This window comes from Mustela nigripes, chromosome 3, assembly GCF_022355385.1.
Source record: "Mustela nigripes isolate SB6536 chromosome 3, MUSNIG.SB6536, whole genome shotgun sequence".
In the NCBI taxonomy this organism is placed as follows: domain Eukaryota; kingdom Metazoa; phylum Chordata; class Mammalia; order Carnivora; family Mustelidae; genus Mustela; species Mustela nigripes.
In genome coordinates, this window is record NC_081559.1 from 140310118 (window position 1) to 140454296 (window position 144179).

Below are 144179 nucleotides of genomic sequence, written 5' to 3' on the forward strand. Positions count from 1 at the left end.
GTGAATGTCTTACTCTGCCTCTCAGTCAAAATATCTCAACTTATGGGACCCGTCAAACCCCATCTCTCCTGATTTTTGTTTTGTCTTTCAAGGATATTCGTTATCTGACATTCAGTGTCTTGAAATCTATGACTTTTTATATTGTTTCTTTTTGGGTCATTCTCTGAAAGAGAAGCAAAAAACATAAAACATAAAAAACATAAGCCCAGCATTGAAATAGAGTGTAAAAAACTTTATGTTGGAGGACTGTACAAAATATTATAAGAAGACAGAACAAGGAGCTATAGTACTCTTTATTTTTTATTCAATAAGTCATAGACTTTTAAAAGAAAACAGTACTTATAAATACAAGGTAATTATATTTTATAAAATCAGTATTCTAATACTGATTAATACAATCTGAAAGGTAGTTTTTCAGAATCTGTTGGTGCATAACAAACTAATCCAAAATTTAGTAGCTTAAACATCAATCACTTTAACCTATGCATAATCTGTACATCAAGGATTGGGATACAACTAGACTTCGAGAATAGTCTATTCCATGTAGCATCAGTTTGGATCACTTGGTTGTATTCAGTTGGTGACTGAACTCAGTGAGGGTCCAAGATGGCTTCCCTCATGTCTGCCTTGGAAAAGTCACCTAGTAGGCTGAGTTTGTCTGGACCCTTTTCCTACCTAACATGATCTCAGGGCCTCTTCACATGGTCCTTCGCATGAGGGAATGAGTGAGTGCTTCAAATATGGGAGCATGAAGAGGCAAAGCAGGTATTTCTAAGGCAAGAAACTCAGATTTGATCCCATACTAGCACATGATGGAAAAGGAAATCTCTATAATCTTTTTTGTGTATAGTGATGTCCAGGAAATTTTTTAAAAGTGTTCTAAAAACTAAATTCTCAGAATCACTTATGCCAATATGTGGAGATGTCAAAAATAATTGACATATAAACCTATTATTTTCTAACATAAAAATGTTTCTAGTAAATATTCTAACTTATTAAGGAAAGCACATAACAAATTGACATCCCTAATTCATAATCCAGCCACTAAAATTTAAAAATTTGAATTGATTACTCTCACAGAACAATATTTTTAAGGATAAATGTGCTAATAATTTCTAGAATCCTTAAAATAAATCTACTGAAGCATTACAAATCATAGCCTCATTACTTTTATAAAAACAATACATATAAGTAGGGGGGCACCTGGCTGGCTCAGCGGGTTAAGTCTCTGCCTTCGGCTCAGGTCATGATCCCAGGGTCCTGGGATTGAGCCCCGCATCAGGCTCTCTGCTCAGCAAGGAGCCTGCTTCCCTCTCTCTCTGCCTGCCTCTCTGCCTACTTAGAATCTCTCTCTCTGTCAAATAAATAAAGTCTTAAAAAAAAAAAACAATACATATAATTAAAAATATTCTTGATGGATAAATAAAATGTTCAGTTCAAAACTTAATAAATCATATGTACACAAGACTTTCAAAATGGAGAACTGACCTGTACCCCTGGGGATAAAAATATATGTTTATAAAAAATAAAAAATTATATTAAAAAAAAATGGAGAACTGACTTCTATGGGGAAAAAAAATCCATAAATTAAAAAGAGGATGCTAAATTGTGGGGTAACTATTTTAAACTTAAAACAGGATGTAGGGCACCCGGGTGGCTCAGCCAGTTAAGCATCTTGATCCCAGGGTTCTGGAATCAGCCTGTCCTGATCCCACACATCAGGATCCCTGCTCAGAGGGAAGCCTGCTTCTCCCTCTCCCTCTACCCCCAACCCTGCTTGTGGACTCTCGCTCTCTCTCAAGTAAATAAATAAAATCTTTAAAAAAAAAAAAAGGTTATAATGGCATTCATATAGTACTAGTTTTACTACGTGTTTTTATTCTTATGATATGCTCTTTTCATACTTGACTTTTAACATGTTACTTAAACTTATAAATTTGTTTTCTTTAGAATGAATTTAAGAATACCATATTTTTTTATTATTTTTTAAAAGAATAGCATATTTTAAAATAATAGCTTTTTCCTCATGTCCATAAAATATTGTATCAATAAATTGAACAAACTGAGAATGAAGTTCAAAAGGGACAGTAAAACACACACTCTCTCTCTCACACACACACAGACACACACACACTTCCCCCATGACTGTGAATGGAAGGCTCTGAAAAAAGAGAGGTAACAAAAAAAGAAAGAAAGAAAGGAAACATGTATAGTTCCCCTGAGTTCTATACTAGGACCAATCTTATTTAGCTTCTGTATAAATGACCTTGAAATTGGAGTAAACCTGACCATACCTTGCTTTAAAAACAGTAGACAGAGCAGAGTCGAGATAAAGCTACAGGGAAATCTTAATAGAATATAGCCGTGACTGGGAATGTTACAGATGAAATTTAATGTGGTACAGTCTCATTTTAACATCACAAGGGAAAATGCAAGCATGTGGTGGTGGAGGAGGGAGAAATAGCACATATAATTTAAAGCCAGGAATACAGGTGTTTTCTTTAGTCCAAATAATTTCCTAAAATGCTGTATGTTGTATGATTGTGTACACTTTGGCAATTTGCATATGGATTCTAAGAGACAGAAGTAAACGTATAGATGATCACAGTTAAAGCAAATATCCTATACATAAAATAAACACTTGGATTCATAATAACTACACATGAGTGCACTTAGGTATTGAGGGTTTATTCCTGTTGCCCTCATTTTCATCTATAAGAAAGCAAAAACTCATATAAGAAAGTGAAAATGAAAAATGGGGGTGCATTTGGGATATTAAAATTTTACTTAAAAGCAAAATTATAGAATGGATAGAGTAATCCAAAGATCGGTTAATGACTAGTTGTTTTTCTACTTGTAAACAGTATCTTTTAAATTGTGTTGCCTTTGTTCTTTTAGAAGTAGTGGTGCTTCTTTTGACAGTGATGACAGCTGATGGGAATGATCCCCGGGTAGGAAGCTATTCAGAGGTGTTTGATCTTGAAGCTCCTGCTCTTACATTTTTGTTGCTCTTGTTAATTTTCACAAATAAAATAATAGGAAAAAAAAACCCCTCTGTTCATTTTCCCCTCCAAGGTTGAATTCATAATCAATTAAATACCTTTTTTTCTTCATGTATATTCTATTTTGTTAATGTATAATTTTGGTGTTTGAAAGTAGTCATATTTCAAATCAGTTTTTGTCCATTTGAAGGTAAGATCAGAAAAGACATAGGAATGGGATGTGAAAAGATCAGATTATTTAGTTTTATTTTCTTCAACTCTGTCTACAAACCAGGCTAAGAAGTAAAATTGGCCTAAACATAGATACCATAATACAGATACTGGAAAAATCTTGATGTAAAAGCAAATATAGACATATCTTCCTCTAAGGAACTGAGTCTTAGAACTACAGAACAAAATTGAGTAATTGAGCTTTGAGAATTATTTCTCATACCAATCAATTAAGAGCCTGAGTAAACAAATTCATTTTGTAACTGCACAGCTTTATAAGTACATGTGTGAAAGTTAAGTAGACAGAGTAATCCTAGTTCTTTCCTTGACTCTTTCTCAACTTAAAAGCTTTGACTCTGGGGTCAAAAGCCCTGAGATCAAATTCAAGCCCTAACCCATGATATTGAAATTAAACAGCATTCTGCTCTGGTTTCTCTATCTTTACCTGATCTAATTCATGTAGGGAAGTTAGCGCAATGTTTGGAACATAGTAGTTATTCATTAAATGCTAGACACTGATGATATAGATAATGTTGATAACTATGCCTTCCTGCCTAGAAATGTTTATAAAAAATTGGAACTGCCAGGACCAGAGAGTAGTGACTTATCCCTCTGCTTTATGATGAAGAGGATGATGCTACTGATAGAAATGAAGAAGAGCCATTTCTTACCAGTGGTTTTTCTCTAAGAAAATGACCATTTATTAAAATTTTTATATGGATCATTGTATGTTGTCATTTACAGAGAAACATAGATGATGGTGATGACAGTAATGATGGTGAACACGATGATGTGATGACACCATCATTAGATATATAATTATACATGTATATTTAAATGACTGCTTTCCTCAAGTGAGCCATATCATCCTCTAATCCAGTTATGCCTCTCTATGTTATATCTTCTTAAGTAGGTCTTTCAAATATAAAAATCAGTGAGTCGGTTATGAATCACCAAGTGTTTAGAATTCACTAAATATGGCAAAAGACCCAAGAGGGTCTTGCAATATTTTGAAGGAAATAAATCCTCTATGGACAAGAAATTTAACAGATTTACCTGTCTATTTGCTATCTACCTGACACAGGGCCTTTGCTTGGTAAATCACTACTTGAATGTGTATGTAGTATATTAAAAAACCCAGTAACTTATAGACAGAACACTTGTGGAATTAGACATACCATGTATTGTGAATTGAATTGTTATAATCCATCCAGAAAATGGGAGGATTAAAAAAATCACCCAGATATTTAAAGCATAGTCTTTTAGGTGAGCCACATCCCTGAAACTCTTTAAAACACACATCTATTTCTTTTGTTTTTTTTTATTTAATTTTTTATTTTTTATAAACATATATTTTTATCCCCAGGGGTACAGGTCTGTGAATCACCAGGTTTACACCACACATCTATTTCTAATCCACATTCATTCTACACAGACCTTAGTCCCTTCCCCTAGGAAGACTGTTATCCAGAATATTTCACATTGTGAAGCAAAACAGGAGAGAAATATAATTAAGTTTATTGGGAAAACGGTTTTTGATGATCAAATAAATTTGAAGAATGCCTGGCAAATGGCTGCTATTGGGAGGGGGACTTCCATAGTCTGTCCTTATTTGAGCCCAGTTTCTAAATTTCTACTCAGGATCTGCCACTTGAAAAGCTAAAGTCTCCTGGCAAACAATCTACTTGTTTACTTAGCCATTTGAGCTGTGGGTATTTCAATTAGTTCCCCGACCATTGTTTTTAGATTAAAGAATTGTCAGGCTAAGTAAGGAAAAGTACACTTTTACTTAATTGATAAAAGGTTAGTTCAAGTCTTCCTCTGAACTGTAACTCATTAACCTTCTAATTATGACAGGAGTTCTCACAGAAGTACTTAAAGTACAGCCCTTTCTTAAATTTTCGTATTACTTCCTGGGTTTAGCTTCATCTGTATGTGTTTCTAGTTCATTCTAGAGCATCTGGATTTCACAGTGGACCAAACAATAATTTTTTGATAATTTTAAATTGGCTGCTGAAATTAAAACATGTGAAGATGTTGTAGGAATCTATGGATTTATTGCATCCCTTGAAAAATCAGAATCTGGCCACAGTGGTTGTGCATTCTCACATGGAAACAATCAGTTGGAACTGAGTAGCTTCCAGTCCTTTTGAGAAGATATATTATATCCATTCCCCTTTGTCCCGCTTATTCCCTCTTGTCTCCCTAACACTGAGGCCGTTTTACTTGTCATCTGTTACTGTGCTTTATTGTTATTCTCTTCCTACTAAAGGGGCAAATAAAGTGACTGCGTGTCTCATGAAACATATTCCTATGTGTCTAATATTCAAGGTGTGTCTCTGTCCAGAGAATAATGTTAAGATCCTATTTTGGAGCAACTCCGGTAGACTTCACTTGTTAATATTGTCTTCTGACCTCTGAAGTCATTTCAGTTTCAAGAGTTGACCTAGGAGCTTAGATTCAACTGTCAAGATGTAGTGAATCTATTTCCTCTGCCAGCTTCATGAAATTCTATTGCTCTTTTACATTTGGTATCTTTGACTAAGTAGAAATGTAGCTAATATCTACTTATTCAGGATTTGTTTTTGTTAAGGAAAGAAAATGGATTTTGAATTGTGTTAACAGTGTAAATATATGATGGAAGCTGTACTTAAGATCATTTTTTAGAACAGAATATTGGCTTGAAATGGATTACCTTAGAAGATGTGTGTAAAAGCAGATGATTGCAAGCCCAAAGATGAGTTTTAATAACAACAATAATTGCAGTACCACAAAATGCAAAAAAATGTTGTATTAAGAATCATGAGACTTAGACACTAATAAATTTGTGAACCTTTAAACAGATTACTTAGTCTCTGGAGATATTAGCCTACTCATATATGAAATGGATATTGTAAATTGTTCTCTAGAAGAATGCAGTAGTATCAAATGAGAAACAATTTTAAATTATTTTAGGACAGTTTAATATTAGTTGTAAGGTTTAATTGTACTGTTCCACAGAAGAAGATGATATATAGATTTTAAATTTGTAAATCAAAAGGAAATGAAAAATAAAGCAGCCCCCAGAATTTCAGATCTAGAGAGCACCAGATTCTCCCCCAAATAATCTTTATCATTGGGGACATAGTGGCCAAAGATGTGTCTGGGATGTGAGACAGAAGAGTTGGTCAGAATGTATCTGACAACAAGATCCACATTATCAATGATGGAATAACAGATCAGAATGAGATGCATTAAAATGTATTGCCAACAGAATCATAGAACATGACCAGTTGATGCATTAACGGTGGAAGTAGAAAGTGCTAGAAGAAAGTGCAGAGCAGCATGTGAAGCAGGAGAAGAGAATGCTGCCATGAATATTTGTCCTTATTTCTACCTGTTTTCTTTTTCTGAAATACACTTTTTCATGTTGTTCAGTCCAGAGGGATGTTTTGCATAATGCTTCTATAACCTTATGGATGAGAGTGATAGGTCTTCCAAATTAGGCCAGTCTGATCTTGTTTCCCAGACCATGGTGATTATTCTAGAGAATGGCAAGTAAACAAAGACTGGATGAGATGTTCCTTCTGTGAGGTTTTTCAGATGGAGGTTGCTGAGGAAGACTTTTTAAAAATTTTCTTCCTTTCTGGAACCCTCCTACACTGTTGGTGGGAATGCAAGCTGGTGCAGCCACTCTGGAAAACAGCATGGAGGTTCCTCAAAATGTTGAAAATAGAACTGCCCTATGACCCAGCAATTGCACTATTGGGTATTTACCCTAAAGATACAAACATAGTGATCCAAAGGGGCACGTGCACCCAAATGTTTATAGCAGCAATGTCCACAATAGCCAAACTATGGAAAGAACCTAGATGTCCATCAACAGATGAATGGATCAAGAAGATGTGGTATATATACACAATGGAATACTATGCAGCCATCAAAAGAAATGAAATCTTGCCATTTGCGACAACATAGATGGAACTAGAGCGTATCATACTTAGCGAAATAAGTCAAGCAGAGAAAGACAACTATCATATGATCTCCCTGATATGAGGAAGTGGTGATGCAACATGGGGGCTTAAGTGGGTACGAGAAGAATCAATGAAACAAGATGGGAATGGGAGGGAGACAAACCATAAGTGACTCTTAATCTCACAAAACAAACTGAGGGTTGCCGGGGGGAGGGGGTTTGAGAGAAGGGGTTAGGATTATGGACATTGGGGAGGGTATGTGCTTTGGTGAGTGCTGTGAAGTGTGTAAACCTGGCGATTCACAGACCTGTACCCCTGGGGACTAAAAATATATGTTTATAAAAAATAAAAATTTAAAAAAAATTTTTCTTCCTTTCTGCTCATAGGACCTATGTGATTCAAGTCCAAACCACTAGCAGCCATTCCTTTGCCTCCTTGCACATCTCCTTTGACTGCAAAAAGATAATATGGACTGTGAACTAAAGAGAGTCTCAGAAAGAATTCAATTCCTTAGTTGTGCTAGCCATTTCCACTTTCTTCCTGTGTTTTGGGTCTCTGTTCCAATAAACACCCCATTTCTAAGATAATGTGAGTAGCTTGCATGCATAGTTTTTACCAAAGGATACTAAACATTGTCATATTAGGAACTCTAAGAGGCACCCGGGCGGCACAGTTTGTTAAGCATCTAACTCTTGGTTTTGGCTCAGGTTGTGATCTCAGGGTTGTGAAATAGAACCCCTGTCAGGCTCTGGGCTCAGTGGCAAGTCAGCCTGGGATTTTCTCTCCTTCTCCCTCTGCCCCTCCTGCTTATGTTCTCTCTCTCTCTCTGAAATAAATAAATAAATCTTTAAAAAAAAAATGTCAGGCCAAAATCTATTTTAGGGGATAATTAAATTGTAGTTAATTTATTTAGAGGGAGGAGAGGGGCAAATCTTAAGCAGGCTCCACATTTAGTGCAGGAACCCGATGGATGAGGGGGGCTTGATCTCACAACCCTGAGATCATGACCTGAGCTGAAATCAAGAGTCCGTTGCTTAAGTGACTGAGTCACTCAGGTGTCCCTAAATTGTAGTTTAAATTCTCATACGTAGTTAAAACATTAGAAAGGATAATTAGGAGATTAGATTACACAGGGTTCAATATATTACTATGTTAGAGCAAAGACATATTTTAAATAACAAAGATAGCTGCACATTTTTTGTTGTTGCCACCAGAAAAAATTTACTCTGAGGAAATGAAACAATTTTTTTTTTCAAAAGTTTAGAGATTTAAATGCATAAAATGTGATACTTACCACAAAAGCCACCTACCATCATGGTATTTCATGATTTTAAAAGAAAAAAAAATTATGCACATACTTAAGATTGAAAATATCTTCTGAGTACATACAACGAATATTTTTTCTCATGCTTATCGCAGTTCTGTTCCCAATCATTTGAATGCAATTTACCATCGTCATAACGTTCCAAGGGAGAGCCTATAGAGATTGTGTTGTGATGTCAAATTGCTATATGAAAACAATTTTGATAAGCGCATGGACACCACATTATAATGACAAATTATAATGACAAAATGGTTTCAATGTTTCCATGGAGACCAAATTACAATGTCAAATTGATGGCAAAATGAGGTCAATACAAATCTACACAGACCAGATTGTGATGTTAAAACAATGCAAAGCAATATCACCACAGATCTGGGGAGGCTATGCTATGATGTCAAGATGATGGGAAAGTAATATCTAGGATGATGTCAACACAGAAACAGAAAAGATGTCAGTGGAAATCTCACAGCATCCTTCATGATGACAGTACAATAGAGCACTGTTATTAATGCAGATTTAACCAGTGGTAAAGTAAATTTAGTGAAACTGGGAAAATGAGAAGCTTATCTATTTCAGTATTATGATTCTTAATATCATTTCATTTCATGTTCTTAGAAACTACGTGCTTAGTCATGGAAGTTAGAGTGGGAAAACTAAGCTATGTTACTCAGTGGCAGAAGTTATTTATTGAAGAATCTGTTTAGATGTAAATTACTTTCTTCATTTACAATACGACTGTGAAGGGACCCACAGGGAGACAGTCTGATTAATTCAGTCCTTTCTGGAAGGCTTCACTGGCAGAGTTTTCTGTAGAAATGTCTTTGGGGCATGCACACCCCTCCCCTTGGGGTGGTTGTCATACTTTTTAATTCTTCTTTCTTAAAGATGTTAAAATATTTACAGTTACATTTTTGTATTTTATAAATTATAAACCAAGTAGTTTAATACTTCCTTAAACCTGCCCTTGTCAAAAATAGTATGAAGCACCAAGCTATCTTCACTGATGCAGATTATTTCCATTTGTTCTTAAATAATAAATTATGTTGATGCAATTTATCTTGAATAAGTGCAATAAATATTTTAACCTAATGCTAATGTCAATCAGTTGGATGTTAAATGCAAATGGAAGAGAACACATTTATCATGATTTCTCAAATTATTTTTTCTTCCCTCCAATGGTAAACCTGACTTCTCATAGAAATAAGAGACCATATGTTGTAATGTGGTAAAAACATTCTGATTATTTCAAAATAAACTTTTGCTCAATTAGAAAAGATTATGATACTTTGCTATACTGTTTGTGTCTGTGTTATTTTCCCAAGTGTAAACCTTTCCAGGTTTGTGGATTTACCATTTTATGTAGTGATTGAGCCCATGCCTCAGTACGCAAACTCATTTAACCATGATGACTAAATTAACTGGATGATTCACTTACATTCAACAAACATATTTTAGTTGAATACTACGTGCCAGATAGTATGCAAGGTCAATTAAATCAAACGGTTTTAGAGATTTGTTTTACAAGATTTGCCAATTGTTTTAAAATGCTCATCATTTAAGTTGAATTGATTCATCTGTCTGTGAGTGCAGGAATCTCTATTCCTTAGGCTTTAGCTTCTTTTTCTTTTATTTTGCTTTCCTTTCCTTTTTAAGGGAAAGTGGATAAAATGATATCAAGAAAGAGTTTCTTGAGACCTCTTGTTCAAATTAGTTAATGTGGTATAAGACCCCCTCTGGGTGGACAACACAGGTTTCTCTTCAAGAAACAGCACCCAGGGCGCCTAGGTGGCTCATTGGGTTAAAGCCTCTGTCTTTGGCTCAGGTCATGATCCCAGCATCATAGGATCGAGCCCTGCATCAGGCTCTCTGCTCAGTGAGGAGCCTGCTACCTCCTCCTCTCTCTCTGCCTGCCTCTTTGCCTACTTGTGATGTCTGTCAACTAAATAAATACAATCTTTAAAAAAAAAAAAAAAAAGAAAAGAAATAGCACCTAATTTCAGTCATTCTTGAGGGGTTGCAGATCCAGGGACACAACATGCCAAGACCAGCTTAGTTGTCCAACTGAAACCAGTTCAAATTACACATGAAGAAGGAATGTAATAATAAGAAGAATGATAATAGTAATAAGTAACAGTAGTATGCAGATAGCTTTCTTAATGCAGAGGCTATAGAACTTCTCTGGGATAGCAGGTCTGCCACTGTGTGAAGTTCATTTATTTTATGGAATCTGGCTTTGTTTTTTTGTTTTTTTCCCCCCAAGGTACTGAAGACAAATAAGAAAGGTGGGGTGAACAAGAATACTGCTTGTCTTCCTCAAGCTGTGGTTTTAGAGTTGCAGGGGAGAATACAAGATCTGTTCGACTTTGTGACACTTTAGGACACCTAAATGTTCTTAGGCATTCATGGCAATAGAGTCTACTTTGTATTGTGTTCCACTCAAAGAAAAAATTATCACAGGGTTTGTGGTATCGATGTGACAATATTTTCTCCAAATCCAAAGGACAAATGAGATCTCCCTTACAAATTGCTTTGATATCCCATTATCACTTATGAAACACAACTTCTTAAAAATCATGGCCTACAACCATGTCAGAATTCTTAGATTTTTTTGTAAGGTCAAATATTATCTAAAGTCATGTATCACCTAAAACAGAACTATAGAAAATGAAGGTAGAAACATAAATAGATTCTAGATGGAGCAGAACTACTTGAAAACACTGTGAGGGAACAAGGTAGCCAAGCGATATGGTAGGCACGCAAAAAATGAAATCAAGAAAGGAGGCATACTTAAACACTCTCGATTATTCTTTATTTCTATTTCTTATTTTCTATCACATACTTTTTGAGTGTAGCTCATTATAAAATTGTATCTCTATCTCAAGTTTTCATATAACACCTTGTACAACAGAAAGTTTTGGCAAGGGTGGCTCTATACCTGGGGACCTTGGGTCATGTCTGATAGTCTATGCTAACACAGTTATTTATGTTGCAGATCTTGGGTCATGCAGTAGCAGCTTCATCCGTGTGAATGAACAGCTATACCAACATGACCAACTGCCAATTAAATGCTTGCATTATTAAGCTCCAGTGACCTTCCCTGTTTGGCAATACTTCCTCTGTTACTGGGAAAAGTAAGGAAGGAATCTGGCTACCGATTAAAAACCCATGTATGGGGATACCTGGGTGGCTCAGTGGGTTCAAACCTCTGCCTTCAGCTCAGGTCATGATCCCAAGGTTCTGGGATCGAGCCCCTCATTGGGCTCACTGTTCAGCAGGGAGCCTGCTTCCCCACTCTCTCCCTGCCTACTTGTGCTCTCTGTCTGTCAAATAAGCAAATAAAATCTTAAAAAAAAAATGTATGATTTTTTTAGGTCTGACCATAGGCAATTGCAAAGGCTTTACTTGGCAGGCCTTATGGAGCAGAGTTGCCCTCTCCACACCAAATTTGGTGCACAGCCATTGCATGCCAGTCTCTGAAGGGATTTGCAGTCAAGGGTTCAGGCCTCTCTGGCCTGTCATGCTATTTTGCATATTTATGTTCTTAGCCCTGGCACCTTCATTCCTAGGTCTCCTTCTGAGGCCTTCTACCAAGGTCCTTTTCAGGTGCTTCTGTTGAGGACCTCTTACTGGGGAGGAGATGGGAACTTTAAGATACTTTTCCCCTTCTCATTCAGTACCTATTACTTTACCACATCTTCTCTTCCTCTTTTTCCAATATCAGAATCCACAGAACTACTGGAACATTTTGTAGAGAGCTCCCTCAAAAGTGAGAGGAGCCCCATGTCTGGCTGATCTATCTGATCTTCAACCAGTAGTTGTTATTCCATGTGGGAAAATAGAACATGATGAGTCAATGCTTTCTCAAGCTTCAGACTGTTGATTACATCATAACAATAATTATGGCTTAACATTTTCATTTTGACTCGTTGCTGTAATTGGCTAGTAGGATACTTGGCAACTCAGTTTTTTCTCTCTTCTACCTCAGTAGAACTCCTGTTGGTGACACCTCCCCCACCATCCCCAACTTCATTGGTAGAGGACAACTGGAAACCCTATACTGGTTCCTGTCCTATGAGCCTTTTCCTGTTGCTAATTTCAATATGTATTTGTTCATTGTAATAAATTGTCCCATTGAGTATAATTGCTCTGCTGAGTTCTGTGTGTCCTATTGAATTACTGAATCTGAGGGTAGTCTTGGGAACCTCCAGATCATGCATTTAAAATTATATTAAGCAAACAATGTGTGAATACTGCTTTTAATAAGGTCTATATTTTCTAAACCCAAATATAAGAAATCAGAAAAAATCTCCAAAAATATATTAAAATTTTGCATAGTGTCATCAATAGGATATTACAATCAAAGGCTCAAACAGGGTAGATGTATTTAGCTATGGTGAACATGAGATATGAAAGTGAAATATTAAAATTATAGCAGAATTATTGGCTTTACAAAATGGATTTTCCTTTTAAAAATTATTTCTGTAACTACCAGTATTTCCTATAACATTAAAAGGCCAAAATTGTTATTTCATAGTTGGAAAGGCAAATAGTAGTCAACTAATTCAATGTGCAAATTTTTATATGAAAAAATCATGGCACAGAAGATTTGTAAGACATGGTTAAGATTGCAGATTAAGTTAATGGCCAAGAACACTTGAGTCTTCTGACTTCATACCAGGGTTCTTTAGATAGATTTTTGTGTTCAAAAATTTACAATGAAATAAAAATTTACCAAAATTAAATTTCCAAATTCTTCCCACGTTTTAAACATAATTTTGGGAGAAAGGAGATGGAGATTTACTTCCATAATTCTTGTAAAGTCATCATTTGATGTGTGTAATGCTGAAATACACACAAAGCATTTGTTGTTATTGTTGTTTAGGTTTTAAAAATAGCATACTTCAAATATGAGACATGGGACAAAAGAATAAATTTTAATGGCTAAATTCATATTCTTGCAAATTTGTTATTCAGACTGCAACCAATGATAAACTTTTTAGAAATATGTACTGGATCAGTAGGACTCTGCTAATCTTCCCATTTCTCCAGGTTGAGAAACATGGTTCTAAGTTCTACTCAGAAGTTAAAAAACAAGAATACATGCAAATCTGGAGAATAATCTATATCCCTATGAGGATTAAAAAAGCACAGACATAAAAGAATTAAGGAAAGACTATGAAAACTAATTTAACTTCATAGCCTAGTACTAACCAGCATAAGCAATTGGAAAGTACAAGAAAACATAGTAAAAATTAAGGAACGTGATTGGTGAAGGGATTATAGTATAGCAAGATGGGCTAAATGTAGGTCAGAATTTTCTTCTAGATCAAAATAGTTGCTAAATGTAAATCTTGTGAAAAGAACTTGTGGGAAGTAAGAATTCATGTCCCTTGGCATTCCTGATAAGAACAAGAAGAAAAAACCTAGGAAAGAAGAAAAAAAAAAAAGGAAAGTTAGAAAACAATAATGTATATGAGAGTTACTGGTTTTAATGAGTGTGGTAGTGGTGGGAGGTAATGAGAAGTGGTGTGATTCTAAATACATTTTTAAAATGTGTAATTGTGTAATGGAGTAGATGTTGATGGATTGATCCCATGTTTTTGGCTTGAACAACTTCAAGAATGGATGTCCTTAACTGGGTTGGGGAGACATGTAAGAGAAGCAGTGTTCGGAATTAAGAGTTCAGTTTCAAACATGTTAAGTTACAATAATTATTCAAAACCCATGAACAGATGAATAGTAGGGTGTTTTACATAAAATTGGAGAAGATGATAAAAGATGGGGATGGAATTACAGTTGGGAGACTTCCATTTTTGTTTGGTCTTTAAAGCCATAAAACTAGAGAAGTCACCAAGGGAATTAGTAGAGATGAAAGGAAAAGAGTCCAATGGCTAGCTTCTGGGGCATTCTGAGGTTAAGAAGTTTGGGATATGAGGAAGGACTAGTAAAACATACTCAAAAAGAGGGATGACTAGAATAGAAGGAAAACCAAGAAGCAGTGAATTTCTGAAAGCCGAGTAGAGAATAAGTTTGGGAAAAAGGGAAGAAATCAACTGTATCACATGCTGCTGATAGGTAAGTAAAGTGAGAACTGAGAACTGATCATTAGGTTTAGAATCGTGGACATCATTGGCAAACCTGAAAAGTTAATGGTATGTTGAAAGCAAAGCCTGATTGGCTGGATTGAAGGGAGACTGGGAGAAGAGAAGTTGAGGACAGGAGTATATAAAACACTTTAGTTTTGCTGTAAGACAGCAAAAAAATCAAATGGATCTGGAGAAGGAATTGGGATTAAATGAAGTTTATTTTTTTCAAATATTAGAAATAACAGGACAGTTGTATGCTGAGAGGAAGAATCCAAGATTCAATAGAGAGGTGAGGTTCTATGATGCAAGTGAAATTCCAGAGAAATAAGGCTGCATTCTTTGGAGCTGTTTCTGCATGTGTGACAAACTTCAATAATCAATTCATGGTCAGTTTTGTTTCAACCCACTTCACAACTGCCAGCAGTGGAATAGTTGAAGTAAATTTCAGGTACATGTAATTTTATCCATAAGTGTATCACTCCTATTAATCACTAAAATTTAATAACAATTCATTAATATTGAACATTCAGTTTATCTTTAAATATCCTTGATTTTCTTTGAAGTATTTCCCATTTGTTTACTGAATCAGAAACAAATGGGGTACCTGGGTGGCTCTGTTGGTTGAGCGACTGCCTTCTGCTCAGGTCGTGATACTGGAGTCCAGGATGGAGTCCCACAACAGGCTCCCTGCTTGGCGGGGAGTCTTCTGCTTCACCCTCTGACCCTCCCCCTTCTCATGTTCTCTATTTCTCTCATTCTCTCTTTTTCTCTCAAATAAATAAATAAAATCTTTAAAAAAAACTGCAAAAAAAGAAACAAACAAAATTCACCCATTATAACAAGTCAATAGTCCTTCTTTTAGATATATATGTATGTATATTTATATATATGTACAATACATATAATCTACCTATGTATAGAGAGAGATTCCTAAATGTCTTTTAATCTACTCACTCTTTTCCCTTTTATTTTCTCCTTCCCTCTCTCCCTCTCCCTTTCTCTTCTGTCTTCAGAGGTTTTGTTATACGCTTTTATCTGGAGGCACAAAAATGTCCAGTAGCCTTCATTGTAATGATATTACAATCAGTGGATTCAGTTGTTGTCAACCTAACCCAATTACTATAAACCCACCCTTCAGCTTTTCACTTGATGGTTTTAGCAGGTGTTGACAATTATTACCCAGATTTAATGTCTTATTAGAGATTACGAATTGATAATATCCTAATTATATCATTTCTTCTCTGTTTATTAGCTGAAATACTTTTATAAAGAGAAACTTCCTTTCATCAACTATTTGGTTACTCAAAGGTAGTAATCATATGGTTGAGGCTGGATATTTACAAGATTCTTGTCCCCTACCAGTTTCAGCATAGTTAGTACCCTAAGAACCTTCTAAAGATGAAATATGTGCTTATATTTTTACTATCATTATGAATTCATAGCTCAAAGAATAAATTTTGTTATATTTCAACCCACTGTAGCTACTATGTATATAACAGTATAATCTGAATATCATAGTGTAATAGTATCAAAGGTATTCCTCATTCCTCTTTTACTGTGTCTGTACAGTACAGTTCTCCATTGCAGATATACCATAGTTTATTTACAGAACTCTCTATTTATAAAGCTTTGGATTATTTCCAGTCTTTAGATATTACATATTTAATAATCATTCATATCTTTAAAATGTAGATTATTCACTTAATTTATGACGATTTCTCTTCCAAGAGAACATTTGTATCTTCATTTCAGTGCATATTGACTTAACCTGGATCTTCTTACAATTAGTGTTTTCATGATTTCAGTTTTTATGCAATACTTCAAAGATAATATAAATTATAAGACTAGTTACTTTGTTAAAAAAAAAAAAAAAAGAAGCTATGCCTAAGACAACCACTTGGAATATATCCAAGAGTCGATTCATTTGATAACAAAATATTTTGGATGATTAATGTTTTGAGGAATTCAACTGAAAATAAATCAACTCACTGCCCTTAAAATGTGGTTTTCAAATAATTTATATCTTTGTGGAAATCAAAATAAGAAAAAACTTGATTGATACGATATTTGTAGTCAGAATAAAATATTATTATATCATTAGGAAGTCACCACTCTATGTTTTTGTGTTTTTTAAAAACCATGTTTTGTTTATAGTTGAAATCATAAACACACAAACTTAGAAGAAAAAACTAAAATTATGATTAGTTGCCTGTCCTTTTGAGATGCCAGCTGCCTGAATTTTAGATACAATTTCAAATGATGACTTTACTTTTAAAGTAATTTTCACATCCCTGGTTTGTCCATAGTTTTTTTTCCCCCTCTTAGTGTTGAAAAGAATCATTATTCCCTTCCCTTTCCTTCCCTTCCTTTTTCTTCCTTTCTTTCTTTCTTTCTTTCTTTCTTTCTTTCTTTCTTTCTTTCTTTCTTTCTTTCTTTCTTCCACTACTTATTTTAATATATTGTGATTTTTTTCCTAATTTCCCTTCCTAAATTTTATTCCTCTTCAACCTAACACTAGAGTGCATTTGTTATAAAATCATGATATACAAATTTTGTACCAAAAATGGTGACTTTTAGGTATCTTCTTCTGGTGTATTTGCTAAACAGAATGATATACAAATGAGATATCAAAGAGAAACACTATTTATAAAAATCTGTGTTCATTGAATCATAAATCATTTTTAGATTCCTTCCTTCTTTCCTTCCTTCCTTCCTTTCCCTCTTATGACAGAAAAACAAATATAAATTAGCCTGGACTGGGGAGATGAAATTGGATAAAGGAATTAATTGATCCATAAAGGAATGAATGAGATGTAGATCTAGTCTCAGGTATGGGTCAAACAATTCAGGACTGGGATTCCCTCCATATGTTGGGTCAGCTTCCTCTATATTAATTCCATTCTTAAAAAGACTCATTCTCTGCTGGTCTCAGGAGGAATGCCAGCAGCTCATAGGACTGTGTCAGAGATCAAGAGTCTTTATTTGAAGGTTTCCAGAATATACCCTGAGATTAATTTCAATGAGATTCACTATGAACCGATGTCTGGAGTCAAGGGAATTCAATGTGCCGGTTTTCTTTGGCCTGAAACCCTCACTAGATACCATGCTGAAAGAATCAGGGAGCAGTGGATTCTAAAACAAAATTCCATCTTTTAGTTGGAAAAGGACAAATGGATGGAGGAAAACAATAAAAAAAAAAAAAAGTCTTAAGAGGTTCTAATAACTGCCAGTGTGCTTAAAAATATTTTTCCTAGTAAGTCAACCCAGTGTCTTAACAAGGTTTATCTATGCTTATATCTTCTTCGTTGTTTAGATGATGTCTTAATTTTTGAAACCAACATTGAAAACTGCATTTAGGGTATTAACTTATTTATGAGACAAATAAGGTTGAGAAAAAGTGAGAAAGTTAAACACTGCTTTACTGCTTTATGAGCTTCTGCTTTTCCTGGTTCTTTTCTTTTCTTTTTTTTCCCCCCTGGTTCTTTTCTTTCCTTACTTCCTCTTTACTTTTTTATATTCTCTATTTCTCTCCATTTCTTACTCCGTATTTCCCTTTTCTTTTCCTCTCTTTTCTCATCACTTCTTTACCTTTCATTTTCCATTTTCTTATTTCTCCTTCTCTCCTTGTCTTTTTTCTTCGCTGTGTCTTCTTCTCATTCTGTATTTTATTTTATTATTTTTTTAAAGATTTTATTTATTATTTGACAGAGAAAGACACAGCAAGATAGAGAACACAAGCAGGGGGAGGGGTAGAGGGAAAAGCAGGCTTCCCAGGGAGCCCGATGCAGGGCTTGATCCCAGAACCCTGATATCATAATCTGAGGCAAAGGCAGAGACTTAATGACTGAGCCACCCAGGCACCCATTTTCTCATTCTTTAATCAGATTCAATCTGAGATTTCATCTCTGAAATCTCCTTCCCATCTTTCTAAACAAAAGGGTAGAGACAGCGTGACTTAAATAAATTCTTCATGAAAAAAAAATAAATAAATAAAAATGAGTGCTAGACAGACCAGACTACCTTGTGCTCTGGGCCCAGTTTTATCAAGGTTCTTAACATCAGTGATCCTGGTCACTTTATCTTCAGATATCTTTAAACATTTTCTCTTTGCTGGCATATAGTGGCAATTGTTTTACCAAGATTACCAAAACTAAATTTACCAAGATTACTTTACCAAGTAATTGGTATTACTTTGGAAACACTTGGAAATAGTTTACCAAGATTACCAAATCTTACCAAGATTATCAAACTAAATTCAGTTTATCAATTTAGTCTTACCTTAATATTAATTACCTTGTAGCACTTTGCAGTTTAGTTTCTCCAACTTTAAACATTTTCTTTATTAATTTTCAGGACACAATACTTTACTCTATCGTAGATAGATTTCTCCATTTTTATGAAACCACATAGCAATAACTCTCAGTGACATTCAATTGCCGTATACATGCTCATACGTATTGTCAATTTTCTTTTTGTGTCTTTAGGTTCTTTTATCTATTTCGTTCAGGAGAAGAAACCAGTATAAATATCTATATCTCCAGCAGTTGGCAGAGTATTTTACATAAGATTTTCTGTAAATAAGTGTCTGACTGACTGATTAATCTCCTTCTACCATCAAGTTTTATAAATGATTCATTCAAAAGCAAGTGATATATATGCAAGAAGAAAACTAAAATTATAGCATATGAGTTTCTCTTTAGCAACAAAGAACAAAATATTATATTTTTGCAGCAAATCTTTGTATTGAAATGAATTAGGATTCAAAACCTGATAACTATATTTCATTAATTTCTATTCAACATGCATTTACTGAGCAACTTTGAGTCACACTCTGAAATTTTGAGTCTTGTTTAGCCATATGGCTGAAAGAACACTATTTATAATGAAGCAACTTGGCTTTGAATTCTTGATCTATCAATTTTTCGTTATGACCTTTGAAAAGTTGCTTGACATATTTTGCTCTTTTCTGGTTTGTAAAATGGAGTTATTAACATGTATCTCAGGAGATTTTCTGAGGATTAACTGTGATAGAGCACATGCAACAAGTATAATGCTTTTGAAGAGCTTTCTGATATAGTTATACTTGTTCCTAAGCTAACCAAGCTTCTCCAGCATCTTGTCCACTGTGCCCCTCCCACACTCTTGCTGGCACTCTTTCTCTCAACGAAATAAATGAGATCCTAAAAAATAATAAATCCACTCAATGAATAATTATATTGAACATGTTTTCAAGTGATTATTAGTAGTTTATATATCTTCTTTAGGGCAACATCTATGCAAATATTTTCCCTTTTACCACTTTTCCTCTCTTTTGTTGTTCTTATAAGATTTCTTTGTATCTTCTGGATAGAAGAATTTCAGAAGATTTTTTGTTTGTTTTTTTTTGTTTAGAGAGAAGGAGCAGGAGAGCAGGTTGGAGAGAAGGGCAGAGGAAGAGGAAGCGAGAGAAATCTAAGCAGGTTCCATGCCCAGTGTGGAGACCAGCTCAGGGCCTGATCTCACCATCCTGAGAAAATAACGTGAGCTGAAATCAAGCATCAGATGCTTAACCAACTGAGCCACCCAGAATCCCCTGGATAGAGGATTTTTATCAGATCTATATTTTACAAGTATGTTCTTCTTTCAGTTTGTAACACTCTCCTTTTAGATGGTGTCAAGGATGATGTTGGGATAATAAATGTTCTTAATTTTTATGAAATCCAATATATCACTATTTTCCCTCTGAGGATTATGCTTTTGTTATAACATCTATGAAATCTTTGCTTAGCTCAAAGTCACAAAAATGGTTTCATGTGTTTTCTTTTAGAAGTTTTATTTCAGTCTCATATTTAGTTTAATAAACTAAATAAAATTTCTTTGTATATTAAATATTTAAATTATAAAATTTCTGAAATATTCCTGCAATACTTTAAAAAAGAAATATGCTTATTCAGAAGAAGAATCAATTTTGTAAAAAATGCTAACAGAAATTTCATCAGTATTTTTCTAATGAACTTGATGAGAAAATGCTCAAAAAGTTTTTTTTAAGATTTTATTTATTTGACAGACAGAGATCACAAGTAGGCAGAGAGGCAGGCAGAGAGAGAGGAAGGGAAACAGGTTCCCCGCTGAGCAGAGAGCCCAACGTGGGGCTTGATCCCAGGATCCTGGGATCATAACCTGAGCCGAAGGCAGAGGCTTTAACCCACTGAGCCACCCAGGCGCCCCAATGCTCAAATTTATTAGGAAGAACAACTACTTAAAACTTACACTTCAGGGGCACTTGAATGGCTCAGTGGGTTAAAGCCTCTGCTTTCGGCTGAGGACATGATCCCAGGGTCCTTGGATTGAGCCCCATGTCAGGCTCTCTGCTCAGCAGGGAGCCTGCTTCCTCCTCACTCTCTGCCTGACTCTCTGCCTACTTGTGCTGTCTATCAAATAAATAAATAAATAATCTTAAAAAAAATTTTTTTTAAATACATGTCAAGTGTGAGAGACTTGGTTTCCAAAATATCAAACTTTATTTTCACAACATAATAATTAAAATAATATAGTATTGGCCAGTAATAGAAAATAAACCAGTGAAATAAAATAGAAAATCCAGAACCAGACCTCATGCATATGGAAACAGCATCTGATGGAAATTGTATTGCAGATCAACGAAAGAGAGAGACTCTCCAATAAATGATATAAAACAACTGGTTATCCATATGTGGAAGATGAAATTGGATACTTACTTCTTATCATATAAAAAGTGACTCAAGGGAATTAAATAGTTTATGAAAGAGGTGATACTTTAATCATTTAGGAATAAAATAGAGAATATCATAATATTCTCAAGATAAACACAATTTTAAAAAGTCAATGTCTATAACATAAAAATGACATTTAATTAAGCAATTTTTGTCATTCAAAAGAAATCATGAGGCATGTGAAAATGCCATCTACAAAGTCTTGAGAATAGATTTATACAATTACCAAACAATTAGTATTGAGAATATATAAAAAAAATTACATGGCAGCTATAAAATGAGGAGTAAAATACAATGAGAAAATGGGCAAAGAGTAGTAGAGATCCTAGAAAAATAAACACAAAGTAAATCAGTATGCGAGATATTCAATAGCTTTAGGAATTTAAAAAAATTCAAATGAGGACCACACTGAAGAGTTTTTAGCACTCAGTTGATATAACCCCCCAATTTTAATAGCATTATGTGTCATGAGGGCATAGAACTGTATGAACTTTTATACATCAATGGTTGGAATGCAAATATATATATATATATATATATATATATATGTATATATATATATATATATATATATAAATTGCTACCAGCCTTATGAGAAAATATGTTTTATCTTACAAAATTAAACATTCATATAACCTTGAATCCATCATTTCCATGCCCAGGAATATAACCTAGAAAAATCTTTCCCCTAATATTATCTCTCTTTTGAGGCAAGTAAAATCATTCCATCACTTTTACCATTTTCTGTAGAAGCAAGTTATTAGGTCCAACCTACACTCAAGTTAAGATGATTACCCATAGCATGGATATTAGGAGACAAGGATCTTTCAGTGCTATTTTAGAAGGTGCCTACAATAATCTTCTAGAATCTATGTGGTTTTAAATCTATAATCCATTTACCTTTAATTTTATGATTCATTGATACTGACTTCTATAAGAATTCATTTTTTACTGTGATGAGAGTGAAAAGTCAAATTTCATTCTTTTCTTTGTGGATAACCAGCTGTCCCAAGCACCATTACTTAATAATACCTTCCTTTGGTTATTTCTCTGCAATGACATTTCTATCATGAATCAAATGTTCACATGAGTTTGGATCCATTTCTGGATTATCTGTTTCATTACTCTATTTAGCTATATTTGTGACAATACTACATTGTTAACATCTTAATTAGTGCAGTTTTATAATTAAAATATACAATTTTGTAGTTTAAATTTTTTATTGTTGTTTCTCTTAAAGAATGTTGTGATCATTCCTAACACCTTCCAGTTCCTTTGATTGTTTTTATTATGTTTTAAAGATTTTATTTTATTTATTTTTTTGAGAGAGAGACTGTGAGCAGTGGTGGAATAGAGGGGAAGCTCCATGCTGGGCACAAAATCCAATGGAGGGCAGATATCCCCACTTTAAGGTCATGACCTAAGCCAAAATCGTGAGTTAGATGCCCAGCTGACTGAGCCAACAAGGGGCCTCAAGATCTCCCAGATTCTTTTAAATTTTAAAATCGGTTTTCTAATTTTTGTTAAGTGGGATTGTGTTGAATCTTTAGATGATTCTGGAAGAATATTAACATCTTTACAATATTCAGGCTTTCAATTAATAAATATGGCATATATACTTGATTTTATTCAGGTTTTCTTTAATTTCTTGTAGTAATATTTTATTATTTTATAAGTAGAAATTATACACATATTTCATTAGATTTACACCTAGAAATTGGATAAATTTCTGTGCTATTGTAAATTATTTTTGTGGTAAACAGAATTCTAAAGATGTCATCTGCCAGAATCCTACCTCCTGGTTATTCAGTCAAACACTACTCTAGGCATTGCTGTGAAGGGATTTTGAAGATGTAATTAAGATTATGAGTTTGAAACAGGGAGATTATCATGGAGTATCCATAGATAGATAGATAGATAATCACTTGTGGCAAAGAAATTTCTCTGGCAGAAGTCAGAGAGATGGGATGAAGGAAGCAGAGATGAGACATGGCAAGAAGGGAAAGTCCAAGAGATTTGAAGCATAAGAACTAGACCACCTCCTGCTGGCTTTGAAGACAGAGGAAAAGGGCCATGAGATAAAAAATGTGGATGGCCTCTAGAACCCAATGTCCATCAAGAAAACAGAAACCTTTGTCCTTTAATCTCAAGAAACTTGATTTGGTCATTTCTCCAAATGAGCTTGGAAGTAGATTAATCCCCAGAAACTGCATAGAGGAATGTACACCTGCCAACAACTTAACTTTCATCTTATGAAAGCCAGAGACTAGACCAGCTGAGCCAGGTCCTATCTTCTGATCAACAGAACAAGAAATTCATTTTGTTTTAAGGGGCAAAAATTGTGATATTTCATTATGGCAGCAATAGACAACCAATATATTTTCTTACACAGTTTTATTTTCTAATTCTTTGATGCTGGTTCATGTATTCAGTTGATTTTTGTTATATTGACTTATTTATATAAATAAGTTTATTATTAAACTCATTTATTAATTTATTTTGACTTTTTATTTTTATTTTAAAGATTTTATTTATTTATTTGATAGACAGTGAGAGAGGGATCACAAGCAGGTAGAGTGGGAGAGGGAGCCCCATGTGGGGCTGGATCCCAGGACCTTGGGATTATGACCTGAGCTGAAGGCATTAGCTTAACAACTGAGCAACCCAGACACCCCTATTTGGAATTTTTTAGGTATATATTTGCAAAAAATGGCAATTTTATTTATTTTTCTAATCCAAAGTTCCTTTATTTTTTAAATTTTTACTTTATTGTTCCAAAACTTCTACTATACCTTGGTATGGAAATGATGAAAGGGCATTTCTTATTTCTTCCTCAAATCCAGGTAAAAATTCTCAATATTTCATTGTTAATATTAATACTTTATATTAAGATTTTTTTAATTCTTTTTATCAGACTAAGAATGTTTCTATTTATCTATGAATTCCTATATAAATTTATGCTGCATGTTTTCAAATATAATGTCTGCATCTTTGAGATGACTATTTTGAGATGATTCTTCTCATTTTTGTCACTATGGTCATTAGATTAATTAAAAGTATTAAATGAACTTACATCCTCAAATAACCAACTTTTATTTTAATTTATTTATATATTGTTTTTTTTTAAATTTTTTATTTTTTATGATGGGATTGGGAGGGAGAGAAACCATAAGTGACTCTTAATCTCTATTGTTGTTTTTTTTTAAGGTGTTCCTATGATTCTGAGTGATAATGTCCTGTAATTTTCTTTCTTGTAATGTCTTTTTCATGTTTCACTGGCAAGTCCATGGTGGCCTCATAAAACAAGTTGGAGAAAGTTCTTTGTTTCTAGTCTTTAAAATAGTTTATGTCAAACTGGTATTATAATTTTCTTTAGGGAATTTGATTTGGTTTCTTGATATCATCTAGGTCTACACTCTCTTTGTGTAATTTGTAAAACAACATTTTAAAACCAATGAATTTAAATGCATTAATTGTAAATATTATTTGTAAATGGTGAAAGGTATGTAGTAATGTTTCCTTTATAATTTTTGACATTGATAATTCATATTCTTATCATTTGTGTGTGTGTTTAATAAATCTTACCTGATGTTTATGAATTTGTTTTGTTGTTGCTCTACATTCGTATATACTTTTTCTATTTTATTAATTTTAGTCCATATTTATTATCTTTTTTGTGTATATTTTGGGGGCTTAATATGTGACTCTTTTACTGACTTCTTGTAGTAGTTGCTCAGATCATGAATATTTAGTCTTTATTCTTCTCCAGTATAAACCTGGAAGATTATAATGGCTCTTCCCAAACATAGTTTAACTGTATCCCACAAGTTTCAAAATATGTTATTTTGCTATTGTTATTATTCAATTTCAAATATTGTCTAAATCCTATAGTTATTTTTTAAGATTTTATTTATTTATTTGAGAGAGAGAGAGAGAGCGCGCGCGCGCAGGCGGGCTTCTGTGCGGGCGCATGAGTGGGGAGAGGGGCAGAGGGAGAGGGAGAAGCAGGCTCCACCACTGACAGGGAGCCCAATGCCCACTGAATCCCAGGACTCCAAGATCAGGACCTGAGCTAAAGGCAGACACTTAATTAACTAAGCCACCCAGGTGCCCCCCATTGTGATTTTTTTTAACCTCTTGCTCATTTTAAACTGTGTTGTGAATTTTCAGGCTTACTGGGGTTCTTCACCTTTTAGCCAGTTTTTGTTATTACTTCTGGAAATGACAATTAACCATAATGAGAAAGCAGTTTCAAATGCCAAGCTCATCTCTTTTGTCCTCCTTCAACTTTTGAATCTGGTTCTGTAAATTCTTACTCTAATTCTCAGAGTTTTTGGTAATATTTTGGTTTTTCAATTTGTTTAATTTAATTTTTATTATGATTGTTTTGATTATTTTTTTAATCTCTTGCCTAACAATAGTTAGCCATGGCAAGAAGTAGATATTTTATTTTAGCCTTTACTTACTTCATTTAACTCAAGGACTGAATGTCTAGATTAAACTGGCTCAGATTCCTACCTTTTCTTGACTCTATACAGATGAAGGTCTTCCTTCTTCTCTATGGCTCCTAGTTGGTTAGTTGGAGGAACTTTTCTCACCCTGCTTCTTTTTTAACTTCACCTGGCAATTGGAAAAAGGTCAAGATGAGTTATAAGGAGAAGCAATAAAATATTCTACTTCTTCCAGTAATTCTACTCAGCATTTTATACATGAATTATGCTATGATGCCAGATTGCCAAATATGGTAACTTTGGTGAGCTCTATGTTTTTGAGGAGTCACATATGACCTTGTCCTCTGAATTCCTAAGAAACAGCTATTATAAACAGTCAGAAAAGTTGAAATCATTGATTCTGGTACACCCTATAGCTAGTTTTCTGTTATAAGGCATCAGATTATAATGATAATGTCAACCTTCATTACAGATTTTCAAATTTATATATATATACACATATACACACACACATATGTGTGTGTGTGTGTATATTTTTCCCCCCTTTTAGCTTATAACTTCATTTTTCCAAAGTGACCACAATAACATTTAGGCATCCGAGCTACTGCACATGCTTGAGTGCAATGCAAATCTGCAGCCATACATGGCTTCAGGGGCCCTTTTCAAGGCACATATGTGAATGATAAAAGCATAAAGATAAACAAGGGGATATTAAACATCAATTTGAAGATGATGGTTGCACTTAACTGAGGAAAAGGGAAATGATTGGGAAGGGACTCAGAGGGGGTTTCAAACTACACAGTATTTTCTCTTGATGTGGTTTAGGGATATATGGGTGTTCAATCTGAAGCTATTCTTAGAACTTATTTATTTGATGGACTTTTCTGATTATCAAAAAACATATTTTACATGCACACACATGCTCTCATAACACACACTTGCATAACAGTAGTAATCACCTGATAAAAATTAGGAAAATCTACCATTATTTTTCATGACCTAACTTTTTAAATATTGGCTAAATCAATGAATTAAATAGGTATGTAACAGGAATCTACATTTCTATATTTTTCCAGTTTGAGGGGATGGTGCTAATTTATGCTGTTGTTCCAGAGATGTGATTTTGCATTCAGTTTGCTATTTTGGAGGGAATTTTATTCCTGATAAGTTTTATTGCACAGTACAGAGAACCACTGGAAGTAATGTGCTAGGTCTTGAATATATTTATTCTAGTTATATATTCTGGAATTTGAGAAATTAATCCAGAATTATTTCAGGGACTCCTTTAACATGCTTTGGAAGACACCTGGAAAACTTTCCCTCTACTCCTCATTCCCACAAGCCTTCCTTGTCCATGTGAGCTCAAAAATGGTATCTAAGGGGCGCCTGGGTGGCTCAGTGGGTTAAGCCTTTGCCTTCAGCTCAGGTCATGGTCTTAGGGTCCTGGGATCGAGGCCCACATCGGGCTCTCTGCTCAGGGAGGAGCCTGCTTTCCCCTCTTTCTTTGCCTGCCTCTCTGCCTACTTGTGATCTCTCTCTCTCTCTGTCAAATAAATAAATAAAATCTTTAAAAAAAAAGATTTTATTTATTTATTTGACAGACAGAGTTCACAAGTAGGCAAAGAGGTGGGCAGAGGCAGAGAGGGAAGCAGGCTCCCTGCTGAGCAGAGAGCCTGATGCAGGGCTCCATCCCAGGACCGTGGGATCATGACCTGAGCCAAAGGCAGAGGCTTTAACCCACTGAGCAACCCAGGCGCCCCAATAAATAAAATACTTTTAAAAAATGGTATCTAATAATTCTCCAGATGTCCAAAGTTATTTTTATTTACTTATAGTTATCTTTATAAATGGTCACAGGTATCTTTGGACATGCTTAGTAGGAATATTTGCAATGTGTAACTGTGATGGATCTTATTTAGGAGCATCTATCTTTCTCTTAATTTATGAGGCTCTTGTTTCCAAACTGATTTAGGCTTGGGACTTTAGTAAATAGCTGTGATTCCTCATTATTGTGTTCAAGATATGCCTCAATCTAACAGTTAGAGATCTATTTTTTTTTTTTTTTCCAGAACTTTACTAAAATGGGATTCAATGTGCTGTCTGTCTTGGGATTTTAAGGATTACATGATCAGTTGGTCACTTGATCAGTTGATCACATTGAATGACCCCACTCTGATTAACACTCTGGTTCTGACTCCTGTTTTGGTAACTGTACCCATATGGCCTGAGGCATTTCCAGTACCTTGCCTCTGTCATTCCCAGCTTCCATTATCACTATGAAGTCTAGAATCCCATTTCAGTAATAACATTAGTCACTCTGACCTGTATCAGCTAGCTACAGAAGACAAAATCTACAGCAATTTTGAGGGCAATTGTAGGTCTTCCTAGCCAAGTGTTTCCCAATTTTTTAGTGTCCTTTATGCTCTTAAGGACATAATTATAGAGTATATAAGTGTACTGCACATCATAAATCAATTTCAACATTCCAATCTCAAATGGCATCTATTTCCTTCCTCTACATTAAAATAAGGGATTTCTAACTGTTCAATTTCATTCTGTGGAGGCCACCATTATACATAGGCCAATCAGCTTTCAAAGCCAAAGTTAAAGCCCTTTCTAGGTATTCAGTATAATAATAAATCGAGACTCTCAAAATCATTCATATTGAGAAACCCAATTTGATTTAGAATTGTTTCTCTACACCTAATCTGGCATTTCCAAAATTCATACATACACATTCCTAGGATTTTTGTCAATAGAAAAGACCAAGTTGTTGAAAGTTTGGGTTACTTTACAGCAGGTAAACTCAATATATCATTGTCAAATATCTCATCAAATAAAAGATGAGAGATTGATTCTATGGGCAGGTGGAGTTTATGTATCTGGAATACTCGGAACCATCTAAATTCCTTCAAATTAACTCATTTTAATTCTCAGGCTTCTACAAATGAGAGTCCTAACTCCTAAATACCAAACTCAACCTATGTTCTAATCTAGTTCACAGGATTAGATCCCATATCTGATTTTCAACTATGTTAACTCTGCAAAGGAAGGAAGAGATTATTTAGGAAAGTGATATAAAACAGTAACAGAAAATTATATCTTAAATGCAAGTTAACTAACTACAGCAGTATTTTGTCACTTTTTTTGGGCTTCTGAGACATAGTGTATTTGGTTTAATGAAAATACATTTGTCTACTTTTCATGGCCTAACAAGTTTTCTAATAGGTAGGTTAATTAATTGAATTAAGAATCCAACTTTTAGAATGTATCCCTTTCAAATAGATAACCCAATCACCAAAGTTGGACCAAATAAATAAAAGAGAGAGAGAGAGAGAGAGATTTTTCAAAGCTGTCCCCAAACCAGTAAAAATGGATAGTTGACCTAAAATTAGATTAGTGTGTTGGATATTACCTAAAATTAGATTAGTGTGTTGGATAAGGAACAGTCTTGAGAAAAGGTATCAATCAAAATGCTGGTAACATAAACAATGTCAAAATAAAAACCAATGGGGAATATTCTGTTGAAATAAACATTCATTTCATCACAATATTCCTTATCAGCCACTTATTTCAATACCATAGATATATGCAATATAAATAATAAGGTTTATATTAGGTTATTATTAACCAGACATATAAAATTTTATTTTTTACTTGAGACTTTAATTGTTTTTGTAGGGAATTAGGGAAATAGTGGAATAAGAAATACAAAACTGGGAGAGAGACTGAGCATTTCAGGTACCATGACCTTCTGTACTTCCTCACTCTCATCCTTGCTGTCCATCAACTGAGAGTCCACTCCAGCACAGCCAGGCCCTCTCAGACCTCAGAGAACTCCCCTTCTTCCATGCCCTCACCCACATACCAGTGCACAAATTGTTGGCATGCATAAATTATATAGGTATGCATGATAGGTCTTATGAATAAGTAAATATTTTTATATGCCACGGGAACTAGGAATTTGTGATATGAAATACTTCTTAACTCTGAATCAAGAAATATACTAGAATAAAGACATTATTTTTAATAAAATTTAATGAGTTTATTCATCACTGGCTCTGGTGCTACAGACTGCAATTTTTCCTTGGAGCTATCATCCTCCAAAACCATCATATTCAGTCGGTAATTGAAATGTAGACAAAATATTCACTCCTGCACCACAAGATTCTTTGATTATTCTCAGCAACAACATCAAAGAACATTTTAAATGTGGCTTTTTTTTATGGAATGGGAAAAGATATTTGCAAATGACATATCAGTTTAAAGGGTAAGAGTTAAAAATCTATAAAGAACTTATGGGGGCACCTGGCTGGTACAGTTGGTTAAGCATCTGACTCTTGGTTTCAGTTCAGGTCCTGATCTGAGGGTAGTGGGATTGAGGCCCACATTGGGTTCCATGTTAAGATTCTTCCTCTACCCCTTCCCACCTCCACACATTTTCTATCCCCCTCTAAAATAAATAGATAAATCTAAAAAAAAAAAAAAAAAAAAAGAAGAACTTATCAGACTCAACACCCAAAAGGCAAATATCCCATTAAAAAATGGACAGAAGACCTGAATAGACATTTTTCCATAGAAAACATACAGATAGCTAACAGACACATAAAAAGATGCTCAAAATCACTCATCATCAGGGAAATACAAATCAGAACTACAATAAAATATCACCTCACACTAGTCAGAAGGGCTAAAATTAACAACACAGGAAAAAATAGGTGTTGGTAAGAATGCAGAGAAAGGGGAACCCTCTTACATTGTTGGTGGGAATGCAAGCTGGTGCAGCCACTCTGGAAAATGGTATAGAGGTTCTTCAAAAGTTAAGAATAAGGGCACTGGGGTGGCTCAGTCAGTTAAATGTCTGACTCTTGATCTCAGCTCAGATCTTGATCTCAGCGTGCAAGTTCAGGCCCTGTGTTTGGTTCCACACTGGGTATGGAGCCTACTTAAATTAAAAAAAAAAAAAAAAAGTTGAAAATAGAACTACTTTATAACCCACCATTGCAGTATTAAGATATTTACCCAATGATTAAAAAAAATACTAATTTGAAGGAGCACATTCACCCCAATGTTTATAGCAACATTATCAACAATAACCAAATTATGGAAAGAGCCCAAATGTCCATCAACTAATGAATGGATTAAGAAGATGTAGATGTACATATATCGATATATGTATAGAGATACATGTATACATGCACACACATATGAAACAATGGAATATTACTCAGCCATTAAAAAAGAATGAAATTTTGTAATTTGTAATGACATGGATGGAGTTAGAGAGTTTTATGCTAAGCAAAATAAGTCAGAGAAAGACAGATACTGTATGATTTCACTCATATGTAGAATTTAAGAAACAAATCCGATGAACATAGAGGGGAAAAAAAAGAGAGAGAGAAAGGAAAACCAGAAAACAGACTCATTCTGAGGGTTACTGGATGGGAGATGGATGAGCTAATGGGTTAAATGGATGATGGATATTAAGATGGGTACTTGTGATAAGTACTGGATGTTGGATATAAGTGATGAATCACTGAATTCTACACCTGAAATTAATATTACACTGCATGTTAACTAACTAGAATTTAAATTAAAACTTGAAAACAAATAGTCTTATAGTTTACAATCAAATAGCTTTACTCTTTCCAGACTTTGAGACATTAATACTATGACAGAATAAATTGACAACCCAGATCCAAGTCCTGAATCTCCAATTTGTTGATGCAAAAGAAAAAATCCATTTAACTTTGCTGGGCTCCAATTTCCTCATATACAAAATAAATGGGATCAATTCAATATTTCTCAGGTTCATGCTTAAGTTAAAGTTCTGTAATTTAATTGATTGATTTAAAAAATATAACCTTTCACAAATTTGTTTTAAATGTAAATGTTGTGTTTCATAAAAAGCCTAAAGGAGACCTAGAACAAATCTTGCTTTCTATATATATTTACATAATTTCTTTCATATAGTTTATAAGGTAGGAACCTCTACTGCGTTTTTTTTTTTCCCACAGTGTCTGCACCATTTTAGATTCCCACCAACAGTGAAAGAGGGTTCCCCTTTTTCTACATCCTCACCAACATCTGTTGCTTCCTGTGTTGTTAATTTTAGCCATTCTGACAGGTGTGGAGTGGTATCTCATCATGGTTTTGATTTGCATTTCCCTGATGATGAGTGATGTTGAACCATCTGGATATCGTCTTTGGAAAAATGTGTATTCACGTCTTCTGCCCATTTCTTAACTGCATTTTTTGGGGGGTTGTTGTGTTTGATAAGTTCTTTGTAGATTTTGGATATAAACCCTTTATCAGCTATGAAATGACATAGTTGATAAATATCTTTTCCCATTCGATAGGTGCCTTTTAGTTTTATTAGTTGTTTCCTTTGCTGTGTGAAGATTTTTATCTTCGTGAAGTCCTAATAGTTCATTTTTAATTTTATTCTCCCTGCCTCCAGACATGTGTCTGGTAAGAAGTTGCAATGGTCAAGGTGAAAGACTTTACTGCCTGTGTTCTCCTCTAGGATTTTGATGGTTTCCTGTTTCACATTTAGGTCTTTCATCAGTTTTGAATTTACTTTTGTGTGTGGTGTAAGAAAGTGGTCCAGTTTCATCCTTCTGCTTGTTGCTGTCTAGTTTTCCAAGCACCATTTGTTGAAGAGACTGGTTTTTTTGTTTGTTTGTTTTGTTTTGTTTGTTTGTTTGTTTTTCCATTTGAGTTAGGTTAGTTGACCATATAGTTGTGGGGCCATTCTGGGTTTTCTATTCTGTTCCATTGATCTATGTATCTGTTTCTGTGCCAGTCCCATACTGTCTTGATGACTGTAGCTTTGTAATATAACTTGAAGTGAAGAACTGTGATGGTTCCAGGTTTTCTTTTCTTTTTCAAGCTTGCTTTGTCTATTTGGGATTTTTTGTGGTTTCATGCAAGCTTCAGGATTGTTTGTTCTAGCTCTGTGAAAAATGCTGTTGGCTTTTTGATAGAGATTGCATTAAATGTGTGGATTGCTTTGGGTAATATAAACATTTTAATAGTACTTGTTCTTTGAATCCATGAGCATGGAATGTTCTTCTTTTCTTTCATAAGTGTTCTACGGTTTTCAGCATGCAAACATTTTACCTCTTGGGTTAGATTTATATCCAGGTATTGTGGTTTTGGTACAATTGTAAATGGGATCAATTCCTTGATTTCTCTTTTTGCTTCTTCATTATTGGTATTTAGAAACACCACTGATTTCTGTCCATTTATTTTATATCTTGTGACGTTACTGAATTTATCAGTTATAGCAATTTTTGATGGAGTCTTTTTGGTTTTCTACATAGAATATTATGTCATCTGCAAATAATGAAAGTTTGGCTTCTTCCCTGCTGATCTGGAGGCCTTTTATTTCTTTTTGTTGTTTGATTGTTGAGGCTAAAACTTCCAGCACTATGTTACAAAAAAATGATGAGAATGGACATCCCTGTCTTGTTCCTGACCATAGAGGGAAAGCTCTTAGGTTTTCCTTATTGAGGATGATGTTTACAGTGGGTCTTTCATATTGGGGTTTGTGATGTTGAGGTGTGTTCCCTCCATCCCTACTTTGTTGAGGGTTTTTATCAAGAATGGATACTGTATATTGTTATCTTGTCAAATGCTTTTTTGTTTGTTTGTTTTTTGCATCTATTGAGAGGATCGTATGGTTCTTATACTTTCTTTTATCAATATGCTGTATCATGTTGATTGATTTGAGAATATTGAACACCCCATTAGGACAGACATAAATCCCACTTGACCCTGGTGAATAATTCTTTTAATATACTCTTGGATTCAATTTACTAGTATTTTTTTGAGAACTTTTGTATTCATGTTCATCAGCAATATTGGCCTATAATTCTCTTTATTAGTGGGGCCTTTTTCTGGTTTTGGAATCAAGGTAATGCTGGCCTTGTAGAATGAGTTTGGAAGTTTTCCTTTCATTTTTTTTTTTTTTAACATTTTGAGAATAAGGATCAACTCTTCTTTAAACGTTTGGTAGAATTCTCCTGGAAAACCATCTTGTCCTGGAATTTTTTTTTTTTTTTTGCAGGGGGTAGGGAGATTTTTGATTACTGATTCAGTTTCCTTGCTGGTTATTGGTCCATTCAGATTTTCTATTTCTTCCTGGTTCACTTTTGGTAGTTTGTATGTTTCTAGGAATTTATTTCTTCCAGATTGCCCAATTTGTTAGCATATAATTTTTCATAATATTCTCTTATAATTGTTTTTCCATAGTGTTGGTTGTGATCGATCTCTCCTCTTTCATTTGTGATTTTATTTTTTTGGATCTTTTCTCTTTTCTTTTTGCTAAGTCTGCCTGAGAGTTTATAAATTTTATTAATTCTTTCACTTTCATTGATATGTTCTACCTTTTTTTTGTTTGTTTCTGTGTCATTTATTTCTTTTTTAAAAAATATTTTACTTATTGATCTGGGAGAGAGAACAAGCACAAGTGGCAGGAGGAGCAGGGGAATGGGAGAGGTAGAAGCTGACTTCTATTTGAGCAAGGAGCCCAACACAGGGCTCTATCCCAGGATCCTGAATGATCTGAGCTGAAGTCAGACAGTTAACTTACTGAGCCATCCAGGTGCCCCTGTATCATTTATTTCTGCTCTAATATTTATTATTTCCCTTCTTCTGATGGCTCTAGGCTTTATTTGTTGTTCCTTTTCTAGTTCCATTAGTTGTAAAATTAGGTTGTATATTTGAAATTTCTCTTACTTCCTGAAGTAGGCTTGTACTGCCATATACTTTCCTCTTATAACCACCTTTGCTGCATCCCAAAAGTTCTGGACTGTCATGTTTTCATTTTCATTTGCTTCCATGTATTTTTTTAAGTTTCTTCCTTAATTTCTTCATTGACCAATTCATTTTTCTGTAGGATGTTCTTTAACGTCTATATTTGGATGGTCTTCCCAAATTTTTTCTTGTGATTAAATTTCATAGTGTTGCAGTCTGAAATATGCATGGTATAATCTCAATCATTTTGTACTTGTTGAGGCCTGAGTTGTTACCCAGTACTTGAGCTATGCTGGAGAATGTTCCATGTGCACTTGTAAAGAATGTATATTCTGCTGCTTTAGGATGAACTATTCCGAATATATCTATTAAATCTGTCTGGTCCAGTGTGTAATTCAAAACTATTGTTTTCTTGAAAATTTTCTGCTCAAATGTTCTTTCCATTGCTGTAAGTCCCCTACTATTATTTAATTATTATCAGTGAGTTTCTTTATGTTTGCTCTTAATTGATTTATATATTTGGTGCTTCCAAGTTGGGAGCATAAATACTTATAATTGTTAGGTCTTCTTGTTGGCTAGAATCCTTCATTATGATATAATACCTTTCTTCATTTCTTATTACAGTCTTTGTTTTAAAATCTAGTTTGTCTGATGTAAGTATGACTACTCCAGGTTTCTTTTGACATCCTTTAGCATGATAGGTTGTTCTCCATTCCCTCACTTTCAATCTGGAGGTGTTTTTAGGTCTAAAATGATGAGTCTCTTGAAAGCAGCTATCTATATATTTACATTAGAATAAATATGTCCACTTAAAAAGTCTGAAACATTAAAGTTTCAAAACTGCATATGATTAAAAATATTAGACAGTTGAAAGTTTCTCTAAGCAGCACATAAATCCTGCAATATAAAGTAGAGAATAGTGGGATGCCTGGGAAGCCTCGGCCTTTAGCTCAGGTCAGGATCTCAAGGTCCTGGGATCGAGCCCTGCATCAGCATAGGGAGCCTGTTTTCCCCCTCTCTCTCTCTGCCTCTCTGCCTACTTGTGATCTCTCTCTCTCTCTCTGTGTCAAATAAATAAATAGGATCTTTAAAAAAAAGTTTAAAGCAGAGAATGTCAATAAATTTGACTTGGAGCTGCAGGACTGGACAACTATAAGGGGCAATCTTCATTATTCACTCAGAACACCTTTCAGATTTTTAAAATTTAAAAAGGTTGAAAATGTATAATATTACTGCAAATGTAGGAAACAAGACACTCTAATATGCAGAACATTAATCCTTGAGGCAGATAATTTGTTTAAAAAACCATTTCAAAATTTAAATAAACACGTCCTTCAAATATTTTCACCTCTAGGATTTTATTTACTAGATATACATGCACATATACACAAAACTGTCAAGTCAAGGCAAATCAATGAGAATAATTAAGAAGAAAAAATAAAACAAAAAAAAAAGAATGGAGGAAAACTAAAAATCTAACAGTAGGTGTTTTCATATACCAACTGGACTGTTTATATAAATGCACTATTATTTCACCACCAAAAAAAAAAGTCAAAATGTCCATGTTGAATGGGGCAAGTCTCCAAAATGTATCATATTTCATTGATTTTAAGGCACATTTTTGCTCACATTAACAAATCTAAACTCTAGATAATCACAAAATCCTATTTTGGGGACAAGTTTTATTTCCTGCACAATGAAACATCAGACTCAAATTTGTAGAATGATTGTAAGATGACTCAAGGAAAGTTCCTGGAGATATGTATTTGGTTTCTAGAAATTAATAGACTATTCACCTCATCTCTCAGTGCTTGGTTGGTGAATTTGACGTGTATTGGAACATTCAGGAAGTGGGTTGTCTTAGTCTATTTGGGCTGTTATAACAAAATATCACAGGCTTAGTGGCTTATAAAAACATACATAAAAATTTATTTCTTACAGTTTTTCAGGCTAGAAAATTGAGAGGGGAGTGCCCACATGGTTAAGTTTTGTATCTGGTGAGAACCTGCTTCTTGGTTCATAAATGGATGTCTTCCACATGTAACCATACTTGGAAAAAGGGGTGATCTAACTCTCTGAGATCTCTTTTACAAGGGCACTAATTCCAACCATGACATCTCCACCCTCATGACCTAACCATTTCCCCAAAGCCCCATCTCCTGATATCATCACTTTGAGGTTTAGGATTTCCGCATACAAATTTTGGAGGGACACAATCATTCAGAACATACCATAGGCCAGTGTTTTTTTATATTTTCATGGCTTCTTTTAAGAAAATTGGTAACAAGGACTTGACAGAACATTAATATTACAAGAGAAAATGCAGACTCTGGTGACTACAAATTGAATAGTGATTTCAAAAGGTTGGTTTTTGAACGTGAAATTTCAGTCTATCTTACCCAATCTATTTTACTTGAATTTTCCATTTTTAATCCATGCACAAAATGATTAGTCTATACAAATATATGTTCAGTTAAAACTGAAAAGAAACAGATATTGTGCTGAAAATAGTAATTCTAAAAGATAACAAATACTGCGTTATAGCTTAAGTGGTACCTTTTTTTTTCTCACTGGAATATAATATAATGGTGCCATCTTTCAATAGGTGGTGACTTATATGGAATAAAATATGGTATTGCTAAATGAAATAAAGATAATACAGAGCAGGGAAATCATATTTTTATATCTATGGGAAAAATTAAAAGGGAATTGATCTATGTGTATATTTTATGGAAAGTATCTGGAAAAATGGAAAAGATATAGTTAAAAATGTGGACTGGGACAAAAACTGGAAGAAGTTTTTTTTTTGTTTTTTTTGTAAGGTTTTATTTATTTATCAGAGAGAGAGGGGGGAAAGAGCAAGCACAGGCAGACAGAATGGCAGGCAGAGGGAGAAGCAGGCTCCCCGCTGAGCAAGGAGCTCGATGTGGGACTCCATCCCAGAATGCTGGGATCGTGACCTGAGCCGAAGGCAGCTGCTCAACCAACTGAGCCACCCAGGCGTCCCTGGAAGAAGTTTTTTAATCCATTTCCTTTTATACTTCTCTTTTTGTGACATGCAATTTTCATAATAGTAAAATCAGATTATCTTCACATTCCTACAGAAATTCTTCAGTAAAACCCAATGTTACAGGAAGTATTGATAAGATAACCTAAAAGATTATGATCACAAAGATTTACGATAGCATTTCTTACTGTCTCAACACCTTCATATCTTCAGCTTGTATTTTTGAGAAGTTTTAAAGTGAGGCTTTAATACTTGTGTAAAATGCATAATTACAATATTCCCCACAATTCTATATCCTTTTTATCTCAGAGCTTTCCCTCCTCATTGATGTCCCATGATCTTTTGACTGTTGCAATTTCTCACATATGCGTGTTAAATAGAATGGTAGGTGTGACTCACTATTTACTCAATACTTGTTCAAAAAGAAAGACAAATGCTTCTCAGCACCTTTTTGCCCAAACACATAATAATGAATGTCTTATTAAAAAACATTATTTATAGTAGTCCATAAATATGCATAAAACAATTTATTATGCAAAATAGTTATTAAAATGAAGATGTTAACTTGTGAACAATTAAAAAATGATAATTCTGATAGATCATATTTGTAAACAGCATCACTTATGCCAAAAAAGTGTGTTTTATTCCTTGACTATTAAACAAGCTGTATGGGGGAGGAGTCAAGATGACGGGGGCATAATAGGCTGAGATGACATCAGGTCTCAGGGGTTCAGTTATATAGCTAACATTCTGAACACCTACAAATCCAACAGGAGATTGAAGAGAAGAGCAGCCATTCTAGAAACAGAAAATTGACCACTCTTTGGAAGGTAGGACTTGTGGAGAAGTAAATCCAAGTGATGGGAAGATAGACCATAGGGGGAGGAGCTGGCTCCTGGCCAGTGTTCAGCAACAGAGAAAGAACTTTTAGAAGTCTGCTCCACTTAAGGAGCAGTTCTTCACTACAGAGGCTAAGCCGGGGTGGAGTCCTGGAGGGGACAGCATGGTCTCAAGTCTCGCAGGGTCACAGAGGATCGGGGTATCTAAGTATAGCAGAGCTCACAGATACTAGCAAAGGAAAGCCAGATACAGAGACAGAGCAGAGGAGTGAGCTCTCAACTCAGGGTTACCTTGAACTGTGATCCGTGGCACAGTCAGACCACTGCTCTTTGAGCAGGGACCCCACAAGTGGCAAATCTGAGGAGACCCTCTTGGAAGGGTGACAGGGATATGCTGGGTTTGGAGACCCCAAATGGGGCTGTGTGCCAGAGACAGAAATGCTCGGTCACAGGCCAGGTGAGTTCAGAACACAGCTGGAGACCAGGGAGATGGGAGTGGTTGAGCATTTTTCTCCGAGGGAGAACTGAGGACAGGGGCCCCAAGCTCTAGGATCCTCTGGGCCAGAGACTGGGAGGCCACCATTTTTTGTTTCCAACCTCCAGAGCTCTACAGAAAGCATTCAGGGAACTGCTCCCAAGAGGGAACCCAGGCAGATTACTTAGCCCAGCACCTGGCAAGGTGGTGCAATTCCACCTCAGGCAAAGACACTTGAGAATCACTACAACAGGCCCCTCCCCAAGAATATCAGCAAGAAATCCAGCCAAGACCAAGCTCACTGATCAAGGAGGACAGTGGAATTCCAGAGGAGGGGAAAGCAAAGCATGGAATTCATGGATTTCTCCCCATGATTCTTTAGTCTTGAAAAGCTAATTAAACTTTAAAAGTTTTTTTATTCTAATTTTTTTAAACTTTTACTCCTTCCCCTTTTAATGTTCTTTAACTAGTTTATCTTAACAATACCTTTCTTAAAAAAATATTTTTGAAACTTCATTATTATAAACATAATTTATACTTCATTGTATCAAACTTTACTTTTTGTATAAAATTGGGGTTTTTCTTCTAAAATATTTGGGATACAACTTCCTCTAATAGATCAAAATATACCTTAAATCTAACACAGGGTTTTGACCTAGTTTCCAGCCTGAGCAAATTCTCTCCACTTTCTTTTTCTTTCTTTTCCCAACCAATTTATCTTAACAACTCCTTTCTTAGAATTTTTAAAAGATTTTCATCTTTACAGTTATATTTCATCCCTTCATCGTGTTTACCCTTATTTTCTTTTGTGTGTATATATAAATTTTTCTTTCTTTAAGATTTTGGGAGGTAGTTTCTTCTAAGAAACCAAAAGACATACAAAGTAAATTGAATGGCTCTGTTCTGTTCACCAGTCTAATATATGCATTTATATATATATATATATATATATATATATATATATATATATATTTTTTTTTTTTTTTTTTTAACTTAAAAAAATTTTTTTAACTTCTTTTTGCCACTTTCTTCTCCCCATGACTTGGGGTCTTTTCTGATTTGGTAATGCACATATTACATATTTCTGGCCTTTCCCCCACCCTTTAGTATTTTATTCTCTCATTCATATGTTCTTATCTGGATAAAAACTCACCCACTCACAAGAAAAAGAAAAAGGAAAGGAGGCAGTACCAAAGGCTAGGGACCTAATCAATAATGGACATTGGTAATATGTCAGATCTAGAGTTCAGAATAATGATTCTCATGGTGCTAGCTGGGCTCAAAAAAGGCATGGAAGATATTAGAGAAACACTGTCTGGAGGAATAAAAGCCCTTTCTGGGGAAAAAAAGAACTAAAATCTTACCAAGTTGAAATTAAAAAAAAAAAGTTATTAATGAGGTGCAATAAAAAATGGAGGCTCTTACTGCTAGGATAAATGAGGCAGAAGAGAAAATTAGTGATATAGAAGACCAAATGACAGAGCAAAAGAGAGAAAAACAACTACTGGACCACAAGGGGAGAATTCGAGAGACAAGTGATACCATAAGATGAAACAACATTAGAATAATTGGGATTCCAGAAGAAAAGAAAGACAAATGGAAGCAGAAAGTATATTGGAGAGAATTATTGTAGAGAATTTCCCTAATATGGCAAAGGGAACAAACATCAAAATCCAGAAGGTGCAGAGAACTCCCCCTCAAAATTAATAAGAATAGGTTCACACCCTGTCATCTAATAGTAAAACTTACAAGTTTTATTGACAAAGATAAAATCCTGAAAGTAGCCCAGGATAAGAAGTCTGTAACATACAATGGTAAAAATGTTAGATTGGCAGCAGACTTATCCACAGAGACCTGGCAGGACAGAAAGAACTAGCATGATATATTTACAGCACTAAATGAGAAAAACATGTAGCAAAGAATACTATATTCAGCTAGGCTATCACTGAAAATAGAAGAATAGATAAAAAGCTTCCAGGACAAACAAAAGCTAAACGAATTTGTAAACACCAAACCAGCTCTACGGCAAATATTGAAAGGGGTCCTCTAAGCAAAGAGAGAGCCTAAATGTAGTAGACCAGAAAGGAACAGAGACAATATACAGTAAGAGTCACCTTACAGGCAATACAATAGCACTAAATTCATATGTCTCAATAGTTACCCTGAATTTAGATTGACACAGGGTATCAGAATGGATTAAAAAAAGAAAAAAAAAATCAATATGCTGTCTACAAGAAACTCATTTTAGACCCAAAGATGTCTCCAGATTTAAAGTGAGGGGGTGGAAAACAATTTATCATGCTAATGAACATCAAAAGAGAGCTGGGGTGGCAATCCTTATATCAGATAAATTAGATTTTCAGCCAAAGACTATAATAAGAGATGAGAAAGGACATTATATCATACTAAAAGGGTTTGTCCACCAAGAAGCTCTAACATTTAAAAATATCTATTCAGCCAACTACATAAACCGATTAATAACAAAATCAAAGAAACACATTGACAATGATGCAATAATAGTAGGGGATGTAAACACCCCCTCCTCACTGAAATGGACAGATCATCGAAGCAAAAGATCAGCAAGGAAATAAAAGCCATAAATGACACACTGGACCAGATGGACATCACAGATATATTCAGAACATTCTGCCCCAAAGCAACAGAATCCACATTCTACTCTAGTGCATATGGAACCTTGTCTAGAATAGATCACATCCTGAGTCAAAACTCAGGTCTCAACTGGTACCAAAAGATTGGGATCATTCCCTGCATATTTTCAGACCACAATGCTCTGAAGCTAGAACTCAATCACAAGAAGAAAGTTGGAAAGAACCCAAATACATGGAGGCTAAAGAGCATCCTACTAAAGAATGAATGGGTAAACCATGAAATTAAAGAAAAATTAAAAAAAATTCATGGAAGCAAATGATAATGAAAACACAATGGTTCAAAATCTTTGGGACACAGCAAAGGCAGTCCTGAGAGGAAAATATATAGCGGTACAAGCTTTTCTCAAGAAAGAAGAAAAGTATCAAATACATAACCTAACCTTACACTTAAAGGAGCTCGAGAAAGGACAGCGAAGAAAGCCTAAACCCAGCAGAAGAAGAGAAATAATAAAGATCAGAGCAGAGATCAGTGAAATAGAAACCAAAAAGAAAACAAAACAAAAAACCAATAGAAAAAATCAATGAAACTAGGAGCTAGTTTTTTGAAAGAATAAGATTGATAAATCCCTGGCCAGACTTATCAAAAAGAAAAGGGAAAGGACCCAAATAAACAAAATCATGAATGAAAGAGGAGAGATCACAACCAACACCAAAGAAATACAATTATAAGAACATATTATGAGCAACTATTCACTAGCAAATTTGACAATCTGAAAGAAATGGGTGAATTCCTATTGACATATAAACTGCCACAACTGAACCAGAAAGAAATAGAAAACCTGAATAGACCCATAACCAGTAAGGAGATTGAAGCAGTCATCAAAATCTCCCAACAAACAAGAGCCCAGGAACAGACAGCTTCCCAGGGGAATTCTACCAAGCAGTTAAAGAATTAATTCCTATTCTCTTGAAACTGTTCTAAAAAATAGAAATGGAAGGAAAACTTCCAAACTCTTTTTATGAGGCCAACATGACCTTGATCCCAAAACCAGACAAAGAATCGAAGGAGAGAATTATAGACCAGTAACCTTGATGAATACAGATCTGAAAATTCTCACCATAATATTAGCCAATAGGATCCAACAGTACACTAAAAGGATCATTAAACACGACCAAGTGGGATTTACTCCAAGGCTGCAAGGTTGGTTCAACATCCACAAATCAATCAATGTGATACAATACATTAATAAAAGAAAGAACAAGAACCATATGATACTATCAATAAATGCTGAAAAAGCATTTGACAAAGTACAGCATCCCTTCCTGATCAAAACTCTTCAAAGGGTAGGTTTAGAGGGTACATCCCTCAATATCATCAAAGCCATCTATGAAAAACCCACAGCAAATATCATTCTCAATGGAGAAAAACTGAGAGCTTTTTTACTAAGGTTAGGAATATGGCAGGGATGTCCATTAACACCACTGCTATTCAACATAGTACTAGAAGTCCTAGCCTCAGCACTCAGACAACAAAAGGAAATTAAAGGCATCCAAATCAGCAAAGAAGTCAAACTCTCACGCTTTGCAGATGATGTTACTTTATGTGGAAAACCCGAAAGACTCCACTCCAAAACTGCTAGAACTTGTACAGGAATTCAGTAAAGTGTCAAGATATAAAATCAATGCACAGAAATCAGCTGCATTTCTCTACACCAACAACAAGACAGAAGAAAGAGAAATTAAGGAGTCAATCCCATCTTCAATTGCACCCAAAACCATAAGATACCTAGGAATAAACCTAACCAAAGAGGCAAAGAATCTGTACTCAGAACACTATAAAGTACTCATGAAAGAAATGGAGGAAGACACAAAGAAATGGAAAAAACACTATAAAGTACTCATGAAAGAAATGGAGGAAGACACAAAGAAATGGAAAAAGGTTCCATGTTCATGGATTGGAAGAACAAATATTATGAGAATGTCTATGTTACCTAAAGCAATCTATACGTTTAATGCAATCCCTATCACAATCCCATCCTTTTTTTCAAAGAAATGAAACAAATAATCCTAAAATTATATGGAACCAGAAAAGACCTCGAATAGCCAGAGGAATATTGAAAAAGAAAGCCAAAGTTGGTGGCATCACAATGCCAGACTTCAAGCTCCATTACAAAGCTGTCATCATCAAGACAGTATGGTACTGACACAAACAGACACATAGATCAATGGAACAGACTAGAAAGCCCAGAAATAGACCCTCAGCTCTATGGTCAACTAATCTTCAACAAAGCAGGAAAGAATGTCCAATGGAAAAAAGACAGTCTCTTCTACAAATGGTGTTGGGAAAATTGGACAGCCCCATGCAAAAAAATTAAACTGGAGCATTTCCTTAAACCACACACAAAAATAGACTCAATATGGATGAAGGACCTCAGCGTGAGGAAGGAATCCATCAAAATCCTTGAGGAGAACACAGACAGCAACCTCTTGGACCTCAGCTGCAACAACTTCTTCCCAGAAACATCATGAAGGCAGAGGAAGCAAGGGCAAAAATGAACTCTTGGAATTTCATCAAGATCAAAAGCTTTTACACAGCAAAGAAAACAGTCAACAAAACCAAAGGACAACTGACAGAATGGGTGAAGATATTTACAAATGACATATCAGATAAAGGACTAATATCCAAAATCTATAAGGAACTTATCAAACTGAACACCCAAAAACAAAGAATCCATCAAGAAATGGGCAAAGGACATGAACAGACATTTCTGCAAAGAAGACATCCAAATGGACACAGACACATGAAAAAGTGCTCCACATCACTCGGCATCAGAGAAATACAAATCAAAACCACAATGAGGTACCACCTCACACCAGTAAGAATGGCTAAAATTAACAAGTCAGGAAACAACGGATGCTGACAAGGATGTGGAGAAAGGAGAACCCTCCTACACTGTTGGTAGGAATGCAAGCTGGTGCAGCCACTTTGGAGAACAGCATGAAGGTTTCTCAAAAAGTTGAAAATAGAGCTACCCTACGACTGGGCAATTGCACTACTGCATATTTATCCTAAAGATACAAATGTAGTGATCCGACAAGGCACGTGCACCTGAATGTTTATAGCAGCAGTGTCCACAATAGCCAAACTGTGGAAAGGACCTAGATGTCCCTCAACAGATGAATAGATAAAGAAGAGGTGATATATATATATATATATATATATATATATATATATATATATATATAGTATAATATATATATACACACACACATACTATGGAATACTATGCAGCCATGAAAAGAAATGAAATCTTGCCATTTGCAATGATGTGGATAGAACTTGAGGGTATTACACTGAGTGAAATAAGTCAGCCAGAGAAAGACAATTATCATATGATCTCCCTGATATGAAGAATTTGAGAGGCAAAGTGGGGGTTTGGGGGATAGGGAAGGAAAAAATGAAACATGATGGGATCAGGAGGGAGACAAACCATAAGAGACTCTTAATCTCACAAAACAAACTGAAGGTTGCTGGAGGGTTGGGGTGGGGAGAGGGTGATTGGGTTATGGACTTGGGGAGGATATGAGCTATGATGAGTCCTGTGAAGTGTGTAAATCTGGGGATTCACAGACTTGTATCCCTGAGGCTAATAATACATTATATGTTAATAAAAAATAATAAATTAATTAAAAAAAGAAATGCAAAGAATAAGCTTCATTGTTTAAAAATAACAAGCTTTATGTGACTAAGTATATTAGTTTATCATATATTAATGTATCAATGTGGACTACATTTTTAATGTAACATTTATTTTATAAAACTTCAATGACCCACATCAGTTCATCATTACATCATGAGTATTATATGTTTCTTAACATCCATTTATAGTATTTTTTCTAGACTTCAGTATTATCAATACCATGTTATTAATGTAATTTAAGAAACAAAGTGAAATTAACCAATGTACATAAGGATGTATCTTGTTACCCACTGCAAGCTTGTGTAATGAGACATTTATATGTGCTTTCACCTACAGTTTGCTACAACGTATATTAATGTATGTTAATATACAAACACATACACACAAAAAACATCTGTCTCTTGCTCTTAATCAGGTAGTCTTAAAAGTTATATTCATATTTTATCTTTTGTATTTAAGAATGTCAAACTCCAGTTATGTATTATATTATTTAATATGTTCAAGGGTCTTATTGTTAAAAAACAAAAACAAAGAAAAACAACAATAAAACATCCCCACCATTTCCTAGGAGACATAAGATTAAGTAAATACCATAGTCATTAGGTAAATGACTACTACCATGCAATATTTTACCACCTCACACTAAATAAAAGTTCATTTTTAAAGACTTTATAATTACTTTTAAGCTTTATTACATTGAGTTTGGCATTAAGTTGACATAATTGGTTTTTACATACTTTAAATAGAAAATTAAAATCAACAAATATTTATTGAGTCCTTAAATAACAAAAAAAAAACTGTATGTAACAAAATGGGAGAAACAAAGAAAATATTTAAAAATTTAAAAAAAAGTAGAAATAGGTTCTTCAGTACCATCTATTATTTGTGTTGTTTTATAGTTATAGAAATGTATGATAAGTCAGTACAATATTTTTTTTCTTTTTAACCCTCTTATCAATAATACAAGACAGTGTGATGGAAGCTAGTAAACAATTTAGTTGTAAAATTAAGGTTGTTTCACTTTGTATGTAGTAATTAATTCATACCTTGATAGAAACCACAGCATTGTTTTTATATAATGCTTAAATATTAACACAAGTAATATTAATTTTGGTCATCTGATAAAATACAATACTTTTTGTTTGTTTGTTTAGAGATGACTCAAAAGGACTAATTCAAATCACTTGTGATTAAGCCTGGAATATGTAAATCACACAACTGATATCCTAAACAATTTATTATTGAACTTTAAAAATCAGTAAAGATAATGCCATTTTTCCCATAATGAGTAAGGCAATTTCTGTGAATCTTAATATACCCATCTGCCTGCAGTCTAGTAATGTAATTAGACACATTAGAACTCTCTTTTTAATTTGGGCATAATTTTCATCAGAAAATACAACTTGTGAAAGCTACATAATGTCAGTAACTTTGAGTCACTTGATTAGCATAAGTACATTTTGAAGTCTAATTCCTACGTGAAGTCTTTGATTGAGTGACTTCTCCAGATAGAATTTGTAGTAAGTATGCTTTCTGAAAGATGCAAGGCTGGACCTTTCACTGAAGTAAGTGGCCTACAACAGTGTTGTAAGTCAAATCTATTGTCAAAAAATGAACTTTTCAGATACTAGATTCATAAATAGTTTTGTGATTAATTGGACAACATATTAAGAGTATTGGACAATGTATTTCAGATTCCAATTTATTTAAAATTAAAATAAATAAAATTATAATGAAAATATTAAAGCTAATGATATATGATGAGCTTTTAAATGCCCCTTATATGCCAACAGATTGTTGAGTAGAAAGCATGTAATTTTTAAGAATATCTCATCATTGAAGTTAAGTGCTTAATATAATTATATAAGGCTTAATCATATTTTTAAATGTATATATTAAATTATAAGTCTTAAGAAATTGTTGTAAAATGGCCAAATATCTCATTTTTAAGTATTATGTCATTATTCTCTTAAAATAACATTTAGTGTCATTTCATAAAAACTAATGTTTGGTCAAAATAATGAATACAATATATCTTCACAATTCTTTACTCTAGTGTCAGCTTAAAAATGTATCATGTGATAGCTCTACTTATTAGTTAACTTTAGTTTTAGTGTTTATTTGAAAAGGATACCAGGAGACCAGGAGAAATCCTTGGTCTTCCTCTATGAGATTATTAATGCAGTCTCTGGAAATTTGTTTCTGGGAAAATAAGGCCCTTTTAAAATATTTAGTTATAATAGCATCAGAAGAATAAAATACCTATGAATAAATTTAATGAAAAGGGTAAAAGACTAGTATACTTTTTAAAAAGATTTTATTTGAGAGTGAGAGAAAGCACAAGAAGGGAGAGAGTCTAAGGAGAAGCAGACTCCCTGCTGAGCAGGGAGCCCAATGTGGGACTCGATCCCAGGACTCCAGGATCATGATCTGAGCTGAAGGCAGCCGCTTAACCAACTGAGCCTCCCAGGCACCCAAAAGACTAGTATATTGATAACAAGACAGTAATAAGGAAATTGAAGAAGACACAAATAAATGGAAAGATAGTCCATGCTCATGGATTGGAAGAATTAATATGTTAAAATGTCCTACTGATGATGTATGGAACTGTTGAATTACTATATTGTACACCTGAAACTAATATAGCACTGTATGTTAACAATAATGGAATTAAAATTAAAAAAAGAAAATAAATACATAAAATGTCCCTACTACCTAAAGCAATCAATATACAGATTCATTAAAATCCCTATCAAAATTCCAATGGTATCTTTCACAGAAATAAAACAAACAATCCTAAAATTTGTATGGAACCACAGGATGCCCTGAGTAGTCAAAGCAATCTTGAGAAAGAAGAACAAAGCTGTATGTATCATATTCCCAATTTCAAATTATATTACAAAACTATCATGGTGAAAACAGTATGGCATTGACATAAAGCAGACAAATCAAAGGAACAGAACAGAGAATCCAGAAATAAACCTGCACATATATTGTCAATTAATTTATGACAAAAAAGTAAGACCTGAAACTATAACACTCCTACAAGAAAACATAGGCTGTAAGCTTTTTGACATATGTCTTGGTGAGGATTTTTTAAATCTGACCTTAAAAGCAAGAGCACAAAATGATAAAAATAAACAGACTAACAAGCTTCTGTACAGTGAAGGAAACCATCAAGAAAATGAAAAGACAACCTAACTAATGAGAGGAAAATATTTGTAAATTATATGTCTAACAAAGAGCTAATACCCCAAATATGTAAAGAACTCATACAACTCAATAACACAAAAACAATCTAATCAAAAATGGGCAGAAGAGCTCAACATTTTCCAAAGAAAACATACAGATGGCCAATAGGTACATGAAAAGGTGTTCAACATCCATCAACAGGGAAATGCAAATCAAAGCCACAATGAGATAATGTCTCACACCTGTTAGAATGGCTATTATCAAAAAGATAAGACATAACAAGCGTGATATTATTCATTCATAAAAACGAATCAAATCTTGCATTTGTGACAACATGTATGGACTTGGAGGGCAGTATTCTAAGTGAAATAAGTCAAACTGAGAAAGACTAATACCATATAATCTCTCTTATGTATGCAATCTAAGGAAATGAAAAACTCATAGATACAGAGAACATAATAGTAGTTGAAAGAGCTGGGAAGTGGGAAAAATGGGTAAACTGTTTTTGTTTTTAGTTTAAATAAACTGGATACAATTTTTTAAGGAAACTATCCACTTAAGAAAGGAATTCAGTGAATTAAAAAAAACGATGGTTAATAAATTACATTCAATTGAATCTCAGTGTCTATTATTTTGCATATGAAATGGTAAATATTGAGAAGAAATTAGTCTACTCTCCATAAAATTTGCTTAATCTGGCTGAATTTTACTCTTCAGAGTTCTTCATAGCACCTTAAGATGAGCTTAATTATGCAAATCAAGTTGGTGAGAAATTTGATTTCAAACTCTTTTATCAGTATAGTTTTCTAAGGTGCTAGTATTTTCTCTAATCGAAGCACTAAACTTCCTGCACTTTTCCTTTTTCTTTTTGCCATTATGCTAAGGATATATAATTTCTGCTGATTTAAGTATCTTATGTCAGGGCAGTAAGTATGCAATTAGCTTTAGTTTAAGTGATAGCAGCATGCTATAAATAAGATTCTTAATTGTGTTTGCAAGATTAAAATTCAGCCTCATTGTTTGTTCCCTTTATTTCTTTGGTGGCATTGTGGTATATTCACATTGCTACCTCTAAATGAATGTCAACTTGTTTTACCTCGACTGCAGTCGATCGATACTTCATTAGGCTGAATTGTCTTGTGCCCATGCAACCTTGAAGCTGTGGCTTAATTACCATCCGTATTATGCAGTGGCTCAGAGAGCTGTGCTCAGCTGTGTCAGTTTTGAAAAAAAAAAATTTTTTTTAAAGCCATGGTGCTACCTATTTCTTGGAAAACATGACCCCTTGGACAAAAAAAAAAAAAAAAAAAAAAAAAGTAATATTTGATAAATTAAGTACTAATGAGTTTTAAAAATTCATTGAAATGCACAAATATAAGTTCAATTTTGAAACTTTATTATTTTACAAAACTCTTTGAAAGGGAACACAATTCTCTTGATCAAGCCATTGTGCAGTTAAGATAATTTAAAACTAATGGCAAAATTGCATTCATATGAAAGAGAAGAGGGGGAAAGTGCAGTCAAATGGCAATCATGACAAATGACATCTCTTGTCCAAGAGTCATTTTTCCTCACTAGACTGATTTGTCATCCTCACTTTTGACATTTTTCATCCTGCTATGAAATCACACTGACAGAATAAGATATTTCTAGACTTAACAGCAGGCCACAGAAGATGGTTTTGTGCCTCCATTTATTTTTTGGTTGGCTGTTTCAATTTTTATTTTCAAGCAGCTAAAGTCTGGACATACAAAACTTAGTTATAACAAAATACTATCAGTTAAACAACTCCATGGGAGAAGACTATTTTAAAATAAAATGTGAAATGATATGTGATATTATTTAATCAACAATAAATCTCTCACAATAAATATGTGATATTATTTAATCGACAATAAATCTCAAAATATACCAAAATACCAAAAGTTTCGTTTGGCATAGTGTTTAATGAATCATTTAATAGTTCCAGCAGTTTAGGCCAAGGTCCTGGAATTGGAACAGTCCCATGGAAAAATAATAAAAACAAGGGGATTGTTTATCACCTCGCAGAGCTACTACATTTAGATGGCAAATGGGCTTTAAAATTTGTATTCGTTTCCTAGGGCGGTTAGAACAAAGGGCCACAAAATCATAGCTGGAAACAGTAGAAATTTATTGTCTCACTGTTTTGGAGGCTAGATACCTGAAATCAAGGTGTTGGCAAAGCTATTTCCCTCTCAGTTGTAAGGGAATCTTTCCTTGCCTCCTCTAGCTTCTGCTGGGTTGCCGAGAATCTTTGGCATTCCTCCAATCTTTCCACAGCCTATGGGCAAATTTTAGGGTTAAAACAGTCTCCTGAGCTTGAGTTTGAGAAGTTTCCTTTCTTCTTTCCTCCTTTGCTTGCTTCTTTCCTTCCTTCCTTCCTTCCTTCCTTCCTTCCTTCCTTCCTTCCTTCCTTCTTTCCTTCCTTTGAAAAATATTTACTGAAAAACTACTCTATGCCACAAAACTAACCTAATATTTAGGGATATTTGGATCCATAAGAATTTTCCTTTCACTACATCACAGCTTATAGGTGGGGAGTGGATAGAAAAGAGTACATGAACTATGAAGGTTCTCTATAGCACGTTTCTCAGTGGGCATATAAATCACTTGAGAATCTTTCTAAAATGCAAATTGGGGAACAAGTGTTTTGGGGTCTGGATTCTGCATTCAAAAGAAATCTCCAGCTGATGCTCACGGTACTGTTTTTTGGCCACAATTTGAGTAGCTACGTTAAAAGGCACCAATAGAAGAGGAAGGATGGACTCTAGGTAAAGATCTGGAAAACTCTTAAAGAATATAGTTTCACATGATCTACACATTGACGAACCAGACTGGGTTGTCACCACAGAACAGGGGAAATGATTGCCAAAGGTAAATAAATGTGCAGAAAGAATGACCTGAATTGCAGTGTGATGGAAGTAAAGAGCCCAGAGTGAATGGGAAGAGGATGATGCATTGGTAGGTGAGTTGCAGCTTTGCAGGCCAGGTTATAGAATGTAAGTATAACCCTATAGAACGTAAGTATAACCCTAGATAATGGAGTATAACTCTGCAACATAAGCAGAATTGCCTAGTGTCAAGGCAAGATCTAGTAGTGAGAATCTGAGTTCGTTGGACAAATATTCACTGACTGGTTACTAGGTGCTGAGCACTGTCAATTCATTTGAGAAGTACTAGTGAGTAAGTACCCCACTTACCCCACTGCGACTTGCATCCTAGTGGGAAGATCCGGTCTTAAGAAGGCAAATCATCTCTCTTTTTTCAGAAGGGGGAATCAAGGAATAATATGAAGTCAAAATGTTGGTTAAATGGAAAAACATAGGACATCAGAATGATGTCTCCACCTAAAATAAAACAGATATATCCATTTGTATGCATCACAATGAAATACATATTTCTGGTGAAGTCTGTGGAAAAATTGGTCATAGGTTCTTAGAATACTAAGCAGATGAAAAGACAAAGCAATCAACTCTAGGCTAAAGAAAAAATATGAAAACGAAATATGATCATTGTACACTACATGACTTAAGTGAACATATTATGTATGTAATAATATTATAAACATAATGACTGATTTAACTCAAAACTTTGAGATTAAAGGTAAGAAGGGTTTGGTAAGTGTAAATTTTCAATTTTAAGAATTCAAATAATTCCCTCTGAAGAAAAAAAAATCAAGAAATAATAGAATTAGCAGACTTATTTGGATACATGTGACTAAACACCAAAAGAAGCAGGTTGAGAGGGGTTGATGCTGGCGATGCAGGTAGGGCAGGAGGCTATTCCTTTTCATCACAAATTATTTGAAATGTAAATTTATGTGTATTTACTACTTTGAAAATTGTAGTAGTGGGAATGTTGGTTCACAACTTTGGTAGTTCCCCAGGTGAAATCAGGAATTGCTCCCATGCAAAGAAAGACCAAAATAGGGGAAGGCTGTTACAGATTGGTAAGTGGCAGTTTTCAAAAGCAAGGTAACTTGCATAGGAGGCTGGTCTTGGGTAGCTGCAAGGCAAGTAGAATTTTGCACCTGCCTACCAGAATCTTACAAGTTTATACCGAGGCCTTAACTGGGTTTAGGCATCTATTCAGTCCAGATGGTGTCAACACCACATTACTCTATCAAGGCTGTGTCCTTGAAATGGCTCTTAGTGTGAGATGAGGACACAGATAGATTCCAAGGATGGAGGGGAGGTGGGTGGTTAGAAACCTCTGACTGCACCCATCTACTCCATAGGTCAACTGGTGGTCATGGACTCTAGATGACTTCTCCAATACTCCAACACATGTTTTGAAAATCTTGTACACAGACTAAAATATAATAATTAAGGAGATATGGTAAAGCCTATACAGCTAGGCAGGGGGAAATGTTTCACCACCTTGGAGCATGTGATCAGCAGAACCTTTCCTGATGGAAGTGATATTTGAATTGAGACCTGAAGGATGAAGGAGCTGGCTCTTTCAGAAGTCCAAAGAAAGGCCTTAAAATCTGTGGTACCAACAAATGCAGAAACTCTGTAACCAGAAGGAGATTGGGTTATAGGTGGGGAAGAAAGAATACCCAAATGGACTTGAAGTATAGTGAGAAAAAGGCAAGAATGATTCTGGATAAGTTTATAAAATGTAGGTGGGTCTAATATAAAATATTAGAATAGATCTGGGAAAACTCGCAATGCATTTTCTTAATAAAAAGTCGATATTTCACTAGGAATATTTTGATGTCAGTAAGTGCTGAAGCCACACAGTAATCAGTTTCTTTCTTTCTTTCTTTCCTTCTTTCCTTCTTTCCTTCTTTCTTTCTTCCTTTCTTTCTTTCTTTCTTTCTTTCTTTCTTTCTTTCTTTCTTTCTTTCTTTTCTTTTCTTTTTTTCTTTCTTTCTTTTTTTTTTTTGACTCATTCTACAGCTTTTCAAATGTCAGACTATTTCAAAATAGTTGGAAACTATTTTGGCTGAATTTGGGATCTGCAAACCAGCTTAAAGGGCTCAGGTTGTTAAAATGTTATTTAGCGGTAGGATTATTATTCTCTTAGTCTCACGAATTTATGAGATAAAAATGAGTTTTGCCAAACTTTTTTCTTAGCTCGCACAATCCAGTTTTGTTCACTTCCCTTGCAGTTCTTCCAGTCTCACTTTTCTAGGCACAGCTCATTTTTATTTTAGCCTCTCACCCTATAGCCTCCCAAACATCGCTGCCTCTTGCTCACTGGTACTTTTCTTCCTTTCTTCTTCTTCCTCCTCCGTATGGACTATCTGGTTGGGGCTACCAACTTCAGCACGCCCTCAAACATCTTGGGCCCTCATCTGCTCATACACAAGGCTACAAGAGTTTATGAAATTTCTGATGGTGAGTTTTTACTAAAGACTTTTTCTCTCTGAAAGTGTGAAACGTACTCTTGGTAAATGGACTCTCTATGTGCGTTGATGTGTCTGCGTGTGCCTGTGGGTTTTCATATGCCTATTTTTGTTTTCTGTTATGCTTATTAGAAACTGATCATAGAGTAAGTAAGCAAAGCCCTTGTGTTTGTTGGGCAGCGTTGCTTGAATGCCGTGTATCCTGAAATAAAAGTTAGAGACTCCCAACTCCAAAAATCTGTTTCTCTTAAAGTGAACAAGCTTTTTTCCTGAAACATTTCCACTTCTTTTTAACCAAATTATTAATACTTTCAGAGATAAGTGGATCTTATAAGTAAAAATCACTTCTTCTGAAAATCATTTAACTGACTGAAGCACCCATCTGCTTCATTTGATTTTTTACTTACTCCATCATATCTTTATACATGGACTTACTGTGTACATACTGTGTGCCAGATGAGTTATTGTTTGAAGATAAAAGAGTACATTGCTTGGATTCTACTTTACGACACTATTGCCCCTTTATTTTTAATCCTTTTTTTCCCTCTGGGTATATAGAATTTATGGTATAAAAAGATTTAGCTGATTTGGCTTTTAAATTATATTTTTAAGTTTCTCTTTTTGTTCTGTGATGTTTTGGCACCTGGTAATTTTATAACTTTACCATTATGTCACATGGCTTCATTAATATAAACACTAATTATATTTATCCTGTAACTATCAAGGAAAAGTCCATGCCATTTAACCTGTTACAGTGTCTAGAACTTTCTGTGCTGAGGATTTATTATATTCAGGTTGAACTGCATTGCATTTTCCCCCATCTTCCACAGTTGCTATTTTTAACATTCAATTGTAGCACAAATATTCCATATAAAAGTATTTCTTTTTCATAAAAATAGATCCAAATTTATATATATCTTTCTTTTGGTATCACTTCAGTCAGTATCAAATAATTCTTTGATCATATATCTTTTACTGCTTTTAGAATAAATGTGCTAATATAAAAAGAAATAACTGGATTTTATATAACTTTCATTGGGTTCAATTAAAGGAGAATAGGAGAGAATAAACTGGATAGTCATTTCTTTTAAGTATGGTTTGTAACTAAAGAATACTTTGTAAGAATTGATTTCTTTAAATAGCTTCTGATTTTTTTGTGGTATTCTGGAAAACATTAAAATTTTATGATATTTCCTTGGCTGGAATAATATATTTTTTTGAATTATATTTTTTTCAGGTGAAATCTGTCATGCATTCTAGTACTTAAAGTAAGCAATATGATTAATATTGTTTTAGTTAGTGTCCATTTAGATTATTTGTCATATTTGTGGTTAAAGACTAAATAATTAATTTGGGGGATACAATTTTTAAAAGTTATTTCTTTTTAAATTTTTTTTTTTTTTTAGATTTCATTTATTTATTTGACAGAGAGAGGTAGCAAGAGAGGGAATACAACAGGGGAGTGGAAGAGGGAGAAGCAGGCCTCCTGCTGAGCAGAGAGCCAGATGCCAGGCTTGAGACCAGGACTCTGAGTTTGTGACTTGAGCTGAAGGCAGATGCTTAATGACTGAGCCACCCAGGCACCTCTTTTCAAAATGTTCTTATCCAAGCAAGAGCATGTGGTGATAGAGAAGCCAGCTGAAATATCTCATGGAGTGGAGAAAGACAGTGATTATTAAAATTACAGGGTTAGAAGTTGAGTATTGAGTCCATAGCTTACTTACAACACCAGTCTGGTCAGGAATATTCTGAGTTATGCATGCCCAGAGAAATGATGAACAGCATTGCTGCAATATTACTAGGCCATAGAGATCTACTCTTAACTCCCTTGTGGCAACATGTGCATTCAGGAAATCTCAGATTCACTGCAGCTGGACACAGGTAAGAAACATGACAATAACAATGACAGCATTTCCTGGTTCTAATTTATTTATTTTTTTTCCCCAGTGTTTGCAGGCAGTGAGTCCCATGTAAGGTAGCTGCTTTTCTTCATCGCTATGTCACTAGGACCTTGCATCACTAGGTATGCAGTTCAAATGACTATGACTAGAACCTTCAAAAGGTTCATTTGCCATCAGCCCCTCTTCCTGTCATCCATCACTAACTACATTAGGACTTTTAGCAGATACAACTCCATGTTATACACCACATTAGACGTAAATTCAAAACTAATGCTAACATCATAGGAAATCTATAAATTACAGTAAGATTGAAATTTAAAAATGGACTTTTCGTGTTTCTCATTATCTTAGGTAAGATAGTCTAAGTTTTTATTTTAAGGGGGAATTGGTAACTAGCTGTTGTCTCTCTCACGTTGTCTGGACTTTGCAAAGTGTCATCCAAATTTTAGAAGTGATACTTGTATCCAGATTTGTGCTTTGTAGTTTAAAATTGATTGAGGTATAATTAACGTTTAACCATCATATTGTTTCAGATACACAACATAATGATTTGATATTTTTATGCAATGTGCAATGGTCTCAATAAGTCTAGTTAACATTCACCACCTGCACATAGTTAATTTTTCTTCTTAAGAGAATTTTTAAGAGCTACCCTCTTAGCAACTTTCAAATATGCAATTAATAGTATTAATTACTATAGTCACCATGTTATACATTACACCTCCATGACTTATTTATTTTATAACTGGAAGTTTGTACCTTTTGATTTCTTCACCCATTTCTCCCACCCTCGCCTCTGGCAATCAACAATCTGTTCTCTTATCCACAAGCTTGTTTTTGTCGTTGTTGTTGTTGTTGTTTGTTTTTGTTTTGTCTTTTCAGATTTCACATAAGTGCCATCATTCGGGATTTGTCTTTCTTTGACTTACTTAGTATAATGACCTCACAGTCCATCATGTTGTTACAAATGACAAGATTGTGAGCATTTCTTCTTTTTTTATGGCTGAATAAGATTCCATCGTGTATATATACCACACTTTCTTTCCTTCTTTTTCAATAATAAACAGAAATTTATTTCTCACAGTTCTGGAAGTTGGGAAGTCCATGACCAAGGCACCAGTAGATTCAGTGTCTGGTGAGAGCCCACCTCCTGATTCATGGATGGTGCCTTCTTGCTGTGTCTTCTCTTGGTGGAAGGGGACAAGGCCTCATTTTTATTAATTTTTTAAGGTTTTATTTAAATTCCAGTTAATTAACATGCAATGTTATATTAGTTTTAGGTATACAATATAGTGATTCAACACTTCCATACATCATCCAGTGCTCATCACAAGTGACCTCCTTAATTCCCAACTCCTACTTTATTCATCCCCCCACCCACCTCCCCTCTAGTGACCTTCAGTTTGTTCTCTATAATTTGGAGTCTGTTTCTTGGTTTGCCTCCCTCTGTTTTTTTCCCCTTTGCTTGTTGTTTTGTTTCTTAGTTTCTATGTATTAGTGAGATCATATGGGATTTGTCTTTCTCTGACTGACTTATTTCACCTGGTATAATACTCTGTAGCTCCATCCACATCACTGCAAATGGGAGTATTTCATTCTTTTATATACACACACAACACATCTTCTTTACAGTTGATGGACACTTGGGCTGTTTCCATAATTTGGTTATTGTAGATAATGCTTTTATTAAACATTGAATTAGTGTTTTTGTATTCTTTGGGTAAATACCTAGTGGCACAGTTGCTGAATCATAGGGTAGTTCTATTTTTGACTTTTTAGGATCATCCATACTGTTTTCTTCAGTGGCTGCACCATTTGGCATTCCTACCAATAGTGCAAGAGGGTTCTCCTTTCTCCACATCCTCACCAACACCTGTTGTTTCTTCTGTTGTTGATTTTAGCCATTCTGAAAGATGTGCGGCAATAGCTCATTGTTGTTATTGATAGGTATTTCCCTGATGGTCCGTGATGTTGTTTTCCTTATTTTAAAATATTTTTACTTTGATAAAAATCACTTTCAACTATAGATTTAAAAGATTCTTGAGATATTAAAATGACAGGTTTAAAATATTATTAAGAAGTATTTATAGTGCTTTTTTGATATTTCTGTTATATTTTTACAATGTCTTTCTGAAATAACCAGACAAACCCCCAGATTCCAAGACAAGATATAGATAGGTGAAGACAACTAGTTAGACAGCTAGTTAGAGAAATATGAATTGGTCTATAAAAGACAGTGAGGAAAAACAAAATTATTATATGACACATTCGTGTGTTTGTCCTATTTTGGCTGCCTGCATGCTGGCTTCCAAGAACCCTCATTACCATGGCACAGAAATGTAGATGGTGTGAGCAGGGTGGCCTCTCCAGGAAGTGCTTTTAGGAGTCAGCTCACATTGTGTCTTGGCCTTGGTGAAATAGTCAGATAAGAAACTATATTGGAGGAAACAATGAGAGTTGAGAAAAGAGAGAGAAAAGGAAACTCTTACCTTATCTTTTCTGGTGATAAAGAGGATGAATATATAAGTTTCAGAAGAAACCAGGACCCATCCATTTGGATTTCAAATTTGAGTTTAATCTTGCAGGCCAGTTTCTCTGATATCCCTTTGAAATGGGAAGAGTACTGACAAAATGCTCTGTGTGGTAGTAGAAAGTGGCTAACCCATGGATCTGTGTGTATATCAAATGGTGTGTATCTTATCTTCTGTGCTTCAAACGCACAAACGGTAAACCAACAGGAGAATTTGGTGAGAAGGGACTCTTGGGAACTAGAGTCCTAGCGGAAAGTTAGCTAAACAGGTGAATAGGTCACTGAACTTTTATTGACTCTCACTATGTTCACTTGTGTCCTCATATTATTATACCTGGGGAAAGGGAGTGTGAAGCAGTAGAAGTGACCGTCAAGTTTATGAAATTCCACATGGTATGTCACTGTTGCTGTCAAGGAAGCAATGCAGGGTTTTCAAGAATATGGCTCAAATTCTCCTACCATTCATCCCCATCAGTGTCCCCGATTGCAATAATCAAGGAAGCCCAGGAGATCCCTGATGGTTTGTCAAATTGTCTGCAGTGATGTGGATTTTTACATGAAGACTAAAGCAATTAGATTAATACAGTTTTCATGTTAGATAATAATTGTGACAATGCATGGGCAATCAAAATGCCAAAATGTTGACAATGAAAATATACAATGTTGAAAAAAATACAAGTGTGGATTATAAAATGTAGTGTTTAACCCCAAAGTTGAAAATCACCAACAAGCTGGTTTATGAAGAAATATGTTCATGTAGAGATATAAACTATATATCTGAGGAAAGATAATCAGTGTGCATAATATGAGGCTTTAGTATCATTTTAATAATTTGAGGTCTTATATGTAAAATAATTATGTTTTCTTTTTTCCTAGCAGGTTATCTTTTTCAACCTTTGTTTTGCAAACACGTAAATTTAGGAAGATCATTCTTACATTCATTAGTGAATGTTTACTTCTCACAAATAATCAATTTCTGTCCTACCTACCCTGAGATACCAAAAACAAAAGGATATTCAAAGAATATCTGGAGTGTATTACATGTATTACTATTCTACATGTCAGAAAGGAATCTTGTATGGTGATTCCAGACAGTGTTGCATTGTTTATATCTACTTTAAAAAAAATACTTTAAATCCAGTAATTTATACACACAGATCTTAATTTCAAATAAAATTGTTTTAAATTTATTTTTAATTTGTATACTGTATGGATTAAATGTAACTTTAATCCATAGCCAACAATTTCATATTTTAGATTTTATCTTCACAATTAAATTCTTCATCCCCAGAAGACTTTTAATTCTCCATTTTAAATGATTTCTATACTCAAAATTAGATAAATTCATTTAATAGTCACTTAGTAGCTGGTTTATCAAAGGTACGTAGAAAAAATACCATTAACTAGAAATTTACATAATTCTTTAAAAAAAAACTTTATTTTATTTATTTATTTTTTAATTTTTTATTTTTTATAAACATATATTTTTATCCCCAGGGGTACAGGTCCGTGAATCACCAGATCCACACACCCCATTTATTTTATTTTTTAAAAGATTTTATTTATTTATTTGACAGGGAGAGTGAGAGAGCATAGGCAGGGGGAGCAGCAGAGGAAGAGGGAGAAGCAGGATCCCCACTGAGCAAGGACCCTATGGGATCATGATCTGAGCTGAAGGCAGACACTTAACTGACTGAGCTATCCAGGTATCCCTAAAAACTGGTTCAGTCTATTGTTTTTTAGAAAGTTTTGAGACTCAGTTTGAGAGAAGAAACTATGTAAATGGCATCCATACACTTATTTTTCATTCAAAACTCTCTTATGGTTATGATTTAATACTTGATTTTTATTAGCATTGAAAAGTTTTAAGAGCAAAAGAGTCTTGCCCTCTGTGAATAATTTTGTGATTTCAGGTATAAGAAAAACATGATATGGACAGGGTATCTGAGCCCAACTTCTCTTGGCTCATCTCCATCAACAGAAAGGCAGTCAGGAGATAGAAATGGGTTTTTTTTCTTTCTGGTCATGATTTACCCTCCTGCCGTACTCATCTCTTCGGATAGAGTTTTCACATCTTGTTTTTGTTCTTAAATCATTTCAGCATTCTATAGTGCATAATTTTGTTCGACTACTTTTGACAAAAATTTTATTTGAGAGGAATCATTATTGGATTTAGTCATACACAAATGGTACTAATGATTTGTACTTGAAAAAATACTTTGAATTAGTCACAAAGCCCAAATGTCATTATCCTTTAAAAAATAATGAAGACAAAATGCAAGCGATGTTCTAATTCACGATTACAATTAAATTAAACTTTGTCTCTGGATGGGAACAGGAAGGATATAAAACATAAAAGCATATCCAAGTTTGGTAGGGACTTTCGTAAAGTTTGTACTTTATTTGGATTAGGAATGATTTTTTGGTAATAAAACATCTTGCCAACATTAAAACAAATAAACAGAAAGGTTGAATTTTATTACTGTCAAACATATTAAAATCTAAGGAACAACATGTATGCTATGTCTTATAAATTTGTCTTTACAACTTTATTGAGATTCATTTCACATACCATAAAATTTACCCATTTTGCTTGTATGGTTCAGTGACTTTTAGCATGTTCACAGAGTCCTGCCACCATCCCCAAATTCTCAGTTTAAGGGATTTTCTTTACTCCAAGGAAACTCCATATCCACTAGCAGTTGCTCTCCACTCCCACTCTTCTCTACTTCCCAGCCCAGTTCCACCTCCACCCAAGTCCTAGGCAACCACTAATCTACTTTCTTTCTGTGGATTTTCTTATTTTGAATATTTCACAGAAGTGGAATCATCAATACAAGTTTTTTTTTTTTTTAAAGATTTGTTTATTTATTTGTCAGAGAGAGACAGAGTACACACAGTGGCAGGCAGAAGCAGCAAGAGAAGCAGGCTCCCTGCAGAACAAGGAGCCCAATGAGGGACTTGATCCCAGGAGGCTGGGATCATGACCTGAGCTGAAGGCAGGGGCTTAACCAACTGAGCCACCCAGGCGTCCCATCAATACATGTTTTTCTGACTGTTTTCTGTTACTTAGCACATTGGCTTCAAGGTTTATCTACGTTGTAGTATGTATCAGTACTTCATTCTTTTCATTACTGAATATTTCATAATTAATACACTACATATTGTTTATCCATTCACCAGTTGAGGGAAAAGTGGGTTATTTTTGGTTTTTGGCAATTATAAATAAGGCTGCTAAAAACATTCATGTACAAGGTTTTGCATAGACATATGTTCTCATTTCTCTTGGGTATAAACCTAAAAGTGCAATTGCTGGTCAAATGATAACTCTACATTTGACATTTGAAGGGTGCCAAATTGTTTTCCAAAGTAGTAGCAATGTTTTATTTTTCTACCAACAATGTAGGAGGATTCTAATTTCTCTACATCTTTGTGAACACTTATTTTCTCTATTCTCTATTTTATCTGCTGTGTTTGAAATGGTATATCATTTGCATTTCCTAATAGCTTATGTTAAGCAACTTTTCATGTACTTATTAGTCATTTGTATGCCTTCTTTTGAAAAATGTGAATTCAAATCTTTTGCCCATTTTTGATTGGATTATTTGTCTTTTCACTATGGAGTTGGAAGATTTCTTAATGTATGGATACAAGTTCCTTGTCATATAAATGATTACCAAATATTTTCTCTTATTCTGTGGATTGTGTTTCTTGATTGTATTATTTGCCACATAAATGTTTTAATTTTAATGAAGCCCAACTAAATTGTTGTTGTTGTTTGTACCTTTGGTGTCATATCTAATCAGCCATTGCCTCATTCAAGGCCATGAACACTTATTCTTATATTTTCTTCTAGGAATTTTGTAGTTTTCTTGAATTTACATTAAGATCTACAAACTGTTTTGAATTAGTTTTTGTATGTTTTATGAGGTAAGGATAGAAATTCACTTTTTACATGTAGGGATCTAGCTATCACAGTGCCATTTGTCACTTTCCCCAATGGATTGTCTTCTTATCCTTGTCATAATCAGTGAACCATAAGTGTGAAAATTTATTTTTGGATTCTTAATTCTATTCTGTTGATCTATGTGTCTGCCTTTATGTCAGTATCAGGCTGCTCAATTACAGAAGATTTATAGTAAATTTTGAATTTTGAAACATCAGACATCAGTCCTCAATTTTATTCTTTTAAAAAAAATTTAAACTACTCTAGTTCCTTAAATTTCCATAGAAATTTTAGTATTGAAATTTAGTGAAAATGTACAATGTGTATTTTCAGTAAATATATATCTGTGATTCTATGTATGCCTATCTATATTTATGTATTACCAAAGTACAAAAATGATAATGATGATTAACTCAGTGTACCTCTTAGTCTAACAAGGCTCATTTAGATTAATATTATTTAATATAAAATAGATATTGTGATCTCTACTTTTATAGATAAGGAAACTGAAGCTTAGTTTGGTTAAAAATATTTAGTGTCATTTAGGGTAAATTTGGAATTAAAATTTAGGAAAATCCTATTCCAAATATTATCTACATTTGATTACATCAAGTGTTCCATTTATAAGCATATACAATGTTAACTAAACTGATTGGAAATTAAATACTGAAGAAAAATAACTAATGAGTCACTATAGTTGTAAATAACTCTATTACACACAGTCAAATCCTAATTAAAAACCTAATTTTTAATTATTTTTACCATATATCTTGGATACAGCAAAGGTATTTGTAGATGTAGAATGGAAAAATCCATTAATATTCTAATCTAATGTACCATGGAAATTTTTAAAAAAGTTTTTATTTTTCCTAAATTCTTCACCTCAGCATAAATAGTTCTAGCAACAATATTTGTTAACATCTTACTGGTAAATTTGTTGGGAAGAATAGCATTTGAAAAAGCAAATGTATCGGGGTCCCTGGCTGGCTCAGTGGGTTAAAGCCTCTCCCTTCGGCTCAGGTCATGATCCCAGGGTCCTGGGATCAAGCCCCGCATCAGGCTCTCCACTCAGCAGGGAGCCTGCTTCCTCCTCTCTCTCTGCCTGCCTCTCTGCCTACTTGTAACCTCTGTCTATCAAATAAATAAATAAAATCTTAAAAAAAAAAAAAGCAAATGTATCTTCTGCTTCTAGTAGTGGCATAGAATCACTCATTGGACTAACACTACTTCCAATCAGAAATACTAAATTTAATAACTTTTTGAAGTCATGCAGAGAGTGGAGATGGACAACTATGTAATAGAAAGCAGAACTCCAGAAGACATCCACATTTAACTGGTTTCTCCCCTAAAAATACTCTTGTCTGTCAAAAAACATGGAAGGTTTTCTATAAAACAACCTAGAAAGTCTTTTCTAAATACAGTCGTCTCTGTACAGGTGTGCATATAACACATTTATACATGTACAATAAATATATTTAAATATTGTATAGATGTATATGTATATGTGTGTGTGTGTGTGTATAAAACTTGCATGTTTGTATATTAAATAGTATCCTTAAAAGTAAGTACCACCTATTATTTAGAAAGCTGTCTCTAATCACATTTATTTCTACCATAAGTGATGTGTGAACCACAATCAGGAATTCAGAAATTCCTCAGAGATCAGATCTGAAGCATAGCCATTATGAATTGCCCATGCATTGAAATTTAACCTCTTATCCCCATGGAAAACTCAAGGAATTAGTATTCAGTATTATTGGATAAGAATTTAAATACATGATTTAGCCATGGCTTTAATATAATTTAGATTGTAAATTATAAGATATCATGTACCCCAATTATACTACATAAATAATGGATAGGAAGAATAAAGGTAGAGAAAATTATTGTACCAGTAATTTTAAAAGATCTAATTTGATATAACCAGAAAAAAAAAAAAGTCCTTTAAGGCAACCTTGCCTACACTGCTAAATGAATTAGATTTAAAAAAAAAAGAAGAAGAAGAAAACAAAAACTTGTAGATAAAACTATTTTCTGTAGGTCTATAAATGTTCCATAATTTTTTAGAGAAATAAATATTCTTTCAACGGTTAATTAAGATATAATTATACTTCAGTGACTATTGTTGAGCCATTGGAAGATTAATAAATAGTTTAGACATTATCTATAAAATAAACAGGTATTAAAATATAAATTTCTAATGATAAAAATAGTTATTTGAATTATTAAACTCAATTTATATTATCAGTGAACACAAGGTTACACAGCCAAGAAAGTATACAAATGTTTAGTGAAACATAATAAGTAAATGCTTAACTTCAGCAATGTTAAATGAAGGAAAAATAAGCTCAAAAATAATTAAATATAATAATTATTTGCATAAGAGTAAATGGCTTTATAAATAATATATTGCTGACATTAAATAACTAATGAAAAATTATGTTAAAAGATGCTTTTGGCGATATTACATTTTCAGTCTAAATCCCATTACATCTGCTTGTCAATGTTTCCTCTCTTCCTTGCTTCTCCCTTTCACATGGCAGTCCACTAAAATTTGACTTTTGCTCACATCATTGTAGAAAAATTGTTTATTCAGTGGTCAAAAAATGATGTCTTAGTTGCCAAATTGAATAAAACAACTTTTAGTTCCAGTTTACTTCACTGTAGCCTGTTTTCAGAATGTCTTCCTGAGCTTCTGCAATTCCACTTGATCTATTTCCCTCTTCCCTGTCATTCTCCTTCCTATGTCTATTCATAAAATCCTATTTAAGGGCACCTGGGTGGCTTAGTTGGTTAAGCCTCTAACTCTTGATTTTGATTCAGGTTATGATCTCAGGGTTGTGAGATCCAGCCTTGAGTCAGCTCTATGCTCAGCACTCACCATGGAGCATGAAACCTGCTCAAGATTCTCTCTCTCACTCTGCCCCTCTCCGCCATCCCAACCATGACTGTCTCTCTCAAACAAACAAACAAAACAAAACCTATTTAAATACGTCCAGCTCCTTTTCCCATCCTTCTCTCTTCTCACCTATCTTCTGTGGTTCTCAACTACTTCAGTCCAACAGGTTTGTTTGTTTGTTTTTAAAGATTTTATTTATTTATTTGACAGATAGATATCACAAGCAGGCTGAGAGGCAGGCAGAGAGAGAGAAAAGGAAGCAGGCTTCCTGCTGAGCAGAGAGCCCGTCAGGGGGCTCCATCCCAGGACACTGGGATCATGACCGGAGCTGAAGGCAGAAGCTTTAACCCACTGAGCCACCCAGGCGCCCCTCAATCCACCAGTTTTAACAGTAGTTACAGTTCTCAATTGGGCAGTTCCTTTGAGAGATCAGGTTGATATACCAAGCTCAGCAGAAACCCATAAATGAATATGCCATAATTCCCCCACTAAACCACTAAACCCTCTGTACTCTCTTTTGGTTGGCTCTATATCCACCAAGAAATATCTTCATCCTTGATGTGTCCTGATTCTTAACTCCATAATACAGAACAAATCACTCAGTATACTTTGTTGTTTTTGTTTCTCTAAAATATCACTCTTGTTTCTGACTGTCATCATCATTATAGCCCTTGACCAGGTTCTCTGCATGTCCTAAATTATTACAATAGCATCTTGTCCTTTCTCAGGGTAATCTCTCTCTTCAGAGCTACTGGATTTGATCAGTTTAACTTGCCTAAGAAGCTTCAGTGGCTTCCTGTTTTTGAAAGAAAGAGAGAGAGAGAGGAAGGGAGGTAGAAAGGAATGGAAGGAAAGGAAGAAAAAAAGGAAACAAAATACACATTAACAATCTAATTAAAGTACTAGATGCAGCACCGCACACTCTATATACATTACTTTTATACTAATAACTAGTGTAATAATAATAATAATAATAATAATTTTAAAAAAACAGGTTTTAACTCAAATCTCTCTCCTTGTGTCTTTCTACTGTATCTTACAGTCTCAGTAAATTCCAATCCTATCATGGTACATATGAACCTTCACAAGCAGACCCATGGGCAGACATGGGTTTCTGCTGTTCTAACAGCCATCTCTAACTCTTTTATCTCTCACCCTCTTCCTCCTGTGAAAGAGGCAGACACATTCTTTTCCTTCTTCCACTGCAGATAGAGGGGATCATGGGATTTAGTCTTGGACAAAGAAACCCTGAGGGTCGTCTGAACTGGAATTTTCTCCATGATAAAGAGACAGAGGTAGGTGAAGAGATCCACCTTTGTTCCATTGCTGACCTTTCTGTTTTAGTTAAGTTAGGGACATAATGTCTGAAATTGCATTGGCCACCATTTGACCACAAGGTGACAAGCCCAATGATGAAAATCAACACTTTTATATTGGAAGGGAAGGGTAGGAAGCACTTGGATTCTTGATGACATCAACAAACCTCCAAACTAACTCTGGACTACAAGTTGAGCAAATAATAAACTTTTTAAATTTATAGTTTAAGCCACTGTTTGTGGTTTTCCTGTTATTTATAACACATACTGTAGCAAATGATAAACTACTATTTTGGTTTCATCCATTTTAATTCTGGCCAGAGAGCCATACCTGCGAATAGAATTAAATATCTTTTCCCAAACCTGATAAGCATTTTCACACCCACAGTCTTTTTAGGATAGCTTCCTGCCCAGGTCCATACTTATTTTTCTGAATGACTAACTTCTATCTTCTCCTTTGATAGACGGTAAAATCTCGCCTCTTCCAATCTGTCCTCTGTGTTATTGAAATTTCTTATGGTAGTATGGTTCATTGGAATAACCGGTTTGGGGGGGGTGCTTATAAAACTATATCTGCTTGACTAACTGTCATCCCTCTTAGATTCTTCTTCCTTGAGGTTGAAGATTTTAGTCATATTTCTCCAACCTTAACAAGTTTCTATTTAGAACACTAGACGTGCTGGAGGAATACATGAATTCAAAAACTTGAATCATTTTGGTGGTTGCAGTTTAGCTTTACTCATTTTTTGTTGTTATTTTGTTTTCAGAAGGTCAAAATTATTTCTAAGAAATGTTCTAGACCATTTTCTAGGGTAATCCACTTTCACTGGAATTAAATACAAAACTGTCACATTAAAAATGGACATATTTCAAAGAAAATTCCTTTTCTCTGAAATATGTGGGGGATCTCTGAGCTTCGGCATTATACCACAAATATCAGCCGTGGTATGTGTCCTTAAATCTGCTTCTTCTGAAGCTACAAGATAGGACTAGGTAGGTAAACTGCCTACTGTAATGCTGATGTTTCCTCTCTCACAAGACTTGTGATTATTACTACATTATAACAACCACTTAAGTTTGTCTACCTCATTAGAGTTTAAGCTCCTTGAGGTCAGACAGTTGCTCTTATCTACTCTTGTAACACCAATATTTTGCCCAAAGCCTGGTTCAGATTTACTAACATAAGAATATCTTGCTTTTAAATTTATTCTTAAGTTATAATATTAAAATATTTCATCTCTGTAAGTTTGAAGTATTTTTTTTAAATTTAAAGTGAAATATGTATAAATAAAAATTCCATAACTTGCATTGAATAGCCTCCTATAAGAAGTGTAATTATATTAATATTCCAGTAATAATTAATTAATTCAATTCAGACAGATGTCTTTTAAGAGATGCGTAAGACTGAGTTGGCAGTGTTGTTATTTACCCAGGAAAGGGTAGCTCAGACAAGACAGGACTTAACCTACCCCTGGAGACTACACCCTAGCTCTGCAGGACATTAAGCCCTGGCCAATTTCTATAATCTCTTCTCAAAGATTGCAAACCTCATCTCCCCAGGGTCTACAATCCCTGACAGTCTGTAAACCAGCAGGTATAAATTCTGCTTGTAATTTGTAATTACTGGGTCCACATCCCAACGAGATAGATCAGACATTATTGAGATTGCCTTTATTTAATTAGTGGACATGCTTTTCTCTAAATATAAAATAGTGCAGTTTGATATATAATGTCATGAAGACTTGCTTTTTAGGTTCCTTTTTAAAAAAATTGTTCTATGATTCACTTGCCAGGTCTATATACTACTAGAGCCTATTATCACCAACATTAATAATGCTCAATTCAATGCATATTTTAAAGAAATTGTTTTTCCTAGAATCAAAACAAGGATAGCAGGTGATAGAATGGAGACTGTCGGATCTTGAATTCTTACCCCTTCTCTGAGAACAGTCCCTATTATTAATGTATATTATTACTTCAAGTATGTCAGAAAGGAGACATACAGTCAGAGGCAGGAATTTCTCCCTAATTCACTCTGCCTAGCCAGCAAAATGTAACGCAAAATTATTCAGGGGAAAAATACAATTTTCTGTCATCTCTGTCATACACTGATAACAAAGCTACAGGCTAATATGTTTTGATATTTTTGTCACTCGTTTATCATGTGACCTTTCATGCTATCATTAATACAGCTGAGGGACAGAGCAGATACACTGAAATAAGGGTGTGGAAAAGTCAGATTGCTTCTCTAACAACCAATGGTCAGTCACAGCAATTTATGCTTTTCTCCAGTATAGCCCTGACTGAAGAAGAGGAATTGTTATTAAAATTTGATATTACTGTCTAGGTTCTGCCACCTAGAATTTGCAACTTTTAGCAATGATGGGAATACTGGAGGGTTAATAAATTTCCCTTTGAATTATGATATTAATACAATACAACGTGCCTGTTCAGATATTCAGGGCATATATATGAAAAAATGTATCTTAGACATTTGAACATTGACTATTAGTCATACTCTGATTTGGTAAATCCAGGGAGCACATTAAAATATGATTGCTGAAATTGCTCTGCATGTGTTCAGTAAAAACTGTTGATATTTTAAGAGTAAAGATGAACAAAATAATTTGTGGTACTGGGGACCGTGGTATGGACACCCGAAAGTTTAATATATCTTGTATTTTCTTTGATGATAAATGATACCTGGTTTAAATTTGCATGCAGCCTAACACCATTTCTGACAATGGTCTAGTTTTTATGTTGCCCGTGGAGGCTAGACTGTTAAAATTCCAATATAAAACTAATTTATACTTGACATTAATGAGTTAAGAAATGTTTTATATAGTACATCAGGGCAGGAAAAGAATTTTACAGGAATACACTAAAATCAAATTATGTCTGAATACTACCATTATGTTCAAAAATGAAAAAAATCTTTCCCAATCTTAGCTAAGCATTGATACAAGACTCTCTGTTTTTAATGTTTCTATTAAGGCAACCATTTTTTTTTTATACCATATAGAAAGATGATAATATGAAGCTAAAGTATTAACATTTTAAAAATGTTAAAGGTTATGAAAAAATTATAGGAGTTTGTTATAAAATTATTAGTATTAAACTATCTCTAATTAAACAAAAAAATCATCCTGTCACTTTGAAGAATATCTAAAAAATACAAATAAATCAGAAAATGACCTTTCCAGGAGAAAACAACAACAACAACAAACAAGAAAGGGTGACAGCTTTATATAGAAGAATTGTTAAGTAGGTCCCAGAGAGATTGTGAACATGTATAGTGAATTCTTAAATCTTTTTTTAATATGTATTGTTTAAGTTACAGAGCACTTTTTTTACTCTAATTCACTGCTTATTTACTAATAGGATAATGCCACTAGCATAATGGTTTTTAAAAAATACTTCTATTTTGAACTTTTGCTCATTTTATGTTCATCTTAATATTATGGCAAAATAAAATTTTCATACTTCAACTGTAGACGTGAAAATCATTTTACCTGAAATTTGATCTGATTTCATCAGAAATATTTTATTGAATATTTATTTTATTGCATAATATGATTTAAACTCATATCATAAACAAAAGGAGAACATCTTAGTAAAATAGTATGTGAGTGTATCTAAGTTAAGAGGAGATTTCAGGGAAATGTTAGTTTTATAAATGTTAGTTTTATAAATGGATTTATTTCATTGAATAATTTCTGATAAAATTTATTAATAAATACAAACCATATGATAGAGAGCATTTGGTTTTTAGAAGATGGCATATAAATATATTTCAATATAATGTTGAAGTCTCAGTTTATATCCTTTCATTATTCTGCACTCAAGCAAGGATTTGCTAAGACGAATTTTCATATGGCTTCTCTATCACCACACATAACTTTGATATGGGAGGGGAGGTCCAATTGGAGGGTTAGAGTGGATTCAGTGTGTGCCTGGTTCATCCCCCCGAATCCATGAACAGATTATTCACCAAAGTGAGTTTTACAAAATTCCATTTTTCATTTATGTCACAGGAGGGTGAGAAGCTGGTTATGAGAAGAAAGTGGAATAGTTGGGGCAAAGAAAATGAAAAGGTGGGTCTCCACTCTCCCAAGGCAAATATCCTGCATATGAAGCAAAGTCATCGGAAGAAGTTTGGATTAGGTCATTCCAGAAGGGAATTCTAAATAGTTTAGCCTCTCAGGGATGCAAACAATACATAAATGCTTGCCTAATTACCATTTAATGTAGTTTATGGAAATAGACCCTGTCATTAGCATAATTTAAAGGAGTTTATTTTCTTCCTTCCACGTAAAGCTTATCATCAAATAAAATATGATACTAATTTTGGGGAATCTTTTTAAAAGGTACGTATCGCCATCCATCCATATTTTTTCTGTTCTTGGGGCAGAGGATTGACGGTGAGGTGCAAAGCTGAATAGAACAAGATCCTAAGTTAAGCTTCTACACACAGCTTCGGTGGAAAATGTGTTCTGATTTCATTGTCATTGTAATATTACTATAAAGCTATAAAAGTAAGCCCCTCCTCCTAATTCTATGATAGTATGCTTAGCCGGAAAACAATGATTTCAGGTCTGGTATTTCTGTTTGCATGTAAATAAAGCCAGAGTCACAAACAAAGCCAACAACCTCACATACTTGCCTTCAGTGGTAAAGGATGGAAAGCCTGCCTGCTACCAATCAGCAAGTGGTTGCTATGGTTACAAGGTCAGGAAATATGCCTTTTCCCCAGTTGTCCAAGGCTTGCACATGTCACTTTTGAAACTATGAATTTTATATACAGGTCAGGAGATGCATACTGAGGAAATAAACAGTGAACTGGACCATAATGATAGCTAACGCTCAAACGTCCTTGGATTTTTTAAAATATCTAGCCAAACTCATTTTGTTATTTCACACGGATTGGGTTTTGTTTGTTTCCTTATCTGTTATATATGTTCTCTGAATAATTTTTTCAAAAAAATAATTTTTTTGTCTAATAAAATTTTATGGGGTAGCTTCAGATTATATCCCATTCTTGTAAGCATGCATCAATAAACGTGTTTCAGAGAAGTGTTATCTTTTCCTCTCTGTAAAACTATTTTAAATGACAGCACTGGGAAATCACAAAAATATAATGCCATGGAACTTATGAACATCATATAAAAACTGTTCTTTGAAGAAATGAATATTGTTATGTTCATCTCTAAACAACATGGGGCTCAGGTTATTAATAAAGGGCTTGTTCTTTTTAAAAAGAATGTAAATGTTTCTGGCTCACAATGCCAACTTGGTGAGCTTTTAAAAATATACTATTTAGAGACTAATTGAAAATTAGGAAATTACAAAAAAATTTTTTATGAAGCAATGAAAAGTGTGTTGGGTAAATTAAGTTGCAAACCTCCCAAGGGAATTAGTGCTTTGCAGTTTATAAAAGAGGTCAAGGAAATTTGGTAATAATTATTTAAGCATTGACATTGCTTTAAAAAGACTTCCTTCTATGATAATTTGTTACTAATTTACCCATACTAAATTAATATTTACTTTAAATGTTAAGGGTAGGTTTTGAGTTTTAATTTATAGAAACAATCTTTATTATTTCTTTACTTTAAAATGCACTAGGAAAAAGACAGAATGAGCAAATGCATTTCAATAAAATGAACCAATATTATTTGCAAAGTCCTGGATAATTGTTTCAATGCAAATGTGCTTTGCAAAAATATTATACCTGTGTAAATACACATCTTGATACACTAAATCCTTATCTATGGGACTTGAGGGGAAACCTATCCATTTGAAGTATGACTAATGTGCATCATTTAAATAGTAAGGTATAGTTTGGCATATATCTCACAGATTATAAATGACTATCAGCTACATGTATTAAATAGTAGTACAAAATTCACATATAACTCTTCAACAGATATTTTTCTTTCTATAATAGAAATCAGTGATTTTGTACATCTTTTCAATATGAAATGGATTTTACATTGTATTAATTGATACTAAAAGCTTAACAATAGCCCTAAAATACAATGGAAAACAATGTTGGCCTTTTTTCTTTTTTCTAGGTTGCTGCAGCTTTTGTTCAAATGAATGTTTTTTGATTTTTGTTTTGGTTTTTTTCTTTCCTCCTCTCTCTCTCTCTCTGTCCTCTTTTTCTCTCTTTCTCTTTTGGGTTGGGAAAGATAAGTCCTTACCTTGATAACAATCCTTCCTATTTTTTTTTTTAACTGAAAGCAGCATTCAAATGAGAAACTAAGTACATTTCTTTTCAACAGGCAATTTACCCCATGATGAGATATGCTTTCACTTATTTTTCTTTGACATTCTAGCATCTAGCAGCACAGCAGGTATCAGGAGGATAGGCTTCAAATAAAGGATAACTACATTCTTACATTAATAGATGCCATTGTATGACTATGTCATATTATTGTAGCATTTAGTTCCTTTAATTGTGCTTTTAAAATTATACATGATAAGCTGATTCAGACAAAGCGAGAAAAATATCAAAATCAATTCTGTTATCATTATTGTCCTATTTATGCACATCTGCTTACATATACACCAGCTATTCTCCAGACATAGGATTCTTTAAAATTAAGAAAACATTCTGGACCATTTTATTTATATGTAGTAAGGCTCAAAGTATTTAAACTTCACTGAATCCGTACTTAATGCATTGTATTTATCTTTGGGGGACAGAAGAAACTCCAGCAAATATAAAAGTTTCATGTTCTAATTCTCAACATTAGGAATTTTGCTGTCAGAAATAAAAATAGACATAGATTTGTTCACCAAAAAATGCCGTTTGAAGTGGATGTAGTTTTCATGGCACTGTTAATGCTGGCTTTCTTTTCTTCCTTCTCTTTATTTAGTTTCTCCAGAAGACTGCTTCATGCTATCTTAGGACCTTTTCCCTTCTTTTTGGTGACCTTTCTGTTTGGCCAAATGAGTCCAGGGTATATGTCTTGTGGCCTGTGTGCAACCTTGCCCATTAGCCAGTCCCCAAACCTTTGATGTGAACCATCAGTCCTACGATTTTTGTGGTTCATTCATTTTTGTGTTTCTCTAAGGATCTCTGCCCCAGCTCTGAATCCTGTCTTTATTGTAGACAGAACTGACAACAGGCAGCCTTGTCTTTCATTTCCTTGATGTACTTTGTACTGTGGTATGGCTTTTGTTAGTATTGATGCAAACATTACCATAAACCACCACCTAGGGACTAGAAACAATTGACTAACTGTTTTCAAATCCAATACACTTAAGTTGATCAGACACAAAGTTTAAGTACAGTTAGCTATAAACAGCACCAATTCTGTGTGGTCCTAGTCTCTCTAGACTACAAAATAAAGGTCAGTGGAATGTGGATGCTTATGTCAAGACAGCCTGCATTGAAATTTATTCAAGAAATGAATATGGGACCAAGGACTCACTCCTTTACTTCAACAGAAGTGCCAATTCTGTTTCCTGGTCTTTTTTAAATGGTTTTCTCTTTATCTACTTAAAAGCTTATTCCTAATAAGAAAAATAGGTTGGCCACTAGGAAAAAACAACTCTTTTATGAATGAGCTCAGATTTCGATGAGATGCATATTTCAGATTGACAAATACTCATTTTTTTCACTTTGAGTTTAAGTTGCAAACTCACTGTCAGTGAACTTATTTTAATAACTGAATGTGCCCTAGCATGCAGAAGAATTACAAAGGTAGCTATATTGTAAATGCAAAACTGGGCTGACCCTTATTGTGCAAGGAGCAGAGGCCAGGTCATTTTCTTTTTGAGCCTTGTGAGATCCTATATTCAGGGCTTTGTAAAAAAAAAAAAAAAAAAAAAGCTATTCAGATTCAGTTTCCCAGATGATGCTTCAAAGATGTCAGCTCAATCTTTGAAGTTTCTTCCTAAAACAATCAACTGAGAAATTAGGAAATTAAAAACGAAAGATTAGGGAAAAAAAGCAGGCTTGAGATACCTACTATTTCTTAATCCTCTAATTGTACATTAAATACACAAAACATTTTAATCAAATGTCTAATTACCTTGTTAAATATTCTAATACCTTAAAGATTCCACACATAAAATATTAATAAGTACTTTAAGGACATATATTAAAATCTTAACACTTCTTTGAAATAAGGGTTTAAGTCAAGAATAACACCATTATACCACAAAGGGTTTTTGTAAGGACATAGATTTATAAATTGCTGTTTTGACTACAACTCCATCATCAAAGTAACACAGCTGTGTGATGTATGAGCTCTGTGGTTTCTTTTCTATAGACAGATAGGACAAAACATTTTTCTACAGATAGTTTAACATTTTTTATCTTATTTAAATAAAAAAAAAACAACAACTATAGTTTCCAGCAATTGAAAAGTAATTATTGGGCAGCTATTATTAAAAGTGAGCTTCAAAATAGACAATGGGAAATTAAATCAAATTATGATACCCTGCTTGATATTATTTCTCTCTCTATAAAAAGATTTTTGTACTACATATACATTTATAATTCATAATATTCTATGTGTTTAAATAATATTTTAATAGCCCTGTGCATTTAATTTTATTAATATCTTGCATTTGAGGCACTTTTTTCCTGTGTAGTCTTTTCTGTTACCAAGTGAACTGGAATTGCTATTTTATGAAATTGTATTTATGACATTTACATCATAACTAAATTTGTTGAGACTTAGCCATTCTTTAGTAGACAACTTCACCAAGTTCAATTCAAGTCACATAGATACAAGGAAGCCAAGATGATTTAAGTCATGAGTTCACTATGTCATACCCTTCTTGACATCATTTTATTTTTTAACCATCTTCCAATGGACCGTATAAGATGTATAGGGGTTGATGATTTAAGTGACTGAATTTATGTACAGAATCTCTTGCTGAATCACCAAATAATTGTATTTTGAAAATATATTTGGTAGCTTAAAAGAAATCACCAACTGAAAAGGTTTACTTAGGAGTCCGATAATACCCAAATGGTTGAAATTATTATTGCCTGCAATTAAAAATCTGATGTGGTTAAGCTATAATTAAAGGACTTAAAAGTAAATAGCTATATCAATGCTTTGTAGTTATAAGTATTGCTGTATCATTCATGACAAAATGTATTGTTTTCTCTGGTGATTATAGGGGCAATAGTAAGAATTTTAACTGATTTTACAAATGTATCAAAGTAAAAATATTTTAGTTGAACTATGTATTCAGTCTATCTGTTTAATATATAATTTGCAAGTGATTACTTGATTAGACAATTCACTTACTAAATACTTATAAAATTAAGAGTGCTACACTCTGGGAAAGAATAGTGTTTAGAAATGTTATAATAAGAGCAAATACTTAGGGTACTTAAAATAGGCACGTATCTGTTTAGTTCATTTTCAGAAAACCTTTTACTAGGGATTATTTATTTTTCTTCCAAAAAATGTTTAGATATCTTATATTACACATGTAGAAAACTAAAAATACAGAAAACATATTTATTTAATTTTGTTAAATCATGCGAACCTATAAAATGGTGATATAATAACTCCTGCAGATATTTCCTAAGAAAAGAAACGACAGTCTATTTTGTCATTCTTTCCATATAAAGGGATTATTTTTCACCACAAGTTAGCTATAGATTTAATATTTTGTATCATTTTTTAGCTTATCTTTATGGGTAACAAACAGGAGGAGAAACAATAGATTTATTTTTCCAGCACTCATGTGGTCCCATTTCCAGTAAGTCTTATTTATTTTAAACATTATCTTTCTTTTAAAAGGCCATGAAATTGGTGTACTGATATTTAAAGAATTTTTAGTGAGGTATGCTGATTTTTATTTCAGCAAGTACTCCGTAGATTAACTCATCAGAATTCCGAACCACAACCACTGGAGGAAATATTGGAGAGGAGTTAAAAGAAGATAAACGGAAGGGAGAAGATGTACTTAGTTGTGAAGTGGACACATGCACTTTCATTCAAACCATTTTGCTTCAAGTAATGACCATGGGTCAAGTTCATAACTCTGTAGAGAACTGGATGAGCTAGGAGATACACAAACAAGAACAGGATTACAGCTTGTATTTGCAGACAAACCAGAAGTCGGTGTAGAAACCTTTTCTTATATAGTGAGGAGGTGGTTGCTTACTGAGACATAAAATGTATTTTTAGCAACATGAAACTTTCTCAAATTGAAAACTCTTCAGTTTGACTTTGACTTTGTCTTCAGGTTTTTGAGATTTTAAACCCCTACATTTCCTACTCAGAAACCAAACTACTCTGGGGTCAAATATACAGTCATAGTTTTAACCTTACTATCAGTGAATATTTTTTAAATAAAAAGTGACTGGCAAACTAGTCAGGCTGAGAATCAGAATTGGTCATCATATATTTCAAGTTAGGAAAGCATGGCAGAGTATTTTCCTCTATCATTGATCTTTTGACCATCCTACTGCATACTCATAATAAAATTGAATTTTTTCACCTCTTCTTTTTCAGACAAATAAATAAAAATAATTCTTACACCAACTGAAAATATTGGTGAGGTTTTTCAGACTTTGATTTATCATTCATGAAGACAAATTAAAATTAAAAATTACCATTTTTGGCTACTATAATACTGTGCTAGCTCCTAGTGTGACAGAAAAATTAACCTGCAGATAATTATAGGTTCTCAATGTAACAAAAAAGAAAAATAATTTATATATTTTCTAATTCAATTTATTCATCAAGCATAATTTCCATTTATTTATACTTTATGAATGAGGAAATTCTGAATGGTGCTGAGTTGTCCACGTCAAACGATGACATTAGAAACTCAATCTACAACTTCTGACAGAACACATATTTATACACATAATCACACAAAATAAAGAGCATAGAGAAATTAGATTTTAAGATATGCATGGTGAATCATCTTTAGATGATTAGTTTATAATCTCTTGAAGGATTAAACACAGCAACTAGTACAGAGTTGGTAGTTAGTAATCTTAAAAACAATCAATAAATAATCATGGTTATATTTTGTAAATGATTAAGTGCTTTTTCACACCACAAGCAGAATAGAGTTCTAATCACATTTATAAGTAAGAATTGTTTTTAAATCTTATTTCCTTGGTAATATACTCTATCCTTTTATTTGTAATTTTTAAAGAGAAGAGGTTCTAAAATGTTTTCGATTAGACTCACTGATAAAATTTCTCAGGATAGCCTTGGAAAGACATCTGCATTAGAGTATTACAGAAAATATTTATATTGAATATATGACAGTATTAAAGTTCATTGCAGCACTTTGGCAGCTGCTCCAGATGCTACCCAATCTAGGGTTTTAAGATTTCAAATAAGAGCTTATGGGCAGTTGTCAAGGTAATTTCTCTTCCAAGAATTTATTTGGGCAATTTCATTACTCCAGTCACTACAGCTAAGGTCTCTTTCTTAGACTGAGGATAATTTCTCTCAAATTTAGTCACAGTATGTGACACAAACCAAGTACTGCTTTCACTGGCATCTGAAAATCTATATAATATCAAAGAAGTAGCTTGAGGAGAACCGCACAAGTCATGATTAAAAGCAAAAAAGGGCCAAACGTATTGACAATTTTCTCACACTCTTGTTATTGGGTTATTTCCATTTTTAACAATTTTTCTTGCTTACTTACATATCCAGTATATTTTGCATTTTGTTCTGCTACTCTGTTTAATGGCCATTATAAAGTCTCTGTAGGAGAATTTTAAGAACAACATATATTCGAATGTATAATTATACATATATATACACATGTCACTGGACATTTCAGTGCTTCTAAAAAATTATAAGTATTTTATCTCATGGTTAGACATTCTGCATATATATGCCTTAGTGTTCCTTGATATTTTTTGCAGTAGACTTCTCTATTGTAAAAAAGTATTTTTAATTAACTTTGATTTCATTAATAAATTATTTCTCTTCAGTGTTTATAGAGATGAAAAAGCTATTAGGGGTTCAATGGTGTTTAGAGCCACACTTAGACCTTCTAGCCATAACCCTTATCAACATTATCATGTTAGAAAATAAAGGATGGTGATAGTGGGGCTTCAATTTAAAGGAAGTAACAGTAAAACTGGGAAACCGCAATTTTACAAAACCATCTCAATTACTTGGTTGCTGTATCTAACGGGCCAAACTGAAGTGGAGAGTTGTACAATTGCTCCAGTAATTAAGTCCCGAAGAGTTCAAAACACATTTTGCCTAGATAATCCAGGTAATTCCAACTCAAGTGCCCAAGAGTCCCACTTTAAGATTACCCAATGTACTAGAAATCCAAACTTATGGAACGGCTAAATCAGAGAACTATTCTCCTGTCACAAAAGGATTTATCTTAGCAATTTTTTCATTGTTAAAGAGGCCATAGCACCCCAAGAATGAAGACTTTTCTTTTTTTTTGGCTTATTAACTGAGTTACTCATATATATTGACCAGTCCCCTAAAAGTAAACATAGTATTACTGGAACAGCTCTAATTTCTGATACCTTTGTTTCAGCTGTCCAGAGCAGTGCTTTGGGATTCAAACATCTGGCTTAATACCCAAGATCATTGCTTAATAGTTGCTAATCTTGGAAAAAGTTTTAACCTTTCTAAGTCTCTGTTACTCATTTATTAAATAAGGGTGACATTATTCCATATTTTACATGACTGATGAAAGAATAACATGACAATGGAAATAAAACAGTCTAACCAGAAAAACAGTAAGCACTCAATTTTAAGTACTAATATTTGGATGTTCCTATTTCTCACCTAAAGGAACCCTAATTTACAAGTCACTTCAAAATGTGATTGATACTCAACGAAGATAATATGTAAGTGGGAAGTTTGCAAATTTTTTTTTAAGTTTTTCATGGAAACTCTTTTCTGAAAGTATACTCACTTGATAGAAAACATTTTTTTAATTCATTTAAAAACTGTTTATTGAGTATATACTTTGTACTACTTACAATTCTAGGCTCTGAACATGTAATAATGAGAAAATACTCTCAGGACTATGCAGTCTTACATGGAAGACAGATAAGTTATTTTAAAAGAATGAATATCCTAACAACAGAGAATCAAATTATGTGTAAAAGAACTGCAAAGAAAAATATATAGGTCCATTTTCATACTTGAAACTTTAACACCCTTCTTTCAGAAATGGATAAGTCCAGTAGTCAGCCCATTTCAGGAAAGTTCAACTCAACAATACTCTCAAACAGACTGATGTAATTGAGATCTGTAAACTATCCAACTATAGCAGAATACACATTCTTCTCAAGCTCACATGAAACATTTACCAAAATAGATCACATACTGGGCCATAAAACACACCTTAACAGATTTAAGTAAGCAGAAATTATACAATGTCTGCTCTCTGAGCATAATGAAAACAAAATAAAACAAAAACTAAAAATCAATAACAGAAAGATAATTGAAAAATCTTAAATCTTAAAATGTATGGAAATTAAACAATACATTTCTAAAGAACATGTAAGCCAAAGAGGAACCCTCAAGATATATTAAAAATATTTTGAATAATATGAAAAAATTATCAAAATTTGTGAGATACAATGAAAGCAAGGCTTAGAGGGAAGTTTATAGTGTTAAGTACATATATGAGAAAATAAGAAAGATCCAGGGTTGCCTGAATAACTCAGTCAGTTAAGCTTCTGACCCATGAATTTGACTCAGGTCATGATCTCAGGGTCACAAGATTGAGCCCCATGTTGGGCTCAGTGCTTTTCATGCAGCCTGCTTATGATTCTCTCTCTCCCTCTCCCTTTGTCATCCTCTCCCATTCACTCTCTTTCTCAAAAAAAAAAAAAAAAAATCTATGGGGAACTTGGATGGCTCACTTGGTTAAGCATCTGTCTTCAGCTCAGGTCATGATCTCAGGGCTCTAAGATTGAGTCCCATTTTGGGCTTCCTGCTCAGCGGGAAGTCTACTTCTCCCCCCTCCAAATAAATAAACAAAATCTCAAAAAAAGAAATAAAAATCAATAAGTTTTCACCTTAGAAAATTAGGAAAAAGAGCAAATTAAATAAAAAGTAAGCAGTAAAAAAATAGAGTGGAGATCAATGAAATTGAAAACGAGAAATCAATAGAGAAAAGTAATGAAATAAAAGGCCCGTTGTTTGAATATCCATAAAATCAATAAGCCTTTAACCAGTCCAACTAAGAAAAAGAAAGAGAGAAAAAAAACTACTAACATCAGAAATGGAAGACTTCAGACAGATCACATAAACAGTAATGGGATAATAAAGGAATATTACAAAAACTCTAGGCCCACAAATTTAATTAGCTAGATGCAACAAGTCCTTGAAAAACACAATTTGCCAAAATTCAAATAAGCCTGTATCAACTTAATGAACCTTTATCTACTAAAGAAATCGAATCAATAATTAATAAATTTCCAAAACAGAAATCACCAGGCCCAGATGCATTCACTGATAAGTAAGTTCCAATAGAAATTTAAGGAAAAAAAAAAATTCTCTACAATTACTTTCAAAGGATAAAAGCAGAGGAAAGACCCTAACTCATTCTGTCAGCATTATCCTAATACCAAAACCAAACTTTACCAAAAAACCATAGACCAGTATCTCTCATGAACAGAGATGTAAAAATCTTTAACAAAATATTAGGAAATCAAGTTCTACAATGCAGAAGAATTATACACCACAACCAAATAGGACTTAATTCAGGTATGCAAACCTGTTTGAACATTTGAAAATCAATTAGTGTAACTTATCACATCCACCAGCTAAAACATAATAATAGTAACATGATCATATCATTAGATGCAGAAAATTATTTGGCAGAACCCAATATCCATTTTTAATAGAAACTCTCAGTAAATTAGGACTAGAGGGGACCTTCTCCAACTTGATAAAGCCTATAAAAAAGCCTACAGTGAATGTCATATTTAATAGTGAGAAAACTAGTTTTCCCAGTAAGATCAGGAAGAAGGAGAAGATGTCCCCTCTTATGACTCCTTTTCAATACCATACTGAATGTTTTAGCTAATGCATTAAGACAAGAAAAAGAAATAAAATGTATACAGAGTGGCAAGAAAGAAATGAAGCCGTTTGTATATGAAATTATTGTCTATGACAAACATCTGAAAGAATCAACAAGTAATACTTAGAACGAGTAAGTGAATATAGCAAAGTAGCAAGATACAGGACAATACACAAAATCAATCACTTCCTCCATACCAGCAGCCAACAAATGAAATTTGATTATAAGGACTTCAATACACTTTCAACAATGGAAAGATCATCCAACGAACCAGTATGGAAACATTGGACTTGAAATAAATTTTAGACCAAATGGACCTAATGGGGCCAGTGTTAACCAGATAGTTAATACACATATTTGTACCATTTTATTTCAATAAGATCTTTATTTTACTTTTTCTATAAAGCTAAAACATAATAGATCCATTTACTGAAACTTAAGAAATATATTACACACAAATTCAAAGGAAAGAAATCCTTGTAGTAAATGCAACTGTTTTTTTAATCCCATACTGAACATTTCCCTAAAGAACAAGTACTTATATATAATATATATGTAACATATTATATATTATCTATTATATATAAGAGGATCTACTTTAATATAGGTAGTCAAGAATTGTAAGAAATGAGGTCTAGATTACTAAAATATAAAGTCTGAAAACAATTGTGTTTTTTTTTTTTTTTGAAGATTTACTTATTTTAGAGAGAGAGCATGCAGGAGGAAGGGCAGAGGAAGAGGGAGACAATCTTAAGCAAACTCCCCACTCAGTGGAAAACCAACAAGAAGGGGGTGGCCCAGTCTCACAAGCCTGAGATCATGACCTGAGCTAAAACCAAGAATCAGATGCTTAGTTGATGAAGCCACAAAGATGCCCCAACATTTTAAAACAAAGAAATTGAACCTCCTAATACTATCTCCCTAATTAACTTGTCAGAATTGAGTCTGATATTTTTTGAATTTTACATTTTAAATCCTTTATAATTCTTTATTTTTAAATTATTCTTTAATAATATGTCTCTTTTCTGTCACATTATATATGTTATATGTGAGTGGAAATCATTTGTGTTCCTTAATAAAATAACTTGTTCTTTTTGTTCTTTTTCTTTTTGTCTAGCTAATGCCACTTTTACTGGTAAAATTACCAATACATTGCTATACCATTAGGTAGAGGTAGCATTTTCTGGAGTTGAAAAATGACACTGAGGTTGGATGGAGAGGGGAGAGGACAGGAACTGGAATAGAATACTTTCCTTGGGTAGACTAACCCTCTTAATGTGCTATCTACTGGGCTGAGCTGGACTTGTGGGCTCTAAGGCCATGGGAGTGATGTGTGATGGATAAAGATCAAACACTTGGAACTGGCATCTCCTTCTCCCTCCCTCTCTCATTCATTTCTATTAATGATGACCTCAGTCACTCTTGGCACAGCTTAAGTCATCATGCTTACAAATAAGAGTAAGCCACAAAACTTAAAAGAACATTTAAAGTCTATATTATTAGTGATAGCATTACCACGACCCCCTGTATGTTTTATTGTATTTGGAACGTTATAGTCAAAGAAAAAACACTGGCTTTAAAACTTAGAAAAAAAAAATACATACTGAAGGCAGATGCTTACCCCTCTGAGCTACCCAGGCACCCTTAAGATCTTTTTTTTGGAAACAACCTAAAATTTGTAAAGTTAAATAAAGATTTGGTATTTCTTTAATGACTTGCTCAAGCAAAGTTGGAAGGAGGAGCATCTCAGAAAGGACTACAGACTCCACTTCAAGTTGGCCAGCTTGATGAAGGTGATGTTGAAAACGATGGGCCTAATATGGGTAGTACTTCCTAATAACACTTCCGCAAGTAGAGAAATCTACTGATTCCCATCAGTGCTAGACAAACATAGGCCTGCCCAGGAGCCTCTGTAAAATTAACCTACCAGAATAGTAGAGCAGAACCTCTGCTTCCTGGTGGTCCCATGACAAACTGGAGGAATACTTGTTGGAAGGACACTGTGAGCATTTTTTTTTTCTCCTTAGCTCATTAATTGCATGGAGCAGTCATAATTGGTGGGACAAGACACCAGTAATTAAAAAAAAAAAAAAACAGCTCTTATTATGGGTAGAATATAGCACACATACCCCATTCCCAGCAACTCTTACTGGACTGTAGAATCCTAGAAAAAGAGAAAGATCTGCTATTACGTATCTCTTGGATATAAGAAGGATGCAAGGACCTACTAGTTATAACAGGAAAATAACAATAGCAAAAATGGTACAAAAGATGATGGGGTTTTGAAAACTTCAGAGGGAAGAAGTATTCATTTATATTTTGATTCAGTTGCCTTTCCACACTGGATTAGAATGGAAAAGAAGCAAATGTATTAATTTTTAAAAATTTTATCATGTCTGCTTATTTGTAAAAACAAACAAAACAAACAAAAAGAAACCAAAAAGGTCCATTAAAATGAGTTAAAAATAGCCCTAAAAGTTGTGATTCAAGGACAATGTGCCACAGAGTCATGGCAAACAGAACACAGATTCATCTGGACACTAGAAAGTCCGAATAAATTATGCTGCTTGAATATATATATACTTCTCTTTTCAAATATGTGCTGATAAATAAGTCCTTTAAAAATTTTTTTTCTTAAAGATTTTATTTGCTTATTTGAGAGAGAGATAAAAAGAGCACAAGCAGGTGAAGGGCAGAAGGAAAAGCAGCTATTGAGCAGGGAACCCACTATGGACTTGATCCCAGGACTCCAGCATCATGACCTGAGCTGAACGGAGGAAGATGCTTAACCCGACTGAGCCACCAGGGCATCCCTATATAAGTCCTTTGAAAATATTACAGAAGTAATAGTATCTTTATTACCTATTTTATCAGTGATCTATTACTAAATGGACAGGTATCAATAATGTAGTTTTGTTCTGTAGAGTCATTTAAAAAAAGTCCTCAGATTCACATAAATATTGTGGAACCCCACTATCACTGGTGACCCTCATACAGTCATCAATGCCCTCTATAATATTCAATCCAAAAGATATTAGCAATTTCCTAACTCTCTGTGCCTCCGTGGCATTTAACACTGCTGCCTATTAGAAAAAAAATGGTCATCCCTTGGTGTTTTCTCCTGTTTCTTCCTATTGGACTTGTCATTTCTCTTGTGCTCCCATTGTTTTTTTGTTTATTTTTTTAAAGATTTTATTTATTTATATTAGAGAGAAAGAAAGAGAGAGAGAGTGTGAACGCATAAGCAGGGGGGAGAGCCCGTGGGAGGGGGAGAATCCCAAGGAGACTGTGTATTGAGCACAAAGCCAGACGTGGAATTCAACCTCCCAACCCTGAGATCACAAACCTAGTCAAAATCAAGAGTGGACTGCTTAGCCAACTGAGCCACCCAGCAGCCCCTCGAGTTTCCACTGTTATCTCATCCTGTTCTACCATGGTTTTCCCTGTTAGTGTTGCTCAAACTTTTATTACAATGTGTTTTTTCTTTGCATAAGTTTACCCATCCCCATGACTTCAATTGTTTTCTGTACCCTTGAGCTCTTCTCAGAGTTCACACATGTACATTCACCTGCATACTGAAGTATTATTTGTAAATTCCAAAATAAAATCCGACATGTCCAAAATTAAGCTCCCCATATTCTACTCTTTCTTCCAGTAGTTTTAATAGTGAATGGCCCTTCCATCAGCTCAGTTGCAAAGGCCAGAAATCTGGGAGTCATTCTTGATACCCCCTCTGCATTATCTGTGATATGAAATGAATCAGGAAGACCTTATAAAATCTTAACTCCCCCAAAAGAGGGTTAATTAAAAGTACTTATTTTAAAAAGTAAATAAAAATAAGGGTAGATGGGGTGCCTGGGTGGCTCAGTGGGTTAAAGCTTCTGCCTTCAGCTCAGGTCATGATCCAAGGGTCCTGGGATCGAGCCCCGCATTGGGTTCTCTGCTCGGCAGGGATCCTGCTTCCTTTCCTCTCTCTGCCTCTCTCTGCCTCCTTGTGATCTCTGTCAAATAAATAAATAAAATCTTAAAAAAAAAAATAAGGGTAGAGAGATAAAATGTTGCTGGGAAAATAATAGTGAAATTTGGTGAGAACTACATAAAGATCTTCCCTGGTCTTTATGCAATTCTTATATACCTAGTTGGAACAAAGGATCTCAGAGTCAAACATATGTGGGTCTCTAAAAGAGAATGTCTTCCCAACTATCTTTGGGGTTTCTTTGGAAAAGTAACAGAGCTTATTAAGATGAGTCTTTAAAAAAGAGATATTGTTTCTCTTAATGTCAATGGATAGGTCTGCTTTGAATCATTAAGTACTATTAAAAATACATTTGGACATTAGTGTTCAGAATGTTCTACTCACTTCAGCCTTTCCTCAAAAAAGGTGGGTGTACCAACTCTAGTAACAAATTAAAAGGTTTTAGCTGGTTTGTGTTCTTTCCCAGAGAACATGCTTTTGAAAAAGATATTTTCTACTCATTGTAAACTACAGGATAATGCATATGGAGTAACTATCTTGGTGCTTACAGAATTAGCTGGGCAAGCCTTGTTGCTGCCTTAAGAGATTTTTAATTATATAGTTTATTTCAGTAATTGCTTTATTTTATAGTGCACTTACTTTGTGTACATGGCAACTGTTGTGCCTTTAATTATAAGGTTGAGTATCATATAATTACAGAGTACATACACAGTTATTTCTGTCCTCTGTGCCAGTGTTTAGGTAACTTGGTATTTGTACAAAAGAACCAAATGGTGCTGGGAAGCCTTTTATTTGGTTCCCATGTAAATAGGTCCCAGTGCAAAATCTTATCATGTATTACACTATTTTTCTTTTTCAAACATTTGCAAGTGCCAGACCAAAGTACACCTTTCTGAAATAAATTACATTACAATGAAAACTAACACTATAGACTTTTAAAAATGCTGTCATGGTGTCCGCTTCGGCAGCACATCTACTAAAAATGTCATCATGAAAACTTCCTTTCTTAAGTGGCAAGAAAATATTATGCTATCTTTAATTTAATGCTTCCCAATTTCAAGTTTTATTATTTGTCATTGCTATCAATGCTTAGCTGAAATCTGATACATTTGTTTGAAAATTAGAAAAAACCACAATTCAAAGTATATTCAAATACATATATGTTCACAAACTGAAACAATAAAAGTGGAAACAATGGAGACTTTCACTTCAGTTTCTTTAACTGTTATCATAATCATTAAATATATTTTTATTTTGTGATTTTTATGAAGTATAAATTATCAATTTCTTTTTTTAAAAGATTTTATTTATTTATTTGACAAATAGAGATCACAAGTAGGCAGAAAGGCAGGCAGAGAGAGAGGAGGAAGCAGGCTCCCCGCTGAGCAGAGAGCCCGATGCGGGACTCAATCCCAGGACTCTGGGATCATGACCTAAGCCGAAGGCAGGGGCTTTAACCCACTGAGCCACCCAGGCACCCCATAAATTATCAATTTCAAATCTAATTCTGAAATGATCTAGATTTTGAAAAATTTTTTAAATGGTGTGTTTTATATTTCAGATCCTCCTCATTAATCATGCCTAATAATCAAACATGGTTCATTAATCAATTCATTCTATAGACATTAACTTGATGTTTACTGTGTTCCAGGAACTGAACATACTATATTCAATGTGCTCATTATCTAGGAGGAGAGGCAAATAAATAGACCAATAATTGTAATTTGTGTTAAAAGTTTCCCACTATTGCTCCATAGATGGTTAAGATGTGGTTCAAAGAAAAGAGTCATTAGTTACAATGAGGGCAGACAAGTTTGGGGACCAGAAGGGAGAGAAATTCGATCTTGAAAGCTGAAAAGCTGTCCTCTCCACAGGCAAGATCAATTCAAAAACTGATATCAAAAAGTACAGTAATGACGACTATTGGTTAACATTTGAAGAGAAGGAATAGTAGTTCCATTTTGTAACAGGCCAAATATCTGTATGAATCTATTAAGCCAAAAATTCTTTTTTTTTAATATTATTTAAAGATTTGAGAGAGAGAGAATGTGAGAGAGAGAGAGAGATCATGAGCAGAGGGAGGGGTAGAGGGAGAAGGAGATGCCCCTCTGAGCAGGAAGCCTGATACGGGACTTGATCCCAGGACCGTGGGGTCATGACCTGAGCCTAAGGCAGATACTTAACCAGTTGAGACACCCAGGCACACTATTAAGCCAAAAATTCTAATATGGGAGTTTAGAGTCTACTGATAAAATGATCATTTGATGGTAAGGAGAATTACAAACAAGATTTTCTATTGCCCCAAAATAGAGGTAAAATGAATTGTGCAGGATGTGTAATTAAAGGATGGGAGTATATGGAAATACTGAGAGAACTTCTTGCTACAGAACAGGGCCACAGAAAACTCACCCTAGCAGATTTTAGTCTTGAGCATGTGTGTGAAACTACTGTTCCCAAATGAATGGAGAAGAGCCTTCTCTGTGGTCCAGCTAGTCAGCATAGTACAATAAACCAAATTCACTGGCAATTTGGTATAGATTAAGACTTACACTGTGTTTTGAGAGTGTTATTGAAAATGTCCTATGCAAACCAATAAGATACTCTTAATCTAAGGAAAAAAACTGAGGGTTGCTGGGGGAGGGGGTGGGAAGGATAGGGTGGCTGGGTGATGGACGCTGGGGAAGGTATGTGCTATGGTGAGTGCTGTGAATTTTGTAAGCTTTATGATTCACAGACCTGTATCCCTGAAGCAAATGATATATTATATGTTAATAAAAAAGAAAGAAAGAAAGAAAGAAAGAAAAAGGATGGAAAGAAAGAAAGTGTCCTACAGTGTAAAGCATTGTTTAATATCCAGTGTGAATTAGAACAGGAAAAATACCCTGTACATAAAATCTGTCTACAATTACATTTCCAAGGGATCTGAAAAGACCCAATTAAAACAATATAGTGTCCACAATTTACCTCGAAATTGGTTTCCTCTTTTGCTTCTCAAGTGTTCACTACTCTTCTAGGTGCATGGTGAATTTGAGCCCACTGATAATTCTGAAATTCAGCTTCTTGGATCACTCCTTTGTAGTTCTTGTCATTATTTCTTTTAAGCCATACTTAAAATATCAAGATCTTCCAATGTAGATTTGGAGTTAATCTGATTAACTGAAGTTAATCTACTGAACCAAGGTCAGAAGAAACGCTTTTAGGACTTTTTGAAGCACGCCCCACATGTGGCATGGTTGGAGGGTTACTGGGAAACTATGCTGTGGAATGCTCATCCTGAGGCCAAATAAGCATTTATATCAAGAAACGAGATTGTAAGGAAAAGCTTCTGCACAAAAGATCTTGTTAGCTCCACACTAGAAGGACTTTGTCTTTACTCAACATCGAGAAAACACTTTTGAGTCTTTTTCAGATAAACTTTTTTCAGGTAAAACTAAACATACTTCCTGACATAAAAGACTATAAGTTATGGAGACCTTTCATATCTTCATATTATAGATATCAGTTGCTTCTAAAGTTACAAGGAACAGGTTTTCTTTTATAAACCACAAAGCCACAATATAAAATGAGCTGGGAGGAGATTAAGAAAAGCTAAATCAACTTGTCAATAAGTGAAAAAGATATAAATGAGCTTCTACTTATCAACATTTCAAAACAAGAACACACCTCCTCACTAAATGCCCATATCAGCTTAACATCCACTTTATGGTCAATGGGGAAGTATTGCAAAAGGCAGAGAAAGGAAGAAGAAAAAGAACAGATGACTCAGAAATTTCCTCAGTAAATATTTTAACTGGAAATTGATTCTACTCTTTTCTTGACTTCTGCATTTTAGAAGTGTGTGTCTGAAGTAAGGTACAGTCTTGAAATAACTGATATAACAAACTGCAATTTATATACTTCGATTTAAACTTTTTTACCTATTTAAAAGTAAGGTTGATTTTCTATGAAATCTTCTAAGCAATTTAATAAGATCGAGGTTATGACTGGGATCTGAGAAGTTTACCTTAGTAGAATTACTATATCTTTTCTAAAATCTCTTTTAATATAAAACTTTACTTATAATTCCTTAAGGAGTCTTTTAAGGAAGGACTACAAGAAGACATACTGTAATCGAAGGTTATATAAAGGACTGGTAGTTACTAATTTTTTTAGTAGCTATTACTTAATCTTTTTTTCAAAGCAAAAATCCCTGTTTGTATAGTTTGGATAATACCTTGATAACCGGGGCGCCTAGGTGGCTCAGTGGGTTAAGCCGCTGCCTTCGGCTCAGGTCATGATCTCAGGGTCCTGGGATCAAGCCTCACATGCGGCTCTCTGCTCAGCAGGGAGCCTGCTTCCTCCTCTCTCTCTGCCTGCCTCTCTGCCTGCTTGTGATCTCCCTCTGTCAAATAAATAAATAAAATTAAAAAAAAAAAATACCTTGATAACCAAATGCACAATATATATGTGTGCACAAGCACACACACTATCAGAAAACACCCTGTCAAAAATAAATGGGCTAAGCATGGCTCACAAATCTTTGATTGCCTTTTCCATTTGTCCAAGTGCCTCCTCTGAAAGGCAGAATCACAACAGCCTGCATTTCATCACTGACCAAGAGTTATGTTTGGCTCTTAGACCTAAAATAACATCCATTACACTTTTCTAATGGTTAATTATGCATGCCCATATTGTTGCTGGTTTCTCATTTGTGCTATTTCCTACACTATTTAATTTTAAGAATAATTGGTAACCACATCTTTTGCATGATAGCATCTAAACATCTGCAACGATGTTTCCACAATATGTTTTGTGCATATGAATTCCGTGTCCTTAAACACAATATTTGGTTTTTGACATAGGGGAATCTGATGATCAGGGATTTCTTTAGGCAGTTGTCAACACTTTTTAGATTTTTTTCATATGTTTGTGGTGTTACCAACATTAACTCTTAGTAATAACATGGATGTGAAGAAAATCCTGAAAGCTTAACCTTAATCAGATTTTCATTTTCATATTCTTATCATTCCATGTTAAATCTCATAGTAACTCATTTTCTGAGTGCATAAATGGATGCTCGAGCATAATCTCTCTTGAAGATGAAATTTATGAAGAGTCTTAGAATTGGGCACACATAAAAGTTGTGGGTTTTGACCCAAGACCACCCACAGGTCTCCTTTTGCTTCTTCCTAAATCTTCTAGTTTTTCTGATTACATCAGAGAGGAAGTCTGTATTAGGAGCTGGTTTGTCTTTAGCACCTTTTTTTAAATTTGCTAACCCCCCTTTTAACAAAGAGCCTGTGTTCCCAGCTCTGAGCCATTTGTATATCTAGAGCAGCCAAGAGGGTGAAGCTAGTGGAGCTGAAGCAACCCAGAGGAGGCTCAATCAATTGAGCACATGTCACATTGATAATAAATACTGAAAGCTGGGGATCCTGAGTCTACAAACCCAGAGGGTGTCCTCTGTTACATTCAGACATTGGGGTAGCACTGCATTTCCCGATGAGCCAGGCAAACATGATCTTCCTCTTGAAAATATTGTATGAAGCTCACAACAGCCAAATCCTGTCATCTCCCAGAGGCACTCCCATGAGTACATTCATATTCTTTAGAGAATATCAGACTTTTCTGCTTGGACCACTCAACTGGATGCAAGAATTTCTCTCTATGATGGCAGGAATTCTAAGAAAGGTAATCAAAGCAGCACCTGATGAAGAGAGATTCCTTCCTCCCCTCCATGCCTTGTGCAGTCATAAATTTTGTCCTTCATACTGTCTGAAACGACAAGTGGAACTTTCCCGAGACCCCACCGAGACCCCAGGACTTCTGAAGGAGCGGGAAAGGGTCAGAGTATCTCTCACTTGGTGGTGAAACCTCAATGGTTTTACAATGTATCAGGCTACACTTGTTAAGGAAATGCCTTTGCTAAATATTCACTGAATTTTTGTTAGAGCTGGCTGGTGCTGAGAGCCAGTAATAACAAAATAAAATGAAATTTCTTCCTGCCATCAAGTAACTCAGTCTAATGAGTGCAAGAGAAATTAGTGTATTTCCAGCACCTAGAACAATGGCTACCTCATTATCAGCTCTCATTATATTTTTCAAGAAATCATTATACAGTTTGACGAGATGAATACACAACTATGGTTGCGCGGGGGTGGAGGGTGTGGAAGCCACAGAAATGTGCAAGAGGAACAGAATTTCACTGACCAAGGAACTGAGGTTTAAGGATGTTGAGGGACTTGTGCACAGTATGTAGCTACTAAGTGCCAGGACTATTTCTAGAGCTTACCCCTTTTGCAAATATATGCATTATGATGGTCTAGGAATGATCAGGCTTAATGTACAGTATTTCACTAAGCTGACTTGTCCAGATGAGTGTTCCTGGGCCTGTTAGCCCTCCATGATGGCTACTGAGAATTATGATTATTATTATTATTGATGGAGCAGGCCTGAACCAGACCTGTGCCTTTATGTCTTTTGACTGCATCCAGGGCATGGTTTTTGCAGGGCACCTTTCTGTGTAGGTGAGATCAGACTCTTCCATGCTTCTTACATCCTGAACATGCATCCAGCTGGAAAGTTCCTGAGAGAGGAGGATGACAACGAAGAAGGAAAGTAAGAAGTCCAAGAAACTTCTCTGGCTAAGTGATTATCTGCATTCTACTGAGGCTTTCTGTTTAGTATTCAGGTTTCTGGAAGCACTGAGTAATTCGGTGGCTGGTGGGTGGTTCACCAGATCTTACCATCAGGAAATTCACTTGTAAGCCCAGTAAAGCACTAAATGGATAGAAACAAACAAACGCTCATTGAATGGATAGAAACAAATGAAAAAGAATAATTTTAATACAGTTTTAAATTTTGAAATAATTTTAGATTTACAGAAAATTTGCAAGTGTAGCACAGAGTTCCAATATAACCTCCATCCAGCCTCCTTAATGTTAGCATTTTATACAACCATGGTATGTTTATCAAAACCAAGAAATGTACTTGTGTTCAGAACTTTAAACACTTTGCTGAGAGTCATAAAAGATTCATGAATAACTGAAGATAAATTCCATTTCCTTGTTTGGAAGACAATATTATAATGATGCCAGTTCTTTTAGAATTAATGAATAAATTTAATATAATCCCTATAAAATGCCAGGGGGATTTCCTTTAGAACCTGACATAATAATTTTGTTTTATTTTAGAAGAACAGAGTAATAAGAGATTTATCCTAGTAGATATTAAAATATGTTATTTACTTAAAATGATGTATTAGTGATGTAATAGAGACAAAATGAATGGTAAAAGACACCTCAGATATAGGTCTAGGTAAACATAAAAATATGATAAATGTTTCAGATCAAATCAGTAGAAAAGGATGGATTATTTCATAAACATTTTGTATCAAATGGTTACAGAAAGATTTTGAGAACCATGAATCAAAATCAATTCCTAATAGATTAAAATTGTTAAAGAGTATAAAAGTATTAAATTACATATACATGTTAAAAAGTTATAACAAAGGCAGAAATCATAAACAAATAACAGTTCAGTTACATACATTTTAAATATATTTCCATAAGGAAAGATAAAGGAAGATTATATTCTTTAAAATGATAGAATATGTCACTCCAAAATATGTACACTATGACATAAGGATTATTTTGAGCTAAAGGCACTTAGAAAAGAAGCAAATAGTAAATGTAAGCAAAGTATTTAATCTCCCCTTTTCTTCTGAAAATGGGAGATAAAAATTCCAACGTGCAGGATGTCCCTCCTTTACCAGGAAAAAATCCAAAAAACAAAAACCAATATTCTTCAATTGGGAATCAAAGTTGAAACAATTCTGCACAAACAGACCCTGTTAAAATAATTTTTATCTTCCTTTGACCTTTCTATATATTTTAATTTCTTCACAATTGCGTCTTTTTGTCCAACCTAGTATAAAAGCATTTAGGTTTTGCCACATCTTGAGTTTTGTCTCCTTAAGAAATCTCCTGTGTCATGTGACACTTACATAAATTGGTATACTTTTCTCTTATGTATACGTAAGTTTAATTCTCAGGCACAGCTGAAACACCCTAAAAAGGGAAGAGATAAAATTTTCCCTCCCCTACACTGCAAACACATTTCCCTATGGAAAAATACAAATTGAAAAATAAACTCAAAAATCCAAACACAGAGAAGATGACATCTTTAAACTATAAAGAACACTAAAATTCATGACAAAACATGAAAATTCCATTTAGAATAAAAAACAAACATAAGTAATACCTGTACAGGAGAAGGTATAAATATAGGCATACACATATTAAATATATATGGACTCAAACAGACATGCAATCTTTGAAAAGACACAATTTGTCTTTTAGCCAATTGGGAAAGATTTAATTTAAATATAACTACAGCCAGGGTTATCATAGAACAAGTAGTTTTGGGATGTCAGTTCATAGAATACATAGATCCAGTCTATGAATCACTTCGGCTATATGGATCTAAAACCTTAAAAATTCTGCAATTCCATTTTTAGTAATCTATCCCTAAGAAATAGTGAAATATTAGAATAAAGATTTAGCCACAAATATAACTGCTGTTGTATCACTTCATAAACAAACTTAAAAGTAATGTAAAGGCCGTTCAATAGAGAGTGACTGAGAAAATTTTGTTTCATTTATATACTGAAATACTAGAGATTAATAAAAATGGTTTTGAAGAAATGTATTCATTGATTTGAGAAATGTTTACAAATTATAATTAGGTAAGAAAGCATAATGTAAAACACCACTGAAAAATTATATATACACATAATCATATCTAGAAATATACACACCAATATGTACTTTTAGTAATAATGACTTAATTTTTTAGTGTTGCTTACTGATGTCATTTTTATCTATATATTTGTTATGCATCTTAGAGCTCAAATGAAAAATAAAATTAATCATAGAAATCGTCCCTATGCTAATCAGGTAAATTAGATAGACAAATGCCACACAAGTTCACTTTGTACTAAAAATTGCCACCAGTGGTAACTCAGCAATCATTTTCATAAGCAGTAGTATGAAAGGGTTCTAAAATTTTACAGGAAATGAGAATGTGTTCCATCATTAATATCATTTGAGTTAAGTTAGAAAGTCAGATAAGGCCCTTAGGTCACATGGAGTCTTTAATGGAACATATGTTTGATTCAATAGAAATGTTATAGCCAAAACATTTGCATCAATGAACTACACATGAATTAAAGATAAGTGAATCAAAAGCCTTAATGTACTGATTTGGAGTCACAAAATCTGTATAATTGTTAAATGTTTCATTAATTTACCAAATGGTTCCTACTTCATGTCTTTTTCTATTTGCAAATTAGAGCTAGTACAAAATACATTCAGTCTGTGCACCATACAAAATGTTAAGCTAATAGTTAGAAAACACTTCAGAGTTCTTTTTAAGAATGTAAAATGTGTATCAAAAGAAAGAATATTATGTCTTTTAAGAGAAAGGCTTATGACTACAAATAATTTTTGAAATATTATTAAACTTTAATGTACATATTGTTATACTATTAATAATATGCAATTTATATAACATCACATACTTAAAAATATTTTTACATGTGATTTCACTGAAATTCACATCAATTCTGTGAAATAGGCAAGCAAATTTTGTACACCTATATGTGGGAAATCGGAGGCCACGGAGGTTAAGATGTGAGAGATAACTATGGGTCAGACAAAAGTGGTAAGTTATTGGTATTTTTTTTTAAAAGAATCTTGACACATCTTCACAAGGAGATAGCCAGGCTTATGAAGAAGTCTTAAAATTATTTCATATGAACATTGGTTGAGAGAATTGAGGAAATCCAGCTTGGAGAAGAGACTGTGCTGGAGTAATGAGAGCTGAGTTCAAAAGTCAGCATGCTACTTTGGATAACAGGGAACCTCAGATTTATTTTTGTTTTGTTTTGAACCAAAGGAAACCAAGGTTTATGACTTGGATCTGCCCTTTAGTAACCTTAGAGGTCTTGGGTTCCTTATCTTTATTTATTTATTTTTTAAAGATTTTACTTATTTCTCAGAGAGTGAGAGAACACAAGCAGGGGGAGCAACAGGCAGAGGAAGAAGGAGGCTCCCCACTGAGCAAGGAGCCCGATCCCACGACCCTGGGATCATGACCTGAGCTGAAGGCAGATGCTTAACTGACTGAGCCTCCCAGGTGTCCTGGGTTCCTTATGTTTAAAATGAAGATTTTGATATTTACCTTCATTTTAATGGATAAAATGTGGATTTGATTCTGAACCTGAAGAAAGAATCCAGTAGTTCCCCAACTTAGAGAAGAGAATACTTTGATACAATCACAGCCTATTTACTGAATCAAATTCACCAACCATACTGTGAGAATAACATTTTAAAAAATAATTGAAGTCTTTGAGACAGTGCCTGCTATGTAGTAGAGATTCAGAAAATGTAGCTAACATTAAACTCATTTTGTATCTTTTGGTGTCCTATGGCACCACCATGTCTTTGACCACTGAATATCATTTGGATAAATTGGCTGTTACAAACCCTGTTTTTCAGGTTGAGAATCAAACATGTTACTTCTTAGATGGCTGATCACCTTCTGAATGGCTGACTTTGAGAACAAATATGAAGTCTCTGGGTAATTCAGGAAGTGTACCTTTATCCTCAATTACGCAAGGCTATTTTCCTTCATACTGTTTTGGGAAAACTCTCCCTTGCTGGACTGGGTAATTCATGTTACCATTCCTACCTAAACATTCTCAGTGGTGAAGGCTGAGATCTAATCTTGAAATGAGGGTGTAATCTTGGAAGTTGCAAGAACTGGTGAGGAATCTCCAGTGGCCCCGTATATGACTCTACAGAATTTACCAGCCCTCCCAATTTCACAGTTTAACTCTAGGCATCGCTAGGACTTGGGCTTCACAAGGGTAAACCCAAGATCTTTCAAAGTCACCAGAAGACCATTAACCTAATGTTATATTCATAGCCTCTAGAATGAAATAATTTTCATTCTAAACTTCCTGTGATATGTACCGGCTATGGGACCTAGTGCAAATATTAATGCTCTCAGTGTCCCAGGTACTCAGTCTATAATGTAGGGATTTTTAATCATATTTGTCTCAAAGTCCTGCTGTGGAAATGACAGGAATTCATATATTTAGATGACCAGAATGACCCCAGAATATAAGATTTTAATAAATATTAATATTTGCCAAACTGGCTACAATAATACACTTAGAAACATTTAGGGTGTATATTTTGGGAATCTTTTCTAAGCTTTTCTTCATTGAGGTTTGATGTCCACTAAAATTCAGGGTAGTTTTTACACCTGTTGGCAAGCTGTGTGATAGGTAGAAATCCCACTGAGAGTAGCTTTCTAAGACAGTTCTTTTCAGGTTCAGTTAATATTGTATTGATCTTTGATCTTTAGGCTTGTGCACTATACTTGGAAAAATGCTAGGGAAAAAAAAAGAAAAGAACCAGATGAAGGAGAGGCAGTAGAGTTTACAATTATACCAGAGTTGTAATATTAGGGGATAATAGGGAAGATACTGGAAGAAAGAAATGAGCAATAATAAGAAGGTGCAACGTCTGATTCAGTGACTGAGGTAGAGTTCTCAGGTCTTACAGTATTTTAGCCAAAGAGGACAGAGTCCAGGTGGTCTATTAATTAGCTTCCTTGGGGAAAGGGATTCAAGTAAAAGAAAACAGGCAAGATGGGGCTCCTGGATGGCTCAGTAGGTTAAGCCTATGCCTTTGGCTCAGGTCATGATCCCAGGATCCTGGGATCGAGCCCCACACTGAACTCCCTGCTCAGTGGAAAGCCTGTTTCTCCCTTTTCCTCTGCCTGCCACTCCCCCTGCTGTGTTCTCTCTCTCTCTCTCTCACTCTCTCTCTCTTTCTCTCTCTTTCTCTGTGTCAAATAAATAAATAAATTCTTAAAAAAGAAAAGAAAAGATGCAAGAAAAACTTAGAGCTGCTAGTGGTTGCATAAGCTGAACTGCATACATAACATAGTGTTAGTTCTAGCATTATGTTTATCAGAATATCAGAGAAATATGACAGATAATAACAAATACAAATACAAGAAGATAATAAAACTGTGTCAAAAATTCTATGAAGTGGGGCACCTGAGTGGCCCAGTTGTTAAGTGTCAGCCTTTAGCTCAGGTCATGATCTCAGGGTCCTGGGATCGGGCTCTCGGCTCCCTGCTCAGTGGGGAGCCTGCTTCTCCCCCTCCCTCTGCCTACTGCTCCCCCTACTTGTGTTCATTCTCTCTATGTCAAATAAACAAATGAAATCTAAAAAATAAATTCTATGAAGTATTTCTGTTTTAAGAGTCGATAGAGGCATTCTTTAACTAATATATCAATGAGTTGTTTGGAATTCAAAGTATTTTCCCTGGAAAGACTGCTTCAGACTATAGCTGTTTCATGAGAACTACCAAATATCTATAACACAAATTATAACTGTAAAGTGCTACTGAATGTATTACTTTATATCACTATGTATAAGGCTTGTAGAATATAAAAATAAAACATAACATATATTTTGTTTTATAAAAATCATAAAGTAAGTGTAATATACAACCCCAATTCCTAATTAAAGAATAGAAAATCACATACCTGTTAAACCATGAATGGAAGATGTTTCCTAAAGGTTATCTCTCTGAACTCAATAGTGCAATAAATGTTAAGATGAAATTTGGCATCAGCCCTAAAAATCAGGACTAGTTAAGGATGCCTGCTGTTAGTATACTGAAAGTTCTAGTCATTGCAATCAGAATAAAAAGAAACGTAAATACAAATGTGGAATAGCATATTAATGTACTCCACCTTGATACGCATTAATGTCACATAAACCATAAACTGAGAATTTACTTGGTAATGGCTTTTTCAGGCTTTTCTCATGAGTGGAAAAGTCTACTTCAAATCCTAATTTCAAATAGATTCTGATTGCTGATTCTACCTCATGTTTAGAATCTTTATCCTCCATTGTCCTTCAAGAGATGGTCACTGGTTTCTCACCTTGCTTCTTGACCAACAGTCTAGCGAACATGTGGTTTAAGCCTCACTCACTGCTTTGCATTTTAATTCTATTTACTTTTGGTCTTAGAAATCTTGATCATTTTGAATATTACATATTTTTAATTTTTATATTTTATGTTAAATATTCATGTGTTTGAAGTGATCTAGAAGGAATCTCAGAGTACAAACTTCTCATTCTACTTTTACTAAAAGTTTAAGCTAAGCCTGAAAGAGGAAAAAGCTTAATATTGTCCATATTTTAACATTGTGTGAAAAAGATATTATTTAGTACGAAGTCTTTGGAATCCATATCAGATTTAGACTAGAGTTGTCAAATTAAATACAAGAAGCCAGTTAAATTTAAATTTCAGATAAACAAGGAATAGTATTTTTGTGTGAATAAGCCTCAAGGACTTCATGTACCATGTATAAGTATACAAAGCATGTTTGATTTTTTAATAAAAATTAAAGCCTATCTATATCTTTATTCCTGTGTTTTTATTTACTATGCTTGGCAATCCTAAGTTAGGCTCAATAAAAGATTTCTTATAATGAGAATATTGGATCTTCATGTTCATTTTTCGTTTCTAAAATCTTCAGATTTTAATCACAAAACCATAGGAATTATGGGTCTCTATATCTCCTAGACCTGAGAAATTAAATGTGTTTGTGTCTGTCAAACATTAAGCATAGTGTTTGGCCCAGGAAAAAGTTTCAGAAATGAAAATTAATTATTCATGTATGAAATACTGACTGTATTGAAACTGGAAATAAATTCTTCAAATAAAGGCATTAGAGATCAATATAAACCAATGGTTTCCAGGAAGTATGTGAAATGACTGGACTTTAAAAATGACTGGCATTTGGATATGAAAGAAGCAAAGAAAACCTCCTTACTAAATGTTGTTTGGGAATAGGGGGACGTGGCAAACTTACAGAATAATCATTGGATTTGGAAAAGGCAAAGAGGAGACATTTTTGACAGGTTTTCTCGCATAATGCCATGAAATAAGTTTGCAAGGGGAAGAAAGAGTCAAATAATAAAACACACTGAAAGGCAGGTAGAAGAATTTGGATTCAGTATGGTAGACAGGAGGAAGCCCTTTTCAATTTTTGACCAAGGAAGTAAAATGATGAAATTGGCCCCTTACAAAATTAGTCTGTCCAAAGTATGCAAGACGGATTGCAGGAGAAAGAAACTTATCAGACATATCAGTTATGAGGCTCTCATAGTCATCCAGCTTTGAAGCACTGAGCACCTAGATTAGCTGGTGGCATGAGAACAGGCACATGAAGAAAATCTGAGAGATGTGTGAGAGGAGACATGGCAGGGACTCAGGAGGTAAAGTCAAGGTGATTTCAAGAATTCTTAAACTGAAAAATGGTAATGACAGTGAAAGAAATAAGTAAATTGAAAAAAAAAACTAAAAAAATAAGACTAATTTTAGGCAAACTGCAATGCAGGAAAAAAAATAAAATAAAACAAAACACTTTCCCTGGAATTACACGTGCCTTTGGTTTTTTTTCTTTCAATAATGCACCAGTGTTAGCTATGTGGCCACTTGATATTTGGATCACTCTTATTTCCAAATCAGATAATCAAGTGTAGGAGACTGTTACCTGGCAGGGCTAGAAAATTAGTTACCCATGAAGGAAATAATCTAGGTAGATCTCCATATGCCATATATGGATCGCCTATGTTTATAGAATTAGAACATAACGAAATGATCTCAAAACTAGACATGAAAACATTCAAAGATTCTTTTGGTGTAAGATTCTTCCTGGGTTTATGATGTAGCATTGTATCCATTAATCGTAATTATTCTATATCCATATAGAAATGCTAAATAACACAATTCAAAAGCAGATTTGTGAATATACTACCTTTAAGGTCTTTTACATTGTTTTGGTTTACACTTTTTTTAATATTAAAAATTTACATATTTTATTTTTTAATTTTAATTTTTTGATCTTTAAAAAATTTTTAATTTTTAATTTTTTATTTCTCCCTGCCCAAATATGGTAATTAATCATGATTTTCAGGCCAGTTTCCATACTCTGGTTTCTCTTCAGATCGCATAAATCTTTTGCCTTTTTTTTCAGGCCAGTTTCCTAAGTAATTTTTTCCCCCAAATTTTATTTCTGTCTTAACAGTTACATCACAAATTTATTCAAACAAGAAAAGCATTTTTCTTTTCTACCTTCCTTTTCCTCTTCTTCATTTTTTTTCTTTCTTTCTTTTTTTGGTTGGGGAGAGCGATGCCTGGGAAAGTAAGAAAAAAAAATCAGAGGAGTGGTTGAGGAGCAGAAAAAAAATTTATTGTTTGCAATAGAGTATTCTGCTTTGAATTCATGAAGACCTTTCTTATTTACGAAGTACATTTTTCTAGCAGGTTTTTGATACAAATTACAGATTATTTTTTGTATGTGTACATGTATTATCTCAAAGTAGCATCTGAGAAGTTAACTTCTTTGAGTAGGAAAATCTGATTGTCCCCACTTTCAGGTCAAGAAAAGTGATCTTTCAGGGCACCTGGGCAGCTCAGTTAGTTAAGAATCTGCTTTCGGCTCAGGTCGTGATCCCAGTGTTCTGAGATGGAGCCCCACATCGGGCTCTCTGCTCAGTGGAGATCCTGCTTCTCCCTCTCTCTCTGCTTGCCCCTCTGCCTACTTGTGATCTCTCTGTCAAATAAATAAATAAAATCTTAAAAAAAAAAAAAGAAAGAAAAGTGAACTTTCATAAAAACTGTCCACATCTTCATGAGTGATGAGTGGCCTAAACAAATCCATGTCCTAACTACGTAGTAATTTTTGGCAGAAAAAAAAAATCAACTAATGTCAGTGAACCTTAGGGAAAGAAGATGAGGTGTTACTAATACTCTTTTGACACTGCTACATAGCTTTTCACAAAGGTAACACTCTGACTCCCAAAAGCCCCAAGGATGGTTTACTTTGCTCCCTGGGGGTTATTTCATTCCTCCTCCCCAAGAACTCCTACTCTGACATCAAGAACATCTTACTTAGGTTGCTTCTGAACCTCTCACAGATATTTTTAATTTTTCTTTCAGAAGTTAAGGATAAATTTTGGGGTGCCTGGGTAGGCTTAGTCAGTCAAGCGTGTCTACCTTTGGCTCTGGTCATGATCTTGGGGTCCTAGGATTGAGCCAGAGTCTGTTCTCCCTCTGGCCCTCCCTCTCACTCATGCTCTCAATGTCTTGCTCTCTCAAATAAATAAATAAAATATTTTAAATAAAAGAAGTTAGAGATAAATGTGAAAGCAAAGGAAATGACTTTTTCAATATATATAGAACATAATTAGTTAAAGTAGAAAATTATAAATAAACCATGCTCAGTATATAATAATTAGAAATTAACAAAATTGTTTTAAAAATGTAAATTTATTTAACAATCTGTAACTTTCTACTTCTTATTTAAATTTTTTTTTCTTTTTCTTTCCCTTTAAAGACTCCACTTATTTATTTGACAGAGAGAGATCACAAGTAGGCAGAGAGGCAGGCAGAAAGAGAGAAGGAAGCAGACTCCCTGCTGAGCAGAGAGCCCCACGTGGGACTCAATCCCAGGACCCTGAGACCATGACCTGAGCTGAAGGCAGCAGCTTAACCCACTGAGCCACCCAGGCGCCCCTTATTTAAATTTTTAAATAAGCTACCTCATGTTATTTATTCCTCAGCAGATCGAGTTGCAAGACTATGAAAACTGTCTATATTCTGCTGTAACGATCGCAATAGTACATGTTTTCTTTTCTCCTTCTCTTCTTCCTTCCCTTCCTCCTCCCTTTTCTTCTTCTGTTTCTGTCAATATTTTATGATGGTGATGCAATTGGAAGTACTAGATGGGGGCAGTACTGTCTGTTACTGGTTTCAGTACTACATAAAGGTGTAGTTTTCTTTTTGAGTATCTTGTGTACTAAAGGCCTCAACTAACAGGAATATAACCATCCTGTTCCAATTTTCTAATATGTATCAAGGGAAAAGTCTTGGACTGTCTCCACGCTCATTTTATATTTGATATCATCTTACCGAATTTTGAAAGTTGGGGGCTGGGTGAGAAGCAGAAAAAAAATATTGTTTTGAATGGAGTATTCTGTTTTTGAATTAATGATGATCTCTGTTGCTTGTGAAGCATATTTTTCTCTAGCAGATCTTTTGATTCTTTCCCTGACAGACTGCTGTATAACATGTTTAATGAACATGACATAGTAGGTAGTAAGCATTCCTGACAGTTCTGAATAAATATTCATCATACTAAAAAAGAGAATGACATTCTATTCCCTTCATCATTAAAGGATCCTGTACACTTAATTCTTTGTCTTATGATTACAACAAACCCCATTGGATGGAATGTCTAACTTCTATGTTTATTTACTCTGTCTAAAATAAATTTCTTTTATATCTTCAAGTGATCAACACCATTTAAGAATAGACTCATGTAAAACCTAATAACTAACCAAGGGAGGGAACCCAACAGTCAACCAGGTATTTTAGGCAGTCTAGTTAGTTCATGTAATGTAGATCACGTATCTAGATGAATGGTTCTATTTTAAACTTTTATTTAGGTTATTTAAATGGATTAAGGGCTCCCTTAATGTCTTCCAAAATACAACAAAGATATATGACAAGGATATAATGTATAGTCCAAGAACATTTTGGTAACCTTGATATACTTACAACTCCCTCAATTTAAAGACAATATTGAGTTAAATAATGTCACATGTTGTTTAAAACTAATAAAAACAACAAAAAAAGGATTTACATAAATTGATACCTTTCATAATGAGATGGTCATGACTAAATTGAAGTAAAAGATACAAGAAAATAAAAATATGGCTATCAAGTGAGTTATAGTAACAACTTTGGAAATATAGACTTTTATTTTTCATTTCAAAATCAGATGTTATATAGACTCAGGGTGAATTTATTTATTACCTTTTCAGTTAAGATGATAATTTCAAAGCAAAGAGAAATATGAGTACAATTTTAAATCATCAATATGAGTTTTCATTGTTTGCATATAAAAAAACTAATGAGGTACTGTATGGTGACTAACATAATACAGTAAAAATAAAACAAACAGACATAGTTCAAATTGAAACTAAATGGAATTTTACCGATGTAAGTTTGAAACATGGAAATGAACAATTCACCTCTAATGATATAAAAGTTCTCCACCTTCACCTCTACCTTAATAATAGAAACACAAATTGCTTAATCTTTGGTTGAAATGAATCTATACCACAATTTTACAAAAAGAAAAATGTTCAGAATAGAAAATCTTGCCACTAGGCACAGCTATACTGAATTTCTCTAGGGTCAGCATTAGAGCCAGCTACCTTTCGGAAAATATTTAGCAACAGCTAATTGGGAAAGCCAGATGTATAGTTCAAATCCAGGGTTATCTAACCTATTCAGAAACTGAGAAAAATAAATTAAAAATGGTAATGATAATAGCTAGGATTTATTGAAAGTCTTCTGCTTGCCAAGTACTGTTTTGTATATTTTTTTCACGTATTAACTCAAGGAATCCTCTCAACAATCAGAGGAAGAAGATAATATTAGTTTCATATTTTATATATGAGAAAATTGGGACACATAGATGTTTAGTAATTTGTCCAAGATCCAATAGTTAATGTCAAAGCCAAGTTGTGACCCCAGAGAATTAGCTCTTAGAGCTTACAATGTGCCACACCAAATAAATGAAAAAACTTGGTGACTTAGGGTAACTATAAAGTTGAAGTTTGCATAATTGTTGGATACCAGTAAGTGCCATAAATAGTTGATAAAATTCATGCATTCATTCATTTTCTTTTGTCATATTAGTTGAGTTCATCGGATTTCTAATAATCTAGTTCCCACATGAAATTAATTCCTTTTTGAAAAGCAGTGAGCTCCATCTCAAAGAGCTAAAGGACTATCAATTAATTGGGAAATGGGTCTTTTGTCCCCTTTAGTCTTTGTTTCCTCACCTGAAAATTAAAGATTTATATTTTTTCTACTAAAAGCTTTCAAGTCTCTGATGCTCTTAAAATAAATATATAGGATACTTAGGAGAAAACTGTGGAGCCCAAACTCAAAAATCATACAAAGTGGTAGGGAAGACAGATATAAATTCAGCTGGCATTCATAGTCATGTACTAGTAAGGGTTACTGTAGCAGAAGAAGTGGAAGCAGGTCATGGAAGCAAGTAAAACTGTTGGGTGAGGCAGGGAGGTAAGGCTGGACCTGGAGGTTCAGTGTTCAGGTAGTGTGATTTTAGGTAGCACTAGTTTGCATGAGAGTCTGAACGTCACATGACTGCTGCCATATGCAGTGACCTGAGTTGTTCTTAAAAGGATTGAATGAGGGTGCCTGGGTGGCTCAGTGGCTTAAGCCTCTGCCTTTAGCTTAGGTCATGATCTCAGGGTCATGGAATCAAGCCCCACATCGGGCTCTTTGTTCAGCAGGGAACCTGCTTCCCTCTGTCTCTCTGCCTGCTTCTCTGCCTACTTGTGACCTTTCTCTCTCTGTCAAATAAATAAATGAAATCTTAAAAAAAAAAAAAAAAACGATTGAACGAAAAACTGCAAGTAGAAGAAAATGCTTTGTCAATGGCAATGCACTATACAAATACAAAATTTTGTTATTGTTACTACTATTACTAAATTACTATTAATAAATTATACAACCAGATCAATGATCATCTTGAAAGGTGCTGTTTGGTTAGCCCTGAAGAGGGAATGGATATAACCAAGACAGACACTGTGGATTAGTAACGTATCATTAACTTTTAAAATTGTACAATAAACATTTGTCATTCTCCATAATCACAATCATGATGGGAAATTATTTGTTGTTAACTTATCACCTTGATTTCTCTGTTTGAAGGAACCTCAGTCTTAAGGAGACAATACACCAATTGCTCAGATTCTCCTTCAAAAACAGATTCTAGTATCTTCACAAGATTATTGAATTTATATTTCTTTTTATATGTAGAAATTCCATGGAATTTGAGGAAAAGTATTTCAAGTGTAATAAATTTTTGAAAATATGTTTCTTATATATTTTAATTTTTGTCTTTAGATTATATAAAATTAGCATTTGCTGCTAATGTATTTTGTATTTTTTCTGTTTGGACAGGAAAATTGCTAAATTGTTAAAAAGAACAATTTTTGACCTATGAAAAAATTTAATTTACTTGAAAACACTCTTCAAATAATTGACAAAAAGGGATAAAGGAAATTCTGATAAAATTGTTTACATCTGTGAACATTTTTCTGATTCAGCTTTTGGTAAATATTGATATCAACAGCTGGAAAGACTTGTAGTACTTTGGAGTAATTTTTCAAAGCACTGGTTGGAGTTTGAAGCCACACTTTTTCCATTCACTTTAATAGAAATCATGTTTCTGACAGTCTAAGCAAATGATTTGAAAATATGTAGATTAGAATTTATAAACTGGGATTTAAGAATTAATATTTAGGAAATGATACATTGACTGTAAACCTTATTCTGAATGTAGCATTTAAATGCAATTCTTAAAAAAATATTTAATATTAAAGAATCAGCTCATCTGTAGTCAAATGTTTTCTTTAGTTTGGGGTTCTCTTCATTCTTAATTATTTCCAGATTCTCCATGAAAATTAGTAGATGGCATGTGCTAACATCTTTAATATCATTCATGATGCTTGGTATAGAACAGACTCTCACTGTAATTTGAACTAGTTAATATATAAATAATTGTGCTTTTCCATTTTCCTATCCTCTTGAACTAAAAATTCAAGCATGTAAGTAAGCATAAGAACAGTCAAAGAAACAAAAATTGTGACTAAATTGTATAGGTATCTCCACTTCCTAAGTAAAATTTACCACTGATCTGTGTACTGCTGCTTTTGCCATGGAAAGGAAGGCTATGTCAGACTCCTTTAGATGTATAAAATATGTATACAATGTCAAACTCCTTTAGATGTATACAGTATGTATACAATGTATACAATAAAAATCTTATCTTGAAGAAAAAAATATAAAAACTTTTAAGGAATAACCCCAAAAAAGTGTGCATGTGTGTGTGTGTGTGTATGTATATATACACATATATGTTTTGTATATATGTATATGTGTGTGTGTATATTTATTGGTATTTATTGCATTTGCAATGTGATAACAGTATGTGATTTCAGTAACTATTACTTGTCTAAAAATTATATTTCGGTCATTTTTAATTTCTTCCTCTTCATTTTTAAAGCATCTATAATGGTATCTAGTGATCCATAGATTATTAGTATTTTTAATAAAATAATGGATTTATTTAGTGAATGGATATTTTAACTCCCTTCCTTCCCATTCCACACCTCCTCCACATCCATAGATTTTTAATCAGTCCTCTAATATCTTCTTTTTATATTCCTGTTTGCATAGGCATTAGGCTCAAAATTTTACTACTCTAAGATTGCATCATCAGATAATTAATAGACCAAAGAATTCCAGAGGATGATTGGCAGTGGTGATGGAAGGTCACATAGGCTTGTAGAGATAATATGAGCTCTAAAGCCCTTCAAATCAGTGCTTACTCTCTGGGCTTATGACCAATAGTAAGTCTTTTGCCTCTCATTAAGCCTAAACATCCTCATTTGTGAATTGGGTGTACCATTTATTTGCAAGGTTCTTGTGAGTTTACATAACATATGATTATGGCCTTACAAGGTGTCTCAGCAAATGCTTTTGGAGTAGACAAATGAATCTTCTGAACACTTACAGTTTTTGTTTTTGTTTTTAAAGATTTTAAAGATTTTATTTATTTATTTGACAGACAGAGATCACAAGCAGGCAGAGAGGCAGGCAGAGAGGGAGGGGAAGCAGGCTCCCTGCTGAGCAGAGAGCCCGATGTGGGGCTCGATCCCAGGACCCTGAGGATCATGACCTGAGCTGAAGGCAGAGGCTTAACCCACTGAGCCACCCAGGCACCCGTGAACACTTACAGTTTACTAAAGATAGGTTCTTGTCCAGCATCCACATATAGGGTGCCTAGTTTGTCATGACTTGTGTGAGTGACAAAACTAGAATGATACGAACTGGAATAGACCGGGACAAATTAGTCAAGTGACAACTTGTCCTTGTTTCCTGCAACTGCGTTATTACCCCCCACAAACTGACTTAACAAAATGTCTAAAGAGCAGAAATCCACAGCATCTCAGTAACAATTAAATGCAGAATCTGACTAATGTATTTTTCATCGAAAACTCATGCCAAATGGTATTAAATGAAAATATGTATTTATGTAGATATAGGCCTTCGTTATTACTGTTTTAATGGTAATACTATTAATAGCAGTTTTATATTTAGTAGCTATTTTTGTTGCTACTATTCTTTTTTAAAACTCCCTGGTCCTCAAGTATTTCTATACAATAAAAACACAAATTCTCTATTTGTTTGAAGCCTTGGGCTAGAAGTAGTAATCTTCTGAGATATTTCAGCTGTAGCATCCATGAGTAAATAGATTGGCAAACAATAATGTTTGGATCTCTATGATCCTGCTTGACTGCGACTCTTTTCTTTCTACTATTGATTTACTTTTTTCCTTTTAGCTAACGATTGTGCCCTATTTCTGAGACCCAGTGGAAGAGTCACTCAAATCCTTTCTGTTGTGTTCCTCTCCTTCCTTTGCACTGGCAAAGCCATGAGGTTTTATAAGGTGCCCTTGTTAGAATTTCTTTCTGAATCTATCAGTAGGGAATGTTTTTCTGCTTGCTAGTTCTTTTTATTTCTTTGCTTTTTCTGAAGAGGCTTTCCCCCCTACTTTTAAGCAACATGTTTTCTTCAAACCAATTTTTCATTTGTAAATTATTTATTTTATATTGGGGGAATTAAAATAGCTCTACAAGTTTCCTTCCCACTCATTAGAAACTCCTGGCGGGGTCTTCCGGTTTCTATTTCTAGATGGTGATCAGATAAGAATCTGTCTGTGTTATGCCCATTTTGCTCTGGTAGGGTAATCCGATCGTCCAAAGCTTCTGTGTTAGATGACAAAATGTATCTCACTGCAGGTTTTTTATGTTCCCCTTTTTTCCCCGCTCCTTCTTGGTTAGGATAAATTATTTCTTCTAAAAGGAGCTATTAAATATAGCGTTCTGGTGTTTATTAAGTTTTTACAAGTTTGTAGCATTATTCCTCATGGAATAACAAAAGTTTTCATTTGCCTTAAGTTCTGTAAGGTATTGTATCAAGCCTCAAATTGTGATTTACTGAAGGACTCAGATCAGAGTTAATCCCATTCATTAGAGGAATAATGTGCCAATTCTCGATGTAAAATACTCAGTCTATGAAATATGTGAAAAAATATATTTGCAAAAACAGTTACAATCAAGGGTAAATACGTCAGAATTTGAACCAAAAGTGAGGGTGTAAATCGCGATGTCATCTTAAGGACTAATGTCAAAATCTAGTCTACCTTGCATAATTCAATTTTAGAAAGCAATGACCTATATATGCAAGGAGGATCTAAGATGTATGGTGAGGAATATATTCCAATAAGAAGGAGAATGAAATTTCTGAAATGAGGGAACTATGAGAGATATGCTTTTAATATAGTAAGTTATAAGAGAAAAGAAAAAAAATAGTTTTAACATATCACCAAGGATAATTGTCCTATCTTCTTTTGCCAGTTGAAGTTATGTTTATTCACTTTGTGTTATACAAAAGTAGGTAATAAAGATTTCATTTGAAAAACAGTTTCCTTAGGAATTTTTGTTGTCTTTATTATGCAAAAGTTTTAAAGTCAAGACTTTAAGTGTTGCATTTATAATAGAAAAAAAAAAAACCCTACAGGAATTATTTTGAAAACAAAATAAGTTTCATTTTTCAGTTAGACTATTTCTCAAAATCTTTGAAGATGACATACATTCTGGTCATTTAAAACATTCATAAGCAGCAACAGTATTTCCTTTTTACTTAAAGCTCAGCTATTTTATACGCCGAGAAGCAATTCTAAGTGAGTAGTAATCATTGGTCTAATAAAGGTGGATTGCTGTAAGCCTCTTTCCTCCCATTTCCCTTCTTTGTGACCTTTATGCTTCCACATTTTGCACACTCACCCTCCCCCCACCATAAAATTGTCCAGCCATTTCTCACACTCATTTGTATGATTTTCCTTAATAGCCAGATGTGTCATGCTATTCTACATGGTCCCTTCCTTCAGCCAAATCTGCTGGAAATTTTGCTCTCGATTTCCTTTGTCATTTTATGCCATCATTCTCTATTTTGTCTCCTAAATATTGTTTTGCTATCTAACAAATTAACCTAAATAAATACCTTACATTTTTTATATCATGATAACACCCTTTCCTTTCTGTATTTGAATCAGGGTGGATCTTAATAGGATGCCTCATTACAATGAAATAAAATCCCAAGCCTTTGAAGAATAACACACACACACACACACACACACACACACACGCACACGCGCGCACACACACACACACACACACACACACACACTCTTGCGGAATCTCATCCTACAAGAGCTTGGCATCACAGAATTTTTTTTTACAAGTGTGATCTAAAGATTTTTAAATTTCCTGATCTTTGAATTTCTTATAGCAAGCCAAATGCCTTGGGCTAAGCCAGAAAATATAAAACAGTTAATTTAGAAATGCCGTCTTTTAAATCCATTTTTAAAATTTTAAATAAAAGCATTTTTTAAAACATGGAATCCTATTTAATTTGTGATTTGATAATTAGCATATATGTGTCATTTTACTTTATGATGTTTACTAAACATCATTTTGATTATTAGCAAGAGAAATATTCAATGTTATGCTATTGCGACTTCAAACATTGATTCAACTCTCTTCTGTTCATGAAGGCTGACAGGGATTCAAAGGAGGAAATGTAAAACTTGAAGGTACAGCAAAATAGTGACATTTCACTCTATAAAGCTGCCAATATTTTAATCCTGCATGTAAATCATTTTTATCAGTTCAATCCCATATCTTAATTTGTATACCACAGAAAATGTTCCTCTGCGTCAACTTTGATAAATAGCAATGTAATATTAATTGTACTGTATTTCAAGGTCCAAATAGCAATGAAATATTAATTGTACTGTATTTTAAAGTTTTTTTCTTTTCCCCCCATATTGGTCCTCAATATTTTTTTTAGTTCCCTGTGAATAGATTCTTAAGGTATATTTTTCATTTTCCTGCTGTGAACAAACTACCTTTCATTATTTTGTTATATAGAATCTTTACTTTCTCAGCTTAAGTGATGTCTTTGTCAATGATAACATTGTATTCATTTAGAGTGATGATTGATATGGTAATAGATACAGTGTGATTGAAAGCAACCTTTGTCAATAAGAAGGCCAAATACTCAAACTGTGTATTGGTCTGAATTTGCTCATTATTGGAGACCTTTCATAGTCATATTGACTTGCTGTCCAAATGTTGTTACTCACCTGATGCTTCCATTGTTTAAATGGTATAGACATTAGTATTGAACATAACTTCCCCCAATATTTGTCCTAAAATGTACATGGCTCAATTTTGCAATGTTCACACATATTATAAATGTGTATACAATAGAGATTTTGAGCTAAAAAAGAGACATTTAAGTTTATAAAGTGAAAAATCACATCAGCAAAAAACTAAGAGTACTATGAGTTTATGTTTTCAGTCTACTGTATTTTTAAGTTTGAAAAACCACTTTAACCACTTTTATTGGCAAAGAGGTATACAAACATTGAACAGAAACTATTTTGTTATTACTCAAGTATTGAATTTTGTTATATTTGTCTTCGGAAGATCTATAAGAAAAGAAAGAGTTTGCTACAAAATCCATGACATTTTAATGTATTTAGATAATTGAGTATGCATTCATGAACGGAAAAAAAAACAACAACAACAAAACTGTCCCTTTAAAGATTCAGTGCAAGAGTCATGATTGTGAAGAAATCTTTGGTTTCTTTTCCCTTAAAAAAGACCTATTTTCTCTGGCCCAACCTGCTATTAGAAGGGTTATTATCATCTGTTTTCCCTATAGCATTATGAGTCTTTTTCATTTTCCCCGGTGCTTTTCATTGTGCCTTGGTAAATGAACTATACATATTTGTCTATTTTTTTTTTAAGATTTTATTTATTTATTTGAGAGAGAGAGAGAGCAAGCAAGAGAGCACAAGCAGAGGGAGTAGCACGCAGAGGGAGAGGGAAAAGCAGACTCGCCGTTGATCAGGGAGTGTGATGCGAAGGTCAATCCCAGGACCCCAAGATCATGACTTGAGCTGAAGGCAGATGCTTAACAGACTGGGCCACCCAGGTGCCCCAAAGTTTGTCCATTTGAAGAATAAGAGGGGTTCAGGAATTCAAAAAGAAAGATGATTATTATTGCTTTCATATAGCGTTTAACATAGAAAGAGATGTTACTAAATTTTCCGAGAACATTTTCAACCCAGACAATATGAGGCATATACATGATCCTCGATTGTCTTGTTACAGAAACAGATAACAACAGAAAGATATTTTTTTCTTTACTGTTAAGCTACTCACAGACGGAACCATCATGCTTCAGATGGCATAATTATCCTCATTAACAATTATTATCCTTTAGTATATGACTAAATGCTCTCTTCTTATTGCATTGTGCATTTCCTACTTCTAAATGTATTAATAGATTCATCTCGTTTTTCAGCAGACGCTTTCTGAATTGTTCAAGAACCTTCTTTTTTTCTTCTTTTTTTTTGCTGAGTTGCTTGCAAGTCATGAGCATTTAAATAACCCTCCACTGCCTCCCCCATACAGCAGTCCTTCATTTGCCATACTTTTTATACCTGGTCCTTGTTTTCCATATCTGGTGCTCTCTCCCTAATCCAGGCCCTGATAACTAGCATAACTGGCTTCCTAATTTAGATGTTGGACCCTGGTATCTCTGTCCATCTTGTACTCCCATCTCATCCTGTAGCCAGTTTGTGATCATGTTACTCAGTCTTCCATTTGCTTACAAGGTGAAATTCAAACTCTTCTACTAGCATTCATGTAATTCCTTGCTTTGATCCCAACCTGTAATTTTAACTTTATCACTCCTGTCAACTCTACATAAACTTGACCTACACACTATATCCAGAACAACTTGCTCTTTTCTTTCCCCAAGATTCTGCTCAGTTGCATGCCCTTGTCTAAAATAATTTCATTTCCCAATTTTCACCATGCTAAGCCCAACATACCTTTCAGGATCCTGTTCTGATTCCAAGAAAAAAGCCATGGTTTGGGTTAGCTTCTAGGTGAGGGAGAGCACAATGAACCTGCTTGTGCCCTAGTTCTTGTATACACAAGGGAGAAATGTCAGACTCGTCTTGTCCAGCAGCAGGAGCAGTTTCATGAGCATGTGACCTGGCCAGGTACACTGGGCCACACACTTAGCAGGGCCCTATGCTTGGTTTAATGCTCTGCTATTCCATCTTGAAATTATTAAATTTTGAACCAGGGTCTCTAAATTTTCCTTTTTCACTGAACCTCACAAATTATGTACCCAGTCCTAACAGTGTATTATTCACCAGGTAATTGCTCGATAAACATCTGTTAAACAGAAGGTTTGCCAATTTCCAAACTCACTTCTCTCCTTCCTTGAAACAACAGCAGGTGAGAACCTGAAACTAACTCAATTGATGCCTTTATTTTTGAAAGGAAAGATTAAAAATAATACTTAAATGAAATACTTGAACAATTTTAATATTTATTCTTATCCCATTGCATTGCTATAGATAAAAAGAGTTGGCAGCATTTTACAAAGGTTGGATTAGATTTTTTTTTTTTAATGCTTAGAAAATGATTTGTTTAATAACTCAACACAGAAAAAAATGGTTTGGGATTTTCAAAGTTGACCATGAAATTGATAGATACAGTTAATATTTTGCTTATAGTGACTGAATTTCTTAGAAAAACAACAACAGTATATTCAACAGGTAGTAGCAATTCACTATTTAATCAACTCTGTTACATTAGCTAATTCGTAAGACTTTTCTTGAGGCTGGTGGAATGTTTGGTAGCACATTTGTATAATTAATATTTGGAAAACAGCGGTGAAACAAGATTGTGTAGGATTTTATAGTTAGAGAGAAGGCTGACAGTCCTTGGATTCTGCCCTGAGTGGCTCATAATGTGCAGTATTTTACATTTCTCTGGCAAGAATTTTTCTCTCTGAGTTATTTTGAAAGATGTTGATCTAGAAATATTTCCAGACTATTCAGTTTTTTTATTCTCTATAGATTATTTCTTGAGTACATACTCAAGGCTAAATTCTCCCTACCCAAGATTCACAATAAAAAAGATCCTCCAAGGACATTGCATGTTTTCTCTGAATGCCCCAACTGTAATAATCCTGCACAGGGCTATGCACACAAGAGGAATTTAAACATAAATGCACATGCAGCAACATCTTTGTCTTCTTTTTTTAGGAGTTATATGTTTATATTTTATAATCCAATTTTCTTTAGTCTGTGTCTTACTATCTCCAAGTGACTATAATAATATAATAGGTAAAGGTGACTTTTATTTAGCTCCTGTAATAGATAATTTCTAAGGTTTAGAATGCATGATTTAAAGAAATATGTTTTAAGCCATGAATAATTTTTGATTACCAAATATCAAATAGATATGTACTGATCCCCAAATTATAGTAGATGGGGTGGTGATACAACAGATTCTTTCAAATTCAAAACTTCTGTATATCCAAAACCTTTATTTGGCTTATATTTATGTTACTTTTATGCACAATATTTGGATTTCTAAGTATGTAATAAAAAAAAAGAATTCATATATGTGGTAATACTACCAATCAATCTCAATATAAAAATACTCAATTTTTATATTAAAAATATATTTATAAACATGTCTGATCTTTATAAGACTAAAAAATTATTTTAATTACTTCCCCATAAGAAAGCATGGAAACTTAGTTGGAAAAGAGCCCTGTTTTTTAAAGGAGTAATAACTAAGAACGTTTCCAAATTCTTGAGACAAATATCAATAGTAACTCTGATTCAGGGCTTCAGCATTTCAGTGTTTCAGTATTATTTATCAGGATTATTCTATTTGGCCTGAAAATGCATTGTGAACAATTATGAGAAAGAAACCCATACAGAGGTAAGTGTCATATGGTGTGGAAATCTCTAAACAAAATATGAACCCTATGGGAGTGAGCCCAGAGGACAGACTCTCTGATAATGTTCAGTACTTTGAATAGATGAGACACTCATAAATATTTTCTGTGAGTCTGGTGAACGAGGCAGATGATGCTTTAATAATTTCACTGAAAAAGCTGATGAGTCAAAACTTAATAGCTTTTTAAATAGAACATATATTTGAAAAGAGCCAAATTGAAAATAGATTATCTTTTAAGACATATGAATATTCAAGATCTTTGGGTGGGGAAAGAGAGAGAGAGAGACAGAGGAAGGGAGGGGGGCAGAGAGAGAGAGAATATATTTAGAGGGAGATAACATAAAATAACATAATCCTACTTTCATTTTGGCTATGCACCCTAAGCCTAAGATGTTGACAGGACATGACTGGCTTTATATTTAAAATCCCTTAATTGAGTTTCCCTTCATAAATGTACTATTTTCCAAATACAAGAAACCTTTGAATTTTCAAGCTGAGTGGGCAGGGTATTCAGGGAAGGGTAGAGAGAGGAGATGACTTCTAACAAAACTGTCATGATCACGTTCACAAGCCAAAAATATTTACCAATCAATAAAGAAATAATTTCTCTAAGGGTTAATTAATCAGTTCTAAATGTTGCATTCTCAGCAAGCATTTAAAAGTAAATATGTCACTGGAAACTGTGATCCAACTCCACCTGTATGCTAATAATGTTTACTAATATCTCTTTTCTTGAAGGCACATGACTTGAGTAATTCTCTGAACCTATCTAATCTATTTAGTGCTACCCAGTGTATAATGGCATGTGGATATAAATACTAATGGAAAAAGTGCACTGCCTTAGGGAACACCCATCATGACAAGTAACTAATTGCTTTATGTACATTAGTACCAAGTGAAGCGTTTTACATCTTCTGAAAAGCACCAGCACCCTCTACTTTCTAATTTACCCAAATGTCACGTCCTCTCCCGAAAGAAAGAATTGGAAGACTTTCTTGAAGTATCACACTGATTCCCCTCAATTCACTGTGCCCTGTAAGCTTCTTGAGGCTGGTGCCGTGTTCTAAGTCTCAGAATATCTAATACTACACATGAAATTCCTCATTACTGGGTGATTTCATTTCACTTAATGTGTAACCATATATATTTTTATATATATACATATATGTATACAAACTATATTTATATCTATACTATGTATATATATACACAGTATATGTATACTATGTAGTATATGTATATATATGTATACATATACTACGTATATATTTATATACTAAATAAAATATATACTATGTATATATTTAGTATATGTTTACTAAACATATACTAACGTACACTAAGTATACTATATCTATATATCTATCTAAGTATATATAAGTATACTATATCTATATATCTATCTACATATATATAATATACATATATGAATGGAATCCAAGCAGTGTATATATGTGGTTTGTGTGTGTGTGTGTGTGTACACATATATACATAACATGGATTCCATTAATATAGAATCATCGAAACTTTTGAAATATTATTCTTATTTAACAAGGAATTGCTATTCATGCAAAGGGAAAATAAGGAAACAGATACATATACAACTTCTTTTGAAAACAAAACCAAAAAAATAAGGAAAAAATATCAGTCTCAAGCATTAGTGATATTTTCTATGTAGAATGGGTACTTTGATATATGTGTCTTTAAGGAGCATAGGTGGTGATGATATGCCATTTTTTTTTTTTAAGGATTTTATTTATTTATTTGACAGAGAGAAAGAGAGATCACAAGCAGGCAGAGTCAGGCAGAGCGGGGGGGGCGGGCAGGCTCCCTACTGAGCAGAGAACTCAATGCAGAGCTCAATCCCAGGACCCTGAGATCATGACCTGAGCTGAAGGCAGAGGCTTAACCCACAGAGCCACCCAGGTGACCCGATGATATGCCATTATTAGAGAGTTAACCTGCTTGATGAGAAATGCAGAATAGCATGGATTTGATAAATTGATGTTTTCTGTCCTGAACATTTCAATGAGATAAGTTACTACTGCTGTTATAATAGTAATTACTGAAAAATAATAAATGCAGTTGCACACAGCGGGAAGCAAGTTAGACCAAATCTTTTTCAATTTTTCTTTCTCCTGTTATTGTCACACTCTCATCATGTATTTTTACCTCTCTTAAATGTGAAGATAGTTTTCCCTATAAAAACAAGCTGTATTTCAGTTATAAAATAGGTTATTTAGGGGCACCTGGGTGGCTCAGTTGGTTAAGCAACTGCCTTCGGCTCAGGTCATGATCCCAGAGCCCCGGGATTGAGTCCTGCATCGGGCTCCCTGCTCAGCAGGGAGTCTGCTTCTCCCTCTGACCTTCTCCCCTCTCATGCTCTCTCTCTGTCTTTCTGTCAAATAAAACAGGTTATTTATTCTGACCTATCAACACCATATATTTTGTGGTATTCCTTCCTTAGGAGGAAGAAAATCAGAGTTTTCCTCACCCACAGCATCCGTACCATGTCTCCATCCAAAGGAGGGTGCTATGCTGTGTGTTGGAGAAAACAGAGGCATGCACAGAAGAATGATGTGAAGAAGGTATTCTCCATATTGTTTTAGAAACTTTGTTTTATGATGTAACACAATTATTTAGGGTAGATGCTAATTCAGTTCTGATGTCTATAAAATGATGGCAGGATATTTATGAAATCTCACAGGCAAGACTTATGATATAGTATTGAGACAGAAAGATGGGATTACAGAGTGAGCCAATATGCAGAAGCTAGAAGCTCAGGCTTTAGAATTAGGTAGACTTCAGTTGGAATCCTAAGGACCCCGGGATCTTGGACAAGTTTCATCGTCCCACAACTCATTTACATTATTTGTAACACTGACCATAAATGTGTGTTTCTTATAAGCCCGTTTGGGGATTATATGAAAAAAAAAAAAGTACATAAGATGCTGGACATAATACGGGTAAAGGTCTGAAACGAACAGCTAATTTCTTTTGTTGTTAATGATTACAGTAAAAATAGACTTTCTTTGCATATTTTGAGTTGCTTATGTGAATTATTTTTAACTATCAGGCTGATAAGTACAACAGCTACCTTTATCTATGTCAGGAAGGAGTCCGTACTTATATCAGAAGGGATTCATTGAATTCAAGATACTTTAAGGGGAACAATAGGTTCTTTGAGGTAAATTAGGTCCTCAATATAAAAATAAATATATCACTAAGAGTTAACATAGATACTGATGTATGAAGTAAATACTGTGCAATATGGATTTTGTTTATTCTACTATATTCATCATTAATTACTATCTTCCATCTTGTAAAAGTTGGGCATTGGTATTTTCCTGTTTATTTTATGCAATTTGCATATGTGTTACATTTACTCATATATGCACATTATCAAAACTTACTGGAAAATGTAAGTAAAAGAACACTTCTTTTATTGTACTTTGCTAATTTTGAAATACAGATGCTATCTATATATGATAATAATTCACTGAATTTTTGAGTAGAAGAAAAAAGAAATGAAATACAATTAATATTATTTTACATCATCATATCTTTTTAAATCACGACTGTTAATCACCCAGTCATTATCAGAGTTAAGTCAACAACTATTTATTAGGTGGCCCATAGTATATAAGGTAACATTTGGAGCCTCTAATTTGTTACTGATTCTCAGAATCGAAATATGTCTCTCAAAATTGTGAATTTATTGAATATTTCCACTCCCAATCATTTTAAAATAAAGTAGGGGAACCTGTGTATTTAAAATTACCTTACACTTAGGACGCGTGGATGGCTTAGTCAGTGAGGCATCCAATTCTTGCTTTTGGCTCAAGTCATGATCTCAGGGTTGTAGAATCGAGCCCCGAGTCAGGCTCTGCCTGGAGTCAGCCTCAGATTCTCTCTCTTCTCTCCCTCTGCCTCTCCCTACCCCGTATGCTCTCTCTCTCAAATAAATAAATAATTCTTTAAAAATAAATGAATAAGGGGCACCTGGGTGGCTCAGTGGGTTAAGCCTCTGCCTTCGGCTCCCAGGGTTCTGGGATCGAGCCCCACATCGGGCTCTCTGCACTGCAGGGAGCCTGCTTCCTCCTCTCTCTCTGCCTGCCTCTCTGCCTACTTGTGATCTCTGTCAGATAAATAAAGAAAAAATCTTTAAAAAAAAAATAAATGAATAAATAAAATTGCCCTATGGTTTATTTTTAAATAAAAAGTATACCTTTGATCAAGTTTGAGTTGCTTCAATTTTGAAAGCACAGGTATTTACATTTTAGTTTTACTTAGATCTTTTGACAAGCAGGTGATTGTTAGGGATTTGTTTAGTATTCTTTCTTTTCTTTTTCTTTTTTCCCCAAGCATTTTAACTACTTTCTTTTCTAATTCTCTCACCAAACAGTGAGCTCCTTATTTATGAAGCACGTCTTTTTTTCCTCTATAGGTTTATTTCCTCAAGAGGCAGCAAGTCCTCTGTCCCAGAGATTCTGATTGGTGCTTGGGGTCACTCACCAGCAGTGTTGTTCAATGCCCTCCAACATCAGATGAAGCCTCAGGTGAAGACAAGCTTGTACATCAACTATACTGCAATAAAAAAAATTTTTTAAATGAACATAACATAGCCACAAATATACAGCAGCTATAAAATAGTAGAAATAGCATTATTAAATAATCATTTTAGACATGCTATTTTGAGTGAGAATTCTAAATATTTCTAAAGGCTGTTCTGATTCAGCCACACAATATTCTCTAAGATGCCTCAGGGATCATTAATTCTACATTAAAATGGAAAGAATAAGCAAAGTCAGGATGCCTTTACTTTTTCAGCCAGCAGCACCAGAGAAGGCCAAATACAAGTATCTTTTTTTTTTTGGTTTAATTTATTTACTTGACAGATAGAGATCACAAGCAGGCAGAAAGGTGGGGGTCGGGGGTGGCAGAGGGGAAGCAGGCTCTCTACTGAGCAGGCTCCATCTGAAGACCCTGGGGTCATGACCTGAGCCAAAGGCAGAGGCTTTAACCTACTGAGCCACCCAGGCACCCCCAAATATAAGTATCTTTAAAGGAGCATCTCTAGGGTAAGATTCCTTGCCTGAAGCTTAGTAGTTCAAATTGTGACTTTGGGGAAAAAAGGAAAAAAAAAAAAAGGACCAAGTTTAGGTCATTTTGTATCTTGTCCTTCATTCCTGTAATTATAGTTTCCTGATTAGTACCCCAAAAGGGAACTTTTGGCAAATAACATATACCTGCAAAAATGTATAACAAGGAATGTAGAAAAAGAGAAACCAGTCTCAAAGATGTCCTAACTGAGATTAGCTTCAAAGACTAACCTGGTTCTAACCAGCTTGTAGACAGGTTAAGATACTCACTTAGCTGGTATAAAGAAGAAGCACTCTTCTTTCTCTCTTCCCATGCTTCCTGTGTGTCTTGGACCATCTAGGCTTTCTGTGTATAGTACAAATAAATAATATGTGCACTTTCATGATTATTTTGAGGATTAGCTTTATGTGTATGCAGACTGAGAAGAACTGTTACAAATATCACATTCGGACACCTGAATTTCCTCGGAATCACATAATCTTTTTGCAAACCTCTATTAAGTGTAAGAATAAAATGGCTAGACATAGAATAATGAAGGGTAAGCAAATTACTTGATGGAAATTAAAAAAAAAAAAAAAAGTTCCCATAAAGGCACTTTATCCATGAATGGGTGCCAAATTGTTGCTGAGAGGGGTTATAAATGAGGGATATCTTCTTCAGCCACATTGCTGGTTGTCAAACTGAGTCATTTTTATTAAGGATGTTAGGGGGCAAAAAGCTAAGAGGTCCATGCAATAGAGAGGAAATCATGGGTTGATAACACGGTAATTGTCTCAGATATCACGAACTTGTGTCTTATGGAAAAAAGCACGTTGGGGAAAAAAAAGCTCTAAATGAAAGAAAAAACAAAAACAAAAACAAAGACTTTTTATGGGCTATTATTTTGTGGAGGGAAAAAGAGGCTTTAAAAGGAAAGGTGCCAAAAGGCAGCCTAAGAAACGGTTTCTTCTATTTCTATGTACAACATAAGGTCCCTGAGCCTCACTGAGGCTGCAGATAAACTGGTACAGCTTTGGCATCTTACTTGTGGCTTTTGAAACATTGAAAGATTGTACCCTTGGCACCTATCTGGTGCCCTTATCTCAATGGGCTTGGAAACAAGGAAAGAACCAAGGGACTCTCAACTAGCTTCTTAGGCAACCAACATCAGCCTGGGAGGCCAGAACTTAGTGTAATATAAAAGAACATGAAGGTTCCTCAAAGGTTCCCTGAAATAACTTTAAGATTTTGTGTGAAGGTAAGGAATAAATAGACTGTGTGAGCACATTGGGTTGAGAATCAGTGATAAGTGGATTGCATTAATAAACCACTAAATAACACTTTTGCTCTGTTGTCAAAATGGCTCAAAAATGAATAATCCTTAAATCGACTGTGGCAAGAATTTAACATTCTAAGCTAATTTTTCAAAACAACTTTAATAATTTTTTCATCATCAAATAATCCTTATTTGTATATTTATGTATATTTAACATCAGGTATATGTTATGAATTACATCCAAATGCAGAAAAACTGAGCCAGTTATAAAAATATCTCTGTGCTTTTCTTATTAGGAGAAACAAAATTTAGTATTGATTTAAAATATGTTTATTTCTCTACAAATATGAGATATGCTTATTGCCCCAAGAAATTTGATATTCTATACTTAGTCTCTAAGGTTATAGGAGAAACGTACAATTATAATGTTCTTAGAGAATATTTGTGTATACATACATACATACATACACACACACACATACAATTTGTTTAAATAGGTAAGACTTATACTGTTAATATGCTAACTGCTTCTTTGAGAAGACTCCAGTGGTGTGCATCCCTACATGTATTGGTTGCTGTGACATGACTTTGCTTTTTCTCTTGCTACAATTAAAGACCTATCTTAATTTTTTGCACATCTTACACAGATTAAAAAAAAAAAAATACATTGAGCTTGTCTCACACATTATCTTCCCTGGAAAATCCTGACACAAAGAATTTAACCGATCAGATGGTAAGTTAATCATCTGCTACCAACAATCACCCTTTCTGAATTTCACCACCACCATTAAAAGCTTCATCTTCCTCCCATCCCCAGGCTAAATATCTTATCCTCATTTTCCCTTTCCCTTTCTATTTTGCTCACTAGATCTAATCTATCACTAAGACATGACATCTGGGGGGGGGGGCTGTCTATTATGTTTTTTGAGCCTCCCTTTCCAACTTAATAGCCAACACTTAATCCCAGGCATCTGGGTCTCTCCTCCACACAAGGAGGAGTGCTGGAGACCTAGTCACTTCCTTGCCTCCATGTTTCCTCCACAGTACTTAATTCCCATGTACCCTCTAGAATAACCTCCCCCCCGCCCCAGTATTTTTTTTTTTTTAAGTCGGGTCATCTGCTTACCCTTCATTATTCTAACACTATCTTTTTACTTTTGCTTTTAGACTTCCATAGTCAATAGCATTTCTTTCCTTACCATTCTTGCTTTTTAAACTCTCTGCTCTTGTTAAGATAAATATGCATTTCTTTCCTATATTTGCTCACTTTATGTCCCAGTCCTTATGTTCAATGCTTCCTTTCCTGCAGCTCTCTTGTATCTCCTGAACTCCTTGTCTTCAATATGCAATAATAGGGCATGGCTAAGTAAATTGTGTCCGTAGAATAAATGGCCATGAAGTCCCTGAAAATACTTTACATCTAGGTTTCAATTAGTAATGCTGAATTGATAATGCATATTTTCAAGTGGGGTGAAACTGACTTAAAAATCATTTGAAGAGGGTCTTAAGTGAGGTTTCCTGGGAAACAGACTCTGAGATAGATATCTGCTTGCTGGAAGTTTTGTAAGGAGTGTCCTTGGGCTTGGGATCTTTAAGGAAAGAAACAGGACTGAGCTGAAGAAGGAATTGAACTACAAGGCAGTTGGAACAAGGGATTCAATCTCACAGGGATCACTTCATCTGAAGGTGACTCTCAAAGAGCCACTCAGCTATGGGCCTGTAGTTCCAACAGTCCCAGAAGTGGAGAAATGAATGTCTCCAGGCTGAGGGGGTATCCTGGGTGGCTCACTATAATATCCACTCAGAGATAGAGAGTGGATTTATAAATTAGGTAATTACAGGAGCAAAAGCTACAAAGAAACACAAGGACATATGCTGATTATCTCTAGTTAGCAGGATTATAAATGGTTTTTGTATATTATTTCTACTTTCTAATATTTTCTACATTGGCAGCAAAAAAAAAAGAATGAAAATGTTTCAAGCAGGTAAAAATAATGCATGATATTTTAAAAAATACCACCTTTGATTTTTTCTTAATTAAAATTTTTTTATTAATTAAGCAAACTGATTACTCTGTCCTCCCTAAGTACTTTGTGTGATCAGATCAAATCTGATCACTTTTTCTTTTATTACCACAACTTCTAAGCTATTTTATGTTGTTTTTTTACTCTCTCTCTATAGCTAAGTAATAAACTCAGGAATAGCTATCATGTCTCCCTGTTCTATTTGGATACCCCCCTTTTTTTTGGTGACCTTAATAAATATATAAATAATATATATACACATTTACTTAAAGCTGTTAACATGGACTTCTGCACTGAATAGATGATTATGTTCTTGAGCACTCAGAGGAAAGGAAATTCAGAGCTAGATTAGGGCTAATTTTAACAAACAGCCACAATTTATCAACAGATCCTGCCTCAGAGGCAACATTATGTTTGCAGTTGAGATTTTCAGACATTGCCTATGTAACCCTCTCATTCTGTGGTGCAAAATAATAGCTAAAAGAAATTCATGAGTGCCCACATCTAAGAGTGATTTTGGTGATTGTTGGAAATGGCCTATTAATGTTACCATAAAAGATTTTATTTCTTATTTCAGAACTTCAGCTTGTCCCATTGTATATTTTCCCCAAAGAGAGAATGATAAACTTCATAAAGTTGTGTTGAAAGCTTTTGAAAGGGTGAAATTGCCTTGATGTATTTTACTTAAAAAACTGTGGGCCATGCATGGACTTTTCAGTCATTTCAAGAGTAGCAGATGATCATCAAGTAATAGTTTGTATAAAGAATTATTGTGAGAACACTCTTCAACTAACCAAGATGACTGGAATTCTAATAGCTTTTTCCCCCCTAACTTGACATTGGAGGGAAAAAAAGACAAAAATATCTATTTTTGCTATATGTCAATCTCAGGCAAACTTGAGTCAGAATGAACTAAACATAGCTGTTAAGGTCACTTAAGATATTACTTAGAAATAGCTTCAAGCTCCAAGGTTATATTGAGATAAAAGTTATTTAGTCCAAATAACTAAAATTTACTATCTTAACAGAGGACATTATAGAAACTCATAGTGATCAGTGAAGATTCACTAAAACTCTATAGTTACTTGGTGTACATATTCCAGAGGAAACATGAATTCAAATTATAAGTAGGAATCCTAAGAATGAATTCACAGAATTAATAAACTAGTGATACAGTTTTCAAAAGGTCTAGGAAAAGAATAAAGCTAACTTGATTGACAATTTCATTCAAATGTGGCTTAAACTTAGAATTTCAAGGTTAGTAATGTCCTAATATTTTGTAGATACTATTAACAGTTCTGATAACTTTTAAAGATAATTTTTAAATGAAAAAAATGAGTTTCATGGTGTTTTTTTTAATCCTGCCTAATAAAAAACATCTAGTTTATCCCACATCAATCTGCAGGTACTTGCCTGTAAATGTATCCTGCCTATAATGTATCCTACCTCCTTCCCCCAATCTTCAATGAATCACTTTCTTTCACTTCTTGTGTTTCTATTCTCTAAATATGTAGCTTCTACTAACCCAAGGGCTTATCATCTATAGAATTTTTTGATATTAGATTCTGCTTCTTCATTCAGTAGAAAAAGTCTGTAGATTTTAAATCTTCTATGGCCTCAGAAATCACTCTTGAATTTTGTTTCTTTTAATGCTTCCTTTCCCATTGCCTTCCTCTAGACCTACACAATGCCATGAGCTCTAAAATCTCTCACTATATCTGTCCCAACCAGTTAACCTTAACTCTTCACTAGTAGACCTCCTCATCCTTTCTAAACTTTACTCTTTAAAACTCTTGTTGTTTTCCTATTGCCTAAAGAATGAAACATAAATTATCTCAGAAAAAGAAATATAAGCCTCCATATTTTGTTTTTCCTTCTTTTCCAGACCTGCCTCCCTTACGTCTCCTCAAGCATTTTTCAACCTTCTTTGACCAAGAAGATAGATTTTGGATAGATGCACTGGAGCTATGTTAGAGAGATGAAGGCACCTGTTTAGTCAGCTAGAAAATAAAGAACCTTCTGGCTATATATGCGATGTTAGATGTCAGAGCCCTATCATCTTCCATTCCCCAATTAACCTACATTCCCAATTTTCTAAACTTCTCACAATTTTTCAGACTCACAGCAATTTTATGAACTATTTGTCTTGAAACCGTTACTTCAGGAGTAGCTTTCAAACATTTTATACTTTGAGAAGTATCTACTGGTTCTTTGAGGTCCACCTAAAATATCAGCTTCTCAGTGAAATTTCTTCAATACTTTTGGGAAGAATTTATTTTTATTCTGGCTCTTACAGCAGCAGAGCCATATTTCTACGAGTTACATTTCTAGCACTTACCAAGCTATATTACTATCTGCCCCTTGGCTGGATACTGAGTTGATCTCCACATGTATAGTGCCTATTTCAGGGATAAGAGCTCAATAAAGGTGCGCTAATTGATGTAACAGACTAATACACCAATTTTCCAGATCACGAATGAGGCTATGATAGACGTGCATGGCAGAATCAATCTTAAACAATGAAGAAACATCATCTTCTATGACTATGTTAATTTTAGGACTTTATAGAAATAGCTCAAGCAAAAGATAATTAGAATTGTAACTATGTTAATAGAAATAAAAAGATAAAAGTTAGTGATATTTTCCAAGTAGAATCAAAATGTCCAGTTGACATTTGATAAGAGGGATAATAGGAGGAAAATGGGAAAAAGAGTTTTAAGCCTGACCAAAAGAGATAGTTTTTAAATATATAAATATTTCTGTCTTGTATTTATTATTAGCATCTATGTATTCTTTCATACCTAATGAGCAAAGCATTGAAGCTTATTTCAAAAATTTGTAATATAGCTGGAGACAATTGCATTATTTTTTCAGAGCATTGATAGAGGAGTCTTTCAGTGTAATTAAACAAATTTAAGAGAAAAAGCCCAAAGTAGTCACTTTATGCAAAAACCCGAATCTTCAAAATCGATTGTCAAGAAATGAAAGAGTGACTAAGAAATAATAGATCAGGATTGTAGTTTCAGATCAACATTCTATCACTACAACTTTGGGAAATTGGCTTATTATTTAGTTACAGTTACCAGCTCAGTAAAACATTGGCTTCTATGATTTTCTATAGCTCCTAAAAGCTATAGAAACTTGCATCTAAACTATCTAAACGTGTATCTAAAGCTATAGAAACTGTATCTAAACTTGACTTTTTAACTACCAAAATTTAAATAAAAAATATTGATTTTATTTGGACCAATTTTTACAGAAAGACAAAGCCTGACTGTCAGGGGGCTATTTTTTTTTTTTTTATAATTCTAATAGTTCTTGTAGTTTGCTATTTATGGAAGTATTTTTTTCTCAGTTACAGAAAGGAGTTGGGTATCTCTGCATTAGTTTCTCTTGCAAGATACACCTATGGTGATTGTAATCAAAGAAGTTGTGGTTGATTTAATAATTCTATCTAAATCCTATCTTTATCTAAGCTTTTCTTTTTTAAAAAAATATTTTATTTATTTATTTGAGAGGGTGAAAATGAGAGAGAATGAGCATGAGAAGACGAAGGTCAGAGGTAGAAGCAGACCCCCTGCTAAGCAGGGAGCCAGATGCTGACTGGATGCCAGGACTCCAGGATCATGACCTGAGCTGAAAGCAGTTGCTCAACCAACTGAGCCACCCAGGTGCCCTATCTAAGCTTTTCTAACTAAACTCAAACTACTATGAGAAAAATACCCTAATCGTTAAAGAGGGCCATGCTTGAAAATTTCTCAGTTAAACATACTATGCATGACTAGGTGCCTGGGTGGTTCAGTCTGTTAAACACCCAACTCTTGTTTTGACTTAGTTCATGATCTCAGGATTGTGGGATTGAGCTTCATGTCAGGGTCCACCTTTGGTGTGGGTGCAGCATAATATTCTCTCTGTCCCTCTCCTTCTGCACCTTAAAAATATATATATACTATGCATGGATATGCATTTAAAGGTACTCAGATTTGCAAATACAAATTAAGTTACTGAATATCCAATAAATTACTCATTCATTTACTCAATGTTTTTAGTTCACTACTGTTAAAGATACTGTGAGTGTAACAATGAACAGGACGTATATAACAGACAAAGTAGGCTACTTGTTATAATCAACAACTTTAAAATCTTAATGACATAATGTATTAAAAGCTATTTTTCATTACACTGAAGTCCAAAGGTATATTTGGATTTAGCACTCCATATGTTGATCAAGGGATCAGAGGTCCTGCTTGCTGATGACTTCTCAATGTCTGTCACTGGATTATTCATAATTGTCTGAATGATAAATAGAGAAAGATCCTGGTGGGTGTCCAGGCATGAAAATATTACAGATAACTTCTGCCTACCTCCTGTTGGCTCCAACTAACCACGCCTGGCTTCAAGGAAGGCAGGAAATATGGTCTATATGCCCAAGAGGAAAAGAAAATGGGGATTGTGGACACATAATATCATCCGTGTCAAACAGACAAGGTCCTTCCTCTCATGGAACTGATATTCCATTGAGAGGAAGAGAAATGATGAATTAAACAAATAAATGAAGAAGGTAATTTCAGATAGTGACAAGAGAATTAAAACTGCATTATGATAAAGAATGATGAGATGGGAAAAGCTAACATAGCTTGAGAGGCCAAGGAAGTTTTCACAGAGTGGAAATATTTGAGCTGAGAAGTAAATTATAGGTAGAAAATAAAAGAAAGAGAGAATTAGAAGGAGAAAAAGAGAGAGAGAGATGGCTATGAGAGATGTGGAGATAGAGTGCTCCATGGAGAGAGGCTAGCAAGTTACTGTGGCCCTAAGTGCAAGTTACCTTGTTTTCAAACAATAGAAAGACCTGTGAGACTGGCTCAAAGAGAGTCTTTTAGGTGATGGTGAAGAGTTTTAATTTTGTTCAGAATGCAGCACAGAACCATCAAGGCTTATGAGAAGGAACTGACAATCAGATTCATATTCAAGAGACTGTTCTCTCTCTCTGGAATTCAGTGAAAGGATTCTAGGAACAAGAATGGAACTAGGAGACCAGTTAGTAGGCTCTTACTGTGGTCATGGTCACGGTCATATAATGAATGTTTCTGTGGACTAAGCTGGTAACCCTGTAGATCTAAAAAAGTTGCATGAGTTTGGAATGCATATTAAAAATGAAGATTACAGATTTGCTGCTGGATAGGAGGTAGGGTAGGGAAGGGTAAAGAAGAATCAAAGATAATCTTGGGTTTTGGTTATGACCAATTTGATAGTCACAATAATGACATGTAATGAGATATGAAAGACTGATAGAGAAATAGATTTGCAGGAGGGATTGGGAAATTAAGAGTACTATTTTGGCCATATGAATTTTGAGGCACCGATGACATAGCCAAGTGGAAATGTCAGGTGGGCAACTGAATACACAAGTGCAGCAGGATGCTTTCCTCTGTTGGTGTCCAGATAGATGACTAGAGCTCCAAAGTTAAAATAATAGGTGCTAGACATATTCCATATTTTCTGAGAACCACCAAAGTGCCATGAGATATACCCTTTACCTTAGGAGTTTTAGGAGTAGGTAGAGAACAATTGGATATGAGATTAAATTTTAAAGGTAATTTGGCTGAATAGTATAATAGCTGGAAGTGACTAGAAAGGTATGTTAGCCGCCATAGATACTATTATAGGATATTTAGGAGTTCATAATTGAAGGCAATAATTGGAGGAAAATCAGTTTTATGATTACATTCTCACTGTACTGTTCATACCTCTGTCAGAACATTTGTAAAAACATCTAGTATAGAATGGTCGTACTTGGCAGAGATTCAGTATAGAGAAAATAAAAGACCTACATGAAATCCTAGGGCCAACAAGACATACAATGTAAGTGAAGGAGGACAGTCAGCAGAGGAGATGGAAAAAAAACAGTAGAAGTATGGGAGAACAGGGAGAGCAGAGTGTCCTAAAATCCAAAGCAATATCTCAAGAAAAAAGACTGATACATTATGTTGGAAGTCAGTAAGAACAAGAGGAAGCCAAGAACAAAACCCTGTCGATCTAAAAAAGATGCATGAGTTTGCATCTTTGCAAAAAAGTGACTATTCAATTTTGCAGCACACAAGTTCATTGTATGACTTTAATGATACTATTTTCACTGTAAGAGTGGTTACTGACACTTCACTGGACAAGGTGAAAAAAAAAATGGGATACAGTTTGGAGAGAGGGAATATAAACAACTCTTTTGAAATAATTTCAGCGAATGAGAGTCAATATATAAGATAACAGATTAAGAGTGGAATCTTTAGGATGGATGATAACTAGAGTATGTTTGTAAACTAAGGACACAATGTAATAAAAAAAAGAAAATTAACGATTCAAAATATAAATTATGATTGCAAGAGCAGAGTCCTTGAGAATGTGAGAGGAAACTGAGATCCAGACTCCTAGGAAAGGATTTGGCTTTAGATCTGAGTGGGTACATTTTACCCATGGTAATTAAAGGGAAGGTGTTAGAAAGATTTGGTGGGTAGAAGATGAAGTTGTTCTCAAACCTCGGTTATCAGCTAAGAGTTTGTGCGTTTTTTTCTGTCTCTGGGTTATATAATGGTGTGTGTGTGGTGATGGGAGTTACGGATTATAGGTGAGTCACTGGAAGATGGGGGAGCATTTTGAAAGTTTGAATAGGAAAGTTGGTGTAAGGGCACCTGGGTGGTACAGTCTGTTAAGCATTTAACTCTTGGTTTCACCTCAGGTCATGATTTCCGCATCATGAGATCAGTCAAGCCCCTTAATGGGCTCTGTGCTCAGTGCAGAGTCTGCTTGTACTTCTTTCTCTCCCACTCCTCTCCCCCCACTGCCACTGTCTTTCTCAATCTCCCCAATCTCCCTCCCTCTCTCTCTCTCCCTAAAATAAATAAATACATCTTTGGGAAAAAAAAAGGAAAGTTGGTATAACATAGTTATCTTTCTGTAAAGGAGTACTAATAGGTTAGGGTGATAAGGTGGTCAGTATACCAGTATAAATTTAACCAGACACCACTTTATTTAAAGTTGTTGTTGTTTTAGTATTTTTCAATCTAATGTTTTTTGTATTATTTAAATTATGTTGTTCAATAAATCTCCAAATTATTTTGAGAGACAATTTCAAAACACTGAAATAAAAATAGATGACAGTGGGTATTCATATACTTGGGACCTAGGAAAGCTTAATAGCAAGGAGGAAAACATAAGTAACTTCTTATATCCTCAGAAATGATTAAAATAATTTTTCTTGTAAAATTCCTCTGGACAATTTAACAGTTCTGAGACTTACAAGTATGATGAGCAAAGAACGCATTCAGTTCTTTTGGTATCTTGGCTGCTATGGTTCCTAGCACTGTAACATTGCCCCACTCCAGGCCTGCTACTACCAGGCAGTCAACGAAAATTAGGTGGACAACAGGCATTATTTTTGAACTTGAATATTTTTGTGGTACTTGCTAATTAGTAAATTTCTGTGTTTTTGCTTTTGTTTTTTATGTGAATCATTTATATGAACATGCTTTTATAAACAGAATGGAAAAGGGCTAGTGATTTCTGTGTAGCAGATACTATATAACCAACCTGATTTAATTCCTGAAATAATTCTATGATGCAAATATCATTACCCCATTTTAGACAATGAGAAACTGAGATTAAGAAAATTCATATAATGTGCTCAAAGGCACAAATTTAGCAAGTGACTGAATCTGGATTTGAGCCCAGATCTGTCAGTCTACCAAATCTGTGTGCTTTTTAGGTCAGAAACTCGCCTCCAGGTTTCTAACTGAATGTCTGTATCAGTTTAATTTGTGCAACCATGTAATATTTAAACTAATGGATGTGATGAAAAAGGCACATAAACAAATAAGCTAGCTGTTTGACAACATTTAAAGCACACACAATTCAATTCAAATTTCTTCCTCCACAATATAAGCTTTCAAGATTAGTGGTATGTAGGTTTAGTATTTACTAGCATTTGAAATGATTTTTGATAATATAAATTGGTCTTGATTATCTATATTTGTTCCAATATTAAATGAAAGGTTATATGTTGCTGACTATGGAAACCAAGGCTTTGCTATCTCTATTTTCTCAGCTCACTCAAATGAAACAAGATAATTCCATCTGTTTAATTCCCTTTGACCCAATTCACAGTCACCCCTAAATGGATTCCAGAAATACCAGTTCTGTAGCTTGCAGAGTTTTCTTAAAGCAAGCCTAATGGATCAAAGTGTGTCCTTCTATCTGGCATCAATTTATTCGCAATAAATTCACATTTCGTATAGGCTTAACATAGTGCCTGGAAAAGATAAAGCCAAAAGAGTTTTGACCTCAAAGACTTACATATATCCATATCTACATCCATGTAGGGTGTGTGTGTGTGTGTACACAGATATATATGTATCTATGTTATATATAAAAATATATATAAATATTATGTCCATATATAAGTATGTATATATATATATAATTTCATATGAATAGGGATACAGATGTATGGACATGTATATACAAACATATTTACATATTTATATATGTAAAGTGTGTGTGTGTGTATAATTTTTTTTCAATTCCTAGAAAGCATGGTAAATTTGAGGGCAACCTGCAACTTAGTGCAAAGCTCCTGATGATGTATGATGATGACTATGGCAGGGCCACCCTGAAGGTCATGAAAGCCCCAGCAAAGTCCCTTTCCATGAGAAACAACAATGTCAATACTTATGAGCTTCACCCCCAAGGGTTTGGCTCAGGAAGTTCTCAAGCACATACCAGAATCCAGATCATGCACAATGTGGACTCTTTTTGACAGGCCATAGCAGATAGTTGGCTGATGAAATTTGGTGACAGCAATGCTTGGAAGTACTAGGCATGGAAACACAGTTTTGATCTTCCAATCTGGTGGATATATATAATTTATTTGACAATCTAGGGTATCAAATTATAACCATAGAACTGCTGTAGATTGTGAGGTATGTACCCCATAAAAATTCAGAAAAGAGTAGTGTGAATGTGACCCATAGTATTCACAATACGATTAGCAGTTAACATTTTCTTTTGTATTTAAGCTCTTTACAAGAATTATTATTATCTTATTTATCTTCTTTCTTATTATCTTCTTTTAGTCATCTATTATTGGATAACAAATTATGTCCCAAGTTAACAGCTTAAAACCACATTATGAGATAACATTCATTATCTCCTAATTTTTGTGGGTCAGGAGTCCAGGCATAGCTTAGCTGGAGCCTCTGGGTCTAGATGTTTCATAAGGTTGTAGACAAGCTGTCATTCAGTCAATTCTGCAGTAATTTTAAGCAACAATGGGGACTGAAGAACACATCTTCCAAACTCACTTGGTTGTACCAAGCCTCAGAAGATCTCCTTACAAGTTCCCTCAAATGGGAGTATCTACAGGGCTGCCTAATGACAGGACATCTGGCTTTCTCCAAGGTGAACATTCCAAAGAAGAACAAGAGAGAGCTCCCAAGATGGGAGCCACAGTTATCTGTACCTTAGTCTCAGAAGTGACATCCATCACTTTAGCCATATTTTATACTTTGGAAGCAAGTCAAGAAGTTTGGCATAATCAAAGGCATGACATTACCCAAGGGTGTGAAAACCAGAAAGTCACTGGAGTCCATCTTAGGAGGCTGTCTACTACAATCCTAAATAAATAAATAAATAAATAAATAAATAAATAAATAATAAGTGAAAACCTTTAGGAGATAGCGCTATTTTAAGTAGATAGAACAATCAGGGCACACCTCTCTCAATGTTACACAGCAGGGGAAAAAAGTAGACTAAGATTTAAACCCAGAAAGTATTATTGTAGAGTCTAAAACATTTTCAGAAGTAAACATTCAGAAAAGTACTTTACTCTAGAAAAATAAATACAGATAAGAGATGCAAGTATAAAATTATATATAGTATTAATAATATAGAGAAATTGATTTAGAAGTTGGTAGAAAATCTAGTTGGAAAAATTGGTTGATGTTAGTGAGCTTCTAAATTTCTAAAGAAATTGGATTTATGGGTAAGTAAAAAGTCATCAATTTCTTTTAAACTTGATTTTACTATGGTAAGAACACCTGGTCATCAATTTATTTTTTATTTTTTATTTTTTATTTTTTTTTTTAACGAGGAAACCATACAGTCAGAATTTGGCTCTATGATTTGTCTGTGAGTTTGTGGGACTGTCTGGAAAGGTGTGACAGAGGAGATGAGGAGGCCTGAGCAGAAGGTGTGTTTGCTCTCACCAGGGGCTGGCCCTGGGCAGAGTGGGTGGAAAGAATAGGAAAGACCTACAAGTAAGAATTCCCAAGATTCACTGATGAACTGGGTAAGAAATTTAAAATAGGTAAATGATCTAAATTACTCCAAGGTTTGAGAGAGGAAGACTTGTAAGAGAGGAAGTTCAAAGAAAGATTCAAAATGCAGAATTTTTGTCTGATTTCTTCACTCTTGCTCTCTGAGCCTAGAAAAGGTCATCAGAAACCCCCCTTGAATGAATATATAATAGAAGCTGCAATTTATTGGACAAGATTGGCTAAGATTATCCCAAACAAATAAACAAGAACAAAAATATAAGGAAGGGTTAAGATTATAAAGTTTCATACCATTAAAACACAGCCAGATTTTATAGTAACTGGAGAATATCAAGAACCAGGACAGGGCTTGCCTGATGTGCTTGTGTGCTACATCAATCTCTCTCTGTCTTTCTCCCACCCCACTTTTTCTTTATCACTCCATCACTCCAGACCATGGGTACCTTAACTTATTATTATTTTGATTTTTAGATTTTTAAAATTTTATTTATTTGACAGACAGAGATCAAAAGTAAGCAGAGAGGCAGGCAGAGAGAGAGAGGAAGAAGCAGACTCCCTGCCGAGCAGAGAACCCCATGTGGGACTGGATCCCAGGACCTGGGATCATGACCCCAGCTGAAGGCAGAGTCTTTAATCCACTGAGCCACCCAGGTGCCCCACCTTAACTTATTTTTTAAAAGCACATTGTCACCACTTTCTGCTGTGGATTGGCAGGCTGTCCAATTGCTTCCCTATAACTCCAATTTGCATTTAGCTTTATCTTGCATTGATGAAAACTCTGTCTTTAATTTCATAGGATAGAAAGTCACTCTTAGATGTTGATAAACTCTTCTTGTGTTAGCTAAAATGGGAGAGAGAGAGATTGAAAAAGCGAGAGAGAGGAGAATGAGCGAGTGTGAGAGACAGAGAATTTCTCTTTGGCTTAGACTGGGGTCAACTGTCTCCCTGATCTAATTAGCGTCGACAGTGCGCAGATGAGTAGGAGGTTATGAAGCCTATTTCTCTCACAGTAGGGCTGGTAGAGACATATTCTCTGGGAAGATGGCACAAGTGAGGTAGGCAACTTAGGATCACGTGCAGTGCAATACACAATTATAATTCATAATTTCTAATCCTTGACAATGGCCCTTGGTGAATTCTAAATATCAAATGAGGAAACTGAGGCTTAGAAGGATTGAGGTAATTTTTCTAATGTTATATAATCCATAAGTGATTCTAAACAAGACTCCAAATTTGTTATTTTCTGACCTCAAAACTACTTGCTCTTTCTACTTCTCATTGCAAGGCACCACTAAGAAAAATAAGGAAGCTAAAATCAGAATGGCTGTTTGTTTAACTGGAAGACATGCAGGCCACGTTATAATGGGCCAGGAGTTAGTAATTGTAGACAACTAATATTCCTGACTCTTATCACAGCTCTGACCTTGTAGCAACCTCACCACACGCCTGACGTATAGTGAGACTTCAGGATGGGTGAGGTCTGTCTTAGCATGTTTCTTGCTATTAAACACTCTGGAAGTTTAATGGTTTATTTTTAGCCTTTGCCAACAGAGCTCTTCTTCAAAATGCCATATGCCTTCTAGTAGAGACCACGGTCATCAAACACTAGATGCAGAATTTTGAAAGAAAAGTGAACAAAATTGTAGAGTTACATAACATCAACATCAAATATAAGTTGGGATGGTTAGTTAATTCATTGCTTTGCTCTGGGGAAGGGGAACCTATGATTTTCAAAGAAAAAAAGGGTCAGTGGAAAGAGCAGGTATAAACTAGAAACATGTAATTAATGCAATGAGGCAAATAAGAAGTAAAGAGAGTGTGGGAATAAAATCATTGCTGAAGAAAGAGGTAAAGACAGCATTTCTTCCTAAGTGACAAGAGGGGAAAGATGTGTTTGGAGAAGAAAAATATCACCAGCTACTATATTCTAAGTAAAGAAGGAAATGATGTCTTTTGTTAGAAATGAGGAATAAAAAAGAATTTGTACCTAAGGAATGTAAACGTTTGGAATAAAATGTATCCATGAGATTCTCTGCAATAGATTTAAATGGAATTACATTGATGTCGATACTCTGACTATATTTATTTAAAGATTTATAATATCATCTAAGAACAATCTAGAAGGAAGTCGTGTTTGATTATCTTTGATTCATAGATTCAACTGTACTGCTGTTCACATAGTAGTTGCTTAATAAAAATTTGTTAAATAAAACAACTAATTTTAAAAATGATACTTACGTTCTGTATTCCATGACATGTTCTACTGTCATATTTAGAAAATATTAATTTCATGCATCTGAGAAATTATTTGAATTATGATTTTTAATCTTCTTATACATGTGTAAGTGAACAATCATATAAAGTGTTTATAACAGCCATTTTATATAATTAAAACCATTTAAGCTTCATTTGTGATATACTTAAAGGGGTAGGAAGAATATTCTGCTAGGAAATATTATTTTTGAGAAAAATACTTAAATTCATTTTCATAGAAATAGAGAAATTATTGATAAACACATCTAAATTTGCAGATTGGTTATTTTCAGAGGTTATTTGGGGTCATAATTGTAAATCTCATTACCGTGCTTGAAGGAGGTCGCTTTCATTATTATGGTGCTGAGGTCCATATCCCTGAAGCTAATTGCAAGGTAGAGCTGCAGAGTTCTAATTGTTTGCCATCAAAATAGCTGTGTAAGCTTGATTAACAGTGTTCAGCAACATTCATAATAGTCCAAGCCTGGCCCTGCATAAAATAGAAACTGGGAAAAAATCAATAAGATTTAATAAGATCAGGAACAATCACTTACAATAGTACATCAATCACACAAAGTAATAGGTGCAGGATTTGATAGGGTCCTGAACTGCCTGAGAGATTCATAACCAGTACTCGTTAATGATTTGTTCATTTGCATTTTATCAATCCAGCTACAGCTGACAAGCAGAAGGAGCAGGAAAGAAATATGTTGACTTAAACTCATCAGCTTTGCAATTAAAAAAATAACATATAATAGCAAATGTCTTGTCACATGGAAATCTGATGTTATTACAGAGATGTGTGCGATCCTTCGCTCTTCAGACTGTCTGCAGTTAGACTTGCAGAATAGCTAGGATGACAGTGTCCCTGTGGTCACTGGAAAGTCTCAAAGGTCAGAGAGATTGTACATGTGAATATAAATTTCTTCTCCACCTTTCATAGACCTTGATTGCAGAATAATATTTAATGCCAAATGTGCATATTTCCTTGTTTTTATCTCTTTGAAATAAATGAAGCTCCCAGCTTTGCCTTAGGCAAAACCTCTATCAAATGCTAAAATAGTCATAATGAGATGGCTTTCTGGTGATTATTGCTTGTCATTATATCCTACTTCAGTTGATGTTATGACTATATAAAGTAATCGTGCTGTATTTACCATCTATATTAAAACACATTTTGGGAAGAAAGGTAAATGGATAAGATAAAATTGTGTAAACAATTTTCTGATTTTAAATAAATGATATTATTTAATGTGGGAAAAAAAAATAATCCCCCTCTAAACACCAGAGGCATAATGAAAAGTCTGAGCTATTTCCAAGAAACTCATGTGGATTCCTGCTTAGAAAATTTCATGCAGGTTTTCTATGGAGAGAATTATGTGAGTGGTGGGCTGCAGAGCACATTGTCAGAAGCCAGCAGTGGTACCATCCAAAATGTGGATTAATTAGCCTCTGTCCAAAACTATGGTAAATAATGCGCTCCTTCAGAGAAAAACGTTGTGATTCAGGTCCTTGTGGATGATGCTTAAATAGCTGATTTCTATATAGGATTCTTAATTCAATCAAAGTACAGGTAAAATCCCATTATAATGGACTCCATGGGGCCTCTAAATTGTTTTGTTGTGGTAGAATTTGGTTAAAATGAATAAATACATTTATCACATTCCCAGTATGTAGTACATACTAGAGAGACAGACTTGAAACCCAGTCTCTTTTCTATTGAATTAACACATGAAAAGAAGTGCTTTGAATAGAAGTGGGGGAAGGAGCAAAGTATAATGCTCACATACCTTGTAGGCTTTCTCAAAATCCTGGATGACTTTCAAAATGGTTTGGTATTAAGAGAGAGGGCTTTTTTTTCCCCCCCTTTCCTTTCCTTTTTAAAGATAGGATTAATTAGACTGACCGGGTTTTTGAAATCTAAAACACTGAAGAAAATAAAAAGTAATTATTATTTGTTATCCTGACAAAAATAACTGTAAAGAAGTCAATTTTATGCAGATTAATTTGCTTTCCCTACAAAGCAAACCACCCAGAATCAACTGCTTCAATTATACTGGTTGACTCTTCTAAGGCCATTAAACAGAGAGAGCATTAGGAAATTTACCAAGAATCAATTCATAGGATGCCAATTTGCCTAAAAGCAAATTGACAAATGTCCAATTTAGTGAAAGACCGATTCACACTAAGTTTTGGCATTCAACGATTTGTTTTTGGTGAATTGGTTGGCCTCGAATATACAGTTATCCGTTGCAGGGAAATTACCATTATCAGTTACGCTGAAACATGGAATGGTTTTAATTCCTCTCTACATTTTTAACCTTGCCTTTACTATAGTAATATTTTTAGCCCTGACATTGTAACAGGCCTCTTGGAGACATAGATACTAATAAAGCATGTATTCCAAATGTTCACATTGTAACAGAAAAAAAATCCACCTTATACAATTTCTTTAATATATATTAGTAGTGTAATCTCTTGATTAATTGTGGGGAGGCATTATCTCTGAAATAGGATACTTCCAATAGTGAAAAGTAAGCTATTAATACTTACGTTGAAACAACAGGAGTAAACAGGGCTTTTTCAAGCAAACCAGAATACATTATCATCTTAGCTGTAAGAGAAGAGGGGAAGGTATGGGTTGATTAAAAAAATGATAAGGGAACTGGTGACATTTTAAGCTGAGATGTTAGAAATAAGTAGCATTTCTCCATTCCGGATGAAGAAAACACATTTACGGACAGATGAGTATGTGCCGTAGAGTCAAGGAAGCGCTTCATGTGTCCAATGACTGATGGTTGATGTAGGGAAAAGTTGTGCTCACTCTAAATTTGGAAGACCTTCATTTTCTCTCTTTCTTTCTTTCTTTCGTTTTTTTTTTTTTTTTTTTTTTTTTTTTTTATTGTTTTCCCTGTAGAATAGAGGTATCATTTCAGGGAGTTTGAGAAGGAAGCAGCAAAAGAGAAGTAAATCTGGAGAGAGTGAAGTATGCCCAGCTTGGTTCTAATTCTTCTAACTATTCCAGCTGACATCAGATATGTGGAAAAAGACACCCTCAAGGGCCTCCAGCCCCAGAAGATACTGTGTAGGACACTGCCAAGCTGTTCTGATCGTATTTAGTCAATATTAAAGAATCATGAACAAATCAATACTTAATGTTGTAAGCCATTAGATTTTAAGTTGGTCTCTTATACAGCAATAGATAATTGAAACAGAAAGGGGTGCCCAGAAGTAAGCTGCTATCATAACAAAATAGTAAATTCCATAGCATATGCTTAGGGACTATTTGACAGATGAAGGCCTAAAGAGCCTAACGGAAATTTCTATTAGACCCTGGGGTAAAGAGGACTGAAGTTTTGTACTACAGAACGATTAGTGAGATTGTCACTTGCAGCAACATGAAAAAAAGTTTTAGCGGCTCTGAGATTTCTAGAAATAATATTGAAGTGGCAAATAGATAGGTTTATCTTCCTATCCTAAAATATGAGAGAAGTTAGATGAGCTAAAGAAATAACTTCTCTGTATTCTAGCAAAATATAGAGGAAATAGAAAGGAGCTATGGCTTGTGTTAAAAGATGTTTCGTATCCCCAGGTTTTCCTGAAGCAAGTCTTCCAAAATTAGAACTTAGCTCACATGAAGATCAACTTCTGGGTACTGCTAATAACACACAACCTCACAGTAAACAGCAAGCCAAGGCTCAGAGTGAAGGACACTTTCTGAGATGTCAGGAAGAATTAAAGCTTTGCCTCAAAGAACTAGATGAAGGGGCTTCTCAGAGTCTTGAGAATGTTTACACCACATTCGATCACATGGTTTTAAGACAGTTGTATTGGAGGGACCACTACAAGCTTGTGTTAAAAGTATTGGCATAATTAAAAAAGAAAAAAGCCTAGTCTATAAGAAAGAAGGAGTTTGAGAAAGATATTCGGTTGCCACATTTTTATGAAGAGGAAGAAAAGCCAAGGTGACTGAGCCAAAGTTGTGTAGAGCCACTCCAAGGGCGCAAAACCAGCCCCTCAGCAAAGACTTTAGAGGATAATAAATGGAGGTTGTTTTAAGCAGCTAAATTTTGTGGATGACAGCAATAGAAAACATATAGGAAATGTTCTCTAGATTCTGTTATTTGCTACTGGCTTGTTTTATACACCATTTGTGTTATCACAAATGTTATCATCCCGTCATCCTGGTTCACTGTAAATTTTAATATCATTTCATTTGGACCAGGTGAGTAAGGATGAGAAAGTATGCTCGAAGCCCTAGTAAACCACAAGGCATGCATTAGAGGCTGGGATATTAAACATTCTGAAAAAATTTGTGAACATGTTAGAAGTTTTAAAGAGAGGAGGCATCTTTCCTGGGACATCCCCTTCAATTCCCCCCCCCTCATATTTCTTTAGCAATTCATAACTACTATAAGGAGGCATACTATGGTGGAATTTTGGGCGTTTTGAACACAACTACTGATTCACTCCATTTGTTAGGTGACTCAGAAAGAGTGAGTTTAAAAAACAGTCCAGTTTAGCACACAATCTTCCCTGCCACCTAAGCTATATGATCAAATGAATCCAATGATGTTAGTAGTCTCTCTCTTGGATCAGGATGCTATGTAACAAGCCTGGGTAGTGGCAGTATAGATTGGGTTCCTGAATAAGGACATAACCTTATACATTAAACAGTAAATATTCTCAAAATTTCTCCAGGAGCTCTGGCCACTATAGATTTGTCACTAACTCTTCTGCATTACCACTTAGCAGAGATTGTATCTGGCCAGAACCTGAACTGGCCTTATGATGAATTGATCTTGTACTTCCCGCTCATCCCAAAACATGAGGTTCCATGTAATAGGATAGCAGCCAGATATGGAAAGCATGAAGGATTGGAATGATTCTGGGACATACTGTATTGACTACTTTTTTCATTTCACTTCTGATTCTCAACCTCATCTGTTTCTCGCCAGCCCCCTCTGCAAACCAGGTTAGTACAACTTTGTGTAATCTCCTAGTTGATACCACTTTATTTCAAGTTCATGCTATACTCATTTAACCTCCTCTCTTAAGAGTTCTTGGCTGATTCTAGAGTGTCAAATCGGAAGGAACTCATTCTGTTCACATGATGAGCAAGTTGGAAGTACAAGAGAGTTGCTAAGCCATTAGGCAACCATTTAAACAATAAAGGATAGTAAGTTAGTAGAAAACTACTTTCCTTATCCCCCTCATCAAAAGAGAATCCTGAAAACCATTCTGTATGGTTTTTCAGAACCCCATAGATTGGCACAACCAATCAACAGAGGCTATCTTGAAAACTCATTTTTATAAAATCAGTAAAAAAAATATATTCTTTTGGGGGCACCTGCGGTGTAGTCAGTTAAGCCTCTAACTCTTGATTTCAGCTCAGGTCATTATCTCAACACGGTGAGATTAAGCCCTTAGCAGGGCTCCACACTGAGTGGGGAGCCTGCCTGAGAGTCTCCCTCTGTCCCTTCCCCCACTTAGATGTGCACACTCTCTTTCTAAAATAAATAAATAAATCTTGGGGGCACCTGGGTGGCTCAGTCATTAAGCGTCTGCCTTCAGCTCAGGTCATGATCCCAGGGTCCAGGGATCCAGCCCCTCACCAGACTCCCTGCTTGATGGGAAGCCTGTTTCTCCCTCTCCCACTTCTCCTACTTGTGTTCCCTCTCACTGTGTCTGTCTCCATCAAATAAATAAATAAATTCTTTTAAAAAATAAAATAAATAAACCTTTAAAAAAAATACACTTTTAATCAATTGAGAGCAAATGGCTGACATGACCTTCTATGATCCCCAAATGTTTAAATGAGGATTCTGTCAAACAATGACATTCTCCTACATAAGCACAATAGAATCATCAACACTGAGTGCTAAATATTGATCCATTACTATATCAATAGTAATACTGATATACTGATACATTACTATACTGATAAATTACTTTATCAATAGAGGGACAATTTTTTTTTTACCAATTATCTATATAATTTTTTAATAGCAAAAAGATCCAGTCCAGGATCACATATTACTTTCAGTCACCATGTTTTTTTCAATCGTCTTCAGTCTAGAATAGTCGGTCTTTCCCTGACTTATAACCTTGACTTGTTTAAATATTATAGTCTACTTATTTTGGAGAATGTCCTGCAGTTTAGGTTTGTCTAATTTTTCCTCATGAATAAATTCTTGTTATGCACTTGGGTGAGACTTTCACAGAAGAGATCTATTCCTTTTATTGCATCATATCAGGTAGTACAGGACTGTGATTCGTCTCATTGTTATGTTAACGTCAATCATTTGATTAAAGTTGTGTCTGCCTAGTTTCAATCTATAGTTATTGTTTTTACCTCTTTGTAATTAATAAGTATTTTGTGGGGAAGTTTTTTGAAACTATGTAAATATCCCACTTATAGTAACTCTTGCCCCACTAGTCTTGGCATCTATTAATGTTTATTGTGTTTATTATGACAGTTTCCTAATAATTATTTTCTAATTTTAATTCCATAATTTCTAGTAAATGTACTTGTTAACGTCCAGTTGTAAAGAAAAATCTTTCTTCTTTCTGCCTTCCTTCCTTCCTTCCAGTCTCCCTCCTTCTCTCTCTCTCTCTCAGATTCTTATTTTATTCAAAGGGTTATAATCCATTAATACTGTTATGTATTTTAGTGTTCAAATGATCCCAGATTTTGTAAGTGGGCACCCCTTCAAACTGACTTTTATGTCTTTTCAGTGTGTCTCATCATTCTTTTAACAGTTTTTATTACCTTTATAAAAAAATTTATTTATATATTTGAGAGAGCAAGCTAGAGAGATAAAAAGAGCATGAGCAGGGAATGAGGGGTAGAGGGAGAGGGAGACAAAATCCCTGCTGAGCAGGGGGCCTGTGGGGCTCAATCCGAGGGTCCTGAGATCATAACCTGAGACAAAGTGAGCCACAAACTGAGCCACATAGGCACCCCCTTTTAGCTCTTTTTAAATTTCTGTCACAACAAGATATTCCAGGCTCATGTTACACTTTCCCTGACCAAGCCTTTGTCCTCCAAGAATTGCCACCTCCAAGAAATTTCATGTCATCGTGTTCCAGTATCTCCATCTAAGTGCTATATAGCTCTAGAGAAGAAAGTCATATGTTTCCCATTGTGGAAAAGTTGTTCAAAATTAAAATTTACAAAGTATATGTTATTCAGATTTTTAAATTTACATACATTAAAATTCACACTGTTGTGTGAACAGTTCTATGAATTTTGATAAATACATGCACACATAACCACCACTATAATCAAGCTATGGTAAAATTCCATCCCCCGTCCCTTGTGCTATTTCCCTACATTTGAACCCTTCCTTTATTCTTAACTACTGGTAACTAATAACGTATCCTCCACTTTAAAATTTTGCTATATTTGGAATCTCATATGAAAGGAATAGTAGAATTCATGATCTTCTACTGACTTCTTTTACTCAATGTCATCAGTTCCTTTTCATTGCTGAGTAACATCCCTTTATATGAATGTGCCACGTTTTGTTTTTCCATTTCTCCCCTGACAGACATTTAGCTTGTTTCCAGTTTGTGCTATTACAAATAAAGCTGCTATATATATGTGCGGGCAGGTTTTGTGTGAATATAAAACTAGTAAACGCTTTTCCAAAGAGATTATACTATTTTGCATTTCACGGGGAACGTAGGACAGTTTAAGGTGCTCTACATCCTTGCCAGCACTTGAAATTGTTACTTTTTGGTTTTTTTTTTTTTTTTTAAGATTTTATTTGTCAGAGAGAGAGAGGGAGAGCGAGCAAGCACAGGCAGACAGAATGGCAGGCAGAGGCAGAGGGAGAAGCAGGCTCCCTGCCGAGCACGGAGCCCAATGTGGGACTCCATCCCAGGATGCTGGGATCATGACCTGAGCCGAAGGCAGCTGCTTAACCACCTGAGCCACCCAGGCGTCCCTGAAATTGTTACTTTTAATTTGCATTTTATAGTTATGCTATGAGTAACTCATTTTTTATTTAATTTGCATTTTTCTGATAAACTGATAAACTCTAGCATAATTTCATGCAGAGCAGATGTTCTTCATGGTAATTATTCTCACCTAGTAGTTTGATTTGGACCTGAAATATCAGTTTCTCCACAAGGATAAAGTGGACTTCTATTGTAGTTCTGGTGATTCTGATCCCACATGTCTTAATGCTAAGAACAGCATCCTTGCAATCTCCACATTAAAAATCACTGGCCCCAAAAGTAAGAAAGGGGTAAAGTTGGGTGAAGGTATAAATACACATGGAGGTAGAATAAAGGGGATTTCAAAAATTAAACTGTCATGACCTTTATGTATCCTCCAAGTAAAAAGTGGGGTCATCTGTTCAAAATGAAATGTAAAGGTATTTTTTTTAATAACAGAGAGATTTTATTTTATTATGGAAATCCTTATTAATTCTTTGCCTTTCTTTCTTTAGTGGATGAAAGTGTGAAGTAACATCAGACAGAGCATTTTATAAGAATTTTATTGCTTTAGTACAATTGGATGAACCAAGGTTGCCTGCAAACCCATCTATAATGGTAAAAACAAGCCAGTTTCAGTTCATAGTTTTTAAGTGGAAATTTGCCAGTAAATTGTCTTTGAATGGTTATGGAATTGGCTTTGAACCTGTTGGCTATTTTTTGTGTGAGAACAACTTCACAGGTATTGCTCTTTGATAGTATGATGTATACAACCTACCCAAAATTCTGACGGGCAGGAATGATCTCAGCAGCCTCATGACCTTCTGTTTA